Raw genomic sequence first — 114,348 nt, forward strand, 5'->3', positions numbered from 1 at the left:
GAACCTTTACACCCTATCACCAATGATTCTGCTTTGCCATACTTCATCCATTCTTGTGTTGTGCCTCCTCTGAGGGAACATGCCCAGTGTTATCCTACTGGGGCTGGAGCAGTCGCTCTCATCAAATTGCCCATTGCCTTTACATAGCAGTTTCTGCTCACACTGGTTTGGGGTTCTCTCTTTCTTGAAGGAGCCTACTCCTTACCCAGTGGGGATAAATAATGACATGGGTATTTTTCTTCTCTTAGGACATCAGGCTCTGATCAGCAGTCTGGCAGTGATTTCAGAGATGGAGTTCTCCCTCAAGCAGGGTGGGACCCTTCAGCAGAAGGTCCAGTGGGATCCTCCACAGTCCTCCAGCTTTCTTCTGTCTCTCTCAATCCCAATGCTCAGCTCTCCACTCAATTCAAGTTGTGCTTTCAGAGAATGTGGGACGAAGGAGAGCAAAGCCTGGAGCACCAGTGCTCAGAACTGCTGATCTTGCACTTTCTCTGACCACTGCTTTCACTAACAAATTATGATGAAGAGGCAGGAAAGGAGAATAACCCTGCCAGGGTGAGCTCGGATTCCCTCTGCACATTTATTGCTGAGCAGGCAGAGCTGCTTGGGAAGGCAGAAGGAGAGCGCATTTTGCTGGTTTTCAACCTGACAATTTGACTTCTTAGGAGAAGCTTTTATTTCTTGCATTTCTTCCCCACACAAACCGCACAACGGCAGCGTGGGGCCAAGTTACTTCAATATTTACATCAAGATGAACTCAAACAAGTGGATATATCTGCTCTACGCAGATAGGAAAAATACTGGATGGAAACAAACACGATTAGATCTGATTTTGCTGCATCTCAGACATTTTAACAATCTCTGAGCATGAGAAAAAAATACAGCAGACCCAGAACCTGGAATGATTAGTCCATCCATATATGAAAAGCATCAGAAAGGTGCTCTAGGGGGTCCTATAAAAGCCACTCTGTAAGACACTCTGTAACTCTGTAAGCTGATGACAAAATGCGCACCAGAACAGCTGTGCTAGTAAGACAGTTTTCTTTTCTCTCTGTTACAGATCCTCTGTGTTGCCATCCTACAGCAGAGTCCTTCTGCAAGTGCAGTGCTTTTTCTGGACTAGCAGCCACAGCAGGACATATGCTTTAAGGATGCAGACTCAAGGGGGAAAAATATGTTATTTTTAACATTTTCTCTCTTATAATCACCATTCATATCTTAGAGCTTATGCTGTATAAAGACTGAGAAAGCCAATGACTGATTTAAATCTGCCTTAATTTTTTTTTTAACCAAAGGCAAAAACTCCACACACCGGTGCTTAATCATACTTTGCATCATGTACAAGCATGCAGCTTTCCATACAAATTCCATTAGGTGCTTAATCTGCTATTGCAAAAATACTCATTTGCATACAATCATACCCTACTGTGGTTTTAAATGTTTTCTGAGAATACATTTCAAGCCTATTATCTTAACCTCACTGCCTTTCTACCCACATATAGACTAGCAGACATGCAAACCCTTCAGCTTAATTGCAGGCAGGCCTGAATAAAAATTAAGGTGCATTTGTTCTTTAAAGCTATAGACCTCAGCTTCTTCCATGACTGCTGCATGTGAATACACCGAGTTCAGCTGCAGAGCTGTAGCGTGGTCTGCATCTTGCACAGAAATGTTATTAGAAGGGAAAGCAGTGGTGGGCAGTTTGGAGTATTTTCGTCGTGTGTATTGTTTGTTCATGCCATGCATGCCAGTTGCTGAACATAAACAGTCACAAAGAGCACAGGGCTATCTTATCACCCCAAAATCTTAACCCAGGTGCTAAGAAGCACTGACCCTAGTTAGGGAAATGAAGATGAAGAACATCTTTTCACATGCCTTCTTGATCCAGAAGTAGAAAATAAGTGCTCACACAAGTGCATTATGTGCCATGGCAGCTCATGCTACGCCCTTCCCCCATCACTGTGTCTAACGTTACACCAGAGTGCCTTGTCCCCACTGTGTCCTTACACTTTATATGGATCAGTTAACCTAGACCAAAAGTATTCTACTTCTATCCATGAACGTAGGGTATGGAGTCATGTACACACAGCTGCTCAAAGCAGGGCTGGGCAGCAGGACAGACTGCATTAATGCAATGATAGTTTTAGCCTTTAAATTCTGGAAGCCAAGATCCATACTCAGATTGCACTGCCTTTTGGTTGCTCTAAACCAGTTGTCTGTTATTTCCTATTACTACTTGCTTGAAGTTTGTGACAGCTCCCTACCTTCTCTCCACAATTCAGTTGCTTTCCCTCAATCACCCAGGCATTGTCCACTTGGTCTTCTTCAATCGGTACAGTTCCAGTTCTGGTAATCATGTCTTAAACAGAAACCTTTGACTATGTTGTATTCATAAACCAAGTTTATGCTGTTTTCTAGCTGTAGCCATACAGCTGATCCCCACAGAGATATCACAACACTTTCTGCTCCATTCAGTCTTCCCTTTCAAATAATGAAGTTTCCAAAGAACCACCTACAGAGACACCTAAGAACTCCTTCCCCTGCAATAATATCTCTTGTAGTACTACGCACCCATAATTAAGATTAGCTTTGCTCATATGCATCTCTTTACATTTATTGAGACTGAATTTCAGCCTCTAGTTTCACACCCAAGCTCAGCAGGATGGGATCCTTCCAAAGCTCCTCGCTGTCAACTTTATGTTCCTCTACTATAAGGGATTTTGCATCAGCAGCAAACTGTGCTGCTTCCTTACTCGCTCTCCTTCCAAGACCATTTTGAACATGCCAACCAGTGCAGGTCCCAGCATGAATCCTTGTGGGAGTCTGATCGTAACTTTCCCGCAGTGTAAAAAATGACTATTTATTGCTTCCCGTTAACTCTTCTCCTTCAGCTGGTTACAGATTCACAAGACAGCCCTCCCTCTGAACCTACGACTGCTAACTTCCTTTAGCAGCATTGGCGTGGAGCTCTTTTGAAATCACTTTATCACCCCGGTTTATCAGTTTGTTCATTCTGTCAAAGGACTTCATAGTGACAAAGCTTTTTCTGTCCACAAAAAAACATGTTGATTTTTCCATGGTCTGACGTGCTTGGCTATACGCCAAAGCCTCACCCCAGCTCCCTGTCACTGATCTGCTGGTTTGACCTGAGACAAAACTACGTCGGTAAGAGGTCTCCAATACTGAAAGTGAACATTAACGACCCTTAAACACTCACCCAGCTGCTTTCCAGCCATGAGGTGCTTACATTCCATGAATTCTCATTTCAGTGACTGCTTCAGTATATACTTCCCAGCAACCCAATCCTGCTCCTAAGGGTCTGGCATAGTCAGTCACAACTGGATAATGTCAGTGGGTAGGTTTAAGGAAGCAGGAATAACTGTATGGTTGTTGTAGCACCCCCCAGGTGAAGGAAAATATGAATTGATATTTTCACAGGTAAAGGATGAAACCAAACCCCGGTAGCCTAAGTTTTGTGTTTTCTAATTATCAAACCATAGGAAAAGGAAGGTTTCTTCTACCCCTCAAATCCGTGTCTTGTATAAAGGAATACCCATACACACCTAATGTGCTGAAGTGAACTCCACCATACACCATGCAGCTCTTCGCTACTCAGTTTTACTTTTGAGGGTATCAAGAAAGACACTGTAAACGTTGCAGCTGTACTTACCAGTCCACTCTGCATTGAAACACCTCCCTTACAGTGAAGTTGGTAAAATGGACCACTTGCCAGCATCTTCATGGTGAGTTTGCTGTGTGGTCCTAATCCAGAGTTCCCAAACTCCCAAATTTGCAGCTAAGGCAAATGTGCACTGTCCCTCTGCCAGTTTTCCAGGAGCAGTCACCGTACCTGCTCACGGGATGCAACAGAGCAGTATATTCCAGGATTCCTTGGCACTAAATCCAAGTGCTGTGCCTGCAGTCACACAAACGTCATCAATCTCTTGCAGGGAGAAGTTTAGCCAGCTTCTTGTTTGGATCCCATGTGATCCCATTCCTCCAGCTGTCTCCACCACATACAATATGGGAAACATGGACAGAGACCCACCAACTCCACTAAGAAGCACAATCTTTTAATGATCAGTGCCACAACACTGAGCTATGCAGCACCAAGCCCCCCCCACACATAGCCCATGCTCCCCTATAAGTAACATGCAGCGATAACTCTTCCTCTGGAAGACAGAATGCAGAAATAATCCCACTAATGCTAATGACATATCAACTAATACAATGACAAATGCCCTAAGAATACCGAAGTAGTTACTCACTGAACGAATAAATAAATAAGGCAAAGGGCACACGCTGCATGCAGAGATTTAAAATAACCAGCTGCCTTTTCCCGTGAGAGGCATCCATTCCATGTCCTGATTGAGGAAGGGGTTCCAAACTGCAAAAACTGAGCATGATTACACGTGGTTAATTCCCTCTGCTCTGTGCTCACAACGGAGCCCATTTGCAGTTGCACAAGTTGCCTAATTTTTAAAAATCTGACATTGTGTTGATGCTCTTCAAACACTGTTTTGTACAAACTTCACAGTTAAGTTTGCACAGCTCTGAGGCTCTGAAACTCTGCAACACCATGGGGGGAATGAAGGGCATAGCAGCAGTCTTCACACGGAATTTCCTTGCTTTCATCTGACAAGATCTGTTCTCAAATGTTATTGCAACATAGTGTAGCTTTTTTTTTTTTGCTTGAATTAGATTTACATCCCAGTTGGTTATCACGGGCTAGTTGGAAACAGCCGTGCACACATTCTGCAGTCAGCACATTGGTGCTGCTCCTGGGAAGCAGCCAGCAAGAAGTTACAGGAGCTGCATGTGGCAGCCTTTGTTGGGGGGAAATGAAAACAGTTCAATTCAGTTAAGCAGAACGTTCACTTGTGAAGCAAGCTGAATTTGTAGAACTTGGGAGGCCCAAGAGGCAGCTTCACTCGCAGTAATAATGTCTTTGAGACTTTTAGTGTTCAAATGGGCAAGGGACTAAGTATCCAGCATCTGAAGGAGGAAAACACACAAAATGTCAGCCACCAAGCTTAGACTAAAATAAGGTCAGAGAAAATATCTGAGATGAAAATTATGCTTTTGCTACTCACTGTAGTATCTGGGATTGTTTGCTCTGGAGGAAGAAGGCTTGAGGGAGAGCAGATCATTCTTCACTATGACCTGAAAGAGGTTGTGCCAAGGTGGGGGTCAGCCTCTCCTTCCATGTAACAGCAATAGGATGAGAGGGAATGGTCTCCTGTTGTGCCAGGGGAGGTTCAAGTTTGGTACCAGGAAAAATTTATTCTCCAAAAGAGCGGTGATGCATTGAACCAGGCTGCCCAGGGAGGCGGTGGAGTCAGCATCCATGGAGGTGTTCAAGAAACTCCCTCCCTCCCTCCCTCCCTCCCTCCCTCCCTCCCTCCCTCCCTCCCTCCCTCCCTCCCTCCCTCCCTCCCTCCCTCCCTCCCTCCCTCCCTCCCTCCCTCCCTCCCTCCCTCCCTCCCTTCCTTCCTTCCTTCCTTCCTTCCTTCCTTCCTTCCTTCCTTCCTTCCTTCCTTCCTTCCTTCCTTCCTTCCTTCCTTCCTTCCTTCCTTCCTTCCTTCCTTCCTTCCTTCCTTCCTTCCTTCCTTCCTTCCTTCCTTCCTTCCTTCCTTCCTTCCTTCCTTCCTTCCTTCCTTCCTTCCTTCCTTTTTCATTTTTAAATGACAACTAATGATGAAGATATTAATGAAGCAGTGAACCACTGGTTTAAATTACTGGCTCAATTTCATACTTCTGAAAAAAAAAAAGCAAAGATAGTATGACCTCCCTGGGGATAGTTTTTTTCCTGAAGAAGAGCAGATCGGGCCACAAGAGGCTGCTACATGGCCATCACTGTATGCAAGGGCTTTGTTTGACTGTGAAAACAACAACTTCTTGATTTGACATACAAAGGGTCATTCTACTTAGCATGCCACACATGAGGAGAGGCAGAATGTGACCAGTGTTGCTCTGTTCAGCTAGCACAATAAGTCCTGCTCTCTCTCTTTGTAAATCTGTTTTCCAGATCCTGAAATGTTTGCTATAAAGTTTTTTTTTTTTTTTTTTTTTTTTTTTTTTTAATAAGTTTTTGTTAGTGTCGAATGGACTTTGGAACTGATAGAATAGAATTCCTCTCCTGGGTAGCGTCTTACAACAGAGAAAGAGAGCGAGATTCTGTACCACACTTCAGCCAGGAACACACTTTTGCTGCTGAGTCACAAAACCCTGAAAGGCACTATTATGTAACAGCCCTCACCTACAGCTGAGTTAGGTGGTGCCTACAGCAATATTGAAGGCCTCCTTCCTCACAACACGAAGTGACTGCAGATTTCTGTGGTTTGTCATGAAGCTGTTGCTACAGTTTTAATTGTAGGAGAAATTGTAGGCTTTAATTTTTAAAGTAGCTTACAGGCAAGGGCAATAATCTGAGTCCAAATTCCATGATAAATCCTACAGTGTTGGTCCCTTCTTGTAAGAATCCAGGAACTGGGATGGCATGAGTCTACAAACCAACACTGAAAGCCATCAGGACAGTGAAAGGAGAGCTGCTGGAAGCATGAGCTACAGTGTGACTGATGTGCTTCAATCTCCTTTCCTCTCTTTTCAAAATATATCTATGGCCTCCTGGTTTTTAAATTAATATATATATATTATTAATAATAATAAAGAGAAGAAAGTTCAGAGTGATCTAGAACAGAACTGAAGATGCCATCAAAGGACTTAAAGCAACGCTGGCTCATAATTTGTAGACAGCTGCAAGCAGATGTTCAGTCTTCAAAAGAATGGCATCTATAGAGCATCCCGATGGACATGTAGTCATTTGTCTGGGATGACAAAAAATGACTGTAGATAAGACCAGCAACCAATAGAAGATGGAGAACTGATCTGTCAAAGAGACAACGTGCTACCCAGCCTGAAACCAAACTTGACATACAGTTGCTTATATGAGTAGGTGAAGGCATGATGAGAGCTAGAGGGAGCAGGAAATAAAGGCCCAACAGAAGAGAGCGGTGCAGACTTTTTCATTGCATATCCAGATGCTGCTGAGGAGGCTATGGAAAACTGCAATATAGTAATACTTGCTTGGATGTAGACTCACAGTTTGAGACCAACAATGGCAGCTGAGCTGAAAGCCAACTTAAAGGTGAGTGTGCATATATAAGGACCTAAAGGACACATCAGTGCTGCAGATGTCTGTCTTGAGCAGCTTGTTGCTTGGTAGCCCATGAGATACGCTACATTTACAGGACACGAGCATACACAGCATATTAGATAACCATGTTTGCTAGTGTCTTCACACTATATGATCCAACTACAGCAAAATCTCATCCCCTACCCTTGTTCCATCCAGATCTCAGAACATGGGCTCACATGCACAGCAGCCAGCAGCTACCATGGCACAAGCCTTAAACAACAACCGTGTTCCTACTCCCTTGCAGGCATCATCTCCTTTCCAGCTTGTGCATATGGAGAAAACCTCTGCAAGGCATTCAACTTCTCCAGCTCCCACGCTCCTACAGGTGGTGTCGGGTAGGGGAGCTGTGGCAGCTGTCAGGAGAGAGGACGTAAGACGAGCCCCGACAAGGCGAGAAGCTCCCATCTCATTGCCAAGAGGCTTCAGGTGGCCGCAACAACCCCCTCAGCAGTCACACGCTGCTGGGAAGGCAGGGCGCACGGAGCAGCCCTGTGAGCCGACGGGAGTCGGGCGCTGCCGGGTGGCGAGGCCTGGAGCCAGAACCGGGCTGCAGAAGGCGGACACAGCGGGAGGGAAGAGCTTCCAGCACGACCCCGGAGGAAGGTGAGAGCTGAGCGCAGGTCACCGCGGGCAAAGCGTTCGGTTTGTGACATGAAGTACACAGACATTCACGTTCAACCGCAGACTGCGAAGCCGCCTCGCCTCGCCCCGGGTCCGTCGCGCCCGTCGGCCTGCGAGCCGGCACCGGCTGAGGGACCTACGGCGAGCGGCAGCGGGTCCAAGCTCGGCTCGGCGGGGCCGGGCCGCCCCGGAAGGCGTTCCCGCCGTGCTCCGGAAGTTGTGCGGCAGAGTCCGGCCCAGAGCGAGGCCCTGTCGCCGCCGCTGTCGGGAGGCGCCGCCGTTCCCCGCCGCGGACGCGGGGCCGCCTCTCGCCCGTGGTAGGCGGCCCGGCCCTGGGCTCGGCGGCCGGCGCGGGCTCATGGCGGAGGTGGGTGCGGGCGCCGCTCCTGTCCCCGTCCCGGCCGCGCCTCGCGGGGCGCCCGGCCGGCTCCCCTCGCCCCTGCCCCGCGGCCGGGGCCGCGCTCCTTCCCCACGGAGTGCGGGGCCGGCGGTGCGACGCGGGCGGGCGGGACTGCGGCCGGGAGCCGCGTGCGGGCGGGGAGGGACGGAGGGAGCGCGGCCGGGAGAGCGCGGAGCGGGTTCGGAACAAAAGCGGAGGCGGCCGGGCCGGCCTGGCGGTGGGGGCTGCTGGGGGCAGGAGCGGAATGCGGGAGCGGCTGTGCCCGCCCGGCCTGCGCGCTGCCGCGGATCGTACCTTCCAGCTGTCAAGCGCTGGGCCGCTGCTCCCGGCACACGGCTGCTCCCGGCACACGGCTGCTCCCGGCACACGGCCGCTCCGCGCAGCGCGTTGTGCCCCTTCCTCTCTCTGAGAGCGCGGGAGGGATGGATGTGGAGGATCACGAAGGTCGAAAGGGGTTTCGGCACCGGTCTGCCTCAGTGCTCTGCCCGAGCCGTGGCGGGACATAGACGCTTTCTCGGCTTCCTGGTCTCCATGTCCTGCTCAGCATCAAAGCACAAGGGGTGGTGATGGTGAGAAGTGGTTAGGAATGCTGTTGGGCAGTTGGTTAGAGATGACACCGTGCTGTCTCTTAGCTTTTTATTTTACTTATAGCGCTAGTGACATAGTGACAAAGTGACATTTAGCATAACGAGCAAGAAGCATGGCCATGTTGTATATTGCTTTAATGGTGTGAGCGATAAATTATTCTGTATGATGACTCGCATTCAGTTCATACTGCTGGCTCTGCAGTACTTTTGTATTTAAAAGAACAAAAGCCTAATTTCCCTAAGATTCATCGCTGTTTTAGAAGTGTCGATATGAAGAAACATATTCAGATCCAGTGAATCCAGATTCAGATCTGCTTGTTTGTCTGGATCAGCAGAACTGCCAGCGAGGCTCCCTCTCTGTTTCCTTCAGTTTGCAAGTGCATCTGAGCAGCACAGCCATCCTGCGGGCGGTGCTGGAGCCTGCTTCAAGACAAATGTGCATTGATATCAGTGTGAGTCACCAGTTCAGGTCCAAAAATATTCCCTGCATCACAAATGGAAAGTGATTAAGAACGCTATTTCTTGACTGAGAAGCCCTGGGTTTATTTGCCTATGTATCAAGAATGCTTTGAAAATGCTTGTTGAAACAACGTTCCAGCAGTTGTATTTATATTTGGTTAAACAGCTTTTTGCTCACTTTCCAGTTCAGTGTCTTGTCTCGAATGCTGGTGGTTAGCTCTAGTCTAAATTGTTCTCATTGCAGCACAGTTCCTACAGAGAAACTTAGAGCACTTTTTAATCATATAAGAACCTTTGGTTAAAGAGGAGTTGTGTGCTCTTTAATAGGCAGTCTGTGGAAGAGTGCAGCTCTGTAAGAAGGGAATTTCATAAGCTGTAGGAAAATAAATGGCACTGGGAAAGACGGGTTCAATGAAATATCAGAGTGAATCTGCACTTCATTTGTCCCTTTCTTGATCCACAGGGTTGATACTTGTCTGCTACATTGATATGATTGCATTTTTTCCTTCTATTAACTGGATGGGTATGAACAAATATACTGACTTGCCATGGGAACGATTCCCTTTTAAATCCACCAATGCAGTAATAAATGTAATTGCTTGTAGGTTAGCAAGGTTATTTCTAGCAGTCAGCGTGTACTACTACTTATAATAATTTACTTCTTGAAGATCATCTTGAAAGCAGCGATGTCCATGCTTAGTAGGGGATCTGATCCTGCAGTCAGCATTATTCACTTCTATGACCCCCGAGCCTTACAGTTTCAGCAATACAGTTCATTGAGTGGTGTCTGAAATTCACTCCTCAGCAGAGAGGTTTACAAGGCTGCCGAACTGTTGTTTGAATTCCTTGTAAATGTTCAACTACAATTGAAATAATATTCAACATGGCCATATTAGTTTTATTGCATAGATGTTCTTACTATGCAAGAAACCTGAGCCGCTTTAATCAGTTATGCAAAGTAGAATGTCTAGGGAAAGTATGGTTACTGTGTTAGTGTAACACTTCATTTTGCAGCACACAAGGAGTGAAGCTGGCTGCTGCAGGTACCTGCTCCTGCTGCTTGTGCCCAAGTGGGCCGTGGCTGCTTAGCTTTCCAAAAGATGCTGATGTTTGAGCTCAAAAAGAAATGCATTAGAATCATCACGCTGAGCTGCTGTGGCAAATTGAAATGTAAAATAGGGCGGTACACAGGTGCACTTTGCAGCATCAGCTGTGGATCAAGACTGGATGTTCTGTTTTCAGCCTGCCCCCTGATCACCCCTTGTGCTGGGAGTGCCAGATTGTGGAGCTGGGCTGGTGACAGCAAGTGGCTTTTTCTGTAGGGTGCCCAGAGGAGTTGTGGATACTCCATCCTTGAGGTGTTTGAAGCCAAGCTGGATGGGGCCCTGGGCAGCTGGATCTAGTGGATGGCAACCCTACTCACCTCAGGAGGTTGGATATGGATTGGTCCCTTCCAGCCCAAACCATTCTATGATTCGTTTTATGTCTTTGATTGGTGATGCTCTGGGCTGGCTCCTTGTGAGGTTGGGACTGGGTATTTTGTGAAAGTGGCGGTGGGACTCGCATGCTTGAGGGGAAGAGCAGGACTGCCTGGGCCTTGACCTGTAGCCAGCACTGTGGGATTTCAGCTGGGGCTCAACCACTTCATGTGAATGTGTTGCTGTCGTGGACCGTCTCCACCACAGGAGAATACAGTTGGTCCTCTTTGTTCCCAAGCTCCTAGGCACAGGCCGGTGCGTGTGCAGCACTGGCCTGAGGTGCACCCGATGGGGTGTGAGGGGAACAGGTTGCTTCTGGCAATGGGGGCATGTTGTGCCAGCCTGGAGTGTGCTTGATCCTGGCTGACTTTGGTGAAGCTGAGCTTGGGTTGAGCACGAAGGGTTTGCATGCATTGTTTGGTTGTGGTTTGTCAGCATGCTTAAAATCTGAGACCCCTTAATCTGTGGCAGTGTGACTATGATTTCAGTGTGCACTTTGAAGGGATTTTAAGGGAAGAGTCTTATAACTGCTGTTCATCTGTCGGATTTTTGGGACAATGAATTTGTTGTGTGTGCATTGAGCTTTTAAACAGAAAAAAGACTGAGAAAAGAAGATAGTTACCAATATGTGCAAAGAAACCTGCGTGATATTCTGCAATAATAAGTAAATTGAATGACAGTAACAACAAACGATGAAAATGCTGAGGCTGACCTGAGACTTAATGCTGTTAGCTTCAGTTTCCCAGGAGGCAGCATGTGACTGTTCTGTTAAAGCGATGAGGCAATGGTTAGTGGCTTTCCAAATCTATCTCAAGACTTCAGGGCTATAACAGAAGCTTTGCTTAATGTTTCAGGATAAGGATAGGCATTGCTTTTTGCAAACATCTGTGAAAATTTTAGAGATTATGTCCCCCAGCTGTTTGTCCCTGCTGCTCTGCCATAGCTTGCCATGCCTGGCGGTCCTTTCCAGCACAGCTGTTAGCAGCACTGCCTGCCTGAGGCACGCAGCAGTGCAGGGCAGCAATAGCTCTGCTTGTCTTCACTGGGCCGTCACCTCTGTGAGCTTTCCCTGAAGTGGATGCGTGTGCCTTTCTGTGTGTGCCTTTCTGTGATTCCTGCTCTTGCAGATCTCTACCGATGATCACCTCTCTTGACTGAATGACTGAGTAACAGGGCAGCAGCTCCTGCTGGGAGGGATTATCTACATGTAGCTTTTCAGTCACATTTTCTGAAACTGATTTAATGGACGTTGGTTTTATGTGCTGCTACATAACATTGTTCTTCATCTAAGCCATTTGAGGAGCTATTGGCTGAAAACTGCTGTCCAAGGGTGTAATTCCATGCAGCATAGGCAGGTGTTTTTTCACTTGAGCAGAAGTGGTAAAGGAGCAGGTATAACATAGCAGACTTTGCCTTGTCCACTCTTAAGCATTGCTTTCTTTTATCTTTCTTTTGTTGTTGTTGTTGCCCTTTCTGTGTAACCAGAGCTATATGTAAACTTTCATTTCAGACCTGAATAGATTATAAACTGGTGTGTAGTTGCTCCTCATGTAAGTGTGTAAGCATCTGTTTGTGTGTATGTGTGCGCGTGCATGTCAAGCATTCTCCATTAAAGCACTCTCTTCAGATTCCTCTTCACTGTCTCAATCTGGGTGGCAGCAATCACAGCAGCTGATTGAGTTCGCTCTTTGTTAAAGCCCATTTTCCTGGAGCCATGTGATTCTCTAGAATTTCAGTCTTTCCCTCAGGCTTGAAATCGCTTTAATAAGAGAACTAATAACTTTTCTTCTGATGTTTATACAACACAATGTCATGATTATTGCATGTTTGAGAATGACTGTATGTATTCTTTTCTAATTAGTGGAAGTGTTGTTGTGATTACTATTTCCTTCCCTTGTTTCTGAATCCTTTAGTTCCATGTCCTTTTTGTTCTTCTGAAATGCTTTCGCATCCATCTGGAGAGCACTGAAGTTCTTGCCATGTGAGCTCTACCACAGTGAGCAGAGCTGCCACCTGCTCTTGCAGAACCTCATTTCCTTCCTTTTTCTGTAAAGCTTCTCATCCAGTGCTGGCTGTTGGTAGAAATACCTCTGTATTGGTAGGTTATTGAACTGAGATTTTACCAAAGGTAAAATCAAAGCTACTCTTGGGTATTTTTTGCTTTACAACTTTTTTTTGTACACCTTTTCCATTCTGGCTGTTCTGATTCAGAAATCTTATATGAGATGTTTGTGAGGCCTACTGGGCAATTGGCATATCTGGAAAAATGAGAGGAGTTCTGCTCTGTGCTCTGAATATGGAAGAGTCTGGGTCTCTGTTAGCACTTCGAGTCAGAGGATCAGACTTCTTTCCCTTGGCTTCTCTTCCTAATGATTTTGGTCCTGGCAGCGTTGAGATGCTGCTGTTGTCATCGCTATGGTGGTGACGGTTGCTGTAAACCACTGACCCGTTACTGTGTGCTGACTCAGTGGTGAAAAGTTGCTTTAATTTCCTGCCTTTGCAAGGAGAAAATAGACCCTCTGTGCAGCATGCCGGTACCTGAATTCCCGTATTTCTGGTGGAAGGTGCAGAACGTCATCAAACAGGTCCACTGAATTCCTGCAACCACACAGTGGCTCTTACCTGCCAGGATTTTCCTCCATGCATCAGGCAGTTGTCTTTCAGGCAGATTTTCTTTGGACTGAGATATTACCTTGTGTATTAGCACGACATTTGCATGACGTACAGATGGGGACATCTCAGTGTTACTGTAAGGCACTCAGTAAAAACGATCGTGGTAACACTGTGTTTGTTATCTAAACATTGGAAACATTACCAATATGAGATGGAAAGTATAAAATTTGTATAAACTTTTGTCGTATTTTTGAGACAGAATGTGTTGGTTTCATAATTCGTCAGATATTTGGCAGGCAGAGAGTTGACTTGTTTTGCTGTTCCTTAGCGTATGATGCCATCTTTTCCCCAAGTGGAGATGTTGAAGCAGCAGCTTTACATGGGAAACTCCCACTATCTTCTGCAGAAAAAGCAAACTCTGGTTTACGTATAAGCTTTGAATGCAAAATGAATGGTCTAGAGCAAACTGTATTCCATTGTGATAGCAGCGTCTCTTCTGCTGAGCTTTCCTGAGGTGACAACAGCAGCTTTTTACATAGTTGTACAGCACAAACAGAGCTGACTGTGCAGCAGTTATCCTTCAGACGTTGACATTTTTCAGTCTATTTATGAGTATCAACAAACGCTGTGTGCATACTTTTGCCATGCATTGAATGCTTCTATTTTCCTTTAATTTAGCTTAAAACTAGTAATGGAATTCCTGAGGTTTTGAAAGGAATAGCTCTTGGCAAGCACAGGACTTTGAAACCAAAGGCAAGTTAAGATACCAAGCAAACACGGGGAGGGCTGCTTCTCCAGGGACATTTGTTACGAGTATTCTGACGTCTTGGAGACTGCAAGTTGGATTTGGTTTTTGCACACACACCCTATCTCTTTGTTTCTGTATAGGCATAGTTATTGTTGTTTTGTTTAATAATTAAAAATAAAGATACCGAAACTCAAGTTAATCCTTGCTGTCACCCAGGAGGTTTAGCCTTTTCTACTAAACATTGGAAGCAGGGGGTATAACGCTCTTCTTAGGTTTTGCCTTGTATCTGACTGTATTTTTTTCAGAAATTCAAGCACTGTTTAAAGTGTGTAATTAGATGAATAATTTCATTTAAAATAAAATAAACTTGTCCTTTTAAGTGACTGCGGTAATTGTAACAGGAATAGTTATCACGCATCTCTCAGGTCTACAGACCAAACTCGTATTTACATTTTCCAAGTGCAGTTATGCTTTTAGCATAAGAGCTAAGAGCTGCAGTAGTTTGGTGGGAGTAGGAGAAGATAGGACATGTGGAAGGTTGCTAGGCTGCCAAGGCCTTGTTGCTCCTTGGGAACAAGGGGCCTGCAGTGCTGCTTGCTGTAGGCATCTTCTGTCCTCCTGTGATCCTAGCATGTGCAGCATTTATGGGAAGGTTGCATCTTATCTCCTTGATTTAGCTTACTGCATTTCTTTGTGGAGCTTCGTGGCTCTGTATGCCTTCATTTAGCCCCGCATTTCCTTGCAGTGCTTCTTATTATCATAAACATTTTGAATGCCTCGGAGTTCATTATCATCTCTCTCTAACTTAACTCATTTGCTTTCTGCAGTGCTGCTGACAGCACTGTAATCCTCTGTCGCCCAGGGCAGTAGTTAGGGAGTTGCCCTCTTTTTTTCCCTTCTCCTTCAATCTGCAGTCAAATTTAATTCCTATCCTTCTTCCTTATCCAAACAGCATCTCCCAAGATTACATCTTCTTTTTTGGTCTTAACAAACCTGTATCTGTATCTCCTCCCTCCTCTCTTGAAACTCACATCTCTGCCATCAGTGTAAGGTGCAGCTGGAAAGATGTTTCAATAGTCTGCCTGTCTGCTGGTTTCTCTCATCAAGTCTGTGTTAGTTGTCTTTGAGTCTGAGCAGTCTGCATCTTGTCTTTCCACGTCATGCTCTCCCCTTGCCTTGCTGCTCCCAGTCTATCTCTTCCCTTACCATGTACCATGGCATATCCTTCACTTTAATTTAGGAAACTTCTGAGTGTTATCATATGTAATATATGCTAACGCTACTAAAGAAAATGATTACATCTCTGACTTTGAGTTATTAGAGCACCCTCCCACTGTGTCTCTGCTTAGACAGATAAACTACACTTTCATCTACTGAAGCTAGCAGGGATGCATGCTACCTTTCTATTGAAAGTAAATGAATAAAAATATACAGACCTATGACAATTACACTGCTGTACGTCTTCCAGATTTCATTCTCTTGTCTGATGGCTGTGCTTCCTTACTCTGCAGTAGGAAAGAAGCACTAGTGATGTGCTTTAAACTTTGCTTGGGAGTACACTGTCAGATTCTGTGGTCTTCATACGTGGTTTCAGTTAGTAAATATTCTTTGATGCACTTTAGAAGTTTTATTGGGCAAGACGAGTCTGTTAAGTCTGGAGCTTTTCTTTAGATGACACACAAATGGAATTAAACCTGCAATAAACATAGCACTAGATGCCATGCTTATTGCAAAGCAAACGTTGGTTTCAGCAGAAGCAATTTTTTCTTTCTTTTCCTTTATTAATATATAGGAAAAGCCACCTGTCTCCTACATATTTTTTTCATGCCTTATGGAAGGCTGGATCACAAATGACTTGCAATTTCCCTATTGATCATCTAGACTTTGCTTTGTATTACAACAATTATAATAGTGTAACTACTTTAGCTTGCCGTACCTGTCTTTGCAAAGTTCTAGGATGGTAGAATTAAATAGTCATGAGTCACTTCTGAGTCATAGCAGATGCCTTGTGTTTCCTCCTCCATAAGACCACTGAGTAGCCTTCCAGGCCTTGAGGGCATGGGCTGTGTATTGCTCATCAATTTGTACAGCAACAACTGTGAAAGAGCAGTGGCAGCTCTAGTGTTAATTTGGTTAGGTACGCCAACAGCAATGCCAAAGTAAGCCGAAAGTTTTCTATCAGTCCATGTGGTGTTTGTGTAGCTAGCTTGGTGGTAGTCTTACTCAAGAACTATTGGCCTTTAAGGGTCCTAAAAGCATTTAATTAGCAAATGTGTGGATGCTCCCTGTGAATTTGAATGCCTCTTTTCTTCATTTACAGTATATGTTTGAGGCCATGACATTGGTTTTAGTAAGAAAGCGTCCTTTTTGTTTGCAGTTTGGCTGGGAAGGATGCCATTCCACTTATCTTTGTTAGCAAAAGGCATTTGGCTGGGACATTTTAGATCTCAAAAAGTAATGAACAAGCTAACATTATATTTAGTGTTACCTAATAAATTCTTCTCTAAACGCCGAATTTTATGGGCAGGCTGGATGGGCCTTTGTGCAGCCTGGTCTGCAAGGAGGTGTCCCTGCCTACAGCAAGGGGGTTGGAACTAGATGGTATTAGCGGTCCTTTCCAGCCCAAACCATTCTATGGTTCTGTGTTATTTATTTAGTATTGTAATATTGTTAGGCCTATGCTTAGAGGTATCTTGAGTAATACATGCCAATCAGGCAGTCCTGCAACTCTTGATAATGCTTCATTCTTAAAAGCTACTGGACTAGAAAAGAATGTATATGGGAAGGGAAGAGGGGAATGTGCTACATAGACTTGAAACTATTTCCCTTTCACCCTGCCCCCACTCCTCCTTTTTCAGGTAGGCAGATAGATGGGTAAACCTTTCTTACCTGGTGCTTACATTCCCCCTCCTCCAAGTTCCAGAACCTGTTTTGAAAACAAAAGTGGGGAAAGCATTTTCTGATTTTCTTTTAGGTCTTCAGTTCTGGAGCAGTGTTTGTTTTGTCTTAGAGGCACAACATACACCAGAAACTTAGATAAGCTTCTAGTTTCTGTAGGACTCTTGGAGTGTAAGTATATATTATGGCTGTTATTTTCAGATACTTTTGGCCACTTAGGATCTTGAAATATTTCTATTAGTAAATTTGAAGTTTAAGTTATTTATCTTGGATTTTCTGTGCCTACAGTGAATGTGGATCATCTGACCTTCACATATGTGTTTTCTTTTACTCTGACTTTCATCCATAAGTGTCAGTTTGTTTGCTTAATAAATATTTACTTCTTCCTGCATCAGAGTTCCTTGTTCTGTGAAGTCTTTCTAAATTGATCCTGTAAAGCACAACTCCATGTGTCTGCAAAGTAGAAGTTTGCTTCTCTTGAAGAGTTTGTATGTGTTAAGTCACCTGTAATGCAAAGTCCTGTTTGTTACATGATGCAACTCACTTCGAAGGGTGTGTTTTGAAAACTTTTATACTACAGTAAAACATAACTTAATATTGTTCATAGCATAGAGTTTTAAAACAAAAACACCTTTCTGAAGGTTTGATTATACTGATACTGTACATATTTAGCATTTTTTTTGGTGAGTTCTTCATTGCTAACACTAGAATAAGTCAGTAACACTTATTTGCGGTACAGCCTGTCCCCATCTTGTCTGCCCAGCAAAGGACATAAGTATCTTTGACTTCCTTGAAGCTCAGCCTAGAACAGCTTTGGATTGGTTTTGTCCCAGTTCAGATATTAAAATAAATACAAAAAATACAAAAATAAAGATGTAAAAAATCAATTGTCAGGCAGTTAAATCAAGTTTTATGTTCACATCACACCTCTGATAGCTTCCACGGCTCTTATCTATTGATATTTAATTTGAGCACAATTTTGAGGAACTCTTAATAGTTTTTTAAGGTTCTGCTTAGGAACTGGGGGGCTGGAGCACTTCCCCTATGAAGACAGACTTAGGGAGCTGGGCTTGTTCAGCTTGGAGAAGAGAAGGCTGCGGGGTGACCTCATTGCAGCCTTCCAGTACCTAAAGGGAGCCTACAAACAGGAGGGGAGTCAACTCTTTGAAAGGGTAGATAACAGCAGGACAAGGGGAAATGGTTGAAGGAGGGAAGTTCTAGGTTGGATGTCAAGGCTTTGTGCTTTACCATGAGAATGGTGAGGTGCTGGCACAGGCTGCTCAGAGAGGCTGTGGATGCCCCATTCCTGGAGGTGTTCAAGGCCAGGTTGATTGAGCACTGGGCAGCTTGGTCCAGTATTAAATGTGGAGGCTGGTGGCCCTGCCTGTGGTGGGGATGTTGAAGCTTCATGATTCTTGAGGTCCATTCCAACTCAAGCCATTCTGTGATTCTGTACTTAAAATTTTGGCTTTTCATGCAGCTGCAGGTGAGAAAACTTAGCAAGGTCTGTAAGACAAATACATGCAACTACTTCATATGCCAATCAGTTTGCTATTTACTGCTTTTGAACTCCGAGGTGTGAAGGAGGCCCAACAAGCTGGTACTTTATGGGTCACTGTTGGAAGATATCTGAAGGAGGAGTAAACTTTGTAGCTGTGACTTGGAGTACTTGGTGAGAAGTGGCTATTCTAGGGAAACATTAAATGAAGTAATTAAACCTTGACTACTTTCATGCTATTAAGTAGAGTGATACAAACTTGTTGTGTGATATATCCAAGTGCTCCTGCTTTGATTCTAAGATGCTGCATGGGGCCCTGGCTGACTTACCATGTGAGCAGAGCATTAGGGATTGTGCCTTGTGTTATTAGGAAACATGCTGCCCTCAGGATAAGTTTTAGTACTGGAGCTAATGGGATGTTGCACATGAAATATGCAGTGTTAGACTTGTGCACCAAAAATAAATAAATAAATAAAAGAAATCTTTATTTCCATGTGCTACATGTTGAATAGTTACTTTGAAATTGTCTGACATAGTTTTTCTGTACTACTGTAGTGTGTGAGTACATGGAAATCTAGAAGATTTTCAAGAAAATAAACATATTTGAAGGAAAACTTATTTTCTAATATTAAAAAATGTAGAGGAGGCAGACAGCCTTTTTTTCATGTTGTTTTCCAATGCCCTGCATAAAAATGAGTGACCTAGATGTGTTGGGTGTGCTCTTCTAATGGAGTCTTGTTGGTGATTATTAGCTAAAATTACGTGGGGAGGAAGGGGGTAGATGAAGAAGGGGCAGATAACATTCATTTCTCTATAGATTGAAAGCCTTCATCTCTCTTCGGTCATCTGGGTGCCTTCAGCTTATATTGTGCTCCACCAGGAGTGTGTAGAAATGCTGGTATTTGAAGTGTCAAAAACTGGACGTAACCCAGGAGCTGAAAAGAGTGTAAATGTTTTTGTGGAATGAAATACATGAAAATTCCCTGTCAGCTAAGGAGGAATATGTGAAAGACTGTAGTAATGAGGTTTAAAAGTAGTTAAGATTTTAAATTAGTTCCGTATGAAAAGTAGTTTCTCAAGTGTGCTGCATTGAGGGGATGTAGGTTTAGAAACCCTTTGGTATTTCTTGACTTCAGAACAAAGAAGGAAAGAAAACAGAGGAGTGCTTGAAAAGATGGAATAATAAAGTTGGGTGGTTTTCAGTGAACAGTACAAATATTGTTGTCTTTTACCTCATATAGTAGATACTGTGGGTTAAGCTGTTTGTGATTTGAGAGGAAACGTGGTTTACATTCACTGTAAGAGTATGATGTGAATAAGTTCCAAGACGGGCAACATTTGTTGACTTACATCATTGATTACCTGTCATTACAAATGGACTGTATTGAGGTGGGTGTTATTTTTTGTTTTAATTTTTATAACTTTGTGGCCATTCGACATAGACATGTTTAAAGATAATGGAAAACCCAAAGGAGTAAGGAGGAATCATCTTAAGCATGTCAGCCTTTACTTAGAAAGGAGATGTAACTGCAACTATCACCAAAATGTTTGATGTAAAGTTCTGTATGTTTCAAGCTAAACTCCTACGAAGTTCCCCATAGGCTAACCCTAATTTAATATTTCTTTGGGTTTCAAATCTGTATTTGTGAATATTTTGCTACCAGCGAGACTAAAACCAAGCTGGGTAAAGCACTCGTAGTTCAACTGAATGTCAGTAGTTCATTTTCATTGTAACCTAGAAGCAGAAGCACTGAAGCTTGGGGCAGCTAGTGCACTTTTTCTTCTGTTTGCTTTACACAACTGCCTTGTATGTGGATGATCAAACTGTTTGTAAATCATTTTACAGCGTGCCTTGCAGACTGATGTTTGCTTGTTTAAAAAGGCCGTGCTGTGCTCAGCAGCAATGTAGTGGCTGATGTGTGAGTGTTTGCCTCCTGCATGAGGCAGGGCTGGCACCTTGGCAGCACAGTGAGCCATGTGCATCAGTTCCTGGCTAACGTTGGTTGCTGCTTCCCAGAACTTCCTTTTGGTTCCAGGAAAGGTCTGAATGCTTCCCTAGAAGCGTGTAGTGATTGTCAACATGCACCTAATGTAATGAATTGTACCCGTGGGTTTTGTGGTGCTCTGGGATTTTTTCATATGTTTTGTGTGTTATTTATTTACACATGTATTTTAGTATTGTTTTCTTTTCATCTTTTGCTGGGTACTGCTAGTCTAAAAGGTGCACTTTGTGTAAGGTGTGTCACTATTAATGGCATCAGTCTGTGATAGTGACATGACGGAGGTGTTTGCATGTGTAGCTGAATTAGTGGGCAGCAGCTGCTGTATGTGGTTCTCAGAACACTCTCACATCAGTCGTATCCAGTGCCACGTGGGCACTGTGCTGAGTTTGGGGTTTTTGTGGTTGTTGTTCCCTGGGCTGTCTGATGACCAGCAGGGGAGCCCTGATGTGCTAAGGACTGAAGAAATCAGCTATCATTTCAGTACATCGGTTACAAAAATTGGCATACCCTCGTGGATTTATTCACCCAGTTTGGCTTTGGCTCAGTGGCTACAGTAATAAGAAAATAAGCATCACCTCAGCAGCTAAGAATTGTTTTTCTAGATGGAATAAGGTACATATGGTACAACTGATGTAGGGCTGTTAGAATGGGGAAAGTTAAGGAAGTTGATATGCTTATGGTCCCCATTAAAAGTAGACAAGTGTGGCAGGGCTGCATGCAGACTTCTGCAGGAGGTGATGGAGGCTGTGTGGAACCAATTCATCAGCTCATGGGCTTCAGGGAAAGTTCACTGCATTTGATCAAGATCACAACAGATTAAGTAATTATTCTGGAGGTGTTAACCGCTGTTCAGTAGCGGCAGTGGTGGAAACAGACCCAGCTTGATTGCTTCTGTTTGGAGAATCAGGGCTGTATCTAAAGCGTGTCTGGGGCTTGTCTATAGTGCAGAGGGAGTGGGCAGTAAGGTAGGCTGATCAGCACATTCACACTATTATGATGTATACACTAGTCAAACTTACTGCGTGTTTTGAGCCTTTAATTATTAATGCTCGTTCCTGCAGTACTTTCCTTCATTAGAGACTTTCTGAGGAGCTCAAGTGATTTATAGAGGGACAGCGAATTGTTGTTCTACCCAGTACAACCCTGGAGATGATAAAAGCAGATAGAAGCCTTTTTTATCTAAACTGTATATACCTACTGTTAAACACAATTTGGGAGTGATTGGTGTGAAGAAGAATTGGAAGATGAAATTTCTGAAGTGAAAATGTGGTATTTCTCCTACATTTCCTTGATTGCAGATAACATAATGAGTTCTCCTTCTGCGCAGTTACAGACCTCAAATGATCCACCTGTCATGGAAGGTATGTCTAGAAAGTGGTTATGAACTACAGAAATTAATATATTTTGGCTGACAACAAAGGGGTTTGACCAGCTTCCACTCTTTTATTTGCCTTTGTGATTTGAAATCATTGAAACTTTAAACCAAAGCAAGAGGCACATAGGAAAACGTCGTCTGGTGTGCCTTGATGAATTACATTCTGGAGGTCAGAGCTTCCTCCATTTGTAAGTTCTGGGTTGGATCTAACATTTACAAGCTATTTATAAACTTAAGCTTTTTACTACTTACAGGGAAGCAAATTGTTTATGAGGGCTTTAAAACAAAAAGTATAACTTTGTTCCATAGTACAGAAAGGACGTAGTTGCTTTAGAACAGCTGCACACTAGGATTAATCTCTCTCTCCACATTTCTTCCTATAAACTGGAATTCTCATACTGTTTCTCTCATCCTTTCCTGTAAATAAACTAACTTCTTAGTGACCCTGCTGTTCGGGGAGCTGGTCTGCGTTTCTGCTGTAGCAGCAGATTTCTATGTGTGCAGCACCAGGCAGGTTTCAGTCTGACAGGAGCCCTGCTTGCAGCACACACCACAGCCTTTCAGCTGCTGGCACAGCACAAGCAAGGGATGAATATGTTCTGGCTGTGGTTCCATGCTATATTATTTAAAAGTTTTCCAACTGTTTGTTTTCCCTTCTGCACTACGTTTTGCAATATTGTGTGCGTGTGTGTGTGTATATATATATATATGTATATATATGGAGTATGTACATAGGGTGTATATAAACATATAGGGTAACTGAAATAGACTAAATTAAAAGTCCTTTTTCCTTCCAGTGAAACATATACTTTGTGTAATGTTCATTCTTCCAGGCTCTTAAGTAATATTTATTTTTGAATTAGAAAATACAGTTTTCTCATATGGTAGTTTATGGAGTAATGTGCAGAAATGAATCTGCACTTTCAGCTAGTCAGCATAAATGGGTTGTTTGTTTGAAAGGGCCTAGGGATGTCTGGTTTGTAATCTTGGATCTGTATGAAGAGCTGAATAATTGATGTGAAGTTGTACAACAGAATCAAAGCATGCATCATCTTTAGAATGTGTAAGTAAGAAGTGTGTTACAGACCTTACAGGAAACTCATCTGATGCAGGAGTAGAACCAGACATTGTAGAAGCTTGGGAAGGTAGGGCAGTGGAAGAATATAATGGATTGAGTGGAATCCAATAATAAAAGGGGACTAGGAATCAGCATGTTCTGCATTTGGAGTGCTTGATTTAGTTGAACCTGCTTGCTATCTATTGCATGTAAAGTCTGCATTGTAGTGTTTGTCTAGGTATCAGCTTTCTGAGTTCTAAATTCACCATTTCTGCAATATTCTTATGCAGTGATAAGTAACTACTGTGCTTTGTCTGGAAGGGAGCATCTTCCAGTGTAGAAGGAATTGCAATAAATGGATAGAATATCTGAGGTAAACATTCCCTGTAATGTCATGATTATTTCACACTGCTTCTGCAGTTCCAGCTTTTCTCCAGTTCTTTTCTGTTTCTGTTCTAGAACATAAAGTAGCTTCTGCAGATTTTGGGTTGCAGTTTCTGCAGTGTTCCTGTTGACTAATTCAGCCATTGCTAGATATAATGTGTTGGTTTGACAGAAGTGTTTTGTTTGCTTGTGCAGCCTGAGACACGCATTTTCATGGTTTATCTTGGAATACCCAAACTTGCTTTGGAACATAGTTGCCAAAGGCTATTAAGCTTAGTGATTATTATGTTTATGAAGTACTTGTGTTTTCTCAAACCACAATTCTTGTAAGAGGATAATTGAGTTAAAGCTTGGGCCATTCTTTGGAGATTCTGTGCCACTGCCAAAATATTTTCAAACAATACTTAGTTATCATTTCAAAGATACCCTTTTAACTTGAAATACTAAGTAGCGTAGTAAGCTTATAAAACATGCTGCTGCCCCTCTAGTTTACTGGATATTAATTTTAAGGTGAGAGAAGCCATTAGAAATCAGACTTGCTGCCAGGACAAAATGCGTTACTTAATGTGAAGGTTTGAAGCGCATGGTCTTACTTGAAATTAACCTTATTGCTGACGGAGCGTGTACAAAGATCACGTGGGGAAGGGAGACACTAATGTTTGCGAATCACAGATTTCCAGAGGTATCACGCTGTGTGTTTATGAAATGTAATTCACTGCTGAGTGGGGCGGTGCTGGAGCTGGAGTTGGTAAGGATGCTTCACATCTGTGTTGGCGTTTCAAAAAGCGATAGGATTGACTTTGGTTAGTCAGGTGAAATGACTTCGATGTCAGAAGTTTAATCTTAACTTGTATGCGCAAGTGAAGTTTTATGTCCTTAATTTAAAGTTGTAAGAGTAAGTGGGGGTTTGTTTTCTTTTTAAAACAAAATCCACGCCGGGTAAATGGCTGCCATTCCTATTCCTAAAGATTTAGGGACTGCTGAAATTTCTGCAGAATTTTTGATACTTGAACCGCTGTCAGTGGGTGTTAAAAACTGCACAGCTAGGAGTTGCAGAATGCCAGCACACTGCCTGTATAAGTTTAGATTTGTGAGTCATACCAATACTGTTGTTTATCTTGAAACTGAACTATTAATGCTTTTTTAAAAAAGCCTTATTTTACCCAACATTTAAACAGATTTGAGTGTTTCTTTGAGATTATACTTTGCACACGTAACTGTATTTTTATATGAGCTTACCTTTGCATGAAATAAGTTGAAAGGAAGCAGTTTCAGAGGCTGCAGCTCTATTTCTTCTTCCGTAGGTGTTCCATGGGCGTCTATAAAAGTGGTACATGAGATGATGTATTTTAGCAGATCCCTGTAGTATCTCTTTACATGATAATGAATCTGTTTTCATGGCCACTTTAAAACAATGAAAGTATGACCAGTAGCCAGGCAAAAATGCATGACTTCTCCTTAGGCCTCATGGTCCACCCTTCCACTTGCACCCTATCACCTCTTGCTTGGTGGTAGCGGAGCCTTCTTATCCATGAGGTCATTGAGGTGCTCAGGATTAAAGTTGCTCTGGTTCTAGTAGAGAATTACACATTTTTAAAGATGATTCTTTTTGGCATTTTTCTGGGCTTTAATGTCAAACACGAGCAGTTAAATGGGATGCAATACTTAAATACTGGTCATGAGTCATGATTTGAACTGTCCAAGATTTCACAAGAGCAGTAAGAAATTGGTGTTTTTTTGTTGTTGTTTTGTTGGTTTGATTTCAGAGAAGCAATCGGGGATTGGCAGTGCGAAAGTTGATGCAGTATCCCAGCATTTTATCTGCGGTGCTCAGTGAGCGTTACACAATTGTTTTGATTAGCAGTATTCACTCTTTTGGCTTTTTTTAAAGGTACACAGTGGTCTTAGTTGTTCCCTTTGCTTAACTAATACCAAAATCTCTGCTTGAAGAGCCAAGGTACTACTAATAGTGGAAAGGAGGTATGAATACAACACAGCTGAATTTCTTGAGTAGACTGGAGCTTTGTACATCCTTCTCCCCAGCTTCCAGTCTCTCTTATACCGCACATACATAGGTGTGGCTGCTGGGACAGGTTTAAGATAATGTGGCTCCTGAAATTGTAAAATGTAATATTTAATTTAATAATAATTGATATTTAATTTCATCTTAAACTTTCAAAAGCTTTGCATTGAGTGTGTGGTTCGCACTTCCAGCGGTTCTTAAAGATACCTGCCTGCAATGTTAAAATATTTGACATTAAATGTGACCCTTATGAGTATTTGCTTATAAGAGCATTTCTTTAGTCTTAACCTCAGTAGCTCCTTTTCATATAACTACTTGTTGCTACTGATAAAATAGGTGTGCTTTTGGTTACATTCAGCTTGCTCCTGTTTTGTCTGCCTAGATGAGCGCTGTTGCTTTGATGTGCAGAATAGATTAAGATACTAACTTATCTGGGAGTTCTTTTCCCTGTTAAGTTCAGAATGATAGGGTGCTTGTTACACAAAACTGAAATTCTTAATGTTGACTTCTAGTTTAACTAAGGGGTGGTCTTAGACACAGATGTCCACAGGAATTTTGGTTCTCAATTCTCCCTAGAACTGTCCTTAAAGACAACAGAAAACCCATGTTTTGCACTGAATCGCCAGGCGAGCTTGTGATGTTAATCACATTATAACATCTGGTTTTGCTATTTGTATTGCTTTTTTTCTGAATGAAAAAAAGAAACAAGAACAATTAAAGATAAATACATTGAATTTGAACACATCGGTTTTTGATAGCTGAAGATGTAGCGTAAGATTGGAAAAAATATGCATTTATGGAAACGTCTGGTATTTTATAATTGTTTTGATATTATTCAACATATATGTGTGGGTAAACTCACTGGGAAAAGATGCACAGGGTATCGATGCTCATGATATTGTTATATTGCCTGACCATTTAGGGCATTGCTTTTTTTCCCCTTCTTAGGTCAATGTGAAATCTTTGGGGTGGTTCTCATAGATTCCCCTCATAGAAGGGAATTGTCAGAGTCTTTTTGACAAGATGCTCAGGATCGGGCTGCCCAGGGAGGTGGTGGAGTCACCGACCATGGAGGTGTTCAAGGAATGTTTAGATGTTGTGCTTAGGAACATGGTTTAGTGAGGACTATTGGTGGTAGGTAAGACTGGATGATTCTGTAGGTCTTTTCCAACTTTAGTGATTATATGATTCTGTGATTTTTTTTTTTTTAATTCTTATTATATATATATATATATATGTTTTATTTTTATTATACTTATTATATATATATATAATTTATTTATAATATAAATATATTATACAATAATAATATATTATAATAAAACATGTTATACAATAATATATAAATATATTATATTATTTTTATAAATATATTTATATATATATATTATTATTTTGCCTTGGTTTACAAAGAGAGCTCTGAAAATGGCAGTGGAAAGGCTTTTAGTCTCATGTGATCTAGGTTCCTATATAAGGAGCTTTGTACTTGCAAGTTGTAATGTCTCTTATAATGCAGTTCCTACAGGGCAAACTGTTCCTTGGCACAGTATGTCTTCAGAATGCCTTTATTTCATGGTTTTTGACCATTACATTTTATAATATTGACTTTTTTTTACTATTGTGGACCATTTGCGCTAAAGGGTTAGGAAACAAAGCGAATTTGTTGGAGCCAAGTGTTGACTGTAAAGAAGGCATAGCTGCATATCACTAGGAAGCTTTACCTAGGTTAGGTTTACTAAGAGGTTGTGCATATCTCCATTTCCAAGTCTGTTCCCATTAGCCACATGTTTGATATCTCTTTACACCTGTGGGGTTTAAGGAGTTATGTGGAGTAGGATATCAAATAAAACCTCTGTTTAAGTATAGGATTGCATGTATAAACTTGTAACTGTCTATATTGAAATTAAGGGTAAACTGTAGGGAATGTAAATTGTACAGTTGTGTATAAGGATAAGATTGACACACAAAATAGGAAAAATACACGTACCCTATGAATGACTGTACTTCAACAGCAGTGATGTTACAGATTTCCTGGGTATGTTTGTGGGCTGGGGATCAGGGAACAAAGACAAGGGAATGAGTGGGAAGCAGGTAGTCAGCCAGTGGTGTGTCTGTGCCTGGTCCTGTCATCTGGGGGTGTTGTGTAGCTCCATCCAGCTGGCCTTCTGTGCTAAACAGAGGCTGTAAGTGGAGTGTGGTGATGCTCATCAGCCTGCTGACTCATGAAACCTCACATTTGGTACCAAAGGGACGGTTGTTGCTTTCAGAGTGTTTTCCAGTGGTGGACCCTGTGGCAGGAGATGGGATGCCATAGGAAAGATGAAAGAGTAGGAAAGTCCCAAGGCAGACTGAACAGTAGGAGTCTCCTTTTGGTAACCATGCTTTAGGAATCAAATTTCAACCAAACATCTTGTGATATTGTTACCTGATCTGTGTGCTTCTGGAAAGTTTCTTCTTAACAGCATACTGAAGATAGGTGAAACTTCTTATCAGAGACAGTAGATCAAAAATACCAGTTATGTTAATGAAATCTTACAGTTTGCGCTTCAGACTTTGTAGCTTTGTTATGTAACAAATATTTTGATTTTTTTTCTGTCTAAAGATGCTTTACAATCAGACACATTCGTTCCTATTATTTTCATTGTTCTGTGTTTTAGGATACTCAGTCATTTTTGTACCTTATATCAGTATTACTAGTAATGAGATAATATGCTGAAATGTTCTTCTTGGGAGGAGCATAGGGTTCAGATTTAGATTTTACTCTGTGCTTGCTTTCAGAAATCTTTGAGTAGTGGAGAAAGGCTGACTCTTCTGTTTTGTTTTTACTTTTCAGTGCCAGCATTTATTCTTAGTCATACGTTGCTTAAGGCTAAAGCGGAGAACCTGCTCTGACTTCATTTTGTTCAGATAAGCTATTACATCTCACCCATTTACTCCTGAACTGAAATCAGTTAACTTTCTACCTAAATAACATACTCCAGAAAAGTATCCAAGCTTGATTTTCAAGCTGCTCAAGAGATCAAAGCTCCACCAGTTTTCTTGTCAGTTTATTGCATACATTGACTACCGTGTATTTATTGTGTGTTTAATCATAATGGCTTTTGAAAAAGATTTCTCATTCTCAGAGGTTCTAAACAGTTATCTTCTTTTGAAGTCTAAACCATCTATTTTTTTTTTCCATTTGACCAGTGATTTTGGGGTGCACATATTTACTGAACTAAAACTTCTCAGTCAGAAGTCTCATCTTAATCCATCTGTCATGCACTTACTCGGATACCTGGCAGTGTCCCTCTCCTTCCTTGATTGCAAGAAAGCACCTCAAAAATCATTGCCGTGTTCCAAAACAGCATGGGTCTCAGGTAATGGAGCATTCAGCTTATAAAATGCATATGCTGTAGTTCCTCAAAAATAACATGGTAATGTTTTTTATTTTAGACTCTTGATGGAAACCATTCCCCTGTGTCTTGTGTCCAAAAAGCCAGTGAAACACACCAAAAAAAGCTGGTTTGGTGTTTTGCTCAATGGCTTGCATGTTGTTCCCAGGCTTTCCTGAGCAGCTGAATTATGTTGTAGGGACTGAGCAGATTCTTTAACTACTTTACAGGAGGTTGAGTATCAACACTAGCAAAAGCAGCTTACTGTACATAAAACAGCTACTTGTTAAGATGGGTAGCTGACTGCAGAAGTGCTGGTAAGCCGGAGTAGAGAAAACTAATGAGAGAAGTCTGTGCATTGGGTAGATGTGTTACTGCTCTGAGCTTTCACCTCAGGGGTAACTCTAGAAAGGAGTTTGTAAGTTTTCTGTGTGAATTATTTTTTCTCCTTTCACTCATTTGTAGTATGTCTGCTTTGTGTAGCTGAATCGTATAAATTTAAGTTAAAATACAAACCTAGTTCTTAGAATCGAGCAACTTATTTTTTTTCCACAAAGTAAGTGCCAGCAAGCTTTATGTGTATTTTATTAATGTTTTGTGCCAAAACATTTTACATCCTGTGTTTTCTAGCGAACTGCTGGTTTGTTAGAGGCCCAAGTTTTCATCCACAAAATCACGGCGCTATAGATGTTAAAATGTGTGACTTTTCCTGTCATGCTTTGGATGGATTTGTAATACCCTGAAGCAGCGAGCTGGCTGTTTTAAATGATGTAAATGAAGGTACCTGTCGCCCTACAGAAGGCTGTTGGGTTGGGCTGGTATCCGTTTTGCTTGTTGCAGCTATTAATGTTCCCTGTTAAAATCATGTTAAAAAGCCTGCTTAAATCAAGTTCATCTGTGTTCCTGTGCCTTTACACTGATAGCAAGGTATGATTGATAACTTAATTGCAGCGCAGAGTAACTACAAAGGTGTATCTGTGGGTGTGGTATCAGGAGTGTTTCTGTTTGTGGTGCTGTTGGTATAAACACTGCCACCTCCTTCCTTGTGTTTGTGTGCTCATGTGGTGAACCTGATTAGGAAGCTGGTCCACATGAGGAACAACCCAGCAAGGAAAATAATGATTATTTTTAACCCAGATCAGCTATGAGTGAAATATTGGTGTGTGGGAGTGATGGGTAACTACAGAAGTGTTTCTACAAAGTGCAGCCTGAGACAGCTGAAACGTAGGTGGGTAAGTGGTTTCCTTGGTAGTTTTTTGTTTGCATTTTAATTCTCAATAGCAGCAAATGGTATTTCACTTGCATTTAGGCAGAGATGATGTACATTGTTAGCTGGAAGAGGGCAGAAGGATGTTTTATCTCTGGTCTCATGGTGCTGACAAAGCTGAGATTTGGGTCTGGCTTGGTACTGCAGCTGAGCTCAGAGAGCAGCTAGCCGTAGCTTTGCTCTCCCTGCACATTCCTGCCTCCCCTCTGTTTTGCCAGCTCTGTCACCAGGCCAGCAGGGAGGCAGCTCAGGAAGCTAAACTTGCTGAAACATAACTTTCCAAAAATATAGTTTCAACTGGCCTTTTGCTCCGTGAAGCAGCTCACCACAGGGATGGATGAGAGTAAGCATTCACCTGTGGCTGGCAGCAAACAGGAGGGCACGTGGCAGTTCCTCTGTCTTATGTTCTCCTGTAGCCTCCTGACAGCAGGAGCTTGGCCTCCTGAGAGGTGCCCACATATTTCTAGGCAGCCCAGCAAATCCTTCTGCTCCTTCCTGCAGTGCCTGCCCTATCCCCTGCCTGCATTAAGCTGAGACCGCTCCTGCTGTGGCACCTTCCTGTGCTCTGTCACCACCAGCATGTGCTGCCTTGTGCCACTCAGAGTGGAGGATGAGGCAGGAGGGATGGGGAGGTGAAATGAACTTACAGCTTTCATTTGGAGGAATGCTAGCTTAGGAGATATGATGGTTGGCAAGACAACTTGTCAGCTTACTTCACTGCTTCAGTTGGTGATTCCCATGGAGGTCTGCAGAGAGCCCCAAGGCTGTTGGGAGTTTATTTGTGTTTTTTTCTTCCTTGTTTGTGAGGCCTTTTTAAAATTAAATAACAATAAGTACAACAGAGGAGCTACTGCTTGTACCTTGAAATGCTTGTAATCCTTTTTGCCAAGTGATACTACCTTGCTATCAGTTGAATAGTACAACTGGCATGGAATGAGCACAGCCTGTGTTGTTGACTGAAGAGTATAAATGTAAAGAATTAATACAGTGTACTCAAGGAATACTCATGCTGGATGTTTTTCCCCTTAATATGCATTTTCCGATGTGGAGGTTAATCAGAATGAAGATATATGTAGTGATGGAAGGTAAATTTAACCCCTGTGGATTGGCCAGGATCTCTTGTGAGAGACACAGGACTCTCAAGAAAAAGGCTGTCAGATTGTCTTGATGGTGGTCTTGGTGGTGACAAAGTAACTTTTGGGTGACCTTTTATTTTCTTTAGTGACCAGCAGGTGTGGTGACATGGTCATTTCTCTCTTCAGCCTCTGTAAACCTTGAAGACAGGCAGCGATTCATTGTCTGGGTTTCCTTTCTTAAAAATTAATTTATTCTTTTATATGTTTAAAATTTGTCAGTACTCTGTGTTGTGGGCGGGTTAACAGGAAAAGGACTGTGTGCCCCGGTGGCGCAGTGGTAGAATTGCTGCTTGCAACACCGGTGGCTCGGGGTTCGAATCCCCCCTGTGGAGCAGGGGGTAGAAGTGCCGCTTCGCTACACAGAGGGCTCGAAACCCGGGAGTTGGACTCGATGATCTCTAAGGTCCCTTCCAACTCGCACGATACTGTGATACTGTGACTGATACATGCAACAAATACTTGTGAGAGTCGGTACTTCTGGCAGACATCTGAGAGTTCTGTGGTGTGATCAGGGAGCGTGCCTTGCTGCTGGGAGCACTGCTGTGGGAGCAGTATTCTTCCTCGACACAGGCTAAGCTGTTAATCCTCATTCTGATGTTTCAAAATTGTACGTAGTGACTTCTCAGGATAGTTGGCAGTTCATTGCCATGGCAGGCTATTTAGGAGCATTTTCTTAAGAAAATTTTGTTTGTGTATTATTATTTTTAATAGTTCTGGGTAATTGTTTTATGTAGCACCATCTAGTGCAGGGAAAGGAGGAAGGAAGAGAAAGAAAATGTTGGTAATTGGTTTGGATCCAAATACAGTGAAAAATGGCATAAAGCCTGTGAGCAAAGCAGGAGCACTCAAGTGTTGAAGATAGAAACCCTCCCATCCAAATCTGGGTGTTGAGAAGGAAAGGGGGGGAAGGGGAAAGAAGGAAGGGGAAAAAAAGAGGATAACTCCTGAAGGTAAGGAGCAGGATGCTGCCAGGCCTGAAGTCTGTGAGGGGCACATTGCTATGGCTGGAGTGCTGCTGGGAGAGGAGTGCCGCCAAGGGCAGGGCCCTGCTGGGTGAGTGCGGGCAGTTGGTGTGATCCTTACCAGCCCTCCTAACTTTGCATTCAAGGAGGGCTCCAAGGGCGGCTTGCAGGAGCAACGTTTAAGGCAGAACTCCACCTGTTAGCATAAACAAAACTATAAACCAGATGCTGCAGCTTCACCTCTACCATGCATAGTTTGTTTTCCATAATTGCCACCAGTGGCACCAAGCTCTTTCTCAGCATGTTTCTCTTCTTGGATCTGCTTCGTTGTAGTCTTTAACACTGTTATGGTTTGTTAGTGCTGTTGTTGTTTCATCCTGCCAGTATTTTTACTAGTGAGCGCTGCTGCCTTTTCATCCTGCTTCTCACGTAGCTGCAGTATTAATTTTCTTAATTATCCCCTCCAGATGGATGAAGAGCAGAGATTAAGTTTGACCTTAGTGCAATTTGCTTTACTGCTAAAATGCCATCTCTTTTCGATATGTTCACAACATGGGGATGAGTCATGTTACTGTAGTCAGATTGTGAGGGGCCAGAGTCAACCAGGGCGTCTGAGAGAGCAGAGCTGATGGGAAGGATGGCAGTGTGTGGGGAGGCAAAGAGGCAAAGTTTCTTGTACTCCTGTTAAGCACACATATCCCTTAAAACTGTTGTGTTTCCATGGGACTGTGTTCCAGCTCTGACACCTCTTATGTCTGTTCTGTCTCCAGACATGAAAGTGAATTAGTCAGTCTTTGCTGATTTACAGAAATCTTTATTTTTTTTCCAAGTAATTACAAAGTGAAGACATCCATTCTGTGACCGTTAGGGGAACAAGTCTCTGGGAGCTGACCGCAGTATGTAATCACTAGTTCAGGGCAAATGCTTTATTTTGATGCTACATTTCTTATGTGCATGTGAGGTCTGGGACATGGGAGTCCCGTGTTCCAGAGTCTTAAGTTTTGTTTTCCAATTGAAAGAACTTGGCTTCGTGGTAGTGAATCTATGGTAGCCAAAATAAATAGAAGGTCACAGTATGGGCTATTTTAAGTTTTAAGTAGGATACCAGGATTCTTAAATCATATAGAATTTGCCACCATGGATTACATCACAACTCTGAAGACAGAATTTGCCACATCAGATAAGTCGGTTATGCACTGAAGCTGTTCTGCTACCCAGTTCTGAGATGGGCAGATTTGACTGTCAGCAAAACTCCATAGGACTCATTGCAGTACCATTTCAGCCTCCTTCACCTATCTGCTGGAAGGAATGAAATGATGATAGAACAATTCTCATTTTACTCACTAGCAGTCTTCCTACAGGGTAAGTTGGTCTTTCTGTTAGTCTGCCTGCTGTCTTCAGTGCCTTCCATTTTGATTAAAAAAACTGTGTAGAGAAGATAAAGCAGATTTTCTGTAGTCACATCTCTGTCCCAGGTTACTTAGAAATTGTGTCTGTGAAACATGAAATGTCAGATTTCTGCTTTCAGTTTGTACTTAATCTCTGTGATGACAGTGGAGTTCCTCCATGCTCTGCAATAGCTGTTAGCATCAATTCTGAGCTGGGAACATTTGCTTTCCTGTTGTGTCCCTAGGGATTAGTTTGTGTTTTCTTCAGGTATTTCCAGTTGTGAGAGTTGAAGGGAAAGATGTACTGGAATGAGCTTCTGAGAGGGGTAGGTTGTGTGCTGTATGGCTCGTCCTCAGGCAAACAGAAGAACAGAAAGCATGAGTTCAGTGATGCTGCTGGCTTTCAAAGGAGCTGAGTTTGTAGGCTTCAGGTTCTGTCAGAAAACGTTTGGGCAAACAAAGTGCAACTTTTGCCACTGTTTGGGATGAATGCTTTAAATCGGATTTTAAATTGCAGTGTCTCTTAAACCATATTTTCCCACTTTGATGTAATTCAGTCCTCAGTGTTTTTAGTAAGGGACCTATACAAATAGCCTGCTTTGAATTGCGTTCTCCTCGCTGCTTATGAACCCTGCAAAAATTCACTGTTCATAGATTAAATTTGCCAGGTGTAATTAAATGTCAGGTAATATTTAACATCAACTCTTCTTTAGTATTGCTCTGTAAAGTTTTAGAAGGAGAAATAGGGCTTTAAAAGGAAAAACGAGGGACAGGGAGACATGAGAAGTTTTGGAACTTTCTGAATTGCCCCAGTGGTATCTCAGATTCAAAAGAGGGGTGGCCAGCAGGGTGAGGGATGTGATTGTCCCCTCTACTCTGCCTTCATGAGGCTCCTGCTGGAGTACTGCATCCAGGTCTGGGGCCTCCAACACAGGAAAGATGTGGAGCTTTTAAGGAGGGTGTAGAGAAGGCCACGAGGATGATCCAAGGGCTGGAGCGCCTCTCTTACAAAGACTGGTTGAAGGAACTGGTCTTTTTTCCACGTTGAATGAGAAAGCTGTGAGGAGACTTCATCATGACCTTCCAAGATTTAAAGGTAACTTATAAACATGAGGGCAATTGACTTTTTACATGGGTAGGTAGTGATAGGACAAGGGAGAATGGCTTTAAACTAAAGGAAGGGAGGTTTAGATTAGATGTCGAGAGAATTTCTTTACTAAGAAGACTGGCAAGGTGCTGGCACAGGCTGCCCAGAGGGATTGTGGATGTCCCATCCCTGGAGGTGTTCAAGGCCAGGTTGAATGGGGCCCTGGGCAATCTAATATAGGACTTGATCCGGCAGCCTGCAACCCTGCCTGCAATGCTGGGATTAGAACTTGGTGATCCTTTAAGTCCCTTCCAACCCAAGCCATTTCTATGATTCTTTGATAAAGCTTTCCTGGCCAACTTGTTTCAGGTTCAGATAAATCACGGCTAATATTTTAGGATGGTTACTGAACACATTTTGGGGAATGCTTTAAGAATTGGCAGAATTTGAGCTGAGAGTTTCATCTGCGCATTGGTATTGAAGGCAAGAGAAATATGACGTGCCAGATGTGCCAGCATCAGTTTGTGCGATATTTCGTGTTTTTAAAATAGGATTTTTCAAATCAGTGATTATTCCACATAGTATGCTAAATGGAATCCTTTAAATGAATGGAAGAGGTGAAGTACTGTTGGCATTGATCCACTCATCTCCGAATGACTTTATGATTTTAATGTCCCTCCAAAACTTTCAGGGTGTTGTTTTTTTGTCATAGCACACAGTGTTTCCATAGAAACTGATGTTTGATGTAGAGAGTTGATAATACCTTTATTTTCCTTAATTCCATTTTTAAAGCATGCATTTTGAATAAGAGTAGGAAATAAAAGCGCAGGGGTGTTGTGTGTTCTACTTGTTGGGATTGTTCTTTCAATTTGTTTTTAATAGACAAAGCCCTTGAAAACAATGAATGCTGATGCTTTGAGATAGGAAAAAATAGACATTGTCTTCCAAATTATGCAATTTAGAATGTTACAGGCAAAAATGATACTATAAGGAGGTTATATATAGCTTAGCTGTAATCCAAACATTACCAAAGACTTCTGGAGGAGAAGGAAAAACCCTGATCATAGTCTTTTTTTAACTGAAATTTTGTGGTATGAAAAAAAACAAACCTAAAAATCATGTTCATCTGCTTAAGTTGTGTTCTTTACTCCCTGCTTGTGGGTCTGACTGAGAGCAATATGCAGAGGATCTGGAGGATCTGGCAGTGGGGGTTGGAGGGAGTAGCTCATGGGTTTAAAAGGCCACTCTTTCAATTGAAGAGAGTCCATGCAGAAGATGAGTTTCCAGCCAGGACACCTCTGTTTCTCCCTGCCTCTTCTGAAATATTCTATGACTGGGGGGGGGGGGAGGTTCTTCATTCCCTGACTTTTGTAAGATGTGTACTAGGAATAATTGCAAACAGAAAACAGGTTAATGTTTGATTCTGCCATCGTGCTGGTAGTGCTGGCTGGGAGGCTCCCCCAGAAAGCCCTAAGATGTTCTGTGTCTAAGGATCCACTTAATCTATGAGGGAAAATTGACGTGTTTTACATTAGTAATCCCACAAATAAATCTTACTGGATCTGTAATGGTTCCTAACTTCCACTCCTTTATACAAGGTGTAAATAAGTGCAGTCTTCCTTTGTCTTTCCTGGCATTTCTTCCTTACAATGCACTAATAAATGTGTTGGAAAGAAGTGAAAAATACTCTCCTGCCCTTTCTCCCTACTTGTACTACTGATGCTTCATGAATGGGAAACTGCAGCTCCTAAGTCTGACATTGCAAACATTAACTTTGGCTGTGAAAATATCTACCTCTCCTTGCATGCGTAAATTCCTGTAAATACTTTGCTATCAGGGAAGATGTAAGAAAATTCCAAATGGAATAAATGACCTTTAAATGAAATCCAGATTGTAATTGTTGGAGAGTTTTGTTATTACTTTGTGTGCTTTCATTTATCTGTTAAAAATTACCTTTAGATCATTTAAGAATTCTTATATAATTAAAGCAAGCTAGCCTACCTTATACTGTGTAACTGTGTGAAGGATTAAAAACTGCTGGAAAAATATTGGGGTAAATATTGCAAACATGTGCACTGAGGTAGCTTGCACGTGCTTGTGATTATTGTTTCATATATCATAGAATCATAGAATTACACAGGTTGGAAAAGACCTTGAAGATCATCAAGTCCAACCGCAGCCTAACCAGTACCCTAACTCTAACAACCCTCCACTAAATCATATCCCTGAGTACCACATCCAAAAGGCTCTTAAACGCATCCAGGGATGGCGATTCAACCACCTCCCTGGGGAGCCTATTCCATACCTAACCACCCTTTCTGTAAAGGTATAATTATTTGTGTCTACCTGTGAGATGCAACGGAGTCCATCAGAGAGGATGGGTCGTATTTTTCTCTTGTGTGCGATTTCTCTCCCTTTCTGCAAGTTTTAGCAAGGAATTTGCTAAACAAAAGCCTGGTAATTGGGGAAAGGGCTGAGTTTCCTGAAAATTGGGCAGAGGTGGGTGAGGTGGTCACTGTGACCACAAGTATCTTCGGAGACGTGTCGGACCCTCTGCTGAGATGGTTTGGTGTGCCAAGCCAAGAAAAATCTAACCTGGCAAGAAAAACTTATGTACAACTGATTGGGTAGGGCCATAAGTGAAACAGCGCCCATGTGTGTTGCAGAGGGTTTGGTCTTGAATACAACTGAAGATCAAGAAGGCGTATGGCTAAAGGGAAAATTTAGTATATTAAGGGTATGTGACTTGCTGTGAGTTACTGAAACTGATGACTACTTGGGCAAAGATGTATCCATCAAATGGTTCAGTGAGGTTGTCCCTCTGTGCCTTTATGGAATCTTGGTCTTAGTTTTGATTTAAATGCAAGTTGTTGATTATTCCTTTTATTTTTATTTTCTAAATGCGACAGTGCACTAAAAAATGTATGCTTAATCCTGTCAGCCCTTTTATACTAACTAGAAATTATTTTATTAGGGGGTTAGACTGAGGTAATCTGTTAGTCTAGTATCTTGCTTCTTAGAGTAGTGTATAGTGTAGAAATAGGTTGCTCTGAAAGTAATGCCTCCCATTTATTTCAGTGGAAACTGCAACAAAGAGCACAGTAACATTGTTTGATAGAGCAAATTCTCAGCCACAACACACTGTTTTTCAGCAGGTGTTATTTTTCCCTCAGATGTAGGGAAGGGAATAATAAGAAGGAATGTTCAGTGATTGTCCCTTATGTCGTTCCAAAAATCTGTAGCAACAACCAGTGAATTGAGGAAATTTATGATTAATATCATGGAGCAAGAATCATGAGGGGTGCAGAGGAAAGGGTGATGTGTTAGCCGTACATGTTGGAATTTGTATATGTTCAGCAGATAAACAAGAGACTTAAGCAGAGGGAGCTGTGTGTGTTTCTCTGTTTGTCTGCTGTAGTTTGGTTCTGTAAGCCTGAAGTGTAATAGGAGTTTTGCATTATTTCTGCCCAATAAGTTGGGCAAAGAGTGTTTGGAGTCCCCAATGTGACAGGCTACCCTACAGAGAGCAATACTGGATTATTTTCTTCCAAGACCAGACGGTACTAAAATGCTTAGGAAATTTATAAGAGATGAGAATATGTCTAAGTCTCCACTTTAGAATCAGTGTAGCCACAAAGACCTCGCTTGATGTAATGTTGCCAAAATAAAATATTGTGTATTTTGTTAGTTTACTTAGCAGCTTATCTTACAAATGAGAAAAATTACATTTCTTTAATGTACTTTTCTAGTTCTAGGTCAAATGATTAGTTCTGTGACAAGACAGCATGACACTTTGAAGTATGACAGAAGCCCTGATGCCGCAACAGAAGCCGGGAATATTAATGGCCAGATCTAGGTGAGTGATTTCGACTGTGATGGTTCCATAGCTGTTCAATTTCTTCCTCACTGCTTTAGTTCCCATTTCTGCTTTGAAACAGCATTATGGTTTTTGGTACTCTGAAGTTTCTATATTAGAATATATTGGAGATGAAGTAACAAGCTTGTGTGATTATTGCTTTATTACATCCCCTTTCTTGAGATATGGTAGGTGTACTTCAGGTATCTTCTTATACTATGTCATTATTTGCAACCCTATAGATTTTTCACAAATTACATTTACTTCAGTTTCTTGTATTTTTTACTATGTTTACTGCAGTTATACTGCAGTTAATTTCTTTGAATTGTCTGTTGAGTTTACTATTGAGTTACCTTTATGGTGATTGCAAAGAATGGCACGTGATTACAGTGTAGTCATATTACACCATCCATATTATGTTGAAGATTGATCTATAGTGGGGTGATAGAAGAAAAAAGTTGTGAGACTTCATTCTGTGGCAGTTTCAGTGTATAGTGTGACAGTTTAATGTATTATTAGCAATTTAAAAAAAAAAAAGTTGTAAAATGTGTGGGGTTCTTTTTTCCTTTACTTTGGTTACTAGTTCTATGTATATTGCTACATGGGAAGAGTTTTAAGGTAGAAGTGCAGAATCTGAGTGCTATCTCAAGGCCTGGTGTGCTTCTACCTTCCATTGAACTGCAGCGCTGGAGCTCCCCAAGTCAGGGCTGCCTGTTGGTTTGCTGTTTGTGCCCGGTAACCTGCAATGCAGGGCTGGTGTAGGAGCCAGTCAGCTCTGTGTTCAGCAGTCTGAGCTGGGGAGTCTCAGTTAAGGGAGACTGGAAGCCAGGTGGAAAGATCTTGGCTTAGGAGATGAGAATTGCAGCCATTGTGTTGGTTTTTTTTTTAATCCCAACTGCCCAAAGTGCTACAATAGGAATTAAGGTGATAGTCCATTGGGTCTGCTTGGTAGTAGCCTCAACTTCAATTACTGACAGGACTTCAATGGCATAGCGTAGTCACTCCATGAGGCTAAATCTAATTTAATTCCTATAAAGAAGTTGTAGTCTTTTATTAATTACGACAGCAAAATTCATTGTGAAAAGCTGTAATTGAAGGAGTAGTTTATTTTGGGTTGTTCTGTTGTTGATGCTCATGTAGATGGTCACATTGGGTTTGGTTGTGATTTGTTAATTTTTACTTCAGAGATCACATGGTCTTCTAAAGAAGTCATGGGTAGCTGCTGTAGCTGTCCAGATAAAGAAACTGTCCCAGATAACCATCGAAACAAGTTTAAGGTAAGCACCTGATGTGGCACACTGTGAATTATTCTGTTGCTTCCTTGTGGAGTAGGTATGTGATGGGAAATACCTAAATGAAAATAGGAGAAGAACTACCTGATGGGTCAAAGCATTGCAGACCTGCAGGTATCTGTGTCTACAGGCTTATCTTGCCCCTTTGAAAACCATTTCTTAGCAGCAGTGACAGAAATTCTGTAGACAGGCTGACTTTCAGTCTTTAGGGTGGAGAAGCAGCCTCATGTTTTTGGTACAACTCCATGCAGTTTGTAAAGCCCAGTTAAACACCATTACTTCCAGGAGGTTACGGACCATGTGAGTAGAGTAAAAGACATAACTGGGTAAGTGTGATAATAAACCTGGAAGTGGGGTCAGCAATGAAATATTATAGGACTGCAGATTTTACTTGAAGATCGCTGTGAATTATATCATTTGGAGAACTTTTGTTTTCCTTAACTTAAATAAGCTTCGTGTATGTGTGCTTCTATCCCTTGTTGGAATTTACAAGCTTGTGAACACTTGTTCATGTGCTTAACAACAAGAAGCTACTGAAGTGAGTGCCTTTAAGTAAACATACCTTTGCATAGTCACACAACTCAGATTTGCTTCTGTGCTCTGAACTTTCTCTCCAAGTTGGCAAAGGAATGTAACGCTTCCATAGTGAAAAATGATTCATATGTTGCCTTAGGGCAACACTGAAATGAGCTTTAAAACAATGGGAATTTCTGGAAACGTTTAATATTATCAGTACAAAAAGCTGAAGGATAAAATATTTTTCTGTCGCCTTGGGGTGTTTTGTTTTTTTTTTTTAATGTATTTGACATCACTTTGTGCAACAAGTTCCTCTTTTTCTCCTTGTACGTTTTCTCTATTGTTTGTGTGTCTCTCTGATTTAGCAGCAGGGGGGAGAGATGAAAGAATGTAATTTGCAAAATGAAGACATTTGACATAAGCCTCAGTGGCAGATGGAACTATTTCTAATTCTTTTTAACTGACTAGATTTCAAGTAAAAAATGCCTCTTTAAGGAGTAAAATTAATTGATACCATAGGGATCTTTTTGTAACCTTTTTACTGAGTAAGAAAGAATTCTGCTACAGGCAGCATTGCGAGATAAAATACCTCTAGGGGAAAATACAGTGTCAGAATTCCATAAAAGAAGCAGACCACCTCCAACTGGTGGAAGAGCAGAAGGAATAAGCATATAAGCTCTAAATATATCATGTTTTCACATAAGATAATCATAGGGTATGTGAATTATTTGTTGACATTACAATGACAGACAGAACAATCTAAAACAGTCTGAGCACAGTGCAAGGCTCTACAGGTATGTGAAGGAAGCTTCATCTTACAGCCTCTTCTCAGTCCTTTTCTCAGCTGTAAGTGGGGTTACGTGACAAAGTAAATAACAATTGTTTTAGAAATGAGACTTTGAAAGATTTCATTATCTGAGATATCCCTGTGTAAATACTAGAATGTGTACATAGTGTCGGTTTGAAACCTCATTAACCTTAAATCTCTTCTATTTTAAATATCACCACAGATTTTGCAATAATGTTCTATATTCTCACTCATGTTGCTTTTAAAATATGTGTAATTTTAATTCTGGGTTGGAAGAGCAAAGGAGCTGGTTTGGTGAGTTTTATCTCTTAAACTTTACCTCAAGGATCACAGCTCTTAATGATGGAACAGATAGAGTGCATTAGTGAAACACTAAGATGATAATAGTAGTATTGGTGCTCACTTACTTACCTAATGTTATTTAACTTCCTTTCTGTAGGTTATTAATGTGGATGATGATGGTAATGAGCTGGGTTCTGGCATAATGGAACTTACAGATACAGAACTAATTTTGTACACCCGTAAAAGGGACTCCGTAAAATGGCACTACCTCTGTCTCCGTCGCTATGGCTACGACTCAAATCTTTTCTCTTTTGAAAGTGGTAGAAGGTGTCAAACTGGACAAGGTATGTCGAATTTTTGTATAAGGAGTTTTTCAGAAATGTATTTGATATCTGAGGACTCATTTAATCATTATTATGTACTTCCCTGCCCTTTGACAAGGGTTATAATGGACGTAGTTTTATACGTGGATGCAATTCCTGGAAAAAAAGTAAGTGGAATGGTCTTATGGTAAAATGAGGATTTGAATTGTTCACAGTTTTTGGTCTGGAGCACTTGGTGTTTTTGGGTTGATAGCTCTAGTCAGCTTAGAAGGTTTTCACAGGGCCATTTCCCTGCCTTTGGAGTTTGAGTTGGCTTTCAAGGAACGGCAAGGAAAGCTGGGGCTGTGGAGGAATCTTTTCAGAACACAAAGTTTGCTATTTTTTATATTTTTAAGAGTCTGAAACGCTGGAGTGAGCTGGGTTTGCCTACCTTATTTTCATTGTCTTCAGCATCACACCTTTGTTTCATCCTCTTCTTGAAACTAATATCACTTTCATTTGTATCGGTGACATAGTTCTCAATTTTTTTCAAATTTTATATGAAGACTGGAAACTCCAGCTATGCCTACTTATTGTCTGTGTGCCTTTAATCAGGAAAAAGTCAGTTTCCTTTCCAGCCCTCAGATCACCCCCATCTTGGCCAATATAGGCTTTTCTGTTGCTGTTTGTACCAGCAGGCCCTGATAGAGGAATGGCTGTAGAGGAATAGAGGAATGGCTGAGGTCTGAGCCTCATTTTGCATCTTCATGTTGTGATGCAGCTCTGTGTGCTTGGAATTCTCATGTATTGATCTCTTGTGTTATTTGAATTCTTATTTTCTTAGAGATTTTCAGTATCTGGTTGTGTCTCTTGTAGGAAATCACGTTATTTAGCAAGGGCAAAATATTTTGTAAATTCACTATTAAGTTAGGAACAGTAACAAACTTGATCCTAACCAAACTTGGTCAAACTTCATTGTCAAAGCAGAGGTGAGGGCAGACAATTAATTTACAGTAAGAGTTTAGAAGGCGTTCTTGATTCAGCTCCTAGTGAGAAATTGAGATGTTTTAAATGTTACAGAATACTGTGCATTAAACTAAACTTTCAAACTTCTGAGGAGAAAAGTGTGAACTTTGGTTTAAAAAAAGCACTTAAATGGATTTTTGCAGGTTTAATTCACTGCTTCATTTAAATGTATGGAATAGATGCTAATAAAACTCAATTGAAAGTGGTATTTTGGAGGCTCTTTTCCACAGCCTCTTACCACGTCTGCAGGCTTTTTCACTGACTCTATAACTCTCTTCTACCCTTCTAATTTCCTTTTCTTTTCAAGAGAAGATGAAGCAGGCTTTGTGAGCAGCAACCCTTTCTTCCCTCTTTCGTTTCTTGCCTTCCTTACATAATATTAAGCACTGTGAATTCTGAGAAAAAAGAAATCTGCCAGAAAATGTTCTCCCTGCTGCCATTTTGCAGTGTTGAGCTGTTCCTGACACCTACAGTAGCATTTGTGGGTACAGTTGCAAAACTTCATCTTCAGTTAATGAGATGACCAAAAAATGTTTCCTTTGAGAATACACTGAAGAATACTGCCCTGCCACTTTTACCGATTGTACTAGCCACTGTTCTTGTTGTTTATTTCTTAGATTTGTTATTATTATTGTTGGTTTTGGTCTGTTGAGGTTTAAGTATCCGGTGCAAATTTTTTGGAAGTACAGCAAAAATGAAATGCAGGCTATTGAATTTGTACTGGCTCATTTGTTAGGGAAAAGTAGTAGAAGCAGCTCTACAGCTGTTCTATTGCAAGCATGGAACTTATTCACTGCACCAGCTGAATATTGATTGTTGACAGACATTCCTCTCGGCCCATTTGGTGTATTCCCTGTGAGGTTTGTGAGCTTCTGCCACATGGAGCATTTCTGGTACTTCTTTTGCAGTTCTGTGTCCATCAATAAATATATGATGATAGTAATTGCCAGCTTGTTGCATTATTGCGCTAACAGAAACTGCAGTATAGCCGGGTGGTTTTTAGCAAAGAGTGTTTTAAGATTGAGATACTCATTAAAATAAATAAATAAAAAGAGCACCTGCACCCACATGTAACAAGCATGTCAACTTTAACTTCATGCTTTCAATGGAAGAATAACCCAAAGCTGCGAGTTTGCTGGTGAGGGTAAGTTGGGGTGCTCCCTGCTGTTCAAAGGCAAAGTGGCACAATACACACGTCAAACACATGGTATTGCTGCTGACTTTGTACTCTGTGTCTATCCCTTTAGCCAAAACCAATTGGTTTGTTACTGTCTGTTTCATGCAGTTTGTCCTACTGGCTTTATATTTTAATCTTCTTAAAGAAACTTAACTATTTTTGCAGTGCTTAAATTCTTCTTTCCCCTTGTGCAGGTATCATGTAGCAATTTAATAGAAATCTGGTTTAACAAATGTGATCTTGTAGCATCATGGTGATTTCATTTAGGCTTTTTTTTGTAGGCATCCTTGTTATCAATGTAAAATAAATGTTGCTGTTTGTGTTTCTTTCTTTTCCTTTTTACCCCTCATTTAGCCCTCAAAACTTAGTTTTGCTTTTAATGGAACCGATTTCTGTTCCACGTTAACTTTGGGTGCATGGGAAATATATGCTCCTATCAGGTAAACACTTGAAAGGATCTCACTGTATTTGTGTGTGTTTTGCTACAATAAAAGTTCCTAACCCTTTTTCCTTCCTTAACAGGTGTTTGTAATGTGGATTCCAGTTATTTTGCTTGAAAGTCATGTATATTGTAAGTTATGCTTTTGGTGAAGGATTCAGATTTTTTTTTTCTTGTGTATTTATAGGAATCTTTGCTTTTAAATGTGCCCGTGCAGAAGAGCTATTTAATATGTTGCAAGAGATAATGCAGAATAATAGTATAAATGTGGTAGAAGAACCAGTAGTAGAAAGGAATAACCATCAAACTGAGTTGGAAGCTCCAAGAACCCCTCGAACACCTACCAGTAAGTATTGTTATAATGGCAAATGGCATACCTGAATATAATGTGGTATTGGTTTTTTTTCTTAATTTGCATGAAATTTTAAGTAAGTAAATGCTATTTTCAGCCGAGAGGTTAATTACTAGTAACACATTCTCTCGAGGTACCTGCTGAGAATTTTGTATACAGAGTTTGAAGTCCCAGGAGCAAAATTTCTGTGAAGTTTTTCAGCTTTAAGAAATAAGCTTTGGGGATTCCTCTTTTGCACATACATGTTCAGTTGCTCTGTTATATGTCACCATGTTTTACTTGCAGTGTTTCAGAGAGATGTTAACATTAGTCAGTGCTCCTGCCTTTTGCTTAGGGGAAAGTTAATAACGATATCACATCTACAGTGGGTTTGGAAACTTGCTGTGGGCAGACAGGTGGGTCGAATGAAGACTTAACAAAACTGCTGGGCAGGTACCAAAATGTTTGGAAGTAGGGATTCAGAAAAATATAAAGTTAAGTTTAAAAAAAAATATAATAAAAAAATATATATAAAAACAAATTATATTTACTTATTTTGAAAGTAGACATGATTTCATTGGTAGAAAAGGAAGCTGGGTAGGCAGCTTACTGGAAAAACTGTGGTGTGTTGTACACCTCGATTTTGGTGGTTGCTTCCGATGTCTTTCCCACTAAGCACTGGGACGTTCTGTTCTGTAGTTCCCCAGCAAATCCACCTTGTGACTATTTAATAGTTTTACATATTTTTATTTCTTCTGAAAGTTGATTATAAAATGTGTTATACTTGGATACAGTTAAATGTTCTGTTCTAACATGGTTTTGCTTATTCTCTAATTGAATCAGCTCCTGGGTTCAATGCACAAAGTTTACCTAATGGCTATCCAAGGTATCCATCTTTTGGAGATGCTTCATCGCATCCTTCCAGCAGGCATCCTTCTGTTGGAAGTGCACGTCTCCCCTCTGTTGGTGAAGAATCAACGCATCCTCTGCTTGTAGCAGAGGAACAAGTGGGTATTTTTTTCTCCTTGTGTAGTTTGTGTTCAGCATTTGTTCAGATTTTTCTCATGTTTGTCCTGTAGGCTTATGTTTTTGATCCCACACTGTCTCTGAGCTTGTTGTCACCCTTATTGTCAAAGCATTTTTCCCTTAGTGGAATTTTTCCTGTTACAGCTGGTGTTGATTGCCCTTTATGCTTTTGTTGAACGTCTCCAAAGAGTTTCTGACTCTGTCCTCTCATTAACTGTCTAAAAATAGTTGAAAAGAGCTATTAAATTGCTTCCTAGCCTTTACTTAAGGCAGCAAGGACATCTCCCTCAGCTTTTCTGTGTATATCATGTGTTCCAGTCCCTCTAATCATGGCCCCCCACTGGACTCTCTCCAGTACATTGGTGTCTTTCCTCTTCTGGGAGCCCGTCAGTCCAAATTCAGTATCGACAGTAGTGAATTGAAGATGATAATTACTTTCCTAAACCTACTGGCTGTGCTTTATGTAACACCAACCAGTAGACATTTTGTATTCATTGCTGCAAGGGCGCTTTGCTGACTCACATTCAACTTAGACCGCTGGTGCTTTTCTACAAGACTTTTTTCTAGTCAGTTAATACCTGGCCTGTATTGTCAGTATTGTTCCATGCCGGGTACTGGACTTTATGTTTGCCTTGCTGAACTTCATGAGGTTTATGTGAGGTCATTCTTCTGGGTTGCTGAGGTCTTCAGTGGAAACCTTGCCAGTCTGAGAAAGAACACTATCATAAAGTTGGAGGCTTTTCTCATCATTCGGGATGCTGACAATAGTGTTAGTTAAATTCAGTAAAACATAATCTGGTGATAAGAAACTGTTGAAAATGAAAGAAGGTGAGCAGCGCAGTGAGCTGTCTTTTGGGAGGGAATTTAGTTGGAGCCACCACAGAAAATCTCAGGAGTTGTTACTGCAGACTAAATGAATTTAAAGAATCAGCGTAGAGTCAGGTGAGCTGTAAATAACACTTCAGTTTGTAGAGCTTGACAGAGAAGTTGTAAAGGTGGGGGTGAGTTCTGCTGTCAAATACTGCCCTTGATATTTGAGCGCTCAAAGTGTAAGTTCAGAGGTGGCGTTCCTTACTCTAGTCTTTCCCTTTCAGCCTTATGTTGATCTGATGTGGGAACTTGGAATGGATAAGATAGTAGTGTCTTCCTGATTGTCTTAGTGGCATCTGGTGTTAACTCCCGCTGCTTCATCCTTCTGAGTGCCACAGTTCATACGGGAATGCAGTTTTTCTGTTTCAGTTTCTGGTATGAGGAAGCTGTTGGCTCTTGAAGAAGGAATGCCTGCTCTTTCTGAAAAGCTAATCTCATTCTCGCTCTTGAATCGAGTTGTATACAAGGTGCACTCCTGATTTAATGGACAGCAGATTTCCTTCCCGGTGTGGAAATTAGAAAGATAAATACTCTGGAATTTTTGGTCACTGTCATTGTATGAGAGGACAATGTAGAACCCTGCTTTACTAATTTGTCCAAGCATAGAAATGAGCTGGGCTAAAGAAGCCCAAGGTTGCCCTGACCAGAGCAGAGCTGGAGTAGAACCTGGAAAGCTTCAACCAGAGCACAGCTAAATTCTACTCTTTCATTAGAGTAACAGTAACAAAACCAGCAATAAAGCAACAACAACAAAGTAGAGCACAGCTCAGCAAAATGTGACAAAATGGCATCATCTCCTTTATTTTATCTTTTTTCTTCTTTTCAGGTGCACACTTATGTCAACACTACTGGCGTACAAGAGGAAAGAAAAAATCGATCGAGTGTGCATGCGCCACTGGAATCAAAGCTTTCAAACACTGAAACAACTAAAGTAAAAGAAGATCAGATGTGTACTGATGACAGAGATGCTCACGTTCTCCTGGAGCCTGAAGGAGTCAAGTTTGTTTTAGGACCAACCCCTGTTCAAAGGCAGTTAATGGAAAGAGAGAAACTGGAGCAACTTGGGAGAGACCAAGTTAGTGGCAGCAGCACAAACAATACTGAATGGGACACTGGGTACGACAGTGATGAACGTAGAGAAACACCATCTGGTAATAAATTGGTGTACGAAAATATAAATAGGTTATCAATCCCTAGTGCCTCAGGGGTCAGGAGAGGTCGTTTGACATCCACCAGTACCTCAGATACCCAGAACATTAACAACTCTGCTCAGAGGAGAACTGCGCTGTTGAACTATGAGAACTTGCCATCCTTGCCTCCTGTTTGGGAATCCCGCAAGCTGAGTAGAGATGAAGATGACAGTTTAGGACCAAAGACCCCATCTCTGAATGGCTACCACAATAACCTAGATCCAATGCATAATTATGTCAATACAGAGAATGTAACAGTACCATCAAGTGCTCATAAAATAGAATTTCCACGACGTCGGGACTGTACCCCAACAGTCTTTAACTTTGACATTAGACGTCCGAGTTTAGAACACAGGCAGCTCAACTACATACAGGTTGACTTGGAAGGTGGTAGTGACTCCGACAACCCTCAGACTCCCAAAACCCCCACCACTCCACTTCCGCAAACTCCAACCAGGCGCACAGAGCTGTATGCTGTGATAGACATTGAAAGAACTGCTGCTATGTCAAGCCTGCAAAAAGCACTGCCCCGAGATGACGGTACTTCTAGGAAAACTAGACATAACAGTACTGACCTGCCTATGTGAGCCTGGGAAGCATTAAATCATTTGCACCTTTTGTGAAGTTTATAAAATTGAAGATGCAAGTACTTTGCATTTCTTAACACTAACGCCTTTTATAGACTAATAGAACTTTTTCTGCATACTTCATGTACTTGTCTAACTAAAGGGAATTAATGTAGAGCAAGTATTCATTTAGGTAACACTATTTCATTCTATGGTAGTAATTACTGCATAGCAGCATCGCCACCTTTCACAGTGCCTCTTTAAATTGATTAGAGTCTGAGTGACATGCCAGTTTTGAATTTATAAATATTCTGGTCTGGTGCCTATAGTCAATTAATGGCATTTATAACACTTTTTAAAGCCTCTTGATATATGTGTTATTAGCAGGTAAACCTAATCTTTCAAGACAAATATCTACGTTCATTTCTCATCGATGTGGCTCCTTCAGAATGAAATGTATGTAGTTCATTAACTCACTCGGTTTGATGTACACAAGATGTAATGGTTCATCTCAAGGGATATAAACACCACACTTTTCTTTCTTTCTCTTTATTTTTTTTTTTAAATTCCTCAAAGACCGAATGGGCAAGAAGGCATTTAATTCCCTGTAGGTTTCATAAGTTATGTGACATTTGAGAGGTCAAATCAAAGTCCATTGATCGTTGCTATAAACACATCTAAATCCAGCCTTAAGCTACTTCAGATAGAAGAGAATTCCAAGTGGCATATCATGTTCCCTGTGAAATCAGATAGATTTTAATGTTGTTAGAGGTTTTTTTGTGTGTGTGAAGGAATTCACAGGTCGGCTATATGAATTAAGGCTCTTTTATCATTTCTTAGTTCACTGTGCCTTCCTTTCTTTGCATTTGTGTTTCTTTTTATCTGTTGTGTTAAGAGTCAGAATTTTGTACATAGCTTTAATTATTGTTCAGGGTTGTGTATGTGTTTGTCTCACTCTCTGCATTTGACAAAGAAAGACTCTTGAAGGTCAAATGTTTGTCTTTGTCCAGCGTTGTACTTTTTTAAGCCTGACTGAGATATCCCAGCTCTCCAGCAGCATGCATTATTGCACAACTGGAAAGGTTTATTATGCAGTTATTGTCTTCCTCTGAAGATTCAGACACAGGTTACGTGGGAGTCAGGGTACTGGACTTGGTAGCTCTTTGTAGGAAATTGTACATTCTAGCAATGTGCATCCATAGTGGATCGTATAATTTAGGAAGATACGTAGTAAATTATCTGCAGGTAGTATTATCGATGAGTATATTTCTTTTCCTTTTGCAGTTGGTGAATTTGGTCTCAGTAAAAGCTGCACAGTGTTACAGGTACATCCAAGCAGAATGTCATTTGAAAATGCCAGACGCGCCCCTAGCAGAACTTGTTTCCTTTTTTCAATGCTCTGAATAGTTGTAGAATTCTGGCAGTATTGCAGGTGCACCTTGGTACTAGCAGCAGTGGAGGGGATTGTAAAGGAACTGACACTTGTGAACTGGTGTGATGTAAAATAACCCTTGAACTCTGTGAGGAAAAAAAATGCAAGAAAAGCCATGTGAAGACCTGGAAAATAAATAAGGGTCTTCATGCAATATTTAAAACTGTTTTATTTAAAAATATATATATTTTTTCAGGTTTTTAAATTGGAGTGTATCCCTGTAAGTTTGTTAACTCTTTCTTTGGTCTTCTCTCAGTTTAGTAGTGGTAGCAACGGTAGCATCTGAAATACATGTTTCTTGCCACATCATTAAGGGATATCAGGCAACCTTTTAACTCTGAAAGACTTGTAATAATTCTTTACAGTGTGGTATCGAAATACCAGAGTTACAGAGAATACAATTTGCAGAAGTAAGAGATGGGTGTTAGCTGAGACCGTTGTGAGGAACTGGAATGAGATGATTAATGATTTCACTGTCAACCTATGCAAACTGTTGTGATAGATTTGTTGGCTTGTGGGGAGAACTTGGTACTCAAGAAGGTGAAGGCTACCTAGAACTAGAGATTTTTACAGGTCTGCAGTGTTAACGCTCCTTTCCGTTGCTTTAACTTGTGTTGTGGACCAGTCTTGTACCGAAGTTATGAGGTATTGCACAATACTGGGTTAATGATACTGGTGTGATTCTTGTTCTTAACTTAAGAACATACATTTAAGCACACTTAAATCTGTGAGCCAACCTGCTGCTTCAGCATGTGTTCTGAGGCAAATGTGTTTGATCTAGATAGCTGCCTAGAAATATTTGGTCCTCATCTGTATAGTACAGGTGTCTCCAATTCTGATTAACTGAACCCGTAAAACACACCTGTGAGGCTGAGGACACTTCGTCATTGTCAGATAGGGAAACAGACCTAGTGCAGATCCAAAGTGAGCTGCCAAAATGACAAGAAACATCCCCCCTTAGTTCTGGTGCACTGTCCTATGCATTTATCTTAGTCTCAAATACAAGAGATGGTCTGAATAATAATTTTATTATTTTTAATGCAAGTTTCACCGTACTTCATGTGAGGTATTTTCTTAGCTCTGGTCCCCAGAATTGAGAACTTATTGAGATTTTGTTCTGTGATTTCTGAATGCATAGCCATGGCATTATTTTTCTTCTTGTCTTTAACATGTACTAAATGAAATACTCATCAGGCAGAGTCAAGTGAAAACTTCCTGTAGCCTTAGTTATATTAACAAATCTGGCACCATATTTTCTAGGACTATATTTTATATCCTCTTCTACAGGTGGAATAACGCTTTCTTGTTTTGTGTAAGCTGCAAACATACTGGGTAGTCCCGTTACCTGCACTGCTCATCTTTAGCATTCTTTTTATTTCTCTATTTTATGACCCTTGAAGTAGATGTAGTTGTGATGCACTTTACCCTTTGAGACTTGGTAAATGTATTTTCGGTCTCTTTAAAGGTTGTGTTGTTAGGTTTAGTGTCTGTAATTTAGGACTGAGTTTTCAGCTGAAGTCTCACCACAGTATTTAGCTCGTATTTATTTTGGCCCCACAGATGCATAGAGTGAGAAGCTTCAAGTAGGTAACAGATTTCTTTAGTAACTAAGACATTAAGTTTCTATACAGTAGGTCCTGCAAGAATAGCAACACCGCTACCAGCTCTACTTTTCTTCAGTAGCATGCAATTGGCTGCTGCCCTTCAAGCACGTTTAGTGAGGGAAAGCCTTTAACTGAAGATATTCCTTCAGTGCAATGACTTGTGAAAGACATCGGGGTATCTTTAAAAGAAAATGTTGAAGCGGTGACCAAAAGTATGTAATAAGGATGGTACCACAAGTAGACTCAGTGAGAATCTAATCCATTGCTTGTATAGCAAAAATATTTCTCCTTGGATGGGTACAAACAGGGAGCCTAGTTTTAATTTTGTACTGTTTCTACATGATTCCAGAAGAAAATTTTACAGTGACTTTTAGCTATTATTTCTGAATGTTTTTTTTCCCCAATAAGTAAGTGTTGCATATGTGTTAAATTTAATGGTGTGCATTGAAACCCCGTTCCTATTAAAGTCTACAAAACTTCTGTAGAAATCATAAATTGCTTAATTTTCCGCCCCTCACTGCCCCCAGATACCTAAACATTGGCATGTGTTTAAACCTCTGACCAGGGCTTCAGTGTAGAAGTGACCGTGGAAAGGTCTTGGCTGTATCAAGTCCAAAGCAATGTCAGAAAGGGCTGCTCATTTGCCGGACATCTGACTGTGTGTTTGCTCAGAATCAGTTATTTACGTAACTACTTCACACTGAGACGGAATCATGAAATGGTAGATTGTCTTCACTGTTGGGGAAGTAGAACTGCAAGTTCTGGTCAGCTTCATGTACTACTTTGAGCATATGAAGCTGTATTTGATCCGGACCTCTATTTCTGAGCAGTATTCTCCTCTTTGTGTAATATGGATTCGATGGTGATTTTTTTGTTTCACTGTACAAACTAACTCAGTGGTTGCAAATAAGATAAAAGTGATTTATTAGGAACTGGTAGCTGACTGGGATCTGAAGTTTTTCTGGAGCCCCCAAGAAGCCAAAAGAAATGTGATCCTTCTGGTTTGATGGACAGAATTAGGTGGTTTTAGAATTTAATGATAAGATCTTTTCCAATCTTTTCTTTGATACAGCAAATTAGGCATTTGTATTTGACAGTATTCGCTTAAAATCAACTTAAGTTCATTTACGTCTTTATTTTAAATTCATCTACACTCCAAAAGAAAAAAATTTAGAAAAAAAAAAAAAGAAATTCCACCACAAAAGACTGCGTTAAGATGGAGTCAAGTCTGTCGATGTCCTTCGTACATAACATGCATTGAAAAGGCACAAAGTCATGAGCAAAGGTCATAGAATTACTCAGGTTGGAAAAGACCTCAAAGATCATCAAGTCCAACCTCAGCCTAACCATAGTACCCTAACTCTAACAACCCTCTGCTAAATCATATCCCTGAGCACCACATCCAAACGGCTCTTAAACACATCCAGGGATGGTGACTCAACCACTTCCATGGGGAGCCTATTCCAGTGCTTAACTACCCTTTCTGTAAAGAAGTCTGTAAAGAAGGTCCTTTTGCAATCTTTGGAAATTACTTCCTCTTTTGGACAAGATAAGTGAATAAAGAAAAAGTCTCAGCAAGTGTAACTCTGACCATCAGTACGCTATTTCTTGTGATGTTGTGCTGTAAGTCGTCAGATGTCTTATGAGGATGTTATCTGAATGTGGTGTTTGCTCCAGATTAACGCAGTGTTTTGTTTGGAAATATGTAGGTGTACAGATAGAACATGAGATAAAGTTACCTTTAAAGTTGATGAAACAAGTTTTGGACATTTCTATATTTTTATATATTACAAAGGGCATTTTGAATTTTTTCTTGCAGTTTTAATAATTATTTAGTGTGGTAATATACATACATTGTGACACTGTTTTCTGATATACCCATTACTTCGGTGTAATTCTATTTTATGTAGCAAATGTGTATATACAAAGGAGATTCTGTAAAAATATGATCATGAAATAGGCTCGAGCCCTCTGGAACAGGGACTGTCTTCCTGCATGCCTGCAAAAGCCCTACATGCTTCGAGGTCCCAGTCACAGCTCCCGACCGAGACCTGTGGTGAATTAACAGTCAAGAGACAAATGTGGAGGAGCAGCTCTTCTGCTCACTGGAGAAGCCTTAGCACAAAGGTGCCATGAAGCTCACCTTGCCTCTCCCCAGTGCCAGGGCCATGCCATGTGTGGTTACTCCCAACCACTTGCCAGCAGCCCAGAGAACCTGGGGTTGGTGCGTCCTTTGCTCTGGTCCTTCCCTTTGGCAGTAGGAAAAGAAGTCTAAGGTAGGAGCTTTGATGTCATCAAGGAATCTGCCTTCCTAGTGCTCGGGCCTCGTGCAGCATCCCTTGAAGCCAAACAACTAATTCATATCTGCGTCTGGGCCTCTGGGTGTGTTCCTACAGGACTGAGTTCTGCTGACTGCAGCTCTGTTACACCTGAGGACCTGGTTGGTCAAGTTCTTCAGGAATGGTCTAAAAATACTGTAAAAATATAAATATATTTAATTACATGTACTGAAAACAGGAATCCTATTTGCTGTGGTCAGAGTTCAGACTAGTATGTGAGTTTTGATTTCTTAGTCATACCTGCATATATATTGCTTTAACTATTGTGTATGAAAGAGGAAGTGATTCTAAAGTGTGTGAAAGATCAGGATTACACCTGTATTTGTAATGGTTGTGTTATTTAGGAGTGGATATCAGTGAACTTAACTCCATATTAATGCAGTTTTTTTGCATTAGAATATGTGTGTATATCATACACCTGCATTTTATATATAATATATTATATATTTGGTACTAACTTTGTATTTTCCCTGAAATTTGCCAAATCTTGAAGACAAATGTTCTCACTTGTAAGACTTTGGTACATAATAACTGAATGTATATGAAATGCTCTGGTATGAAAGACAGTAATGTTGTACAGTACCCCACAATACAGATGTCTCAACCAGCAGGCGCGTTGCCTTTTTTGCGTGTTACATCTCAGTCCACTGCAGCATCACCTAATGTCTCATGAAATATTGTCTGTGTATTTATCTAAACCACAGAGCTGCCCTTACAGTACAGCTGACAACAGTTCTATCACGTATGCTGGCTGGTAGGAGTAAGAATACAGCAGTCACCAGTGTGCCACAAATGCATTTATTAAATGCAGAAATACGCGTTTCTACAAAGGCCAAAATCTTACGTTGTACGTTCCTTTCTTGTCATTACATTGTATGATATTGTAAGATTATTGTATGTCCTAATTTGCATTATAAAATGTTTTTTTTTTCCTACTTAAAGGCATAAATATAGCAACTTTGTATAAAGGTAGCTTTCTAGATTTTTATTTCTTTTATATAAAAAGGTCTAAACAGTGAGAGTATCATTGCCAAACTGTTTATAAAACTTCAGTTAATTTGCCCTGTTGGATGAATTTGTTTTTACAGACATTCCATATTTCTTTTATGAAAATGATACTATGCAGAAAGAGTGTATTTTTATGCCATTCCATGTTAATCTTAAAAGAAACCCAACAAACAAAAAACAAACAGCCTCCCCCCCCCCTTGTTTTAAGCGATCCTAATTGAGAAAGCTTACCAAATGTTCATTTTTAAAGCTGTATTATGTATTATGACAACATCTTCCCCTTTACCAGTGCCAACTTCATTTGGAAAAAAAAATAATAATAATTGTAGCATGGCAATAAACTATTGATTTTACATTGAAAATAACGTGTGGGTTACTTCAATATTTGCCGCTGTTAGTGTGGATACATACCGCATTAGTAGCCTTTTTTGCTCTTCTGTAAATCACTGCTTGAAGGCAAGGATAAATAGCAGTTTTCTTCCCCTAGTATCCCATCCAGTAGTGGAAAGAAAATCCAGAAGACAACGACCCGGTGTTGGCAAATTTTTCTACAAGCTTTTGTTTCCTTTCTGTTAGAGCCCTGTGCTGCTGCCTGTAGGCCTGGATTACTCGTTAGCAAATCACATATTCATCAAGGTAGTAAATGACTAAGATTTAAAAAACCCCTAACATCCTTTCTATTTATGTATTTATTTATGTTTTTTAAGCATTGTACCAATGATTTCAGAAAGAGTAATAGGAAAAATGCAAGGTTGAAGCCCTGCCCCCATGGCCTCTATGCTTTCCTCCAGAGGTGATGAAATGTAGTGATCTTGTCCTACATGATGCAAGATTTAGATTAGTTTGAAAACGTATCCTAGAACTAAATTATCATATAACAAGATTATTCTACAGTGGTTTGAGTTGGAAGGAGCCTTGAAGACCATCCAGTTCCAACCTCCTGCTGTGGGCTGGTTGCCGCCCACCAGCTCAGGCTGTCCAAGGCCTCAACCTGGCCTTGAGCACCTCCAGGGATGGGGCACCCACAGCTTCTCTGGGCAGCTGTGCCAGGGCCTCATTGCCTTCACAGTGAAGAATTTCTCCCTTATGTCTAATCTAAACGAGCCCCCTTTCAGTGTACAGCTATTCCCCCATGTCCTGTCTCTGCGCTCTTTGACAAAGAACTTTCCTGTAGGGCCCCGTTTAGGTAATGGAAGGCTGCACTGAGGTCCCCTTGCAGCCTTCTCTTCTCTGGGCTGAGCAATTTCAGCTCTTTATCTTGTCTTCATAGGGAAATCAGTATAATAAGCGATAAATAAAACTACTAATGCAAGGTATATAGTTACTAAAATATCATGCAACTGATATAATCCATTGCTGTTACCAGTAAGAATATTCTGTGTTCTGAAATAAAAAGTTGGCTTGGATGATGTTAAAAGGCCAATTCTCCGCCAACACAAATGCTACAAACTGCTCTCGTTAAAATCCCTGCAGGTAAAGCACAGCAATACAGCAGCACCCAAAGGGCTACATTTTGTGATGGCTGTTTTCCCTGAGCCTGCGCTGGACCTGGAGCTGAGGGGCACAGAGCCATGCAGAGCAGTCAGCTCTGGAGCTGAAACACGCAGTATGGTCTGCTCTTGGGCACTCATCCCATAGCAGGGGGAGGTGAGAAGTAGTTATCAGTTTCAGGAGCTTCTGCTTGTATTAAAATACTGCAACGAGCAGAGATCAGAAGGCACAGCTTCAGCCCGCTGCCGGCTGCCAGGCTCCCAGCAGCGCAGCTTGAGGCACACGACAGAATCCAATGCGGTCACAGCACTCCGCCCCGCGCACCACATCGGCCGCTCCCGCCTCCCGCCGCGGGGCGGACTGCAGCTCCCAGAGCGCCGCGCGGCACCTCCGCCGCTTCCTCTGACGGCAGTTCCGCCGTGCGCTGGTGCTGTGGCGGCGGTGTGCGCGCTCGTCCCGTACCGGAGGCGGCTGGGTGTCCCGCGGCAGCATGGTGAGCGGCGGCCGGCCCCGCACCGCGCCCGCGGCGCTTCCAGCCGATGGGGAGAGGGAAAGAAGGCGGCGCGGAGCGGCGGGGGGCGCGCGTGGCGTGTGGAGGAGGAGGTTGGGCCTGGAAGGTTCCAGAGCGCGCACGAGGCGCGCCCGTTAGGCCGCGGGCGGGTCCCGGCGCCGGGTGGGCGCTGCCGGGTTGGGGGTGCGGGGTGGGCGCTCAGCCCTTGGCGCTGTCACGGGCCGGCCCTGGGGAGCGAGGGGAGGGCGGCACGCATCTGGTCGTGTAATGCGGGGGATCCGTCTCGATCCTTCAGCAAATGCGGTCTGTCTCGCCATCTCTTCACCGCGCAATTCACGAAATCTCTCAGTGAACGGATCCCACTATTGATTTCAAACACGTAGTCGGGATCTATTCAGTACTGATGTACTTGTTATCGAAACCAAGCGTGACACAGGAATTACTTCAGCATTAAAACTATTGCTTAGCTTGCTAGTGCTGGGGATTTGTGTTTAGAGTGTTTTGTGAAAGCTCCAGGAGTGTTCTCTGCTCTCGCTGCTGCAGGCGTCCATTTCCCTTGCTCCCGTGAACATTTTCAAGGCAGGGGCAGATGAAGAGAAAGCAGAAACAGCTCGGTTGGTGAGTTTGTTCTCTCAGATGAACTGATGATGCTCTGCGTAATTATAGTCATTCTTTTAACTTTACTTTCAATGTGTACTGATGTAGAGCTTCTGTAGTCTCGTATCGTCTTTTGTTGTTGCAGAAGGTAGAAATGTTTTGTTCATATCAACAGTGTTCTTTTGTATCTCAGCTTAGGAGGTTCTTATTCCTTGGAAGCCTTTTGGCTCTGTTTTATGCTTACTGCAAAAACTGAATACATAATTGAATTGTAGCACTTAAGAAGCTTGGAACCAGATTCTGCTGGAAGGAGTTTGCCTGTAGAAGAGTTTGGTTAAGATGTCCCCTTAGAAGTTAGAGCCTAGCACTTACTTATTGCTTTAAAGCAGAAATAAAGAATTTCCTAAGGCATATTTGTTTTTGTTACAGTCATCCTTTGTTGGTGCAATTGCTATTGGTGACCTGGTCAAGAGCACTCTGGGACCTAAAGGCATGGTAAGATAGCTTCAAGTCCTCAGTGGTCATACCTCTTAATTTCAGGCTTTAACCCATGCAAACCTCATGGAGGTTCATCAGGCCAAGTGCAAGATTCTGCACCTGGTCAAGGCAATCCCAAACATGAACACAGGCTGGGCAATGACTGGAGTCCTGTGGAGGACTTGGATAGATTGCTGAATGAAAAGCCAAATATGAGCCAGCAATGTGTGCTTGTAGTCCAGGAAGCCAACCATATTCTGGGCTGTATCAAAAGAAGTGTAATCAGCAGAGACGGGGAGGGCATTCTCCCCCCTGTTCTCTCTTAAGAGGGCATGCCTGCAGTACTCTGGGTTGGGGTGCCTGACACAAGAAAAGCATGGAGCTATTGGAGTGGGTCCAGTAGAGGCCACAAGGATGATGAGAGGGCTGGAGCACCTCTCTTACAAAGACAGGCTGAAGGAGCTAGGCTTGTTGAACCTGGAGACACAAAGGCTCCAGGGAGACCTCAGTGCAGCCTTCCAGTGTGTAAAGAGGCCTACAGGAAAGCTGGGTAGAGTGCAGTGATAGGACAAGGTGCAATATTTTTACTCTGAAAGGGGGCAAGTTTAGATTAGTTGTAAGGAGGAAATTCTTCACTCTGAGGGTAAAGAGGCCCTGGCACAGCTGTCCAGGGAAGCTGTGGATACCCCCATCCCTGGAGGTGTTCAGGGCCAGGTTGGATGGGGCCCTGGGCAGCCTGAGCTGGTGGGTCGCAACCAGCCCACGGCAGGAGGTTGGAACTGGATGGTTTTTAAGGTCCCTTCTAACTCGTACCATTGTATGATAATTTAGTTGTAATAGTTACTGTTCTTTTTCAAACTGTTCTATTTCTTGCATCGTGCAGGACAAGATTCTCCTAAGTACTGGGAGGGATAGCACGGTGACAGTGACCAATGATGGTGCAACCATCCTGAAAGCTATTGGAGTTGACAACCCAGCTGCCAAGGTCTTGGTTGGTGAGTTTCTAACAAATTGTCATTGTCATAGATGGAGTTTCTTCACTTGTAACTTTCTTATGTAGTTGTAACTTCTTCATAGAAAAATATTCTACACAGTGTGAAAAATTGACACATTCTGCGATATTGCTTATCTATACTTGAGAGCATCTGTCTGGCCTTACTTCATTTTGATCATGATCTTTAGGCACACGTTGAGAGGGGGATGGCTCTTGACCACTGACAGGCTAGAACAGGTCTGTGTTGCAAACGAAGATGGGGAATTTGAAGGATGATGCTGTGTTTGATTTGCATCTTGGGTTTCTCTCTGAGTTACAGTTTGACAGCCTCTTTTTTCTTCCTTAGAATGATGTGAGATAAAAATGCTGAAGATGATAGCTGCTAGGGGTGTTCGGTTTGTTTTGGATCCAAGCATTAATGCAGTGGCTTTCTTTTAGATATGTCAAAGGTTCAAGATGATGAAGTCGGTGATGGAACTACGTCTGTCACAGTGTTGGCAGCTGAGTTACTGAGGGTGATGTATTAACGTTTTTAAATGGTTTTATATAGGCTGTGTAGTTCTGGGATGTCAGTAGGAGATGTGCTGTTGATGCTTATGAAGTGGGCTCCCAAAGGATAGGAATACTTTGCCCCATTGCCATTAAACTGGTAGGAAAAAACCCTCACATACCGTCTTCCTGTATTTTTTAAAATGTATTTTTATGTAGTCTGTATAATGCATAAATTCACAAGTATTTTGATTTGGTACATTTCTTTAAAAAATACTTTCTCCTCCTTTCATTTTACAAGTGAAACATGAAAGTATTTTTGTGTCGTAGGCCAGTTTCTGGATTTTGCATTGAGCAGTGCATGCAATGTGAGTCTCCTTTGAAATCCTCTCCCACAATGTCCAGGAGGGGATAAACCAGCCTTGTTGAGTTCTGTTGTTGTGTGCACAAGACCTGAATTTGTAACATTTCTTTTAAACACTGCATATTGAAGATTACCAAACACTGTACTTGAAGTCACTATGAAATAGGTGCTAGATATGAAGAACTCAAGCTCTACTGGGGAATCTAATGGTCATAGTTTGTGGATCTGAGATTAGGAGCATCTGAGAAATGGTGTGTCAGTTTGCCAACTTCCTTGCAAAAGGGAGTTTGAGGGTTCCTTGCTCTCCTCTGGGCCCCCACTGCACCTTCAGTTACAGGTTTAAATGAACAAGGAACCAGTGTGTAACATCAAGTGAGAGCTGGCTATTTTGATGCATGTGTCTGGTTGCTATTCATATTAGAATTAGTTTTGTTACTTAATTCCAAGGGCAAGTCATATTTGCCTGGATTGGAGGGGGGATGGAGGACTGGAAAAGTGCCTAGGATGTTCTCCCTCACTCAGGTCTTCACTTTATTTTTATAGTTCTGATGCTTTTGCTGGCATTCCGAATCTTCAGACTACTCCGAAATATCTTTCCTAGTTAATGTAAATGTTCTGTTTAAGAAAGCTAATGATTAATTTTATTCAAATAGGAGGCAGAGTTACTGATTTCAAAGAAGATTCATCCTCAGACCATCATTGCAGGTTGGAGGGCAGCCACAAAAGCTTCGAGAGAGGCACTCTTGAAAGCAGCTGTGGATCATGGGTTAGTAATGCATAGTTGCAGGAGCTCCTTATAAACTATTTGACATTGAAACTTATCAGTGAGAATTATAGAATGCTGGGAAATTATTTGCTGTTTGAAAGAAACAGAATAAATGAACACTTGAGTGGAAGAGACTACTTTTGAGTCTGGTGAACTGTAGAAGCTTTGTAAGACTACTGAAAATTGCTTGTGGTATTCAGAAACAGAAAATGAACAGTAATTCTCTCCATAGGACAAAAGTCTGAGTCGTTATTTCAGATCTCTTGCTCTGATTTTAAGTATCTTTGAATTCTTTACCTGACAGCACAAGCTTTTCTAAGCAGGTGCCAAGTTTTTGTTGTTAATCAGTCTAACATATTCTTGTAGTGAAATTACACACCATAGAATACCAGTCCAGTGACTGTACAAATAGTACAAGGACAGTGAAATATATATACGTATATATACATATTTAAAGCCTTGATGTAGAAAGAAGCAGCATCCATTTCTAGTTACCAGTGTAGGTTTAAATGTTGTACCATGTTACATAGCCAAAAATCTTGGATGTCATCACGATATACAGGTTGCTGATAGAGTACATGCTATCGTGGTCCCTGATCAAAATAGCAAAATGCAGGTAATTACTGTAAGGCTGAATTGATGTTGTAAAAGAAAGGACAACAAACACTATCATGATAGTGGTAGCCTAGTGATACTCAAGGCTGCCAGATTGAGACCTACTAAAGTAGCTGTGCTTCCTTTATTGTAGTGATGATGAAGTGAAGTTCCGTGAAGACTTGATGAACATTGCAGGAACAACTCTCTCATCAAAATTACTTACTCATCATAAAGATCACTTTGTCAAGCTAGCTGTAGAAGCTGTTCTTAGATTGAAGGGTTCTGGGAACTTGGAAGCTATCCACATCATTAAGAAGCTTGGTGGAAGTTTGGCTGATTCTTACTTAGATGAAGGTAAGTGTTTGTATCTTGGCTGTAATCGTGCTTAAGAAATGAAACTTAAAAGTTACACGTTGCTATGGGAAACTGAATTGTAAAGTACAAGACTTTTATTTTTGCAGTAATATAAATGGACTGTTGTCCTTTCTTTATTTGAAGTCTTTAAAAAAATCTTCTATTACTACAGGCTTTTTGCTTGACAAGAAGATTGGTGTAAACCAGCCAAAAAGAATTGAGAATGCAAAGATTCTCATTGCAAATACTGGTATGGATACAGATAAGATTAAGGTACGTATGGAACTACTGTTTTGAAACAATTATTTTCATAAGCAGAGTTAACTGTTCAGGCTGAACTCCTTGTTCTCTTTAATTTAGATTTTTGGCTCTCGTGTTAGAGTGGACTCTACAGCAAAGGTTGCAGAAATAGAACAGGCAGAAAAGGAAAAAATGAAGGAGAAAGTAGAGCGCATACTTAAGCATGGAATAAACTGCTTTATTAACAGGTATGTTTTCATGGAAAAAAGGTAGGGTGTATAATGCAAACACAAAGTGGTGAGGTTTTAATACTCTGTGTATGAAGAATATTATTTAAACCTATACCAGTCAAAGTAGTTGATGTTAACTAATGCTTAGTTGATTCACTTCAGTGAGGCTAGTGTTGTTTCCTCTGCACCTTTCTTCCCCCTCCCCCCCCTACATCCTGTATACTGTTGTCCTGCTTCTTGGCTGTTCGTAATTAGGGATTCGTATCTAAGCCCAGGCAGTCAAAGTAGCGTTGTTGTGGTTTTGTAGTAACCAGTGACAGGTGAAAAGACTCAGGTCCATAGATTTGTGTCATGTTCATTGTGTTCAAGTGTAGGTATAATGAGTGGTCTGTCTGATATACCTGGTACAGATGTATAGAGTTTTAGAGTCTGGACTCCAGTGAGTGGATTGATGGAAGAATGCTTCAAAGTAATAAAGATTTCTCAACCTCCTGTGGTTATGCAGTGTGCCTCTAAGACAGGTGGTGGCTGTCCTGAGAAGTTCAGGTAGTGATCAGTCACTGTAGCCGGGCTAATGATATTCTGACTGAGGTGACAATATATTAAGTCTTTACTCACTGATACAGTTGATTTCTGCTTATAGCCATGTTGTAGATCTCTTCCACATCTGATATGTTTGCCACTTAAGTACCACCGAGGAGATGTGTGATGGATCAAGGCAATATTGGTCTAGAGCAGGAAGACTCTTCTCTGTATGTAACCAGAAATGCCATTTGTCTCTTTTGAAGATAGACTATAAGTATCTATTTTCATGAGGTGACGTCTCCCAGCTTCTGAATTTCTATAGCACTCCTTCTCTGATTTGGAAGGGAAAATAATTTGGTTGTTGACCCTGCTTTGGAGAGAGGAGAATAAGTATAAATAAAGAAGCACATAATATTCTCTGTAGTCTTCTATCTGGATGTGTTAAAAGACTGGCCAGGTACTGTGCCCACAGAGTTGTGTACTGCTGGGATTTTGTGTTGGTAAGGAATTAAAGAAAGTCCTTTCCACGTTGTTCTTGTACACCTTACTATAGAATTGGCAACTAAGCTTCTGTCAAGCACCTAGAATCAAAGGACTTGGAATTCAAAGCATTGGTGATATTGTGTCCGCAGAGGCAATGTATTCAGAACTATTGTAGTTTGAATTCTTGTAGCTTTTCTTTCTTTCCCCGTCACTGCTGTTTGCTTGCTTCTGTGTGAGTGTAACTTTGGATGGCTGGGGCCTCACATACAGCTGTTCTTTAGCTTTCAGAAATCTACATCCATGCTGCTAAGAACTGACTGTCCTTTGGTACCAGAGTAACAAAGGGTTTAGAATCTTTCAAAATGTCTGTTTGTAATTAGAAGTTGTGCCCTTGCTTTCATTGCAGACAGCTCATCTACAACTACCCTGAGCAGCTTTTTGGGGCTGCTGGTGTCATGGCTATTGAACATGCAGACTTCGCTGGTGTGGAGCGTCTGGCTCTCGTTACAGGTACGTAGGCTGCCTTACTGTTAGACTGCCTTACTGTGCGATGCATGGAGGGCAGCGTTTGATCTTCAGTAAATGTCAGTGACTGATAACCTAGCTTTTACTTCCTATGAGCTATTAGGGAGATCTGTGAATTTGAAAAGTATTTAGCATAAGCTTTATTTTACACAGCTTGCCTACAGACAGGTATGGAGGGCTATGAAATTAACCATCAGTAACTTTAAAACTAAGTCGTGGATTTACTGGCACTCAGTTATCTGCTATTGAAAGAGCACCCAGTTTCTGTTCTCAGTATGTAACGTTTCTGTTGTAAAATGGTTGATTCCGAATCTTTCCTTCATAATGGTGTAAAGATGTTTTCTCTACCAACCCTGAGAAAAGGGTGATGATACTAAGTGAAAAATAGAAATATGGACTGGTTAAATTGTCTTTTGTATTTTAAAGATACTTCAGATTAAGTCCGTGCTTGATAAGCATTAGAAAAGTTTGTTTTCTAGGGAAAAGATACTTCAACCATGGGAAGTGCAGAATGATAAATCCTCCAATTAATACCGCCTTGTTATAAATGTATGTTTTACTGTAATAACAGAAGAGTAAAGGGGCATCCGATGTTAAAAATGTGGGCCTGAGTCATCAGCTTAATATGGACTTGAAATATTGTGAACAATCAGGATATTTTCAGTAGTGGTCACTGATCAGGGAAATGGAAAGTTTGTTTTGCAGAGACAACATTTACTGCCTGCTTTAGTCATTAATAAAACTGCAGTTGCGTGCAGCTGTCTGTAGGCACCTTGATGCAATGAGAAGCTTTATTATGGAAGAAATTCAGATTTTATAGACAGAACAAGTGGACAGCGATGGACCACACTGGATCAAATCATAGAGCATAAATGCATACTGTACTATAAATTTCCTCTTCCTTTGTAGCTACAACTAAAGCAGTGCTGTGAACTAATGCGGACTAATAGAGTGTATGTGAATGTGAGAATGAATGCATGTGAATGATTTCTATAGAGCTATTGTAGTTCTTCTGGCACAAAACGCTGACATTTTAAGGGTTTACCAACGTCAGTAGAAGGCTTCTGGTACATACACTGACATCAGAAAAAATTGGCTTATCAATATTGTTACATTGAATTTGTTCCTATGTGCGGTTATGTGGATTTGTTTTCTTTTCTTTTTTTGGTCTTGGCTAGAACTGAGAATGCTTTTTGACTTCATGTAACCTTTCATTTGTAGGTGGTGAAATTGCATCAACCTTTGATCACCCCGAGCTAGTAAAGCTAGGCAGTTGCAAGCTGATTGAAGAAGTCATGATTGGAGAAGATAAACTCATTCATTTCTCTGGTGTGGCAATGGGTGAGTGTTTTAACAGGGATGTCACACTGCAGTGTTATATGATATCGTCATCTCGTGCCATGCTCTCATCTTGCTGTTATTGTTTGTTTGTTTTAAATCTTCCTGCATTTGAACTTTGTAGGTGAAGCCTGTACCATAGTTCTGCGTGGAGCGACGCAACAAATTCTAGATGAAGCTGAGAGGTCTTTGCACGATGCTCTCTGTGTTCTTGCCCAGACTGTGAAGGACACTAGAACTGTTTATGGTGGAGGTATTAAATTCTCTTTACTATGGGCATGGTACACATTTTGTATTACTATTCAACTCGTGTATAAAACACCTATGTGTCTTCAATGTACAGGTTGTTCCGAGATGCTGATGGCTAATGCTGTTGCAGAACTTGCTATGAGAACTCCTGGCAAAGAATCTGTTGCAATGGAGTCCTTTGCTAAGGCTTTACGAATGGTAAGTCTGGTTAGTCAGAGTGCTGGATTAATGTAAAGCTGCGAGAGCTCGTTGGTTTATTGACTTTGGATATCAGACAGTTGCTTCTCTGTCCAACTTCTAACTTTCTAAGATACAGTAATGTATCTTGGATGAAAAATTACTGTTTCTCCAAAAGCCCTTGTATTCAGTTTGATTGTATTTGTGCTCTAGTGCTATCCAGAAGTTTCTAGACTTCTGCTGGAGGCTGCGTCTTAGTAGGAATTGGAGTACCACAAGAAAACAAGTTTAATAGAATATGATGGTGTTAACAGACACTCAGTGTGGGGACGGGTTGCCTTCTGATTGCTCTATTTTAAATCAGGAAAACCCCTCCTTAGGGAATTAGACTGTGAAGCATCTCTCTGAAAGCAAAACAGTAAAGAGCCAAGTAAGACTTGGTGTTATCTCTTCTGTCAGCTCGTGCAGGGTTTGTAAACACTGATCTGGTGGTTGGTGCTGAGCAGTAAGCTGTGTTCTTACATCCTCCAGTTGGAGTTTGAAGTGATGAACAGAGACATGTTTCTTTCTGTCCATGTATAACAAGGTGACAAATCTGCTAATGCACTTCTGTCCTCTCAGCTCTTGACTTACAGCTTTAAACAAAAGGGTGGTGGGATTGTTTTGTTCTATTTTTTGATCAACATAACAGATAACATAATATTTTTGATTAGCTGCTCTTCTTGAAACTGAATAGTCAGATGGCAGTGTTGAAGTGGGTGATGTTTTTAACTATAGGAATCAGTCCATGTGTTAATTAAAACCAACTTGTGTTTTTCTGCCTAGATCCCAACAATAATAGCTGATAACGCTGGCTATGACAGTGCAGACTTGGTTGCTCAGCTCAGAGCTGCTCACAGTGAAGGGAAGACAACTTACGGACTTGGTAAAGAGCTTGATGTTATTTCTCTTGGATTGGTGTTTGAGTGGGGGGGGAGGAGGGTTAGACTTAGTGAACGTGTTTGTCACTGATAAACTCCGCTGGAAGAACCGAGTATGTTGATGCCACAGTAAGTGCAGTGATGTAAAAATGATAATAACTGGAGAGGAATTTTGAACTTAAAGGAGGGACCTTGATGTGAATTGCTTTACTTAATACCTCCCCTACTGCCAGTATAGTTCGTTTGAACAGGTAAACTGTTGGGTTGTCTGCTTCTGGTAATTTCCTTCCAAGTAAGCAAGGGAAGGGAAAAGCCCAGACACAAAACAAAGCACTTCTGAACCTGTGTTTTCTTTCAGATATGAAGGAGGGTACCATTGGAGACATGGCAGTGCTGGGAGTAACAGAAAGTTTCCAAGTCAAGAGACAAGTTCTGCTGAGTGCAGCTGAAGCAGCGGAAATGATTCTTCGTGTAGATGACATCATTAAAGCAGCTCCAAGGTATAACTAGGATGTCTGCATTGGTCAGCTATAGTAGTATGAAGTAGCCTCCTTCCAAGGAAGAGTGACTGCAGAAAAAGTCTCATTCTGAAACTCTTTGAGATGAAGGCTGACATCTGATGTGCCAACGCTTGTTTCATATGATTATTTTTGTATGAGCAATACGAACAGGCCGTTAGAGCCATCAGTGCACTCAGCATTGCGTTCCTGAGAAATATCTGCTTAATCTGAAGGCACCATCTGCTCATATGGCTCTTAGAGTGCTAAAACATCTGCACAAGTGGCTGACCACAATGTAAGGGGCTTTTCTTTTAGGAGAATGCGCAGTTAAATGTGCAGCTGCTTCTGGAATAGAATGTGCACCTAGAACAACATTGTGTTATGTTACAAAGCATGGGAAGAAATCTTACTTCTAGGCAGGTTATCCTGCCCCTGTGAGGTAGTTTGCACTGGTTTATGACTCGCAGTTCTTTCTTGCTATGACCGAAGCTTGTGCCTTAGCACAAAAGGCACTGCCATCTCAAAGCTGTGAGATGAAACTGGCACTGAATGCAAAACATCAGTGGAAAAACAAAGGCAGGAGGGGGGGGTAGGTTGGTCAGCCTCAGCATAGGGGAAAGCTTTCTGATCTTTCTTTTTCTCCCCAGAAAACGCGTACCAGACCATCGCCCTTGTTAAACTTCTCCTGGTACCGGAGACTGCGTGGACCAGATCTCACTTAGTCATCCTTTTTTTTAATGATTTAGTTTTTGTGAGCTTACGGAACAGAAGCTTAAGATGAGCAGCTCCATCGGCAATGGCAAGAAGAAACTGTCTCCAGCTTCTTTTTAACTTATTTTGGTTTATGTGTGTTGTGGGTAAGATTCCCTTCCACATAAAACACGGGCTTTATACACCGTACAGCTTCTGTTCCTTTCCACGTTCCACTTAAGATACACAGAAATAAAAAGTGAAACAAAGTTTATCAGTGTTGTGTTGGTCTTTGTGTTGGTCTTTGTGTTTCCTGTCCTCACGCACACTTAGGATACTTTGAAGTGAAAGATCAGCTAAGGCTGGGGTTGTGCTCTCACACTGCTGTGTGCGCCATCAGCTTCTTTAGGATGACTCTGTTCATTTTTTATAAGCTGGATAGGCTTGGAATCGGAACCTAAGAAATAGGCTCTCATGTGGTTATCCTTTTCTAGTGACAGTGGAGTGCTGTTTGTTTTCTGATGCTAAGAAGACAAAAAGCTGAAGAGGGATTTTAGTCAGTGCCCATAAGAGTACCTTAAATTGCACTGCAAGTTTAACGTAGGACGCTTCAGTTGGGAAGAAGTAGCAACGTGCTGGATTGCCTGCATGTGTTAGGTTATAGACAGAGGCTGTCTGTCTTTGTACGTATCTATTATTAAACTTAGGGCAGTTGGGGAATTGTGCCACACTGCGTTGCTTTCCCTTTCCCCCCCCCCTTTTTTAGCCCCGTTTCTGTTGTGAACTGTGCATTCCTTCCTATTTCATTAGTTGGTGCAAAGGTGTAAATGCTTTTCCTTGTTACACCAGTGCCTTCACCAGGAACTGCAGCAGCAATGAAGCCTGTGATTCCTACTGCAGCCTTCACGGAGGGTTTGGTGGCGATTCTCAATAGGGACGAGTGGCGGCGCCCCGTCTGCACGGCAGCCTGCAGAGAGGAGCTGGCTGGGCTCCCTGACCCATCCGGCCCTTCCCAGAGTAACGCCGCACCTTGACAAATGACAGGGGCTGTCTGCCAAAGCAGAGATCAGGAAGGTGTCTTCTCTGTGCAAATGGTTTTTCTTCCTGAAATGAAGGGGATGTACTCACAGAATGCTCCTCCAAATCCAAACGGGCTTCAAATGACTGCAGTGATAGTGCTGCCTTAATGCAAGCCTTCAAGAAGCAGGTGAAAGCACGTATTCCCCACCACCCCAATAAACAGCGCCAAGGTAGTTCTGTAGGAAACAAAACGTCGGATGTTGAGTTAAAGCCCCCAATTCTTGTCCTGTTTGTACAAAGAAATAGCTTGCTGGAAAATGTTTGGGTAAGGGCTGGGGAAAGGGAGGGCTCAGTGAGTTACAAAGTAAGATAGTTCAATGAGACCGGAACGCTTTATTTAATGTAATGAATATAACAAGTACACTTAGGTAGGTGCCAGCCAGATCCAAATGCAGACTTGGTTTAACAAGCCAGCAAGTGTGAGCGGAGTCTATATATATTTTCAGAGAACGTTCTGAGATTGCTGTTAAGCAGTCACAAACCAGCGCTGGCTCCAAGGATTCAGGGGCAGCCAGCCGGCGCTGCTGCCTGCTGTGGGAGAGGGCTGCCTTCCAGTAACCTGCTGTGGAATCAAAAGCTAAATGTCAAGTCACGTTGAAACTGCATCACTGTTCTGTGCTATACAATCAAAGCAAAACACACTGCAGAAGTTCTGTGCGTTTCCAAGGGAATCTGATGAGGTCTGAGTTTGGCAAGCTGGAGCTATATCGGGCTGGACAGTCCATAGGCTTGCCTCAGCTACAGCTCCTGAATGATCCTGGAGAGGTGGGCTCCCAGCCCTCTGGTTCCACATGCAGGGTTCCCTTTGCTGCAGCTGTGGTTCTCCCATTGTAGCCAGAGCTTTGGTTTTCTTTGCTACTGCATCAAACCTCAGCACGCAGCTGCCCCTAAGGCAGAACTTACAGGCGCAAGAACCAGCAGAACCACATCCAGCTGCACTCAGCATCATTCTAACTGCTACTTGACGAACACAAAACCAGAGTGGTCACAGATCTTCCGGGAAGAAGATGGCAGCTGTAAGAGCAGAGCTCTCTGCTGCATGTTGTTTCCTCTGTTGTGCTTTGGGCCGGCAGAGCTCAGCAGTCTTCTGGCTCAGCTTTGGTGGCGGGAGGTGGTGATGGTATCTCACTGAGTGAGATTTCAATCACAGCCCCGGAGCGCTTGCGGGGCTCAGGGCTCTCCTCCGACCACCTCCCCACCCTGCGCACCCCCTTGGCCACCTTGGGGGCATTGCGGCACGGGTTGTGGTCGTAGATCACCAGCTTGAGGCCGTGCATGTGGGCCAGGCTGGGGAAGAAACGGATGGAGTTGCGGTCCACGTCGATCACCTCGAGAGAAGGCATGTGAAGGAGCACGGAGGGGAACTCAGCCAGCAAGTTGCCTGAGAGCCAGATGGAACGCAGCTCACGCAGGCCCCGCAGGCGGGCGGGCAGCGTGCGTAGCGCGTTGGAGCCAGCGTGCAGCGTCTTGAGCAGGCTGAGCTCACACACCACCTCGGGCAGCTGCTGCAGGCAGTTGGACTCGATCCAGAGGGTCCTGAGGTTCTGCAGGAGCCGCAGCTCGAGGGGCAGGCTGCAGAGCTTGTTGTTGCCCAGGTAGAGGATGCAGAGCTGCTTCAGCGCACACACGGCCAGCGGCAGTGCTCGAAAGTTGTTGAAGTCCAGTGCCAGAATCTGCAGGTTCTGCAGCTGCTCCAGCTCAGGAGGGAGTTGTGTCAGGTTGTTGTTGCTCAGGTACAGCTTGACCAGTTCCCTGAAGGAGCAGATGTGCAGGGGCAGCCTCCGCAGCTGCCTGCCGCTCAGGTCCACCATTCTGTCCACGGGCATCTCCTCCAGGTCCTCCAGGAGGTACTTCTGGCACTCATCGGAGGGCACAAAAGCGACGATGGCTTTCAGACTGTTGCCCATCTCGAGTCCTTCTTCCTTTGGAGACCGAGGGCCGGAGCCAGCTGGCCTTGGCTTCCTCCCGTTGCGAGCTGGCCTGGTGGTAACTCCGTCTGCCCAATATAAGGCTCTGTTTACATGGCACCGGCCACTAATCTCAAGAGCTCTGAAATGTTCCTGATAATGGAACGAGTGTTTGGTGATGGCTGCAGACGTGGTGACCTGCAGCACAGGCCTCTTCCAGCCCCACAGTGCTTGCCGCCCCTCCGCTCCCCAGCAGCCATCCTCCCTCCCCCATGGCCTGCACACCTCCCCTGCCCTCCGGCCGCAATCAAACCGCTGCTTCAGTGTCCCCTGGATGCGCTGTGGCGGTGCGGTCTGTGCAGCTGGCACGGGGCTGGGGGTTGGCTGCACAAAGGAAACACTACAGAAGAATGAATTTTTCAGCTACACCGTTAATTAAATTTTCAGCAGAAATGTTGGCTGTGATGGAGCTGCTGTTTGCAATACCTGTCAGGACGTGACCGACTTTGCAGACGAGGGGCCGCTTTTATGGACTTGCCTTACAAGGTGCCAAGTACAGAGTTGAACAGTGTAACTTGCCACCCAGTAACTTATCTGGAACCTTTCACACAAAGCCTTGGCAAGCAACTATCTTTAGCTGCTCCGGTGTTTATGTTCTAATGCCGCCACGTTTACTACAGCCCCTGGCACCCCGAGCCATGCAGGGCTTTCTCATTGGGTTCTGCTTTGCATCTTGCCGGAATCCCAGCTCCACACACACGGTCACAGCCAGCCCAAGGCTGCTCTCCTGCCATCTTCCAACCCTGTGATGGCTGTTTCTGGACTGAGACCCGGTGGGAAGCAGTTGTGGGTGTGTGTACACCAGGCCATGGCTGTGCTGTACCTCCCAGAGCTGCGTGAGGCAGGGAAGCAGCCGGCCCAGCACTGCCATTTTCCACACTTACCTTACTTCGGGGAGGCTGTTTTCTTCAGGCAACTTGCAGTCTCTTTCTGGGGGTCAGGTGCTACACAACACACAGACGTGAGTGCCGGGAGCCGTGTGTCCTTGGAAAACCAAAAGGCAGGGCAAACGGGAGGCTGAGAGAAAAGCAATGCCAAACAGGTTAGGTGGCCTCACGATCTGCAGTTATATGTTAGATCTGGTGATACGGAGGTATATACGGTTGGGTATAGGGTATAGTTTCCTGGGGTCTGAGCTGTGCAGAAGCAATGGCACAAAGTGTATGGAGGTTTGCAGGAGTGCAGCACAGAGGGCAGCTGGGGATGGAGAGCAGTGAGTGCTACAGCCTGATGCCATAGCACTGGTGCTGAGGAGCCAGGTGGAACATGGAGCTGGGGAACAGGGACTCCCTGTGTGACCACCTGCAAAGGTGTCTGGTACAAATACTGCGGGCTGAGGGGTCAAATTGACACCCATAACAAAGACACGTTCCATAGGCAAATCCTGTCTGAGACCTGCTGGTCACACAGTATAGCAGCTTATAGATGAGAAGCTGTCAATAATGTGATTTAGATACAGTTTTCTTAATAAGCCATATGGGGAGAAATACGCAATATATGCTATGCCTATAGACACATTTATGTAGATGTGTTTTTCTACTTGAGTTATTCCTACTTAATGAATCTTTTAAGCTTCAGAAAACTATTTCTTTGGGATTTTCTGCATTGTAGCTTAATCATTATTCCAGCTTATCAAAAAAAGTCACAGTGACCTTTTATTGCTGCATTTTGTACCTCCGTTGGCTTCAGCAAAGGTCTGTTTGGAACACAGTGTGAGATCAGTGCTTGGGGAAAATAACCGTCATGTAGTGGGATAATAAATGCCTGCATTTGTGATAAAATGAACGATTCTGGACCTTCTGAGAATCACAGACTCAATGGAGGGCATGAGGCAGAGATGGTCCCCTCTGCAGACCCACTGCAGTGCTCTGGAAGTCACTTTGCATCTCTGGAGCTGCTCCTCGTGCCCTACAACATGAGCATTAGTGGCTGCCCAGAAGCATTCGTGGCATTTGAGGAAAAGTTCAAGCGATAAAGGTGCTCAGCACAGCCGTTGCCTTGCTCCTGTCAAAGTGACAGTGCTGCAGCAGAGGGCTCTACTGTGCATGGAGGGTGCGGGGCTGCTTTGTGAGCAGTGCTGCTGCTTTCTGAGGGCTCTACATTGTAAAGTCCTCTCTTTGGTCAGCCTGCTGTATTAAAGCAAGAGGCTGGAAGGGACAGCTTTGAGAAATGTCCGCACTAATTGCTGCAAATCATTTGATCCAGGTTTATTTTAAACCTATGGCTGGCATTCAGATCCCTTCTTCACTCACACATGTTGTACATTAGTTCTTTTTTCTTCATTGGAAGATCACCCCTAGAGCAGGTGATGGCTCCTTATCTTGGCCTGGTTTTGTCATTCACTCTTTCTCATGTGCTTTCAGGTTCCAAAGGCTCAAAAAGTCCCATAAGGGAGCAGGCTGGGTGCTAAGCCCCCTCCCAGGGGGTTGGTGGGCAGCTCCTTGCTCTCCATCACATCACTCTCTTTTTAATACCATTGCTTTCCTGCCAGTCTGAGGTAAGCTCTGGTGCCAGGTGGGGTGGGAGCAGCCGGGAACAGTGGGGAAGTCAGTCCAAGTGAGCTGCTCCGACAACAGAGCTCCGGATCAAAGTAGCCTTAGCCAAGCAAACTACTGGCTGTTTATTGCGTTGTCATCTTTTTTACTTTTAAGACCCATTTGTATTTTATTTTATTTTTTTTTTGGATGGCAATCATAATTATATCTGTGTCAGAGCTCTTGTGTAAATAGGGGATTCATCTTCAGCTGTTAGAGGATGGCTTTTCACCAGCCAACCAAGCACCCATGTGCTCAGACCTGCTCCATGTAGAAGTGAGTCAGTTGTGTGTTCTGTCTTCTCTCTCTGCCTTTGACACTCCTAGCCTTCTTGTCATTAAAGCAGGCTTGAAAAATAGCTTATGCAGAGGGAAGCAGGCAGCTCCTTGGGCTGCCTTCTCTCTCCTGGGCTAACAGGAGCCAAGGCTCCCCCATTTATTATAATTACATGAAAGATACTAATGATTGTCAGTAAGTATATTTTTGGTCTAGACTGTGCCTGGGCTATCTGTGCCCAGCTTCTCTGGGCACCAATATTTGCTCAATCCAGTGGTTGCTCTGAGAACAAATCCCTCCACTTGCTGCCAGAGCACTGACCTCCTCTGATTGATTGACCTGGCGAGCAGCTCCCAGCTCCCAGCAGGGTATAAAAAAGGGACTTCAGAGGAAATGAACATTGTTGGACTTGAGGCCAGCTGAAGCCATGAGGGCCATATTGCTGACTGTGGTTTACATCCCCTTCACTGTGGCCTTGCAACGGTAAGAGTGTGATGGGCCTCCCCGGCTCCTCCTGTTCCAGCTGGATCCTGGCATGACAGTGATTATTGCTACTGGGATCTCCAAAAAGACACGAAGAAAAGCATACGGGGTCTCTGGAAAGGAGATCCAGTTAGCTTTCATGTAGTTCTTTATTTGTGTAGAGTCCCGCTCGTCCGATCCAAATCTGTCAAGACACAACTTAATGAAAAGGGAGAATTGGAGGAATTCTGGAGGAATCATCACCCTGATATTTTCGCTCGGAGACACCTGTATTGCTTCCCTCCAGATCTCACTTTGTCAGTAGGAACTGCTTCAGAAAGGCTGTATGACTACATGAATGTAAGTACGGTTATGGTAATGCAACTGTGTGGGCTCTCTGCCATTGAAGGGACAAGGCTTGGAATAGAGTCTCTCCACTGCAGGAGTTGAGATAGGAGACTCCTTGTAAATACTAGATCATCAAAATTAGTTTAACAGTCTGCAAAATGCAGCATGTACAGATAGAGGTTAATATGGGACCTTGACAGAAAACTGACATAATCCATCAGAGGTAGTTCTGTGATGAGTTTAATTTTTGTACAGATCTGTTTTAGCCTTCATCGGGTCTTCAAACAAATGTGGAAGGTTTGCGTCTATCAATCCCAGATGAAGACCAGGCAGAATCTGATTAATTAGTTCAGATTTATCAGGATCTTGTATGTTTACCTGTTATTATAACAGATCCCCAAGATCTCATTTATTTAATTACCTCAGTCATAAATCTGGGACAACGAGGGCCCAAGTAGAGTTTTTATTCTTTTGCTTTATCTGCTGAGCCTTCTGTGTGTTTGGTATTGGAGACTGACCTGGGTCTCTGCACTGAGAAAGGAAAAATCTAAATTTCCCTGGATGTGAGACAGGTAAGCGAGAAGGTCAACCATCCTATAAGCTGCCCCTTCTGGTTTTGTTTGTCTGTCTACTGCTTTCTTTGGTTGATCTGCTCTGTTTGCCTAAAGAAAGGTGAAGTTGTAGAGATGCTGTAGAGGCTGCTGTGGGCAGTGGGGGGAAGGTGAATCATTCAGAAAGAGCTTCCTGACATTTGAGGCTCATGAAGAAGTCTCCAGATAAGCTGGAGATGTGAGTGAAGAAGAACAAAGGCAGAGAGTCAGCCTGCTCTGACACATCAAAATAACTAAACAAAAGCCTCTTCCCCAGCATCTGTAACAATTCTGTGAGGGGTTTTTTGCAAGTTTCTGGAGTGTATATATATATATTTTACCGAAGTGACAGAGAGCTGCCTCAATTTATAGGTTAATCAGTATAAGGTTATTTGATACAGAAAGAAACAACTCCCTGCTGTACAGCTGGATATTCTATTACATAGTACTGTGTTATGGTTATCTTGTTAAGATTGTAAACTCCAGGGTCACAAACTGTATGTGTGTGTTAATTAACAAGCATACACAAGAAGATACATACTCAAATACTTTTTACTGTTACAAAAGACTTGTGCCTTTGAATTCCAGAAATGCTTCATCCTATAAATAGGTCTCTTAATGCTAAAGTGCTCTTTCATGGCCAGATACAGACACTCAGACAATTGCATGCTGTGTGTTGATAAGCTCTTCACTTCAGCAATCACGTGTTCACAGATATCTCTATCTTCAGCTGATGCCCAAGGACGGTCAGTGGTTCCTTTAACCGCGGGATGAACTTTACTCTGTACATCAGATATAGTCTGTAGAACAGAATTTGTTTCTGACTTGCTCATAACTGCTCATTGCAATAGGCCCTAAGGAAATCACAGGTTCACCACCTCGGCAGTGGGGCTGACTGGGTTGTCCTTCCCAGGCACAATACTTTGGAGTCATCAGCGTTGGCACACCGCCTCAGAGCTTCACCGTGGTGTTTGACACCGGCTCCTCCAATTTTTGGGTCCCTTCTGTTTATTGCATCAGCGAAGCATGCAGTAAGAAACCTTCCTGTTCCTTGTCCTGCTGACATCCTGGGTAAACTGGCCGCAGTCAAGCAAAGATCTAACTGGCATTTGATTTCCTAATAATGCCATGTGTGGGCAAACTTTGGAAAGGGCCAAGGGGTTGCTGTCTGAAACTATCAGGGGTTCGTGGGGGGGAGGGCCTGGAGTAGCCCCAAAGCCTTGCTGGCCTGCTCCTCCCTGCGCTGGTGGCAGACAGGGTGGGCAGCTTCAAGCAGAAGACATGAAAATGGACCCGGGGAGTTACAAACCAAAATTAACCCCTGAGGTATTCTGAGAGCAGAAAAATGGGGTGTTGGCAGGGGAACAGTGCCTCTGTTGATGACTTCTTCATACCGAAAGTCAAAGCTGCTTTGCCAGCATCGCAGCCAGTTCTATAATGGGGAGCAGGTGAACAGCCTGGCCCTTCCGTTGGGGTGCAGATGTGGTCTGTTTTGTGCAGGGGTGCACCAGAGGTTCAAGTCCTTTCTGTCACATTCATATGTGCATGGTGGAGAACCCTTCTCCCTGCATTATGGCACTGGGCAGCTTCTGGGTGTTGCAGCCAAGGACACACTGCAGGTGAGCCTCCGGCTGGGTTGGGCCTTGGTTATTGAGTTTGAAGTGTGCCTAATTCATTGGAACTGATGGTGTCTTTCCTTTCATCTCTTTTTCTCCTACTGAACAGATCAGTAACATCTCCATCAAGGGACAGGACTTCGGCGAGTCAGTGTTTGAGCCAGGATTGACCTTTGTCCTTGCCCACTTCGATGGTGTCCTGGGCCTGGGCTACCCCTCCCTAGCAGTGGGCAACACTCTGCCTGTGTTTGACAGAATCATGAACCAGAAGCTGGTAGAGGAGCCAGTCTTCTCCTTCTACCTGAAGCGGTCAGTCCTAGCAGTGGTAGGGCCAAGCAAGACACGAATGCACTTTAGTTCTTTATAGAGGCAATGGAGCATCTGTGTAAATCTTCAGTTCCAGAAAGTAATTGCTCTCATTTCATTAATTTTGTTTTCCTTCGATTTTCCAATGGGAAATAATAGAGTGAAAAGGAAAATACGTTTTAGTATGGGGGAGGGGGGACCACCAGTTTTTGGACAGACATTTGTTGTGGTAACTGGTCATGGACAAAAGAGCTCCTAACTCAGACTGGAAGCGTGCTGAGCTGCTGGAGGTTTCCCTCACACCAATGGAGATGAACAGAAATGCAATGCTACACCCAAGTGGCTGCATTTAAGAAGAAAAATGTTGCTCTCTAATATGAACTCGTCTGTAACTCCACTAATTTGTCTGGATTTGATTCTGAGTGGAGAGAGCGACTGGCTTGATGTGTTCCTAGTGCCTGCTGTCAGCCCTTGGCAACTCACAGTACATTTTCTCAGAGAGTGCTCAGAGGTTCTGAATTGAGATATATTCAGTTACAATTCAGAAATAACCAGGTTCAGCCATCCATGCTTGAATTTAGAAAGCACTGTGGTTTGTCTTTTAAGACAGGTCTAGTTTTTGTACTCCAACATACTCCTGTGCCTCTGCTGATGTGTGCTCTTCTTCCAGGGGAGATGACAATGAGAATGGTGGTGAGCTGATCCTGGGGGGCATAGACCACTCCCTCTATAAAGGCTCAATTCACTGGGTCCCAGTCACTGAGAAAAGCTACTGGCAGATACATCTGAACAAGTATGTATGCACTACATGGTGGAATTCACTCCTCCAGGTAAAGTCCACAGAGGCAGAAACGCTCAGCAATGCAGATGAAAGAGGCTATAGTGTTTCCCCTTTGTGGGTCTCAAAGAGGAGGTTTCCCGGGACGAGTCTGAGGACTATCAGCTCTCTGAATCTGCTGTGGCATGGATGGCTGGTTTCTGTGAGGGCATTTTAGAATGCTTTAATATGATACAATAACGGTCAGACTACCTCTTGGTGGGCTATTCATGGAAGTGGCTAAGGCACCAAGGAACTGAGTCCAGTCCCAGGTCTTGCTCTAATCTTTCTTTTGAACCTTGGCCAAAGTTGTTCACTTTGTTTGTACTGCATAAAAGCTATGAAGACCCATGAGGACATTCATCAACAAATGATTGGGGCTGCAGGAGTCCTGGGAGAAAAGTGAGTCCACACGTGGGTCTTCCTAGATCTGCTTCTTTTGGTTTCTCATTTTTAAAATACACTTTTATTTTCAGACTGGGAAAGCCTGGCAGCCAGCTCTTCATATCGTGCCCTGACTTTGAAGTCAGATAGCAGTGGTGTGTTGCTTCAGATGCAGTGTATATGCCATTTGTTTAAAGATGCCTTGTTTTCCACTTGCAGTATAAAGATCCAGGGCCGGGTGGCATTTTGCTCCCATGGCTGCGAAGCCATCGTTGATTCTGGCACTTCTCTTATCACCGGTCCCTCGTCACAAATCAGGCGATTACAGGCGTATATTGGGGCAACTCCATCGCGTTCTGGAGAGGTAATCACTATGCAACCAGAAAGCAGCCAGAGAAAGAGAAACTGGTGTTTGGTGCAGAGAGCTTATAGGGTGGGAGAAAGAAGAAAATATTCAGATTAATGGCTGAGGAAGGTCTCAGAGACAGTTTTGTCTCTAAGACAATACTGAACTCAGTGCCGTGGTGGTTTTGATGTATCTGCCTTGTTGCCCCAGCCCTCCTCCCAGTGTCTGCCTCCTCTGCGGTTCTCTTCAGTGATGGTGTGTAAGCAAACAGTGGGGGTATCTGTTTAAGGAATTGTTCCATACCCCACATTTTTTTTCTGAAGGTATTTTTCTTTTGGAAAATGAGAATGGTACTGCCTTGCCAAGTCCCCAGCTATAGCTGTGGGCTCTCCAGAGCTGGAAGGAGTTGATGGCCATCCCAGTCAACATTAAAAAGAAATGGCAATGGAAAGGCGTGTTAATTGTGATCCCAAATGGCTCTGCTGATGGACCTCCCACTGCCTGCTCTGTCTGCAGAGTAGGAGTCTTTATGCCAGGGTTCCTGGGAGGGACATGTCCAGGTTGCTCACAACGTCGGCTCTGGGTAGATGAACCCTAGGAGTACAGAACAAACCTTGCTGCCTCTTGCACTTCCTGCTCAGTGCCTTTCTTGTGTTTCCTCATTGTTTGGTATCTCTTTCCTCTTGTATCCCCCTTCTGACACCAGCCAGCACTCCCCCTCCTCACTGCCGTTCCTCCAAGGATCATCTCCACCTCTTCCAGTCAATTGAGATGGCTGGGATTTGTCTCTCCATGGTTTCTCTAGTCACAAAGCTGTACTTCCAGCTCCCCACACTTCTCTCTGGGGGTTACACGAGTCGAGGCTGCTGGAGGTTGGGCTGGTCACTGCCCTCTCAGCAGGGATGTCTCTGCCACCCTTTATACCTTCCCATTGTTACTTTTCCAAGCCCTGCCAATATCTAAAGCACTGAGACAGTGAACCTGTGATGGCTAATCTGAGACAGCTCCAGGAGGGAGCAGCTTATTTTTCTGTGCATTATTGATGACCTTTGGCTGACTCCCACGGTCAATTTTTACCCTGCCGCGCTCCAGTGCTGCAAGTAAAACCACCGCCTACAGTTCTGGGTGACTCCACAGTTGTCTTGATCATGACAACACGGCACTTTGGAGAGAATTAAGTGTTACTTTTGCCCTGTGCATGGGGCAAAGTTCAGGGAGAAAGTGAGCTTTAATCTGCCTCCCTTTGGGAGGGGGAGACCTGGAGATGCTTCTGTGTAACTGATGAGGCTTCGGGCTTCTTTTTCAGTTAAACCTTACATTTTGTTTTCATTAAGGTTTTCAGGCACGTGTTAAAGAGTATGTTTTGATAACAGGTTGTTTTTATAACGCTACGTACTCATGGGCATAGATAAAATCAGTAATTTCAAAGTAGTTGCCTTGATACTATATAGACAAGGGATGCGTCATTTCAGCATAAGGATATATATTCCAATGCTGACATCTCAGATTCTGTCAAAAACAAACCTAAAAGACATTCTTTATGTCACTTTTATTTTAAAACCACGGGCAGGCTGAGTGTGTTGGCTCAGATTTATCCTGGTGTAAGCAGGTGCTTCCATCAGTGATTGTACCAGAACTTCTCTCTCTTTCCAGAAAGGATTAATTTGCTCTGAATGTACCGACAATGTAAATGAATTGTGTCTTGCTTCTCATATCCTACAGATCACTGTGCTGTCTCTCTTACCCTTACCTTCTCTATCCCATGCTTTATCTTGCTCTAATGGCATGACACCTGCTTGGTTTGCAAAAGGTTTACGGCTATATTTTGATTAAGTTCATTTAAGAACCGCAAAAATAGCACCTTCCTTGTAGGAAGGCCCTAACACGATGACTTTAAATGCTGCAGTTTGCCTCAAGGATCCCTCTGGGCTTGGAGCATTGCGCAGTTCCATTTCACACGTTGGTTGGTTGGTGAAATAGCTGGGAGGCCAGGAAATGATCTGCTGGGTTACTGTAAGCACATGCATTATTTATAGAAATTAATGGACATACCAGCATTCAGTCCTTTTTCTGCTTTTTAAATCCCACTCCAGTGCGGTGTAAAGTATGAATATACGAACGTATAAACACACAAAGTGCTGTGTGTTCATCATGAACTTTCTGAGTGGGTCCCTTTTTTTTTCTCCTGAAGCAGTGATGTTACCTTCAATAACGTACTTCATGGGCTGGAGGCAGCTCCAGGACCCCACCACAGCCTGGCACTTGGAGGGGTTCTGCTCAGCACACCTTTTTTTTCTTCTTACTTAAAGGGACATAAACTTGGTTTTGTACATGGGGGGACATCAGAATGCCCCCGCACCTTGTCCCTGTGGGGAGTGCAGGGCTTTTCAGAGCCCCTGGGGGCTTTGGGACAGCTGCTATGATCCAGTGCTGGACCTGTGGGCAGTGCTGGGGCATGAGTTGGCCTAAAGTTCCCCCACAGTAAATTCACCATTAGCAGTGGCAAAAAGCTTGAATGCAAAGGACAGTACTTAAAAAGCAGTAAATCAATCACACGCCAACCAGTGTATTGCATACAGTTTCTTGTAGACTGCAGAAGACTGTCCAGCTTGCCCCACATCAGCTTCACCATCGGGCACCACGAATACAAGCTGACAGCAGAGCAATACATTGTGAAGGTGCGTGTCCTTCTGGCTTTCTGCTCCTGGTCAGGGCCAGAAGAGCCACTGCAAGGAGATGTTCTTTCTTTTCCAGGAGTCCATTGATGACCAAACCTTCTGTATGAGTGGCTTCCAGCCTCTTGACATCCCAACTCACAGCGGTCTGCTCTGGATTTTAGGGGATGTCTTTATGACTGAGTTTTACTGCATTTTTGACCGTGGGAATGATAGAGTGGGATTTGCAAAATTTGCTCACACGGATGATTATGACTGAGTTGTAACATCATTCATTCTGCATCAGCATGGATGCTGATATAACAGTTTTGAGCAGACCTGTGAAAAAGGACTAAAGGTGAAACTCTGAACCAGAATGCAGACCTCCTCCTCAAGCTTTTAGTGCTCAGGGCAACCCTTGTCCCCAGTTATATAGTTTGGTTCAATCTCTACATACTTACAACTGAGATACATGTCCTTCCTGAATAACTGGTGAACACCACAGCTCTCTGGATGAACAGAGCTCATCTCAGTACGTTGTGCAGCTCTGCAAGAGGGCAGGAAGGATGAAAATGCTGAACATCGTAAGACTGAGAGTATAACAGTTAGAAATGGGTGAAGCTAATCCCAGTCTGGTTTGTTTGTAGCCTTTTTTTATTCCTGTATGCCATCTCCATCTCCTTTCCCCTCTGACTTCATTTTCTTGGTTATGTTCTTGTTTTGGCAACCTTGTCTCCTTCCTGCCGTGTACAATCTGTTGAGTTAACACCGATTCATATGAAGAGGAGCTGGACTGATCCCTGAGTGACCACCACGCTTTCTGACACTTCCTTGCAGACAGCTTACAGCTCTCTCAAACCTGCTCTTCCCCTTGTTCTCTTGACTTTTTACTTCTCCTGCTCTGGGTCTTGGTGTTCAATGTCATTTGATTTTGACCTTCTGGGTTCAGGGTATCTATTTGCATTTCAAAAGCCAGACTGCAATCCACACAGCAGGAATTGCTGACCTTTCTACAGCTGATTGAGCCAAAGAAGATATTCCAAAATGATACCAACCGGAATATTTGTTTTAATTGTTAAAACCGCTGCTGCCTCTGTACATGCAAATAAAGCTTAACCAAATGAAATCTGCTTTGGACTTAATGGTGCCTTGGCTTTTGTTTCCTTGCAGTGGCTCCTGCCATGCCAGCTCCATGTGTTCTGAAGGGGTTGAGAGGGTCAGCAGCAATTAAATATAGAGCTTGCTTGGCAGCCTGAGGGCAGGGGGAGAGATAAGACATGCTTGTGCTGTTCTTCTCTCCCCAGACCTGAAATACTTGTGTGTGGAAAGCCTCCAGCGAGGCTAGTGAGAAAGGCCATGACTTGAAGGGCTGTATGTGAAGGATCAAATTCTCTCCGTCAGGCCCAAATGGTGTGTTATCTCCCACCTCCCCTCACAGCTGGGCCTGATGTGAGGTGGGGCCAAGAGGAAGGCTATAGAGGTGGTATATATGGATAGTATTCACCTTTGGTGGTACTGGAGCAGCCTCAGCACCAGGCGTTGGGTACAGTCTTGGTAACGTGGACTGGGACCAGCTGAGTGTAGCCCATGGCCTGGGCACAGCTGTAGGGTGACTAGGAATCCGTGCAGCTTTGCTGTCCCTGGGATAAAGACAGGCAGCTGTGAGGAGGTGTCTGGATGAGCTCTGCACACAGGCAGCACAGTGTCTGCTGGGATCTTGGCAGGGTTACCATCATGGGTCTGAGATTTAAGGCTTCAGCTTTAAGACTTGGTAAGTATTAACAGAGTGGGGTGGTTTGCCTGTAGGCCTCTCAGAGGTGTTGATCATTCCTTCAGGTATGAAATATTTTCTCTCTCTGGTGTGTGTTTTTACAGCTCTATATTTGCAACTACATTATGTTGGACTTTTGATTCAACAGCTATTGGCTGACAGCAATAGCAACTCATCTGCCACTTGTTTCTTTTTGTGGGGAAGTCGGAAAACCATGTTGCTCTCATCACTTCCTCAGTCTTTTCAAGCTTTGCCCACTTCTGTAAGTTTGCATCTTTGTTCCAGGTAGGCATCAAGTTGACTTGCATGGTAGTTCACTTTTCTACCAGAAGTGTTTCTTGATAGTTCAGTACAGTCAAGACATCCATGTTTCTCAAAATGCCTTTATTCATGCAATAATTCTACATTCTTTATGCCAGTGAACATGAATTGTGAATTGCTGAGGTTGCAGAAATTGTCCTTTTGCTGTGTTAAGGCAAATAGTTCACCAGAAGAAGTGCTAAAGGGAGCACATCATCGCAAAAGAAAATGTAATATAAGTCAGAGGCTGAAGATGTTTGCAACAGTGAGATAGACTAAATGCGAGGAAATTTTTCTGATAACATCCCAGCACTAGCTTCTCTGTGAGCTAACAAATGGAATATCATAACTAACCTGGAGCTGGATTGCTACGTGTGAAATACTGTTTTGTTTACTGCATAATAGATCGTGGGACTTCAGAATTGTCATCCCTAACCTTACATCTTTCAGTATCTAATAGATGCCTCTGTGGGACCTAACTGAAGCTTAACCACTCAGTGGCTACTGTACGGCCCCCCTTGGCCTCCACTGGAGGAGCACTGTCACTGGGGCAAGGAGTGCAGGCAGAGTGAGTGGAAGTGGCAGCAAAATCATTGCTCATAAGATGCACAGAAGTCTGGTGGATAGCATCAGTGTGCTCTCTCAGCAGCAGCTGGGCTGAGAAGAAAATGATGGAAGATGAGCAGGGCTGGACAGTGAGAAACTGGGAAGGCTTCTGCAGGCTGAGCTATGCTGAGACAGATCAGCTAATGTCTGAGCTGGGGGAATGAACGTAGAACCATAAAATTGTTTGAGTTGGAAGAGATCCTTAAATGTCACCTAGTGCAACCCCCCTGCAATGAACAGGGACACCTACAGCTACATCAGGTTGCTCAGAGCCCCTTCTGGACTTATCTTGAATGTCTCCAAGGATGGAGCATCCACCATCTTTCTGGGCAACCTGGTCCAGTGCCTCACCACTCTTACAGTTAAATATATATATTCTTTATATCCAATCTAAATCTCCCCTCAGTCAGTTTGAAACCATTTCCCTTTGTCCTGTCACAACAGACCCTGCTGAAGAGTCTGTCCCCTTCCCTCTTATACCTCCCTTTAGATACAGTAAGGCCGCTCTCAGGTCTTCCAGAGCCTTCTCTTCTCCAGGCTGAACAGCCCCAGCTCTCACAGCCTGTCCTTGTAGTAGAGGTGTTTGTTCCATCCCTTGGATCATTTCTGTGGCCCTCCTCTGGACGTGATCTAACAGGTCTACATCTCTCCTATGCTGAGGACCCCACATCTGGGCACAGTATCACCTCCCCTGACCTGCTGGCCAGGCTGCTCCCGCTCCATGGTGAAAGGTTTGTGAAGGAAGATATTGAGGAGGTGTGATGGGACTGAACTCTAAGCGTGGATCTGTGGGAGTTTTAAATTAAAAGCAGAATCATTTCCAATTTCTGGCTTAAATCTCCTTTCAGAGGGAAGAACAGTTCCTCAACTCCTACCCTGTAATGACAGAGCTAGGTAGTAGACCAGATTTTCTCCACATCTGCTGAAAATCCTTCCTATGTCTGCGCTGCCAGCTGCCCAACGAGTGGAGGCCTCAGATCAGTTACCTCTGCTGCTCTCCTTCTTGAGAGAGGGCCATGGCCCCTGGGTAAGCTATGTATGTGCTCTTAGGAGCACAGACCAAGACTCGTACCTCCCATGCCTAGTTCATCAGAAATGTTGTCTCTTCCAATCTTCTTAAAGGTCTGTAGTCTGTAGTGGCATAGCTCCAGCAGGAGCATAGCAGGCTCTTGCCCCCCTCAAGCCACAGTAAGGTGCCTGTTTTATTCAAGCATTCCTCTAAGTATTGGAATTAGTGGGCTGAGGTGGGAATTGAGCTCAAACCTCCCCTTCCAGCTCCTTGGCTAGAAACCAGAAGTGTTGGTTGTCTTACAAGGGTGTTACGGATTTAAATCTGAAGGAGCATCCATCAAATTACGTGGCAATATTCAAGGTGCATGTAAAGCGGAAAAAGCCACCTCTGCTATTCTTCATCTTAGTGTTTCCTCTAGGCAAGCCCACACATCTCACTGCCATGTACGCTGGCTGGTTTGAATCCATTTTTGAGGCTCTCAGTCCTCAGTTTGCGTTTTCCTCACAGGGTCACAAATTTGAAACCAGTGACCAAGTGGCCTGGAATACTGTGGTGCCTCATGTTTAGGTGCCTGCATCCTCTGTTGGATCTTGCTCAGGGCTTGCCTGAGCATCATGTCTGACTTTCTGGACCTTTCAACAAACACCTGTGAGAATCACTTTCAAGAAAAGACAGGAAGCTGAGCCACAAACAGAAGTGCTGTTAAGGATTTCTTTTACTGTTTTCACTAGAAAATTCTACTATGGCTGTTTCTTTGGTATCCAGATTATCCAAGAGGTGGTGCATTTCAAATGTCTCTGGAGCAGCAGCAGAAGTAACACTTTTTCCATCACTTACCACAGTCCTTGGTTGTGAAGATGTTGCAGCATCTGTTACAGGAGGTGCAGAGTCAGCACTGGACATAGCACTGGGACTATGGAAGCTCGGTAAGCTCCATCGCTGAAGGTTTCTCTCATGATCTGTTATGAGACCAGCTATGTTACTACTGTGGGCTTCGTGTCTGGGCTCCGTTGTCATGCTAGGCAGTGACTGATGCATCTCGGTATCTGGGAGGTGTGCAGTCACTTCTTGGGGGAATAAGGAAAGGTCCATAAGAGACACATCTGCCTCGGTTAGGCTCCTTTGGAGCTTCTCTTCTGGCATGACTTTGGCGCTCTCTGCCTGCAGAGCTGTCTTGGCCAGCACGTCAGGTGCTTTTTCCCCAGCTTCAGTGATGATGACCTCAGGAACTGGCTTGTTCGTCTCAGATGAGGTGTCACTGTCATCGAGCAGTGCCTCATTCCTGGAGGTTTCACTTATAGGTCCTAGATCCCTGCTACTGTGAAGTCTGCTACTTCGGTCAGCTGCTTCGTGTTTCTTCTTGAAGCTGGAGGTGGAATGTCTCCCCCTAGTATGCATTTCCTGCAGCCGCCTGATGTGTCCCTTCTCATCTGCGGGGAAGAACACTGAGTTCTCACTCGTCTGCCGGTTGTAGCGCCGGTGAGAGGGGGATGAAGGGCCCTCATGGACGCTGAGAAATCTCTTAACTCTTCTCAGCACTGAATGTTGTCTGTGGTGTTTCTCCTCTTCCCAGGGCCACTCTTCGCCATAGAGGAATTCAGTATCAGCCAGCCTGCCAAATAAAGTAGGTAAGTAGGTGTTACACATAGGAAGTGTGCAGTCTGCATGCACATATATCTCACTGTCTTGTCAGGTAGACAGAAATGTTAGGGATCAAAAGCCCTTATGTGTCCCTCAGAAGGGCATGGAAGGGATGAATGAAGGGTGAGGGTGCCAGGAAATAGCACCTTTCCCTTTGGGCCAGCTGGGTCACTCAGGAAGCTCTCCATCTCCAGATGTCTCTTCTGAGGATGACAGTGGAACAGCACAGCTGGGCACCGAGCTACATTTCATACTGGGGTCAGGAGCCAGGTAGCCAGGTAGCTACACTTGATACTTGGCTCCAGCCCTTTGGGCATCTGCATGCAGCTGGCTTAAGCTTAGGGTGAGGGTAGAGGAAGAAGGAGAGCAGAGTGAGATGGTTTCAAAAATAAATAAATAAATAAAATAGAAAGACTCAGGTGCTCAAACCTCCTTTAATTCCAAGGCATGACAGGGTGTCTGAAAGTCTCACCTGTAGCTGGTGCTCTTTCCCTTCCCAGCTTTGTGGTTAATGAGAACAGTTATTGCTTTGCCTGCCTTACCATACACTACACTCTACTGTCTGGGTGCATCTCAGAAGACAAGTCAAATAAGTCCATCCAGCTTTCCTAAGGGCAAGGACTGCAAAAGGACATGGGCCAAACCTGAGGTGAAGAGAGCAGGGTGGCAACGCTGATACAGAAGGACAGAGAGAATCTCACTGTGCATTTATGAGGATGTTGGCTTCATATTAAGTCTGAGAACAATTTTTAATAACGTTTATTCTTTTATTTTTTCCTTGGTAATTAGAGTAAAATAAATTATATTCTATGGATTTATCTTTTCTCTCAAGTAATTTAGAGTTATTATTTTCCAGAATGAAAGCATTTCTGTAAAGGTTGCGTATGAGAAAAGGAACCAATACAAAGCACTGCTCCTTGTAGTAGGAGGCAAAATAGGAGAAATAAAGCTGAGAGAACCTCAGTTGGTTTTCTAAGGCCAAATGAATTAAAAAAAAAGAAAGACTTTTTGTTTTGGTAAGGCTGGATTTTTATATTTTTTTTCTGAAAAACTGAAAACTTGTAGAGATAAATTATAAAGTTACAAAAAAGGCTACCGTACTGCTTTTCAAAACATACGCAGATAAAAATGTTGACTTGCCCTGGCCTTTGCTTAGGCAGGATGATATTTACACAGCATGTCACAAGTGCTTCAATTCAACACTTTCTAAACTGACGGGCCCATCGCTGCAGTCTAATACAGATCCCAACTGCTCTGGGTGGTCCTATAGACTCCCAGTATTTCTTTACAACAAAGGTTATGATGTAGAACTCCTCTTCTTTATCCTTTCATAAATCCTGACCGGTCCGGTTTCCTCACCTGGATTATTAGTCAATTAAAAGCCATACCGCATTTAAGATCTCTTCCTATTTATCTTCTCAAAAATCTGGACTAATTTCAGCCATCATCTGCTGCTTGAACAAACAAAGGCATAGCTGTTTGGTGATGTATGGAGAAGACATAGTAACAGGAAAATTATTAAGAAGTCTGTCACTGTCTTCAGATGCTGTCTTGTACTCAGAGAACATCTGTGAGCACTTCCCCCAGGCATTCTCTAGTTATTAATTAGGCAATATGGAGGTGCAATCTGTATGAGCACAGGGATTGCTAAAGACATCCTCCCATCAACACCAGCCTGCCCATCCACTCCCAGCAACACTCTTTCCAATCTTGACCTTCCCCACTCACAATATCATCCTATCCCTGAGCCCCACGCCTCTTTATCACATTCCCCCAATGGAAACGGTCTTAACTATGTGTTACAGAATGCAGTTCTTGAGGCAGCTGAATGGATGAATGCTAATAGGCAAGACTGGCCACTGGGGACCAGTGAAGGTCCTGCAGCCATCACTGGTACCAGCCTGCATCCCTCAGCTGGGAAGGTGGGGGCTGCATCCTTGGCAATCTTGCTTGTGGCAGCAGGGACTGTTGTGCCACTCACCCCATTTCAATCGTTGATCCAAGGAATGAAGGAATGCAGTAATCAGCAGCTGCTTTTGTGTAGGGCGGCCGGGCGGAAGAATCGTTCCAGTAAATATCTCTCTCCATTCTCGGTAAGTTCATGTGCATCTCATCCACCGCCAGAAGTGAGACCTTAGATTTTTTGCATAAATCATGTCACCTTCAATATATTACAGCATACAAAGTAACCTGCTTTGTACTCCTCAGCTCAATGGTTTTTTTATAGACCCTTTATACTAAACTGTGAACTCTGGGCATTGTGAAGAGACTCAGTATTACTAAAATCCAACCTCGATACTTTCCTACACCTGTGGAAGTCTGAATTTTATTGCAAATTGAGTCTCGTGCTGTGAAGATATTTCTTTGGGACTGAAGTCCTTTTGTCACCAATGGTGTGGTTAGATGGACTTGTGATCCCAGTCTGCAATAGACAGTCTGTGTAATGTGTTCTGTTCCTCTGAATGTTCCACTGGTTGAGAAGGTTTCTGATAGATTTCTTCCACATTTTAACCCCTTCAGAATCAAATGTTTAGGGCCTTGCAAGAAGTCTTATCAAAAGGACTCTGCAACACCCTTGCACCAGTAGCCTGAGGTAGCATTAAGCCAGAGATCACTCTTTGGCCTCTAGTGAAGACACTACCACAGGTCCCACTTACTGCCTCAGGGCTCTGCTTTGGGATCTTCTCAGAGATGTTATAAAAGGAAGATTAATATACAGTATTGCAATTGTTAGACATTCAGATTAGCAAAGCTTGTTTTCATCTAAATGGGAGTAGACGGCTTTTGGATTTGGCAGGATTGACCCACATTACTTGTTTTTCCCGGAATAAGTTGAGCTTAGAGTTGGAGGTCAGCTGTTTTCATGTTAGTCTGAAAAGAAGTGATGTCAAATACCCAAACCAGGATGCATTAGCTTATGAAAATGCAATCCAGGGATCATAGCTACGGGCACTCCTTCAGGGAAAGAGTTTGTTTTAATGACACTCATTGCCCTTAATTTGTACCTCGATGTAAGAAAGGGAATTAAATGTAATGACGATCTATGATACCGCAAAGCTGGAAGCAGAAATAACAACAGCAACCTGTAAGTTTCTATCGATGCACCAATTAGTTTCAAAATCATCATCATCTTCTCCAAATGGATTAATAAGTTGTTCCGCGACCTGAGAGGGAAACGAGACAGTGAAAAGAGGTTAACATGCAGTGTCAGGACTGCTGCCTCAGAGCAAATATGATCTGATTTTTCTCTCTCTCCCTGCCTGTCACTTACAATCATAACATGAGCTTCAGCTTGATGTTGGTGCCAGTCAAGCGGAGGAACATCTTGCTTTCCCTGTGCATGCAGACCCTGGTGCCTTGTTGGTGCTGTCAGTCATGATTGTTGGCCCTGGCCTACAGGAACTAAGAAATGTCTAGGCTGCTGTGATTGTCACATGAGATAATCATTACCTTCCCTCACTGTTTCTCAGGCTGACTTACATTAGTGATTTAGCAATGGAAGGCTCTTTCATTGCATTACGGTCCATGATACTCCACTGGCCCACTCACTTAATATTTCAACATAGCTGGAGTCTTCTGGATGGAAGACAGCCCATCCCCAAGTCCTGGACACCAGCCCCTGGCTGCTACTGATTGACCTGAGGTCATGCTAACTGCATCTCTCTCAAGGTTTGAGGAAAGCAGCCTACCAATGGAGCGTTGGCTCCAGTGAAAGTCATTTGTCATGGTAGCCAAAGCCAAGAGATGGTGTCTGAGTTTGTCCTTTAATTCAGCCTGGAGGTTTCTGTTTCTGCACATGAAGTGATTAAGGGGTAAAGACCATTTTGTGGAGGACACGACTGCTCAGGGAGCTCAGGCAGCTCCATGGTGAAGTGCCTCAGGGGAAGGAAAACTCTTGGACTGCCCCTTGTCTTGCCTACCTTCTATCTGCTAAGGCCTAAATAAGTGGAAAAATAACTGGAGAATGCCCCAGCCCTCATGATCACCCAAAAAACATTGTGGGGATGAAATCACTGAGAAGAAAAATCTGAAATAGGAATGCTAAAAAAACCAGACAGACAACCAGCTGTAGGAAATTCACGCTACTTATTTCTCTTGGTGAACTGATGTTAAATATCCTCCCCTTCTTCGCATTTTTCCCCTTCTTTTTGTCTTTTTAAGCTAGTGATGCCACTGCTGATCCTGGAGATGGTCATGGCCATGCAGAATGAGTGGAGAGGTCCCAGGTTCAACGTGGTGTTGGGCAAAATGACCACTACGGGCTGCTACGATCTAAATAACTTATAATAGTAAGGCCGCCACTCCCTGGCTATTTATTCGCATGTGCCTCATGTTTAAGGACTGCTTGACCACACTGTTACATAACTGCTTGCTGACTCTCCTTGGCTGGTGGTGGAAGATGACGAATGAAATGCTGAGGAGACAAACTGTGAGAACCCCACAGGAGGCAGCAGGAGTGAGAAGCAGAAGGGGAACACCTCTGCTCAAACTTGTTTGTGTGCCCTGGGGCATTACATTTCAGGTACAGCTACGCAGCTGCTGGAATTGGAATATGGCAGAATGCAAATGGCACTGTGGGTCTCCAGGGAAGGCACCGCATCAGCTCAGTGTTAACCCAGGAATTACTGCCCAAAATTCCACTGCAAAACCTCTCCCATGAGCTAAAAAAAAACAGTGAGCAGGGTTAGGACAGAGAACTTTTCCTGGCCACTGGCTTCTATTGTCTGGAAAGGAATGCAACGCTAGACAGCTAAGCCCTGTATTTGGATGGTCTGTCTATTGCAGCAATGAAATAGGGATTTAGCAGTGTCTCACGTGTTGGGAAACTTTGCCCCTGTACTGCAGGTATAACAAATCAGGCCTGAGGCCGAGGAATGAGCTCAGTTTTGCCTTCATCTCTGAGGAATTGCCAAGTTACTGGAAGTCAATAATGCTGGCCCTGTGCATACACTGGCAGCCAAAGGCCTGTGCACTCAGCAGGAAACAGCTTTAACCTTCAGAACAGAAAGACATGCACTCTGTGGCAGTCTGAGGGAACACTGATGATTCTGTTTTTCAAAAGCTGCTTTTTCTCCTCTTCATTTTCTTATGCAGAAGATTTCTGTTATAATGATATTCCGTACCTATTGCCTGGAGTTGGCTGGAAGCCTGTAACTGGAAAAGATGGATGTTGATGGGGAGGAAAGCATCTCCCCATGGCTTCCAGATGCACTGGTCAGGGTGGTCAGTTTTGTAACCCACTGGGACAACCTTGAAAGGCAGTGCCTAGGGACAAAGCCTCACATCCATAATTTCAAAGAAAACTGGTGCTGAAACCCACTTTAAAATATAGAAATTTAAGGCCTGCAGGTATCTCACTTGCTATTAGACATAAAACATAATTAAGCAGGTGGCAAAACCAAATGAAAATCAAAGAGGTATTTTACGAAGGAAAGAACCGATCCTACAACTTGCTCATGTGTGAAGTTGTCCCCATCCATGGGCAGTGAGCTCCTCCTGCAACAGGATGCTCTCCCTTCTCCCTTCTCCCTTCTCCCTTCTCCCTTCTCCCTTCTCCCTTCTCCCTTCTCCCTTCTCCCTTCTCCCTTCTCCCTTCTCCCTTCTCCCTTCTCCCTTCTCCCTTCTCCCTTCTCCCTTCTCCCTTCTCCCTTCTCCCTTCTCCAGGCTGGCCCCTATACTGCATCCTCCTTTCCCCCCCAACAATTTCCTGCCATGCAGGACTAGAGAAGCTTACCCTGCAGGCCTCTGAAGAGCTTTGTAATCCCTAGCAAAACCCCTGCAGTCCAACAGCTTGGTATGCTGCAGTTTTTTTTTACCCTACCATTTTAAGATGGCTGTGAGAAAAGAGCTCTAAAAATGGGAGCATTAAAGAGGGTCAATTTTGTACCATTTATATCCTAAAAAAATGAAAATTTCCAGCTATGATTAATAATCCCAAGGGGAAACCTTTAAGTACGTAGGCCCTTATGTACAAATTTGCTTTTTACTCAAAACTTTTTTCAGTTAGTCCATCCTGATCCTCACTGCAAAGAAGAGAACCAGTGTGAGGTGTGTGATGTAATTACTCATCTATCAGATCAATAGCAATATGTTAACTAATCAGGCATCAATGGGCCGATGGGTAGCGTCCAAGTCCTTCCATAATTCTTTTTAATGAACGCTTTTATGCAGTGAGACTGTAGGCAATATTAGCTATCACTGTTTGAGAGCCTTATGAAACTGGAGACCTTAAATTGGCTGCATCGTATTAGTTAGCAGCAGACACTAAAGGCAGGCTGTGATCATATGATGAAATTGTGCTTTAGTTCCTTTCAGCCCTTGCCAGGTCTGCAGAAGTATTTGCCCACTACATAGCCAAGTGGGAAAAAGATTTTTCTAATTTTTCATCTGTTCCTTTATAATCCACATCGAGGGACCAGATTTTGCTAGAGCCAAGGACACTTTGGGTTGAATTTAGCTTTGGTGTAACTCCCTGAAATCTTGGTGATTTTAGTGTGCCATAAATCTGACACCGATGCCTTCAGCAGCTCATGTAGGCAGGGTTCCCCCATTGTCTTCCCAGAAAGCTAGCTTACCTTGAGCCATCCTGCGTAGAAGAAGAACTGTAACAGTGTAAAGATTGGAACATAAAGATCTAAGTCATGTCCCTGATATCCTTGGTCAGTATCCAAAAACTGGCGGCCTATCAGGCAGGCAAAGAAAAAGGTATATACTGCAAGAGTAACGACCTGCAAAGAGAAAAACTTAATTAGAAATGCAATAATACAGTCTTATGCATAAGGCATCACAAACCCAAAGGCCTTTGACTGCCTTTTGTAATATCATTTACAAAACTGGAACTAAATGTTACAAATAAAGAGGATGCATGATCACTGCCAGGAGGTAGACCCAGGAAACAAAAACATCTTGGAGCTTCCTTGCTCTCCCAGATTATGCAAGGATTTCAAAACACCTCCATGTTAAACATGGCTGAAATATTTAGCCAGATGCCAATGTTCCAGTAGGACTCAACAAGCCTCAGACATCTTGGAAATGCCAGTCCAGTCTATGGGTGTTTGGCACAAACATCCCCTCTTATGGAAAATGTATGTCAAAGAAAATGTGTAAAATAAACAGTTCAGTACCTGTGTATAGACCAGAGGAATTCCAACCCAGTCATAGCCAAACAAAAGGCTACACCAAGATCTGAACTTATTCATTTCCTGAATGGGGAGGAAAAAGGAGAGAGAAAAAGAAGAAACATATCCCAACAAACTGAAATGGCGTTAATCCTGAATGACAAACATTTTGTTACTGTCTATTATTATACATGCCAAAGGACAGGGAGATAAGATGGAGTCGTATAAATTCATAGAATAATAATACTCAGCCACTCATTGTGATGTTTGAATATTCACTTACTTTATGGAGTTGGAATGCTTAATATATTATCTGTTTCTTCACAAATGATCTTTTGTTTCTATTTTATATGCAGCTTAGTGATATAGGAGGGAGTGCATTTTATTATAAAAGTAATGTTGGGCCACTTAATAAAAGATTTAGGGAGGCTTTTCCCTGAAAATGACACTAAAATCTTCAAAATGCCAAATAACGATTAGAGGGTTGTTTTTTTTCCTACAGTAATGGGCCAAGTATGAATTTACAGTGAGGCTTTTACTCACCAAATTGTTATTTCAAGTAATTCCTTCTTAGTCATACAAATACAATCCCAGTGAACTTCTGCTATGTGTGAGTGTACACTGGCACACCAGAAAAGTGTTATAGATCGTCTCTAAGAGAGTTTAGATGACACCAGAGAGCTGAGTGCTCTAAATCAAGTTACGTAGGTGAAAAGCTACTGCATAGCAATTTAACGCTAGTCTGCTGGAGGTTTATGTTTTCAACTTACATTCATTAGTGTCTGCAGATCCACGCTGTCTCGAATTCTACCCTCATTTCGTGCTTTCGATGCCAAATTTCCAAACCAGACAAAGGGAACCCAATATTTCAGATGGGGAGACTTAAGGTCATCAAATATTTTTCTTTCATGTCTTGTCATAAAACCTGTTTATAAAACAACAACAAAAAGGAGTTAATTTATTCTGCATCGACAGTGCAGCTTATGTTATATATGATTATGTTTATTTGGTACTCGCAGAGAACCGTGCAAAACACCAATTATGATTCTAACTAGCAGCCTCCTTTTTAATTTATTTTCTCAGCAATCTTGATCGAAGCAACTATTTTTGCCCTGACTACCTGAAAAGCAATCCCCGTCAATCAATGTATGTGACAATTTGCTATGGTTCATCTCTCCTTTGCGACTGCTGAAATACTGTAGATGCGTATAGCATTAAGCCTTGTACAAATCCACGAGCTTATTTTCTAGTTTCATATCCTACTGTTAGAAAAAAATAAGAAACTGGATAACATCAGTCAATGAAGTATCACTTTTCGGCAATTATGGCTTTTAGTAGGATGCCACCATCTGTTCTAAGGGCAGTCGGATGACCTTCTGGTTCTGATCATTTTTTGGTAAATCCGCAAGGTAGTGAGCAACAAATGGAGCATACAAGCTCATGTATGAAACAGAGCTCAGCTGAGAGCGTGCCTTCTGCCAACGAAATGCTTCTTTGCCAGGTTTCATATTTTCTTTGGGGCTATGCAGGGGCACGAGGGGAAGGAAATGGAGCCATGCAGAGAAGTTCTACTGCTAGCGGCGCACTGGGCCAGGCCCCGCTCTGGGCCTGCAGATTGAAGCTGTGTTCTGCCTGGCAGCCTGCCCAGCCTGGCGCTGGGAGGGCACTGTGCTTCCTGCAGAGGCAGCTTGGCCTTGTGAAGCCCCGCTTCCCTCTGTTGTAAGGAACGCCAAGGGCAGCCAGGGCTGTGTTTGACAAAGTCTCTGCTGTCTGGGATTGGCATGGGAGGCAGCCTGCTTTTTGCAGCGATGCCTCAACCCCTTGGGCTTTGTGGGTCAAAAAGATTTGCTCCTTCCACCACGCCTCTAAGGAAAACAACCTCAGAAATTTCATGAAGGGAATTTCACATTTTCGTTTGCTTACATCCCAGATTTTCTGGGATTGGATTAACCTTTAGGTCTGGGAAACCAAAGTTTTTGCTCAGATGGATGCAAGACTTCCTTTGTTCTTTTGATATTAAGTCTGAAACAGTACAAAGTTTCTAACAAAGTAGATGCAAAATAAGGGACTCGTCCAACTAATTATAAGTTTGAACAATAGTTTGAGTTCTGAAGATTCAATTTTGAATTGAGAATAGACATTAGTTTTTCTAGACTCCAACTTAAGAGTTGGCCTGCTCTTACTAATGTTGCTAATGATAGATGAAGCTGTGAAAAATAATTGTATACAAACTCAGTAAACTGTTGTTTTTCCTATATAAAAATGTGAATAAGGCAAAAACAGGTTTGTTGAATGAGGCAACCCTGATAAGACCGATGCTACTACTGTACATTTGGAACTGCACTACACAGGAGGTATGAAATACTTTAAGTAACAAGAAGGAGTACAAGGACAGGACACACTGCCATTGAGCTAGAAGAAGCAGTTCAGCAGTAAGATATGGCAGTTTTGCAGAATCCTGTAACTTAGGAGCAAAATAAGATATAGCTTTTAAAGGTCCCTTCACAGTTTGCAGCCAGCTCTCATAATGAGTTGCACAGAAAAAAATTGGGCAATCAATTTGTCTTGCTAGTTATGGCTGCTCTGACTCCTGAGTGCCAATCTTCCAGGCTGTCTTTGATTTTCATCTGTCCAGCTTTCTTACTGCAAGATGGGAAAGGATGTTTTTATCATGCTGGAATAGACAGATAGAATACAAAAAAATTGACAGTCTGGAGCATGAAATTCCCTGGAGAGACTCTGGGAAGTCATTATCGAGGACACAGCCTGAGGGGGACATGAAGAATAGCAAAGCTCCAGGGATCCGTTCAGCTTTCCATTTAAATTGGGTACATTTTTGTTCAGAAAACCAAGACAAAGCACCATTATTTTCACAATAGCATTCAAATTGCCATTATTTTTAAAGACATTCATATTTATACAAATTAAACATTGTCTTTGATGGACATATATAATAGAGAGTAGAAAATATTAAACATTAGAAAATAGTAAACATTTATTGATTTATGTAATTGATGGCAAAAATTACTGCAGTAAAACCAATATGCAGTAAAGAAGCTCTTGTAACTGCTTGGATAAGGAAACACCTTCTATTCCAAAAATTACTGGGGATTATATTAAAGCTCATTTATTAAAATTAAATGGCTTCTAAATACGTTCATCTAATGTTTATTTAAAAGTATTCAAAGAATTAACTGAGAAATTCTGAACAAAAATGTTGGTTTTGACAAGAACTGGAAGATGGGGGAAGTTCCATATCTGGAAATATTTGGCAAATATTGTGCCAAGATCTTGAGATCTCAAGATCCATCTTGAGAAGGATGATCTAAGGAATGACAGGGAATTAAATGCTTGGGGGAAAAAACTGTACTAAAATCTTTACAGGTGATACAACCAGTAAAGAATGAAGAGACAGTAATGTGAATAATGTCAACCAAAGTAATCTTATGGAAAAATTGTTAATGAGAACATAACCCTGTCTGGAAAAATGCACTTGTGCTCTCCCTGAAGTGCTTCATGGAATGTTTGGGTCTCCCATCAAAATGGTATGGATTGAGGCAAGGCTGTTTCAAGATATCTGCGTAAATAACTACAACATCTTGTGGTCAGAGGAAGAAGGACCTGATTGGCAGTCATCTCCCACATCTCCCCAGCGTGTGCTAACGAAGGTTAAGCAGATACAAGTTCTACTTTCTGTTTCTGTGTTATGTGAGAAGGACTAGTTCGGTGCTCCGTCCCAGTGGTCGGTCTGGGTCTGTGAATTTCAATCAGCAGTAGGCACTCATGTGCCTGGGCTCATACCTCATGTTTGTCTTTGTAATTCCCTACTGCTTGTCTTGGGCTGCTCTCTGCCCAGATGTTGACTTATTACTCACATTTTCCAAGATTCATACTCTGGATCATCCAACATTGCTCTCTTACCATGCATCTAACAGGATTTGTAAACTCATGACTAATAGGCATTGGTGCTTGTGGTGCATGTGTCACAGTACTCGACATCTCAGTGCCAAGGATCTACATCAATCTACTGCCTACAGTTCCATAACAAGTGTTAAAAAATGAAGAAGAGATTAGAAAAGAGTTATAAGGAAGATCTAGATATGAAGATCATACCTTGTCAAGGAGAGAATAAAGAAGTCCAATCTTGTAAGTTTTCTCAAGCCTCTATACACTCTGCTAATAAGTAGCTATTGATAGGAAACACTGATTTTATCTAATTTAAACAACAACAACAACAACAACAACCAAACCTATTTAAAAATCCAATGACTTAGAAGATGACTGTATGCAAGTTCAGACTTGGAATGAAAGTTCACTTTTCAACACCGAGTTCACAATGGTGAATGTCAGATCTGTTTATTCTCCATTGTACTCAGATGAATTTTAAATCAGGGCTGCTCAGATTCCTAGAAGGTATTATAGTTCAGTCAGAACTTGCAGTTTGAAAAGGAGATGGTGAATAAGCTTTTATGCCACGTGTTGTGGATGAGTCAGACTAGATCATCATAATACTGCTCTCAGATTTAAAACTACGAATTTAAGCAGTTCATTTGCTGAGAAGGGCAATGTGTAGCAGTACATATATCTTGGTGGTTCTCAGTTTGAGAACAAAATGCAAAATCGGCACAAGTTGTTTCAGTGATGATTGCTCTGTAAGTATCACATTCTGCCACTAACGTTCATATTAAATGTTGCAGCCTGTTATATAATCCCATAGGGAATTAGGGAGGGGATAACTGCAGAGTACTATCTTAATCATTCGGTGCTAGTAGTAGTGATATCTACCTTCAAGTGTTCAATACCACATCAACAAAAATTCTGTGGCACAGTATATATGAGTCTACACAATCTGTACTGAAATCCACCAAGATGCCTATACTGTCAATATTTAGTTATGCTGTTTGTACTAGGATGTTTTCCAATGTACAGGGGAAAAAAAAGAAACCCCAAAACCCCCAAATAACTCTTGTTTTCCAGCCTACAATTTTGTCTCTTTCAGAACAGATTGCCTTTAGCAATAGGGAGGCAGAACTGGATTATCCTGTTGGAAATGTGGTAATTTTCCAGCATGTGCTAGAAGCAGATTGCTGGGGAGAGTGACAGAAGCTTCCTTGACCTCTTGCAGGTTCAGGTAAACAATTTTGTTGAAAAGCAAAAGGAAGAGAACTTCAACTGAATTCAACTGAAAATGGGGTGAAAACACAAATGATTTCTTATGGTAAGACAAATGCATTCTGCATTCTGCCTGGATTTCTTTTCTTCAACACCCAAAGCTCCTTGCATACATTTGAATTTGTATATATATATATACACGCTGCATAATTTAACTTGCTACAACTTTGCTTACTAATCTGTGCCAAAGGAATTATTTTAAGAAATGTAAGATTTTCAGTAAAAATGTGACTTCTGCTATTTGGAGGAGATCACCAAATCTCTATAGAGAGAAAATGAAGCCTTGCTCAGTATTTATATGAAGCAAACACCTTCCTACCCCGTGCCCCCACTTGTGTGGGATAGTAAGAAATTCTCAGAGAAGGGCGCAGTAGTACCTGCACCCACCACGTGGTCCATGGTGGGAAACCTTTTGTACACAGCCGTGCTCACAGAGCGAAAGATCAGCAGAGAAGTTAAATTCACATAACGCATTAGAGTCCTCCTGATCAAGCGGCCATATTCATCTCTCCCCTGGACACAGCTGGAGATCAAGAACATCAGTCGATCTGGCCATGGCAAGTTCACAAACTGGTTCCACCAGCGATTCACCACCAGTGTGACATAGAAACCTGTGTGTGAGGAGGAAAATTGTTCAGTGCCTATCAGTGCCTTTCAGTGCTTCAGTTTAGCTTACTTTGATTTAGATTGTAGAGTGTCCTTCACATCACTAAGATGCTCCATGTACCAGAATAAATGCAGTAAGTCAAGTCAAAAACAGTATGCAAAAAACTTATTATTTAGTAGACACTGCAACTTTGTGGCCTGTTACAGCTGAGTATCTCATACAGTGTTAACACAGACTTCCAGATTTTCTCTTCTGTAGTAAATGTTGAGTGTATTTAGTGCTTTGAAAGGTCAGGCACCATGTATCAGTGTTAGTGGGCACTGTATATATTTATACACATATATATATGTATGAAAATACTTTTCGTTGGGACATTAAGAACTGAGCATAAACGCTGATGTGACAAAAGCAACTTGACTTTAAGGAGATCTTCTTTAAACTCCCAAATGACCCTCATCTCTGCAATGCTTCCATGCACCAGCATTAACAAGATGCCTGAACAGAGCCTGTGTTGGAGAATAATTTCACATGTAACCAGTACTTACCAAGCACAAAAGTTACTGGGATTTGTTCAGCGTATTTGTCACAGTAAATTGATAATTTTTCAAAGAACCGTTTTTGGCTTCCTGTAAGAAAAAATCTGCAGCAAAAATAAAATGTATATGTCCGTTTGTAGCATTCTGGCTCTACAGAGTGCAAACACATACAAGAGAGCAAGCTTGGCTAATGTCTCCAGGCAGATTCTTAAAGTGCTGAACACTTGTAGCATGTAATAATGAAACTGGAGAAGATAATAGTATTCTCTTGTCTTTGTAGTTTCCTAATTCAACTAGCACTACTAATTAGAATCAGCGCACACTGAGAACTAGCATGCTGTCCCATCTAGGCCAATGATGACAGTAAGAGGTGAGTCAGCAAGCAAAGCTTGCTCTCCTGTTTCCAGAGAGCTACTTAATAAAAATGCTCAGGTCTGCCTGAATTGCAAAAGGTTACCAGTCTCTACTGGCTGTTATTTGAAAATGCCACATAGTTGCAGCAGTTTTTGCTCTTACTCCCACAAAATTCTGCTTATCCACCAAAAGGAAAATGCAACAGTGCCTATCTCACAGCAGGGAAAAGATTCACTGCATAGTAGAAAATGAGAGGAGCCCAGCAGCTTCTTCCCACAGCAAGAGTTATCTAATGAAATACAAAAATATGAGCCATTATTTTATTTGGATATATGAGTATTACAGCTACTCTTTCATTTCACTCGGCAAATATTTAGTGCATTTTCTTATGGTTCTGTAGTAAAGTCTAAAGTGCATATGAAATGCTTCCCATACCATATTTACTATGGTTTATAATTGCTTAACTTTTTGGTGAAACTAGTTGATTTAATAAATGTCAGACTTCAGTGGTGTTTTTTAATGTATTAACACTGTAATTTTCTTTCTGAGTACACAGGAACAGACCACTGAATGTGTTGCCAAGTTGTTGATTAAACATAGGCAAACAGATGCTAATTTTCTTCGTTATCCTTAGATAGAAAACCCTAGAATTACAGATCAAGGTGAGAGCTGAATCATGATTTTGATACTGATGTTAGTGCACTTCATCAGTTAAAGGCTCCCCGCACTAACTGATGCATTGCTGCTGCTTAACTCACACCTCGGTAGAATAAGGGGCTGTTCCTCTGGTGCTGTGCTGCATACAGGCAATAACTGCAGCCATGTTCCATGCAGTCTTGCTAGATTAGGTCCTTAAAAATAAAGCTTGGCATTCTCTTCTAGTTTGAAGGAAAACCTCACAGTTCCTGAGAAAAGACTAAATATAACCTCTGCTTCAAATTATTCCTTTCTGTGTCATCAGTGAAATTACCTTTGAGTGGCTGTAGAACTACAACAAGCAGAATGAAAGGCCTATTCTCATCACTCAGAGCAGAGAGGCAGGCTTGTTGTCAGAACAATAACGGCCAGGTAGACATCATGGGATAGCTATGGGCATTTGTTTGTCTTAACTAATTCAGGCTAACTTATTTAGCTTAACTTCATCAGAATTGTTCAACACAGGCAAAGGACTGAGCTCAGTCAAACCATAGAATCACAGAATTACCGAGGTTGGAACAGACCTCCATGATCCTCCAAGTCCAACCATCCACCTGTCACAAATATTTCCCCGCTAAACCATGTTCCTCAGTACATCTAAACGTTTCAAATAGGATAGACTGTATTTTATTTACACTCCACATGCTTCCTATGGAAATTTAAAGTAAATGTGGAAATGAGAGGACATCAGAAACGTCCAAGGAAAAGCCAACTTTGTAGTACCCTCCCCCCCCCCAACTCACTTATCAGCCTAACGCTATGAAGTGTGAAACTTCAGTACAACATTTAATGAGATGTGAATTGGAAAGAGTGTACCTGTATAATACACTTATCGCTGTGTAAAGGGTAGCAAAAACAATAAATTCTCTGTACAGCAATTTGTAGATGCTGCCTTTCCACTTTAGGAGTAATCTGTGAAATCCAAAGAAAGTGGCATTTGCTACTTTGCTGGAATAAGTGACTGTCATCGTCTTGGCAGGCTGAGCCTAGAAACAGTAGAAGAGAAGCAGGAAACCAACAACATTTTAGACAGCATATCCTGACCTGAATGCAGCCATGTATAGATAGATACACAAGCACACACGCACATACACACATATAATGCTAGATGTATACAGATACACATGCTGTGTTTCTATATATAAAAAGAGAGAGGTGTGGAGGTGTTGCAGTTTTGTGCCTGGCTGAGACCTTCAGGTCAGTGGATGCAGCACTGCACTCAGGGATGGCCCCAGCCACCGGCCAAAAGCACAGCCTGTGCCAAACCTTGGGTGGCAGCAGCAGTGCCAGAAGGGATGTATCACACCTCCAAAGCCTTTGTGTACTCCACAGTTTGCTCCATTCTGGTGCAAGCAGAGAAAAGAAAGTAAATTTGCTTGAAATTTTTGCAGCGCTCCAGCAACAGAAGCAAAGCTGAAATTCATAAATGCCCCTTCCTCCCCAGCCATTATTTTTAGCTGGCTTTGGTAATTATGGTCATCGAGAAGCAAATGAGATCTGGAGGCAGCCTCTTTCATTAGCAGTTACGACAGCAGCTGAGGGTGTCTGGGGAGCCCTGTTATTTTGCTCCTTGGAAGCCAGACATGTTCACCACTCCGCTTTGGCATTGCATGGCCGTGCAAAGAGCCACGAGGTTGCTCAGGCCCACAGCCTAATTAGAGCAGTGCCAAAAGCATACAGGTAAATACGCTCTGGTGTTCATTCTTGCTTACCGAGCATAGGGATGCTACAGCAGCTTTTATGTGCTTACAGAAAACTCCAAATATGGATGACAGCAGTTTTGTACAGCACTTAAGAAAGGGAGCAAACAAGACAAGCGCAAAGCCTCAAGGTAGTTATTGTGTAGACACTTGCCTAAATGTGGTTCTTGTCTGTATTTTCTTGGTGCCAGCATAGGTCACTGACTCTCAGAACAAAATATGAACCCACAGTTAATTGATGGCTAGATAGTGTTTAATGCAGTTTGGCTGCATCTCCTATGCAGAGCAGAGCATAAAAACAGGCCATTAACATTCAGCTGTAAAAGTGCCACTTTTTCTTTTACTTATCGGGGAATCAGCAGAGAAAAGACACCATAAGCCTCCTATTACTGACAGACTGTCTGTTCCCATGTGCCGAATGTCTGCTTGAGTTTGCCAGCCTGGGCTCTGAGATTTTTGTTTTTTTGGTGTTTTTTTTTCTTTTTGAGTAGCATAGCTTTTATTCCCTAGCATCCAAATGATAGCTTTCCTGCTTCTAGGACTTGGCACATCCCTTTCAATTTCGTTGTTGTTGTCCACTGAACTCCAGAAAGTTCATCTCAGGAGCCAAGCTGACTGCCTGGCAAGCAGCAAGCAGCCCTTCTGCTGGGAAGCCTGTGGTCAGGATGCAACATTTAAGAAAATGGAAGTGGAGATCTCCGTTTGTGAGCAGAAACAGGGCTTTATGGGCATGGAGAGAAGTCTGTGGCTAAACTATAGGGTAGGAATAGGGTAAAAAACATTGTCAGTGCACACAGCGTGTCCTGAGATAGCTGTAGGAGAATTCTGCCCTTGCCTGTGAAAGACAAACTGCGTGTTCAAACAATATAGTGAAGCATCCTTCTGCCCTTCTACCCACAGCTCATAATGAAACTGTATAGAGGCACAGATATTGACAAGATATCTGATAATGTGATGACTTATAGCTGGGCTGGTACCCTTGCAAGGAGCAGGGAACAGAAGGAGAAGACAGACAAATGCAGTCTGAAGTAAAAGATAAATTCTTGACAGAGGAGGCAATCGAACATTGGAAGTGGTCTCCTCTGGTGTCAAGGTATCTAGGAAATTTTGTGTTCATTCCCCTCTGTCATGGACCATGGAGGGAAAAGGACTGCAGATGTGCAGGAAGACAGTGATCCACATCAAACCCACAGCTGTTTCTGCCTATAGGGGTCAGAAACCACCATCACTGCCACTGCCTTGAACTGGGCACAGGGCTGTGTTTCTTCCTCCACTTTCCTCCCCACCACTAAGATCTGTGTATGTAGCGTGTCTTCCTTGGCTTTCCTCTGAAGCATCAGCAACTGCATGGTGCCAAAAATTAGCAGTAGTTGTCTGGACAAATTGGGTTCACCTCCTCTGAGGACCTGCAGCAGCTCCTACCTGGAAATGCCTAAAGGGTGGATTTTGGCTACAGCTTCAGAGCTGTAATGGTAACCATATTCCAGATTAAATATTTTCCCCTTTGTTAAACTGGGAGAGGTGATTTTTCTGCCATGTATCTGCTTAATTCCAGAGGCCACATTCCACTTAATCAGATTCCTGCCGTCTCTCCTAGCAATTTGTTTGAAGCCCTTGGCTGTGAGCAGAAAATCTTCACATGAGTTTAGGAGGTGCTGGATACCAGCAAAGTTTTATTTCTGCCCCTGGAATGGGGCAAATAGAAATGGAACTCTTACAGAAGTTTCAGGCTGCGGTGCCTTTGTTTTCTTTCCTTTCCTGACCTGGAACACTCTGCATTTTATGTCCCTGCTAAGCAATTGCTTTACTGAACATTTCTCATTGGGTTCATACGGGGGATTCAGGGTGAAATGTAATGTCCTAAAATATACATTAGGTCATGTTAGGTGACTGAAGATCGCTTTGGACTATAGGAAGCCATGACAGACAGCAACATGCCTGTCAGCTTAGATCTCACAACACCAAAAAGCACAGATTTAAGTCTACACTTGTGTTTTTCCTCCATGAACAGCTACTCTCACTGGGGTAAAGCACACCCACATTTATGTGGCAAATTCTCATATAAATCTTGGCACTATGGCTGACTCCTGTCTGGTGGTCTCAACTCATGGGCATGGGCAGCATCTGCCTGAGAGTCTTTTCAGCGTTACTCATGATAACAGGAAATTAAAAAGCTAAAGCTGAGTCTGACAGGAAGAGCAAAGGATCCCGACGCCTCCAGCACATTCCTGCCTATCTTGGCTGGGGCACAGAGGGACAGAGCTTTGGATCAGACACCACAGTAACTGCTGCTATGGACTTTCCTATCAATCGCATTGCCCTGCCATCATCAGCAGATACTGGGTTAGGCTTTCTGCTGGTTTGGATTTGAGGGTTTTGATGACATGACACAAGTTATACAGCTTTTGTGCCAGCAGATGCATTGGCTCACATCTGTGACATTGCTTTTCCTTTGGCTCAGGAAACTTTCTCCAGCCTGGATTGAAACGTGAGTTATAAAGCATTTCGCTTTTGCTCAGATCATCAGAAGCCTTTAGCCATAAGTGCCTAAAAATAAAAGGATTTTTTTTCTCCTACTGATACTGAGACCAAATGTAAATGTTTTTTTTTTTGCCTGGCTGAGAATTTCAGGATGCATTAGTGTTCAGAGAGAAACCACAGTAAAAAATAACAGCAGTCAGTACTCCCTAACTGACCATTAAAGGGACATTACAGAACATATAAATAAATAGCGCCTCTGTATAGACCTACCCCTTGTCACTGTGTTATCTGATATATGAGAGTACATTATATTAGAGAAAACAAGCGAGAGAGAGAGATTTGCGCTGACCAAATATGAAAGCACGCCGACTACACTCTGTGCCCACTGACCTGCTGCGTGGATCTGGCAATCTAGGCACGAAGGCAAATCCCAGACCCTTCCTCCTGTTCTGATGTCCCACACGGAGATCCCCTTGGGCTGCTGTCGTCCCGCGCTCTTTCCGTAACCTGGAGCAGGGGATTGCTTCCACCCAGTCCCGGGAAGAGAGGACTGACAAGCACAGGGGTTAAAATGACTTTCCACTTCTGGAAGGCTGTTTTTGCCAAGTCCTCTGTCCTGTCAGTTACACAGGGAACAAACGCAAGCAGCGGCAGCTGCTGATCTTGCTCTTTTCTAGTCTATAATTATAACGCCGGTTGCTGTCGGAAGGACCCCTTTCATTTGGGTGCAGAGTCTTGCCGTGGCTTGGCTGGTACCTCCCGTTTTCTTCGTTTTACTTCCTGTCCCAGAGTGGGACAGACACGGAGCATTTTCCACTGTGACCTTTAAATATTGGCTTAGTCCTGCAGAGAACATTAGGGAATGGTACGGACTGCACCTAAACAGGAAGACTGGATAACCTGGGCAAATATGGGGCAAAATGGGGGTTGTGCCACAGCTGCTCCTGGATCACCCCTGTGAGTCATTGCTGTACGTTTGCTGACCTGCTACCTGGAATTGGGAAATCAGAACAGCCGGGCACACTGCAGAAGTCACCCATTCCTCAAAACAGGCGTAGTTGCTGTTATATGAAGTCCTACCAGGCTCAGCGAACCTGTTCACAACAGCCTTTGTGTGGCTGGAGGGAACTTGCCCCCTTCCCCTCTGCAAAATGAGATGAACTCCCTCTTTAATGACTCGTGGCATTAAGAGGCAGCTGTAAAAGGTGACAGACTGAAAGCCCAGGAGATGTCATAAAACTCTGACATAAATCTCTATGGAGAATGGAATAATGTGACTATGAAATAAATAAAAAAAGTCACAGGGGGACAGAGTAAGCAAGATTTATACACTTAATACATTTTATGATGAAAGATCTTTCCCCCTGCCTCAGCCCCATTATAAGGCACAAAACTATCCAAGAGCACTTATTTAATTAAAACTCTCTCTGAATGCAAATGACTCTCTGTCACTGCTTGCCTTTCTTCTCATTGGCAGTTGCAGGAGGAAGACACTTTGATGTCAAAGCGGGTGAGACATGAGACTGGAGCATGTGTGTTTCAGGCAGTGGCCTGCAGTGAAAGATGACAAATCATTTTAGCATTTGGTGACTTGGCATAAGGAAACATGCTGCCCGATCCTATTACAGCGACTGCCCTCTGCCAGAAAACTCCTAACGATGGGGATCTTCTAAGGTTGCTGTTAAGATAATTACTTGGGCTTAAAACATGGAGGGTTTTTTGTTTGTTTGTTTTTGCTGACCATAATATTTTGGTAGCCTCTGCCCCCCATATTTGGAACTGGTGAGGCCACACCTTGAGGCTGCCCCTGGCCCAGGTTGCTTAGGACCTGGAAGGGTTCCTTCAATCAGCCTGAATGTAGAAGAAGGCAAGAAGGGGAGAGTGCTGCTTGCGGCTGCCCCTGCAGAGCCCTTGTTTAATGAACTCACTCTTCCCTTGCCACTGTCAGCATCTGTGACAGCACGAGTGAGTGGGGAACTTAACTTTACTGTAAATCGTATGGCAGTCTTACACTTCAGCTCTTCTGTTAATCGTTATAGTGTGCTCAGAGAGGCTGCAAACTAACTGGCTATCAGGCTGCTGATGTGTACAAAGTAACGGGAGATAAATACATATGTGTATTTAGAGGAATAAAAAAGGAAGACTTGTGTAAGGATTTGTATTTTCATTGTCCCCACTCTACTGTGTAACTGCTTCCGCCATAGGATATGTGGGTGTTCATCTTCATATATAAGATTTCTAAGTGTAGCTGCGTGCACTGCAACAGATGAAGAAGTTTTATAGCAAACTCTTAACATCTCATCATAATGAGTAAGGACCTGCCAATTACTGCTAGAGTTCCAGTGATCTTTACACTTGAAACCACTAAGTGTTTCACCTATGTAGTTAAGAAATGATTTTTGCAAACCTTGCATACTTTTTAAAACCGATATGGTGTCTTATTACAGATCTTTAGTCCAAATGAAGATACCTTCAGGACATGGCTGATTAGTGTGTAATACTTCGTTTAAGATACTCACACCTTTTCAGTTTTTAACAGATGTCATATGGCATGAAGAAATCCTGTTTGAATACAGCATGTTTCTAAAAGACTATCAAAAACTGTTGGATTTGTGAAGTGTGTGAAACGGTATTTCACATTTGCAATGAATGGACTCATTTTATCACTTCTTGTGCTTTTTGAGATCTTTCTTGATGGGCATCCTTTGCATTATTCCCAAATACAAGCATAAGGTGTCCTTTGGCCTTAAAAGGATACACGGTAGACAAAAAGTTGAGTGTCTCACCTGCAATAACAATTGTCAAAAGCTCTTCTAAATGTACAGCTCCACCGACAGTCACTAAGAATGATATATTTCACATCCATGTTCTCTTGATGTGTTTTGGATGTACATAAACCATGCAGGGTCAAAAACATTTTTGCACTGCATAATTAGACAGGTTTCTGCTGATACCACCGGCAGGTGTTTAACAAGGCCAGTGAAGCAGATGGTAAAAATCTATCATATACCAATTGTCTCATTTCTTTGTGCTTTCTGCTCCTCCTTTTTTCCCACTGCTTTCCTTTTGGTTTTGCTTCTAGATTGGAACATTTCTGCAAGAAGGACTGATTCATGTCGTGTGTTAGTGAATCTTCAAGCAAACATGTCAGTATCCGTAACAACAACACGTTATGCCAATATCCAAAGAAATGCCATAATAACTAGGCGAAAATGTGGTCTGAACGACATGAAAGAATCCTTTCGTTGAAAGGAAGTGAATAATTAGACAGTTGGGAAGAGAGCAATATTAAAGAAGCTGCTGTCAGATTTTCTCAGATGAGAATGGATTGGGCTTTGCTTTATTTTTCTACTTACTGTCACTAGCTGCTAGAATTCCTGTCTTAAACAAATGAACAAATGAACAAATTAACATAAAATGTCCTCTGACCTTAGAAGGAACATGTAGGGAGCTGCTTTCATATCGTACAGTCACTTTCATGAGAGAAATGGCAATAATTAAAGTTAATCTAGTGAGAGAGATACCGCCATACTTAGCATCACTCAGTGTGGGCTGTGGAAGTACACTATAAAGCAGGCTGTTTTATCTCTGGAAGTCACATGGTAGAATACTTCAGAGGATTACAAATGAATTTGTCTGCAGGATAAAGCTGTCTGCCCTGACAGATTAATTCTGAGTCCCACAAAACCATGTTCAGAAACACTTTATTTGCAACCTCCTTGTAACGAAATAAACATTTTTTAAGTAGTAGTGCTGAGTTTGGTATGAGAATTATTGTTATCACTGAGATTGCTATCAGTCTCAACAATCCCTTTATTCCTAGGAGGGGTGCACACCCACAAAAGCAAACTGATGTCATGGTGTGGGAGCTGTCAGACAGAGATGGGATTGACAAAGCAGCTGGGAGAAATGTGACTAGGAATTGGATTCAAAATCCAGTACCTGGACTGAATAGGTCAGCTTTTTCTTGACTTCAGGTTTGCTGCTCAGGAGTGCTGCTGTTCATCTGGAACAGGCTGTGTGGGTTGGTCAATGAATGCTAATACAGTTTGCCCAGGGAGGTGGTGGAGTCTCCTTCTCTGGAGATATTCAAGACCCGCCTGGACGCCTACCTGTGCAACGTGTTGTAGGGAGCCTGCTTTGGCAGGGGGGTTGGACTCGATGATCTCTAGAGGTCCCTTCCAACCCCTACAATTCTGTGATTCTGTGATTCTGTGAAGTCAGTACAATTCTACTTTGCAAGAGGAACAGTTGTAACATGTAAGCGTACTTCTGAAAGAATGGTCAGGCACTGGAATGGGCTGCCCAGGGATGTGGTGGAGTGACTGACACAGGAGTTGCTCAAGAAATGTGTAGATGTTGAGCTAAGGGCCATGGATTAGTGTGAAATGCTGGTGGTGGGTGAATAGTTGGACTGGATGATCTTGGGGGTCTTTTCCAACCTTGGTGACTATATGATTCTATGCACTATATGGCTCAAGAGGCCAGGTTCTCAGTGGGTGGTGCTAAGTCCCTGAGAGCAGCAAATGGAAACTCCTGTTCTCCACATGGAAATGTAATAATAATACGATGTAACAATGAACCATATGGTTAATAGTGTAAATGAACCCTCGTATTCCTCCAATTTAAAAGAGCAACTTTACTGATTCTTGAAAAAAAACACCAAAACCAAAACTCTTTATGAATGTATTTTGATTTGTGTATGTGAAAAATCACTCATGAGAATGGAGATCCAGATTAGTGTACAACCTGAAGAGAAATGCACTGTGCAGTAATGAATGGTGTAAAGCAACACTGGTGCAACATATTGCTGTTGGTAGATGTGTGACTGAACCACACTGATGCAACTGATGAGTGAAACTAGACTCTTCACTGCAGGAGGACTCAAACCAAAATGTAGACATGTTGCCACCAAATGCAACTGCCAGTGTAAGGATGGATTTTCTTCAGTTGCATCTTGGGCAGACAGATTTGTATGTCTGACTGAATGAGAGAGAGAGATGAGACAGAAGACACTCAGAGAATGAACTGGAGACTAAGAATGCCTTCCTGGAGGTGTTCAAGGCGAGGTTGGATGGGGTCCTGGACAGCCTGATCTGGAGGATGGCAACCCTGCCCATGGCAGGGGGTTGGAACTGGGTGGGCTTTAAGGTCTCTTCCAACCTAATCTATTCTACGATTCCATGATTTACCAGGACTATGAAGTCTGTTAGGCGTTCACAGGGTAAACTTCCAGGTGAAAACACTCTTCATATTTTTACTGTCTGATTTCTGAGCTCAGGTTTGGCATCTTTGCCATTTTCCAACTGGGGATGAACATGTTTTACTATTTATAATTGCACTCACGATCTGTCCCAGGCTTGCTTCTAAAGATAAATGAGACCACATGTCAGTCCTTACATAAGTTGGTGAGGCCATTACAGCTTTTTCATTCCTTCCGTTTAGTATTGAATTACATTTATAAGCACCTTCAAAAAAACCTACAAGCACTATTTGTTTTATAGGCAACAGAAGAATCTGCTTAGCCCAGGAACTTGTTTGCAGAATCAGCCTTATGGTCAAAGTGGACAACTGCAAACTGCTCAGAGGAGAAAATTCCTTGTAATCCTTGCTGCTTATTACTTGCTTTGTACCCTTAAAAATGAGAACTGGGGTTCTTTATTCATTCCTTTGTATTTTCCTTGATTAGGTTGGGTTCTGCGTAGTCGTATAGAAGTATGATCATCTCTTTTTTTTGAACGTGGCCAAGAATTTGCCATTCTTCTTCTATTGTGCCAATGAATTTTCTGCAGATTGTACATAGAGGCATAGCACATCTGCCTAGAATTTCTTTCCCAGTGTTGCATTTTTTGGTATTTAATTCTCAACTTCTATTAAGGAATACAAGTCCTTAATGAACGTTTACTTTTAAGACACCATTTCAAGCCCTTATTTCTCATGCCGATTCAGCTGACAATTTCAGCAGAGAGGACTATGAACTGTTTTGGGGTTTTGATTCTGCGACAGATTTATTGTCTGATGTGATCAAACCATTTGACTAGTTCCAAGAGAAATTGGAAAGAAGGAATATACGTGATATAGAAAGGCTTTTGAAATTCCCTCCTGTGACATGTCACTAGAAGGAAGGGAGAAATCTGTCTGGCATAAACTACTGCAAGACAGGACATGACTGCTTTAAAAAACCATGCTCAAGCCTCAGTTGTGAATGGTTAGCTATTAGAGCACATCATCTCAGAGTATCATCTTAGCTCTGATAATATGCAATAATGTAATTAATGACTTGGCTGATGGAATAGGGAGTGCACTTACTAAATTTGCAAGATAGGAAGGTCTGAAAATGTTTTCTTGTTGTTTCAGAATGTGATTAGGGTTCAGAAGGAATCGATAGACATAGAAGTGTGTTCATAAGTCCAATCACACATTAACAGGATGAGGACTGGCTAAGCAGCATTCTGCTACCAAAGGGGGTAAAAGCAAGGCTTTTGCTGGGATATAGAAGTAGACGTGACATAGTAGTTAGTGCTGTTCAGACCTCAGCTGGAGTGCTGTACACAGACTTGAGCACTGCCCTTTTACAGTGATGTCCAACAGAAGGAAGCTCAGAGGGAATAATAAAAACAACTGCTGGTCTAAAAACGATGAGCCATGAGAAAGGATTAAAATAACTGTGTTTAGTCTTCAAGAAAACATAGAGGATGGATGATGCCATCAAACTGACTAAGACTGATGTTTCTGTTAACCACTGAGATAAGCCCATTATCTCTTGTCTCATGCTGAAGCAAAGGAGACTAGATTAAACTTCAGGAAATATTTCTAACTTGAGGATAGTTTGGAACTGGAATGCATTGCTTAGGGAGGCTGTGTGATCTCTGCCCTTGGAAGTTTGAAGAAAGCTTCAGCAGCAGTTAGCATCAACACTTAGCATCCACCTTGTCTACTTGCTGCTATTCTTTCTGTGTGTACGTGTTTAAATTTGAAGAAAATTATGGACATCACATTATACCACTTGAATCAGAGAAAGTAGCAAAGACATAATCATTTAAGTCACTTTAAGGCTCCATAAGCTTGATATTATTTATGCCAGTGTACCAGTTACACCTGCATTCCAAATACTGAGGAGATACTGGGGAGTTCTTCACTGTTCCATGGTTGCAAAACTGCCAGCACTGTTTCATTTGAACTAGTAGAAGGAAAACAAATCTTTACAATAGAGAATATTTGTAGTCCATACCGTTTTTGTACATAGCAGAACTTTCTTCCTTTTCACCGTGCTATGGGATTAGAATTATGTGAGACTTCTATCAGTAGGTTCATCCGCTGGTTTGCTTGAGTTCATTGTTTTGATTGTCTTATGACATCTTGTTTGAAACTGAAGTTATGATTACAGTTTATTCAATAATAAAAACCAATGAAAGAAAATAGCAAGGAGCACCACAAAAGAGTGAAAATACTATTTCAGTTTATCTGCTTTATCTACTTGTGAAATGTTTGAGACGTCCTTGCACACCACACCAATCTGTTAAGAGACCAATTGCCTCCCAGCCTGGAGGAGGAAAGGTTTCACTGTCTGGAAGTAGTGTCTGTATGTGCATGTGAGAAACTTTAACTAATTCAAGTCAGACCAAAGGAGAATGTTGCACGTGGTTTCTTTAAAGTCCTGCAGCAATTCCTGCCTTCAAAAGAGAAGACTGCGGTGGCCTGGGCCTAGCTTCTGTGATATACCTGTCTCCTGCTTTTTCCTTCCTGAAACAAACTGCTTAGGTCCAGTGGATTGAAGCCACCAGAGAAGCACACAGTCACTTGGGAAGACAGTCTCTGAGTTAGTTTTTTTAATGCAGGAGAAGCTCTGACCAGACGAGGGCATCAACTTCATGAGGGCTCTGAGCAGCGAGGGGAACTGTTTGCAGTGATATTTGCCGCATTTTGCAAAGTGTCAATGAACAGAAGCTGCACTAATGAGACTATCACTTCTCAGTACAGTTTGCTGTGGCCAAGTCTGACTGTGCCAACATACCTATCCAGCTTTCTACCCAGCTGGAGAATGGGAATTTCTAGTTTTGGGGCAAGTGAATTGATTTAATAAGCAGAATGAATAGATTTGGTGGGAGCAGCATATACTAGTGGTCTTCAGAAACAACACACTTCCAGCAAAGTCTGTCTTCCACATACTATGCATTGGGTGGTTTTGTTGAATGGTCCTGTCAGATTAAATCTTTTAATCAGAGACAGCATCCACGGCATATACTGTCCAACCAAAACTTAACCAGTACACTCATCACTTTCTATCAGCAACTCTGTTCATTGAGAACTAGGGGGATGTGTGCTTTTATTTTGAACAGGACTTCTAGTTTCTCTCATTGCCAAGCCCCTTATGGAAACAAATAGGACTTAATTGCCCTGATCAGACTTAGCTGGAGCTCCTAGCCAGGCACCTTCTCCCCATATAGGAAAAGGCTCAGGGGCTCCATTTAAGCTCCCAGGTCACCAGGATTTGCTTGTTTATTGTTTTGGGTTGCCTCAACTAAACAGCCTTCGCTGGTTGTTACCGCCTTGGTTGAACCTCAGACCTACAGATGTGTAGCTTGGGAACAAACCAAGAGGTATTTCTGGGGGGTGGTGGGGAATTTACTCTTTCTTTTTCTGTCTCTGGATTTAATCAAAAAGGTTTCAGCTTTTAATTTTAACCACAGTTTCTGCAGTTTGATGCTGTCTGACTACATACAGCATAATACAGGAATGCCCTGACAAAATAAATCTGTTGGTGATTAATTTTAGCGCAGTCAAATGTCTTTGGAAGAGTATTGCTTTTATTTCTTGAAATGCAAGATGTCTAATCTGGTTAAGACAGCAGATCGTCATGCCAAGTACAGTCATGTACAGGATTAAGAACTATAGGATTACAGATCCTAATTATAGACTCTTGTCCGTTTACTATGTCTTAATACATTGTATTCAACTTCTGATTACACTTGTCACGTCTCCTTTGCAATCCTGTTTTAATGAACTTCCTGCCGCATCTTCTAATTAGGCAGACCTGTGCTCTGATGGCACCGCGTGGGTTCTATTGCATGGCAATATTAGAAAATTAAATCATTTTAAAGGTTGGAGCTCTTCAAGCTGAAAATCTCCATTCTGTGAGGCTTTTTGCAACAACCTTCAGGTTATATGCTATTCGAGTACCCTACTCTTTGCACTGCTGTTTTCCAATTACATCCAGAAAAGCTGTGGGGTGATGATTCTCCAAAGCCATTTTTGCTGTCTGAGCCTCCTGTGTAGATTTACATACTGAAAAGTGGTTTGGAATATATTGCCATTTATGGTTAATAAATCTACTTTGTGATGAATGCCATCAGTGTTTCTCCTTTGACATCGTCTTTCTCATCTTGTCATCTCATTTTGCCCTAAGTGAAGATTTTGCCTGTTGGATGCAGTAGTTAATGCATCGCAAAGAATATGATTTGTCCTGTGTCCTGCAGGACTGGTCAAACAGGATTCTTTCACATTCAGTGGAAGGCTGTCAAGACAATTAACATTTCAATTATTGACAAGAACGCGGCCTGGATTCTTGACTGATGAATGGGACAAGACCTTGTTTACGTGCATTTTTTGCTTGAGTTTCTCATCACTGTGGCACATGTTTCAGTTCAGCTGCACTAACCACGATCAAAGCACAGAGTGAAACAGATACTGCTGTTACATGAAGCACTTATGGGTGAACTACAAGGGCTGTTCTGAAAGTAATGCCTCCTATTTTATTATCTTGGCTCATGATGCCACAGGCGGATGTTGGTGGTACAGCAGTAGAGGTCAAACCTCACCAGTATCCCATTTCGTGTT

At 42.6% G+C, this 114,348-nt stretch overlaps 5 protein-coding genes across 5 annotated transcripts; 3 read left to right on the forward strand and 2 right to left on the reverse strand.

The window, feature by feature from the left end:
* Positions 1–8,048: 8,048 nt before the first annotated feature.
* On the forward strand, positions 8,049–52,430 carry FRS2 (fibroblast growth factor receptor substrate 2). Its single transcript, XM_072357362.1, has 7 exons — positions 8,049–8,186; positions 38,306–38,412; positions 39,598–39,689; positions 41,468–41,654; positions 44,442–44,600; positions 45,429–45,592; positions 47,308–52,430. The coding sequence occupies exons 3-7, from the start codon at positions 39,624–39,626 to the stop codon at positions 48,256–48,258; spliced, it is 1,527 nt and encodes a 508-aa protein (XP_072213463.1). The 5' UTR covers positions 8,049–8,186; positions 38,306–38,412; positions 39,598–39,623; the 3' UTR covers positions 48,259–52,430.
* Positions 52,431–56,465: 4,035 nt separating this feature from the next.
* Positions 56,466–67,411, forward strand: CCT2 (chaperonin containing TCP1 subunit 2). Its single transcript, XM_072357577.1, has 16 exons — positions 56,466–56,604; positions 57,166–57,240; positions 57,649–57,714; positions 58,580–58,691; positions 59,129–59,205; positions 60,197–60,309; positions 61,058–61,260; positions 61,433–61,533; positions 61,621–61,748; positions 63,145–63,248; positions 64,485–64,604; positions 64,726–64,854; positions 64,945–65,048; positions 65,853–65,952; positions 66,306–66,447; positions 67,095–67,411. The coding sequence occupies exons 1-16, from the start codon at positions 56,602–56,604 to the stop codon at positions 67,123–67,125; spliced, it is 1,608 nt and encodes a 535-aa protein (XP_072213678.1). The 5' UTR covers positions 56,466–56,601; the 3' UTR covers positions 67,126–67,411.
* Positions 67,412–69,293: 1,882 nt separating this feature from the next.
* Positions 69,294–70,124, reverse strand: LRRC10 (leucine rich repeat containing 10). Its single transcript, XM_072329891.1, has one exon. It carries the CDS (start codon positions 70,122–70,124, stop codon positions 69,294–69,296), a length of 831 nt encoding a protein of 276 aa, XP_072185992.1.
* Positions 70,125–73,421: 3,297 nt separating this feature from the next.
* LOC140248878 (cathepsin E-like) lies at positions 73,422–80,797 on the forward strand. Its single transcript, XM_072330024.1, has 9 exons — positions 73,422–73,477; positions 73,639–73,816; positions 75,308–75,425; positions 75,895–76,013; positions 76,120–76,319; positions 76,987–77,109; positions 77,737–77,881; positions 80,443–80,541; positions 80,618–80,797. Exons 1-9 carry the CDS (start codon positions 73,422–73,424, stop codon positions 80,795–80,797), a joined length of 1,218 nt encoding a protein of 405 aa, XP_072186125.1.
* Positions 80,798–84,908: 4,111 nt separating this feature from the next.
* On the reverse strand, positions 84,909–104,970 carry BEST3 (bestrophin 3). Its single transcript, XM_072351038.1, has 10 exons — positions 104,902–104,970; positions 101,147–101,316; positions 99,290–99,384; positions 98,515–98,748; positions 93,736–93,890; positions 92,972–93,049; positions 92,423–92,575; positions 88,931–89,011; positions 87,829–87,980; positions 84,909–85,818 (listed from the first exon to the last, which is right to left on the reverse strand). Exons 2-10 carry the CDS (start codon positions 101,296–101,298, stop codon positions 84,909–84,911), a joined length of 2,010 nt encoding a protein of 669 aa, XP_072207139.1. The 5' UTR covers positions 101,299–101,316; positions 104,902–104,970.
* Between the last annotated feature and the right edge of the window lie 9,378 nt (positions 104,971–114,348).

Source organism: Excalfactoria chinensis, chromosome 1, assembly GCF_039878825.1.
Source record: "Excalfactoria chinensis isolate bCotChi1 chromosome 1, bCotChi1.hap2, whole genome shotgun sequence".
NCBI classification, from domain to species: Eukaryota; Metazoa; Chordata; class Aves; order Galliformes; family Phasianidae; genus Excalfactoria; species Excalfactoria chinensis.

Coding starts and splice junctions, on each gene's coding strand:
- BEST3 (XM_072351038.1), bottom strand. CDS start 101,298: ATGACAGTCACTTATTCCAGCAAAGTAGCAAATGCCACTTTCTTTGGA. Junction 98,749..99,289: donor CCCAGTAACTTTTGTGCTTG/GTAAGTACTGGT, acceptor CCTCACACACAG/GTTTCTATGTCACACTGGTG. Junction 92,576..92,971: donor TTCCTCTGGTCTATACACAG/GTACTGAACTGT, acceptor TTCTCTTTGCAG/GTCGTTACTCTTGCAGTATA.
- CCT2 (XM_072357577.1), top strand. Junction 60,310..61,057: donor AAAGCAGCTGTGGATCATGG/GTTAGTAATGCA, acceptor CCTTTATTGTAG/TGATGATGAAGTGAAGTTCC. Junction 66,448..67,094: donor ATCATTAAAGCAGCTCCAAG/GTATAACTAGGA, acceptor TTTTCTCCCCAG/AAAACGCGTACCAGACCATC.
- LOC140248878 (XM_072330024.1), top strand. CDS start 73,422: ATGAGGGCCATATTGCTGACTGTGGTTTACATCCCCTTCACTGTGGCC. Junction 73,478..73,638: donor TTCACTGTGGCCTTGCAACG/GTAAGAGTGTGA, acceptor TTATTTGTGTAG/AGTCCCGCTCGTCCGATCCA. Junction 73,817..75,307: donor GGCTGTATGACTACATGAAT/GTAAGTACGGTT, acceptor TGTCCTTCCCAG/GCACAATACTTTGGAGTCAT.
- FRS2 (XM_072357362.1), top strand. CDS start 39,624: ATGGGTAGCTGCTGTAGCTGTCCAGATAAAGAAACTGTCCCAGATAAC. Junction 44,601..45,428: donor AACCCCTCGAACACCTACCA/GTAAGTATTGTT, acceptor TAATTGAATCAG/CTCCTGGGTTCAATGCACAA. Junction 45,593..47,307: donor TGCTTGTAGCAGAGGAACAA/GTGGGTATTTTT, acceptor TCTTCTTTTCAG/GTGCACACTTATGTCAACAC.
- LRRC10 (XM_072329891.1), bottom strand. CDS start 70,124: ATGGGCAACAGTCTGAAAGCCATCGTCGCTTTTGTGCCCTCCGATGAG.